At 41.3% G+C, this 144,179-nt stretch overlaps 1 protein-coding gene across 1 annotated transcript; it reads right to left on the bottom strand.

Moving 5' to 3' along the window:
• Positions 1–58,820: 58,820 nt before the first annotated feature.
• Positions 58,821–127,661, bottom strand: CDH17 (cadherin 17). Its single transcript, XM_049853898.1, has 17 exons — positions 127,467–127,661; positions 99,812–99,910; positions 96,453–96,587; positions 94,085–94,223; positions 91,550–91,708; positions 91,246–91,445; positions 89,719–89,850; positions 89,296–89,446; positions 85,224–85,439; positions 81,024–81,100; positions 78,823–79,014; positions 69,911–70,155; positions 64,859–64,989; positions 62,873–63,112; positions 61,347–61,463; positions 61,099–61,212; positions 58,821–58,921 (listed from the first exon to the last, which is right to left on the bottom strand). Exons 1-17 carry the CDS (start codon positions 127,659–127,661, stop codon positions 58,821–58,823), a joined length of 2,643 nt encoding a protein of 880 aa, XP_049709855.1.
• Positions 127,662–144,179: the final 16,518 nt, after the last annotated feature.

Here is a 144,179-nt window from a genome sequence, read left to right as displayed (position 1 = left end):
CTTAATACTAAAACGTTTAATATAAAATGTAAAAATGACCTGTAATTCCAATACCCAGAAATAATCAGTTAATTATGAGAGTTTTATAGTTACGGTCATATAATAGTTTTATTCCTTTATTATTTTAACAATATACTACGGACATTTTTAAGGTAACTATCGTATAATCTATACAGTATTTCTTTGGGAGCCCTGGTGGCACAATGGTTAAGCACTCAGCTGCTAACCAAAAGGTTGGTGGTTCAAACTCACCAAGCCCTCTGCAGCAGAAAACACCTGGCAATCTGCTCTCGTAAAGATTACAACCTAGGAAGGCCTCTGGAGCAGTTCTCCTTTGCCAGAATCAACTCGATGGCAGACAATAAAAACAATATTCCTTTGCTCTTGTACACTTGGTTGTTTCAAAAACTTTGCTATTATAAATAGTGCTGGTGCCAAAGATATTGGGAATGAAGTATCCTCATGTAAGCAACTTCCTTTCAAATATGGTAAAATGTTATCCTTGGTTGAATCTAGGTGGTTGATTTATGGGAATCCATTGTTTTTCTTTCAACTTTTCTGTATGCTTGGAATTTTTCATAATAAAACATTGGAAATAATAGTGCAGTGATTAACCCCTTTGTACATAAATTTGTGTCTACATCACTGATTTCATCTTTTAATTTGTGCTTAAGATGAATGCTTAAAAAAGAACCATTGGGTCAAAAGATATGCATGTCTTTAAGGATCTTAATTCCCACATTGCCCGCTTGGGGAATTGGACCAACAATGTATAGAATTGTTCATCTCAGCTGTTCATGCTATCAATGAATAATATTGATTATGGTTTCTATTTGCTACTTTGATGGAGTAAATTGTGTACCATTGGATTTCTTTGGGTGTTAATAAGTTTGAACACTTTAAAAAACTTTTTAGTTAGCTGTTTGTTTCTTTTTTTTTTTAATTGTGTTTTTGATGAAGGTTTACAGAACAGTGTATTATTTTTTGAGTCATAATCTTGACTCTTTTTTTTTTTTTATTGAAACCTTAGGATTTTCTTGTGTTCTTCAATGAGTTTTAAAAATTTAATGTTTTTTCCTAAGTAATACATGAACATAATTTAAAGACTTATAATATGAAATACAGCCAGTATCCCACCTCTCCCTATCTCCAGAAGTGCTTTCTTTAAATAGGTTTCTTTAAAGAGCTCTTTCTTCTAGAGTTTTCTTCCATATTTCTAAATAATATGCTTTTCAGGTATTTCTTGCTTTTCTTTTTTAATTTTATGTGCATTATCTATTAGCTTCATATTCTGGAAAATGAGCCTTATTTTCTAGAAAATACACACCGTCATCTCAATTTTCCCTCACCACTGTCCTTCCAATATATTTATATCCCAAGTTTTGGTTAAATTACTATTCTGTGTTTACATTTTTTATCACTATAAAAACAATGCTTATTTAATTTCCTTTCCTATAGAACTGTTTGTTTTTTTTGTGGAATTAATGATTGGGCTATTTTTGGTTCCCTTAGTTTATGTGCTTATCATTAACTTATAGCCAGCCTCACTTCCAAAGCTGTAAAATTCCATTCAACATAGACAAACACATCAGGTAATCTATTAGTCCCACTTTTTTCTTAAAGGCATTCTCGGTCCTCTTGCTCCATCTCCTCTGGTTTCTCTTTAGGTCTCCTGCGGAGCTGTTGTCTTGGGACTTACCTCCACCATCATCCTGGTTATTGCTTTCATCATTCTAGTTATTGTTGGGTTCCCTATTTCCTGGATCCTATGTCTTTTATTTATTTATTTATTTTATGTCTTAGGGTCGCTCTGAGTTGGAATGGACTCGATGGCAGCAGGTTTGGTTTTTTTTGTTTTATGTCTTAGGTAACTTTATAGAGAAATCCTACCCTGTCCTATAGGGTCGCTGTGAGTTGGAATCGACTCAACAGCAGTGGGTTTGGTTTTCTGGTTTTATGTCTTAGGTTGTGTCCCTGGGTGTTGCAAATGTTTAGCTGCTTGAGTACAGGCCAAAAGGTTGTTAGTTCAAATCCACCCAGAGATGCCTCAGGAGACAGGCCTGGTGATTTGCTTCTAAAAAGTCACAGCCTTGAAAACCTTATGGAGCAGTTCCACGCTGCACAAATGGGGTCGCCATTAGTAGGAATCAACTCGATGGCAACTAACAACAACGGCAACATGTCTTATCTTTCCTAGAATCTGGTATTTATAGCCGCCTGTTTATGTTTAGAATATAAGCTGTATGATCACAAGGGGATTATCAGTGAAAAGACTGATGGCCTGTTACACCCCAGACACTGTACAATCGGTGGGGCTTGAAAGAGAAATAAGACTCAAAAGGAAACATAAATACAAACATGCAACTGTAAATCTACAACTGTAGGTGTGATTACAGTGATGGCACAAAGGGAGGAGTGATCAACTCCTCCTGGGCAAGACTTCCTCCTAGAATATACTAAAAATAATAATGATAATATCATAACAATAGCTAACACTTGGTAAGTGTCTACTATGTATAAGTACTATTCAGTGCATATTTAAAACAAAAATTTTTCTTTGGTTTTAAAATGCTGACCTTTTCTGAAACAACAGAATTTTATTATCTTGGGAAGAAACTCTTACATCAATAATGTTAGAGGATTCAGCACAGGTTGATAAGTAGTATCTTGAATGTCTTTGTCTATTGTCTCTTTCTCCTTCATTGTCTATTCATGTTTTAAAGTGAGAAAAAGTTACAGATGGATTAGAAGAAGTACCTTTGTGTAGGACTGTATGTATAATATGATACTGTTTGTGTAAAAAAATGATATGTAATACATTTTTTGCATAAAGTGCATACTTGGCAAACATTTTTCTAGAAAACATGCAACAAAGTGTGGATACCTCCCAGAAGGGGATGGGATGGATGTGCAAGGGTATACGAGCTGGAGGGGAGCTTTTTAATAAGTTTTATATCCTTCAGCCAGGTTGAACTTGTTAACTATGTACATTTATATTGCTTTTATAATTAAAAACAATTTAAAATAAAATGAAAATCTGATCATGCAAAAATGTGTGATCATAACCTGATGTTATAAGTATCTTAGTTATCTAGTGCTGTTACAATAGAAATACCACAAATGGATGGCTTTAACAAACAGAAATTTATTTTCTCACAGTTCAGGAGGCTAGAAGTTCGAATTTAGGGCGTTGGCTCCAGGGGAAGGCTTTCTCTCTCTGTCAGCTCTGGAGAAAGGTTCTTGTTTCTTTTGAGCTTCTGCTCTTGAGTGATCTTCATGTGACTTGGCATCTCTCTTCCCTCTCATCTCGGCTTGCTTGCTCACTTGTTTAATCTCTTCTTATATCTCAAAACAGATTGACTTAAAATATACCCTACACTAATACTGTCTCATTAACATAACAAAGAAAACCCATTCCCAAATGGGATTATAACCACCGGTGTACCTGTTGCTGTTGAGTAGATTCCAATTCATAGTGACCCTACAGGACAGAGTAGAACTGCCCCATAGGGCTTCCAAGGAGAGCTGGTGAATTCGAACTACCGACTTCTTGGTCAGCTGTAGCTCTTAACCATTGCACCACCAGGGCTCCAGGGTTCAGATTTACAACACATATTTTGGGAGTCACAATTCAATTCATAACAATAAGAATCATTATAATGGAATAAACTCCATAAACAGAATTCTCAGTGCTTTTTTTGGAAGTTGGCTGCTAACCAAAAGGTCGGCAGTTAGAATCCACCAGCTGCTCCCTGGAAACCCTATGGAGGCAGTTCTACTCTGTTCTACAGGGTCACCATGTGTCAGAATAGACTCAGCTGCAACGGATTTTTGTTTTTTTCCAGATGAAAGGCTCACATCACCGTCAACAGAGAGATAAGCCCTGACAGAATGCTGCCCAGATCGCGGAGGAGAGGACAAGAGAAAAAGTGCCGAAATGTTACAACGGCAGATTTTTGGAGAGTCTCCAACTACTGGTATACTTCTTCACCCTCTGCCCCCTCACCGACTTCCAGCCTGTGGATGGCTGTGTGTTCTGCTGAATTGCTGCAATTCTGCCACCTCACTGTCACCTCTCTTCCCTGACCTTTCTTTGGGAACAGCATGGACTAGAGCCAGGGCCAGCAATCTCCAAGTTAGTGTTGGGCTGTAAGCAGGGTTATGGATTGAAGAGAATAACCAAGGACTGACCATGCAGAAATGAGCCATCCTGGCAGTGAAACCAGTCAGTCAAAACCAAGAAGTCAGGAGTGATCAGAGCTGAGGTCAGAAATCCAAGCAAGTATCCAAACCAAGGCAAAGTAGCCAGAGCACATCAGAAGGTGTTTATTGAGTGTCATTCACAATAAGCCTAAAATTTATGGAGCATCAATTAAGAACCAGGCACTGTGCTAAGGCTTCACATGTATTAACTGTTTTCATTTTCCCAACAACTCCATTAGGTTGACAGTATTCTAATCCTCGTTTTATAGATACGGAAACTGAGGCTTAAAGAGACGAAGTGATTTGCCCAAAGTCATACAGCTGGTTGGTGTTGGAGATAGGATTTAAATCCTAGTAGTCTGCCTCTATAGCCAGAAACTATTAAAGCTAGGGATAAGACACTCACTATGTTTATTACACTATGATATTTTACTAAGAGCTACAGCTGATAATCAAAAGGTTGGCAGTTCGAATCCACCAGGCGATCCTTGGAAACCATATGGGGCAGTTCTGCTCTGTCCTATACGGTGGCTATGAGTTGGAACTGACTCGACAGCAACGGGTTTGTTTTTTGTTTTTTTTATGTTTATTACTTACCACTAATAAATATGGAATTACAAACTGAGTTAAGAGGTCTGAAGAAATACAGCTTGTAACTAAGATATTTGGCCCACACTACAGAGCTAGGTAAAGGTTTCCTGATGAAGGGAAACTTAAACTGAGATCTGAAGACTGAGTTATCTAGATAAAAGGCTACTTGGAGGGGAGTTAACAGAAGAAGAGAGTTCCACACAGGTCCTGTGCAAAGGTCCTGTGGTGAAAGACAGAATGGATAGTTTGAGGAAAGCCAAAATAGCAAGCACTGACTGCTTCTGGGGACAGAGTGAGCCAGTGATAGAACCTCTTGGAGATTCGTGGAGGTTAAGACTTGGTACTTACCTTCACATCTAGACTTCAGGGTAGAGAAGTCTCTGACTGGAAGAACTTGGGCTTCTGGGGAGATTCAGTGTGATCATGCTTGCCAGCTTCTAGTATGGCTCAAAACATGTTAGTTTTCTTCTTCTTCATCCAGACCCTCATCTTCCTTTCTGTCTTAGTCATCTAGTACTGCTATAACAGAAATACCACAAGTGGTTTGGCTTTAACAAAGGGAAATTTATTTTTTCAGAGTCTAGTAGGCTACAAGTCCAAATTCAGGTGCCAGCTCCACGGGAAGCCTTCCTTTCTCTGTCGGCCCTGGAGGAAGGTCCTTGTCATCAATCTTCCCCTGGACTAGGAGCTTCTCCATGCAGGAACCCCAGGACATGCTCTGCTACTGGCACTGCTTTCTTGGTGGTATGAGGTCCCCACTCTCTGCTTGCTTCCCTTTCCTTTTATCTTTTGTCCGATAAAAGGTGGTGCAGGCCACGCCCCAGGGAAACTCCTTTTACTTTCGATCAGGGATGTGACCTGAGCAAGGGAGTTACATCCCACCCTAATCCTCTTTAACCACAGACAGAGATTATAATTTATAACAAACAGGAAAATCCCAAAATGGAGGACAACTACACAATACTGGGTATCATGGCCTAACCAAGTTGACATATATTTTGGGGGGACACAATTCAATCCCTGACATCTTCTACTACATTACTGATTCTGTCACATAGCCAGAAGTGAGCAACAATGCCCAGGTTTCACAAAGAACTGAGATGTGATGGCCAAGTTCCTCTACAGTATTTGTAAAGAGGCCTCCTTCCCACTCCCTCCTCCCCCTGTCTGGAATGACTCACCATAACCGAGAGGCAGACAGCTAAAGTGCATTTGGCCAAGGCTAACAGCACATTGTGTCACAGAGCTTATTGCCTTTCCCTACCCTAGGCTTTCAAAAGCAATTCAAATAAGAGAGGAACCAGGTGCCAGGGTCCATTGATCTGCGACTGTTGGAATTGAGGAGGATGTGAGCCGTGTCCCCATTTGGCATAACCCTTCTGCAGTCGGCCAAGAAGGCATTGGAGAGTGCCTACTGGACATGTGATGGAAAGCTGGCTGTCTGGATTGCACTCACTGTGTTTATCTGGGTATCTACACAGTGCCACAGCCTCCATCCATTACAGAATTGCTAGGCTCAGGTTGTTCAACTTTGGAGTTTTAACTTGTTTTTATTTCTATAAGGAAAAAGAATATTATTCACTTAGTAATCAGAAAGCAGTTGGTTATTAGGGGCATCCTGTAAGCAGTACAGGGACCAGTCCTTGATCCTGGAAAGAAAGGTAACAGACATTCAGAGAATGTGGAAGATACCACTTAGGAACTGCAGGGAAAAACAAGAGGATGTGAGCAGCACTTTTGGAGGGTCCTTCCAAAACTCCTTTCCAAAACTCCCTCTAAAAACCAGACTGGCTTCACGTTATTACAACAGAGCTGTTTCTTTGCCCATATTGAATCCTACCACACCACTGCCAGTGGTTGCTGTTGAGTGGATTCCAACTCATGGTGACCCCATATGTCAGAGGAGAACTGTGCCGAGGTGCCTCTCGGTGGACTTAAACCTCTAACGTTTCTGTTAGCAGCTGAGTGCGTTAACCATTTATATTACCCAGGGACTATATCAAATCCTAAACACTGAAAAATATTCAGCAACAACACTTACTAATAACCTGACACGATCCCAGCCCTGCCCTGGTCCTGGGTCACAGATGAAGACAATGCCCTCCTTGCTCAGAAGGGGCTCTCAGTGTAGCAGGGCTAGACATCCACCATTGGTTACCATGAGTGTCCAAAGACCCTAAGCCAGAGGTTTGCACTAGGCACAGTGAGAACAGAGGAAAAACCAGCCACGTTTATCTGGGAAGGTCACAGAAAGCCTGGTCTTACATCCTTCATCACAGGGTATTGGTTGTATCTCCTACTTAGAAGACAGTTGCTTTGCAATGCTTCACCTGATTTATTTACCTTTCTCCACCTCTATGGCTGTCATTGCTATGAGTCCTAGCCAGACAGAGGCTTCTGCTTTTGCTCCTGCTTGGTGGAAATAGTTAACACTTATTGGTAATAGTTAACTTGCCAGGAGCCAGCCACTGCCCTAAGTACACGCCATCTCATTCAATCTGCAGAGCAATCCCAGGAGGCAGCTTTTATTCCCAGCCCCACTTTACTGAGTGGGCTGAATGAGAAGGGAGGGTAAGTGGATTGCCCAAATCCCACAGTTGGAGGCAGAGCTGGAGTTGTAAATTGGGCAGTCTGAAGGCCAAGGCTTTTCTCTAAACCAAGGGTGAGCAAGCAACAACCCTCGGGCCCAATCCAGCCTGCTGTCTGCTTTTGTAAATAAAGTTTTATTGGCACACAGCCACGCCCATTTGTTTATTATCGTCAATGGCTGCTTTGGTGGTGCAGTGGTTAAGAGCTACTGCTACTAATCAAAATGTCAGCCATTGGAATCCACCAGCCACTCCTTGGAAACTCTGTGGGGGCAGTTCTAGCCTGTCCTTTAGGGTCGCTATGAGTCAGAGTCAACTCAATGGCAATCGATTTTTTTTTTTTTAATGGCTGCTTTCATGTGCCAAAGGCTGAATTTGAATAGTTGCAACAGAGATCCTATGGCCCACAGAGCCTTAATTATTAACTCTTTGACCCTTTTCATAAAAGTTTCCCAGCCCCAGTTCTCAACCACTACACTACACAACCTTCCTTCCAATTAAACCAAAGTCTCCCAGAATGCACACAGACTGTCTAATTCATTCCTGCCATCCCCTCAGCTTCCAACCTATGAAATTCCATTAGTGATCGTTACACTTCAACGAACCTTAAAATGCCTGCTCAATTAAATAGATTTAATCTATATTTCAACAACACGAAACCTCCTTCTAAAAATGTAGAAATTTAGTCAAAAACCACATGTGCTGTGACCTTCATCAGGTGACAGAAATCCCTGTGGTCCAGACTGATGTCTCTAAGGTGAGGCAAGGAGGACTCTAAACTAAAGCACCTGCTACATCTGTAGCAATCTCTTTTCTAAATGTGTCATTTCTGCAAACAGCTCAGCAGTAAGTTGCCCATTAAAAAGAGACAATACATCTTTCAGCATTTTGGAAACTGGACCATACACACATAAGCAAAACCTCAAGGAGACAAGAATAAATAAGAAAAGTCTAGGCTAAGTCCCTGGCGTCTTGCAGACAGCCCAGGATGGAGAAGCTAAGGATGAAGGATGAAGCAGGGGCGCTGTTTTAGCAGTGAGGATGGGGTGCAGCCCATGGACTCTCCGTCAGACCTGGAAGGGGATGTCCATTTCTGGATGGTGTCTTAGAAACAGGAGAGACCTTGCATCCCAACCCCAACCAATCTTCCGAATGGGGTTTAACCAAATTTGAGTCATGAGAGGCCACAGGAGTATAGGAGGAAGAACACTGGACTGTTATGGGAGATCTGGCATCAAGTCCCCGCTGTTTCATCCCCCTGGTGACTTCCTGGCTGCATCACCCGGCCTGGAACCTGACACAGCAAGTGAGCAAATGGATAAATCAATGAAAGCGTGTTCAGCGTTGTCTCAGTTAGCCAGCGCTGCCATAGCAAAAAACAACAAAAGCAGCAACAACAAAAATACCACAAGTGGGTGACTTTGAAGAACAAAAATTAATTTGTTCATGGTTCAGGAGGCTAGAAGTTCAAATCAGGGCATCGACTCTAGGGTAGGGTCCTTCTTCGGTAGCCACAGGAGTTTGTTGGCTTTCCTTGGCATCTGTCCTCTCCCTGTGTGTGTCTCTAAGCCTATTCTGCTCTTCTTATAACTCAGAAGTGATTAAGTTTAGGCCCACCCTACTCTGGTATGACCTTATTACCATAATAAAAGAAACCTCTATTTCCAAACGGTCGTATTTACAGGTACAGGGGTTAGGACTTCAACATTTATTTTGGGGGGACACAATTCAATTCATAATAGGCAGACTCGGATGAACACAAGCATTGGAGCCAGATAGAGCTGTATCGAAATCTCAGTTCTGCCTCTACTAGCTCTAATGTCTTGTGCAAGCAATTTATAAACTAGATTAAAAACTCTTTAAGGCAGGGACTGCATCTGATTCATCCTTGTATTCTCAGTGCCTAGAAAACAATAGGTGCTCCATGTTGAACGAATGAGTCCCTCTAAACCTCACTGTTACTACGAAGATTAAATGAGAAAATGAATGTCAAGGCCAAGCATTTAGCAACTCGTCACTGAGAAAGAATATTATGAAGATGACAACGGCAATGATGATGTAATGGCAAATCAACTTTGTGTATGTGTGTGTGTGTGTGTATGTACCTCAATTTCCTTGACCATAGCAGAAATATATAATCAGACTCACATGATTATAAGAAATTAAGGATAGCATGAATACAAAAGCATTTTTCCTCCCACAGAAGTTTTTACCAATCTCTATGACAGCATTTGTTATACTGCATGAAAATCACTTGTTTACAATTTCTCTCCCACCCAGTACCCGTAAAAAAAAAAAAAAAAAAAAAACCCTGTTGCTTTAGAGTCGATTCCAACTCATAGCAACCCTATAGGACAGAGTAGAACTGCCCCATAGGGTTTCCAAGGAGCACCTGGTGGATTCCAACTGCCAACTTTTTGGTTAGCAGCCATAGCTCTTAACCACTGCGCCACCAGGGTTTCCTACCCAGTACAATACCTGGAAAATAAAAGGTGTCCAATAAATGAATGCTAGGTTAATAGCCTCTGTATTACATAGAGAGTAGCATAATACAATGCTACTAGTGTTCAATAATATAATGCTATATAAATAGTAGGTGTCTGATACATGTATGCTAGGCTGATAGCCTCTATGCTATACAGAGAGTAGCATAATCACAGAGAATGACAACATACAAAGTGTAACTTTCAGTGTTGAATGTAGTGAACATTCCAGTAATGCTATAAAACATCTTTATAAACAGAAATCAAGTGGTTTACAAATTATGTATTTTATGCCAATGCATAACGTTATTAGTATTCTTCTGTCCTTGCTTGCCAGTTTCTGGGGATTTTCCCATCTACAGAGTCAGCATTTCAGATTGGCGTGCCTTCCAGATATTGGTTCATATCTTTCCAAAAGTGGAAAATAATTTTTGCTGTTTTTTGTGCTTTGTCCAGGATTCTTACATCTTCAATTCCATTTGAATCATTTCTCTATGTTGCTAACATTTCCAAGCTTGGTTCATTTCATAAATTACATCAGTGTGCTAACCTTGTAGGTCATAAATAAAGATGTGTCCTTCAGAGAAGCCTACTGAGCACCTCACCATAGATTAGACACCCATCCAAGACCTGCTCTCACCCCCACCTACTTGTCGAGCCCCATGACGTTTTCATCTGAGCCAGTTTTATAAAGAAACATTTCAAGAATCTTTATGGAACTCAAATTGCAGCTAATTTACTTTATTGCACTCGTAAATTTTGCTGAAAACAGAACAGTTAAGGTTCTCTTGGCTACAGTAAACACTGGACATTTTGAAGGAATAGGACTTGTGCCAGCCTAGCCGATAATTACAAACAGATGCCCAGGTGTTGATTAGCAGAGGGTCAGGGAGCACCAAGGCAATGGTTCTTGCCTTGTTGTTGCCAGACATGGCAACCAATTAAACCAATGCCGTGGAGTCCACTCCAACTCATGATGCCCCATGTGCGTCAGAGAATTGTGCTCTATAGGGTTTCCAGTGGCTGACATTTTGGAAGTCGATTGGTAGGCCTTTCTTCTGAGGCACATCAGGGTGGATTTGAACCTCCAACCTATGTGTTAGCAGCCGAGCATGTGAACCTTTTGCATCACCCAGGGATGGCAACCAATTAGACTAGACCAAAGTTCCTAATTTTTTTTTCTATGTGACATGAAAGAAATGGCTCTTATGCAGCAACACGCAATTACTGTTTGTGTTCTTGGCAGCATTTCTGAATACAAGTGAGTTAGAATGGCCATTTCTTTGCAAGAACCTGGAGACCATTCCGATTTTTTTAAGTCAGCCATTGGAAATATTAGCAAACTAGTGGCAAGGTGATAGTAATTCATTACTTACAATCCCTCTTGTACCTGATTACGATACAGCAGTGTGTCATAACTCTGCAATCTTCAAGAAATGTTGAGACAATTGAATAGAGTAGGTAGGCAGGGTTATACCTAGAGTGATTAGCCTGACAGTCCAGTTCATCTGGAGGGTGGATATTTATTTCCCCTTGTGAACGTGTGTGTTTTAATCCAGAATGTAAATTCATAATTTTAAAAACCCATCCACCTTGCATTCGTTATGCGATCAAACCATACTAACTGTTTCATTTTGCACACTCTTGGGCTTATGGGATTGCCATACAAGCTATTATAACAAGCAGAAAGGAGTCAGGCATTTAACTTACTCTATAACTTGAGTCTGAAAAGAAAACAAAACGTAATTTTAAAATTGTATCAGTTAACTCTGAAAATCCACCCCAAAATTTAGTGGATTAATGAAAACAACAAACATTTATCATTTCTCAAATATTTGTGATTAAATATTCGAGAAATTATTGAGCAGTTGCGCAATTCTTTTGATCTCTGGGACGGTTCGATTGGGACTGAGTGGTCCGAGATAGCTTCACTCACATGTCTGGAATCTCAGTTGGGAAGGCTAGGAAGGCCGGGCAGCTGGAGCCTTTCTGCACACAGTCTCTCATCCTCCAACAGGCTAGCTTGGGTTTGTGTACATGGTGTCAGAGGACTTCCCAAATGAAAGAGAGGCCAAGCCCCAACACACAAGCGTATTTTAAAGCCTCTGCTTAATTCATGTTTGTTAATGCCCCATTGAAGCCCTGGTGGTGCAGTGGTTAAGAGCTTGGCTGCTAACCAAAAGGTCGGTAGTAGAATTTACCTAGCCAAAGACGGTTACATGGTCAAGCCCAGATCCAAGGGGCAGAGAAATAGACTCCTTCTTTGGATGGCAAGAGCAACAGTCATGTTGCAAAGGGATGCACCTACAGGGATGAGAGGTTCCTTAAAGCCATTTTTGCAAACAATCAACCAAAAATAAATTTAGTCTATAATTAATTTGGCCTTCCTCCTAAGCTCCTGTTTTCCATGCAGGAAAAGAATTTTTCTTTTAGTTAAATGGCCATTTCAGTTTAAAGCTTAGTTCTTTCTGGTAATTTAAACAGTTGTTGTATGTAGGTAGATTGAGACTCTCTGGAATGAAAATGCTCTCAGTGTCTCCTCTTCCTATTGCTCTCTGATGGTGTCTGGGGTGAGGGCTACGGCAGGGAATAGTCTGAGTCTGCTGTTTGGTTGTCGGTTTGTGCCTTAAACAAGGTTCCCCAGTGCGGGGGCTGAGTTCTAGCCCAAGTCCTGCTCGCCAAGCTGTGGAGCTGCGTCAGCCTGGAGGAAGGCCTGCCTCTTTTCAATTGATCAGCCCACGGCAATGGAAAAAAAAAAAATCCAGCTTCTGTCAAGTCAGCTTCCACTCATGGCAACCTCCTCGGTGTCAGAGTAGAACTGTGCCCCATAAGGTTTTCAATGACTAAGTTTTCAGAAGTAGATTGCCAGGTCTTTCCTCTGAGGTACCTCTGGGTGGACTTGAACCTCCAACTTTTGGTCAGCACCTGGGTGGGTTAACTATTGACATCACCCAGAGACTCTGATAAACTCAAAGGGGTGCCTTTTTTGTTTCCTGTCTGCCCATGAAAGCACCTATCCTAATGTGAACAAACATACTGTATATGCTAGCAGAGGCCTTGGAGCAAGGCTCTCTCCACCGTCTCTGGTCCCCTGGGTGGTGTCCTTTGTTCAGCTAGTTACTTCCTGCCATCCTGACACTTGCTGGAGAAGCCTGTGGCTGGAGAACTTGCCTGGTCTCTTTCACCTTCCAAGGACCCTTTGGCCAACGGGACATTAAAAAAACCAAACTAAACCCATGGCCGTCGAGTCAATTCCAACTCATAGCAATCCCATAGGACAGAGTAGAACTGCCCCATAGGGTTTCCAAGGAGAGGCTGATGGATTCGAACTGCCAACCTTTTGGTTAGCAGCCAAGCTCTTAACCACTGGGGCCCATCCAATGGGACATTAGCAAACATGAATTAAGCAGAGGCTTAAAATATGCTTGTGCATTGGAGCTTGGCCTCTTTTTCCTCTGGGAACTCCTCTGACACCACGTGAACAAAATCAGACTAACCTGTTGGAGGATAAGAGATGGTGTGCAGAGAGGCCCCAGCAGTGCTTTCTGGGTGGATCTGTCTCTCAGCATTTGCAGGTACAATGGATCTCTCTGAGGCCTGGCTTTGATTCCCAATTAGGACCCTTCTTGGGGAGTCTGCTCAGTAGTATTCTGTGAAGAGTTACTACGGTGCTGCTATCGTGACCAGTCTCTCAGATACTTCTGGGTTCTGTCTGTGCCACACCAGACCACAAGATATTTTTGTACACTTCCAAGATGGTGTGGCTGCTCCCAGATTTTTCAGTGCAGGTTCTGCACATGGGATCTTCCCAGAGTTCCCTAAAAGCAAGTATTCTCTGCTTTGGGTACTCCCTTAAATTTACCCCACATGCCTCCCCCTCCCTAGGCTGGAGCTCAGAGAGGAGAAACATGGGACACGTTTCTCCCCTCCTTGTCTTCTTCCCACAATCCTTTGGCTTGGAAACAGAGAAGTCTTCCCTGTCATATCCTCCTTGCTTAGTAATTCCAGTGAAATCTTAATATGCTCTATAAACAAGTTTATCTGTTAAATGCTTCAAGTTTGAGTTTTCTTTTTATGTCCTAAAAGAATGGTTAACTTTCCAAATATGGAAAATTATTTCTCAGAAAATAGCCTAGTTTGTAAAACTACTGTCTTGTTGCACAATTGCACATCACATATCAGAAGCTGACTGTTTCCTCCCTCTATGTTTTCCTTTTGCAACCAGTACTAATCTCTGGAGTCCTGGTTAAGAGCTTGGCTGCTAATCAAAAGGGGGGCAGTTCAAATCCACCAGCGGCCCCTTGGAAACTCTATGGGACAGTTCTACTCTGTCCTACGGGGTCGCTATGAGTCGGAATCAACTTGATGGCAACAAATTTGGTTTGGTTTTTTGACTAATCTCTACTGCCCATTTTCCCAGCAGACGGATGTTGGACTAGAGGAGTGCTACTCTAAGTGTGGTCCGGGGACCGGCAGCAGCAGCATCACCTGGGAGCTTGATGGAAATGCAGATTCTGAGGCCCCATAACCAGACCTTCTGAACCAGAATCTTTGTAGATGGGGCCCAGAAATCTGTGTTTTAACAACGCCATCAGGAGATTTTGATGTCTGCTAAAGTTTGAGGAACATTGGACTAGGGCATGGGTTGTGTACTATACCGAAAAATTCAAGTGAGAAAAATGTATTAATCAATTAAGCATGCAAAGTAGGGGAGTTTGAGAACTCTCTTTTCAGCATTCCACCATTATACACAGTTATTTCTACATTCTCAGCTTGGTTGTTCCATTCAAATAGGAAAAAGCACCCTGCTGGATATTCAGGACCCCAGAACCTAGCCCCAGGGTTTTACCACTATGTGACTTGGGCAAGTCATCTAACCTCTCCAAATCCTGTTTCCTCACCCGTATTAAAGTGAATATTTGGAACAGACCATGTCTAGGCTTACATGTTGCTATGATGCTGAACAAGTTTCAGTGGAGTTTCCAGATTAAGATAGACTAGGAAGAAAAACCTGGTGTCTTCCAAAAATTAGTCAGTAAAAACCATAAAACTCACAATGGTCTGATCCACAACAGATCATACGACCTGGTGCAGGACATGGCAGTGTTTCAATCCATTCTGTGTGGGGCCACCATGAGTCGGGAGGTTACTCGACGGCAGCTAACAACAACAGCAACAACCTAGGTTACTCCCAGCCTTGTATTTTGTGATTCTGATCACTCATTATAGTCTTATTAGAGAATGCAACAGCTCTCTAGACTGTTTCTTCTTAGTGCCTACTAGAAGAATACAAGGCCAAATTATTTTGATTGGCTCCTCCGATGGTTGCAGCCTCTTGACAATATGGAAGAGCATGAGAGTTCCATGTGACAGGAACAGGGTCAGCACTGATGATTTCATCATCTCTCATTGAACAACTTGCCCTAAAGCAACCTGACCAAGAATCATCCAACTTTGAAGTCAAGCCCATCACTTCACCTTTTCAGCACTTCCAAGCCGGTGACTGTTATACAAATCTAAAAAGCTTTATTCTGAACCTCTCTGCTCACCCTCATTGTTCCCTTATTTCTGCAGTTTGGAAAACACTGCTTTGGATTACGTGGTCAACCTACTGCCACTAATGACGGTACATCTCTGCTCTCAAACCTGAAAGCTCTTATACCTTTATACATTTCCAACCAACATTTTATCTGAGTGATTACCCAGTCTCCCTCTGTTGCCAAATGGTCTGACAAAGACCCAAGAATGAAACAAGTGGCTGTGCTGTGGAGAATACCATTGCCACTGAGTCGATTCTAACTCATAGTGACCCAATAGAATAATGGCCACCAAATTTGTCCACGTTCTAATCCCCAGAACCTGTGAATATGTTACCTTATGTGGCAAAAGAGACTTTGCAGGTGTGACTGAGTTAAAATCCAAACCCGTTGCCATCGAGTTGATTCTAACTCATAGTGACCGTATAGGACAGAGTAGAACTGCCCCATAGAGTTTCCAAGGAGTGCATGGTGGATTCGAACCGCCGACCTTTTGGTTAGCAGCTGAACTCTTAACCACTACGCCACCAGGGCTTGGGGGAGATTATTCTGAATGATCCAAGCGGGTCCCATGTCATGACAAGAGTCCTGATAAGTGAAAGAGGGAGGCATGAGAAGCACAGAAGAAGACGTGACGATGGAAACAGAGGTTGGAGTGATGTGGGGTCATGAGCCCAGGAATGTGAGTGTCCTCTTGAAGCTGGAAAAGGCAAAGAAATAGATTTTCTCCTAGATCCTCCGGAAGGGCACCTTGATCTTAGGACTTCTGACCTCCAGAACTGTAAAACAATAAATTTCTGTTGTTTTAAGCCACTAAATTTGTGGTAATTTGTTACAGCAGCAATGGGAAACTAATACAATTGCCTCGACTCATACTTTTTTGAGCGTTTACTATGTCTGTCACTGTGCAACTCGCTTTATATACATCATTCCTTTTAATCCTCCAAACAAGATGAAATAGGTGTGCCAAGTCAATAGGTAGTGGAGTCTGTCTGACCCAGAATCTGAACTCGAGATCATTTACATCATTCTTCATTGGCTAAAATAAATGTTTCTTCATGAGGTTGGCAATCCTGTGTTTTTATTATTTCTAAAGATTAATTTGTGAATGACCAAAAATGATTCTCTCACAACTTCTGGTGCACTGCACAGCTGACAGGACATTTGTCAGACATCCCATTTTCTCCTCCCACAGTGATCAGAGCACAAAATGTGATGCATATTTGTGGAGGAAAGGCCACTTCTCTCACTGGCTGACATAATTAAGTGGGTGATTTCTTATTATTGATGGAGCTGGAGACTTTGCCCATTAATTCTCATTGAGATCATGGAAGGAACCTCATTTTAATTTGGTGCTTCAAAGCTTCCCATGCTTCTCTTGTGGGAGACTCTGGATCATTTGGTTTGAGGAGCACTACAGTTCGTGTAATTACAGTGATTGTCCACTCAATGAATGTAGCACTTCTCAATAATTAATCCTAAATAACAAATGTAAAGCATGAAGGACTCTTCTCTTGCTTCTCTGTAATGGTCTCCCTCTGGAAAAAAGCCAATACAGGAAAAGGAGATCAGACATAATCCAGTGTATTTCTGTTATTCAGAGAGAAGATTATGCTCACACAATTACTCATTCCTTCTACGCTTCTATTTCTGTCATCCAAATGCTTGCATTGAAAAGACAAGTCATTGTGGGGTAATTCAACCTTGTTGTGGTCATTATTAGCTGTGCTTGAGTTGCCCCCGACTCATGCTGACTCTATGCATAATGAGATTAGACCATTGTGATCCATAGGGTTTTCACAGGCTGATTTTCAGACGTAGATCACCAGGCCTTTCTTCCTACTCTTAGTCTGGAAAAAAATCAATCCTTACACAGTGCTTATTGAGCAGGTGTGCAGGAAGGTCCCAAGGCCCCATGATGCTGTCGTCTCGGGCCAACGTGGTGGTTTTAAGCAAATCTACTGGGAAGCACAGGGCACTGCATTCTCCTTTGTCTCTACCGATAGGGTCCAGCCTACCACGAGTTAACTCTGCAACCAGGCTTTGCAGCATGATTTGAGAGGAGTAGAGGGCAGCAGACAGTCAGGTGTCTATGCAGATAGACATCTCTGTGGGAGGTGGAGGACACCTCCTGGAGATGGGCTTGTAGTTCGGGAAGGCGGGGAAAGTCAGAAAAAGTGGAAATGCCAGAGAAAGAAGCCAAGTATGAAGCAGTCAAAACTTGGGCAAGAGTCATGGGTCAATTGCTGAAATATCACTAGAACTTAGGGGAAATTTTAGTCAAGGGCAAGACCCTGTGAGATGAGAAAAACCAGAAGGAAGGTTAGAATGCAGAGGGAGGGCAAGATCCCCCAGCCAGTGCGAAGACCAGCTGGAGATACTGGAGCTAACCCCCATCCCAGATGGGGTGTGGTGAGTACACGGGGTAGGACTCTGGCAGAAGTCTAGCTCCAGAGCCTCCCCACCCCGTCTCCGGTCCTCTGGCTCTGAAGTTATCCGTTTCTCTCTTTTCTCTGACTGTGGGCTCTGTTCCCAGTGCCAACTCATCTATTTCTTGACAAGAAGTCTAAGGACTTTAGCGACTCAAAGCTCTTTAGCAGAAATGGAGTACCCACCGTCAGAGGCTGCTCCTCGCAAACCCCAATCTGGGATCTGTCTTTGGGGTTAAGATTAAGAGGAGAGGGCTCCAGGGAAGCTGGGGCTCTGCTCTTTCAGAGGCGCTCTCCACAAATGTGGTGCTGACTTGGCAAGTTCGGGGAGATGAGAACCCGTGGGCCTGCCGGTAAATGACAGGATGAGCTCACAAAATACACCCTCTGCATAGATGTAGTCTAACCCCATAGGGCAGTGGACCCTGAAGCTGTCTCTTACAGGTGTGTGGCACAGGCAGCACAGCCATTCTCAGTCCCATTTTACTCCTTGTAAAGGAAAGTCGTAGAAGAAATACAACCAGAATGCTCCTTAGGAGTGAGGATGGTGAGACTTTGGCTCACTTACTTTGGATACGTCATCAGGAAAGCCAATTGCTAAAAAAGGACATCATGTTTGGTAAAGTAGAGGGCCAAGGAAAAGGAGGGAAACACTCAATAAAATGGATTGACACAACAGCAGCAACGATGGATTCAAACACGCCGATAATCATGAAACGGCACAGGAACAGGCAATGTGAGTTGTTCTTAATTTCCATGAGTCAGAGTTGACTCGCTGGAAATTAACAGCACAAAGATGATTTTTGTGATGGTCTTGAAGTGCCCAAAGCTCTAGCAAAAAGCCTGCCTGTTCTGTTTTCTCTCCCGCTCCCCTCAACAGCCTCAGAATACTGTGGTAAGCAAGGAAACACTGTCCTACACACCAAAAAATAGAACAAGAAAGATAAGCAAGAAAGGAACTACCTCTAAATACTACTGCCAGGAAGTCTCCTTAAAAATGACAAAGAATTGTGTCAGTGATAAGATAAAAAAGTCTGTCCAAGAAGAAAGCACTCCAAAGAACAGCAGGTGATGTGTGGCCCCTGCACCTTCCCCATGACTCTTGCCCAGTCTAATGAAGTCACGTGGTGAATGGCCGTAAACAAGGCCTAAAGATTCCAGTTGGTACCTCCACGCCAGCCATGCCAAAGGGGCACAAAGCAGACAGCTCTGACTGTCAGCACGAAGAATCTATACCAAATATTTATCTAATATTTTTATTTAGCTTTTCAGAGACATCTAGGCTCTATCCAAAGAACTGCAGAGCTGTTGACCAATTAATGAAATAAGGAAAAAAAGTTATCTATCTCAGGGAAAAAGTAACGAAACCAACTCTTTAATATACCGTTAGGAAGACAACCGTTAAAAAAATTTCCAGCCAGTTGTTTCAACACCTGCCTTAATTTGAAGTTGGAGAACATACACCGCTTACCAAATTCAGCTTGTTCTTACTTAAACGTAAAAGTAGCTGTCCCCGCACAGTGGGATACTATGCTGTTATATTAGAGTTAGCAGCATATTTCCAGACATGGAAAAATGCTCACTGAATATTATTAAATGGGAAAAATGAATTATAAAATAGTTTGAGCTGTTTGAATTTTCTGGGGGTGAGACAAAAAGATTTGAGAGGAAATGAACCAATGTATTAATTGGGCAGGTGGGACTATGAGTGTTTCTTGTTCTCTTCTTTGTACTTGTTGATTTAATTTTTATGCAATTTTATGAAATGAGTGTATATTCCATTTCTAAAGTTATATATATATATATATATTCCAGACAGAGCTCGGAAAATATCCACTGTGGTAGAATTCTCCAGAGTCATGGCACAATCCAGATTTACTTCACAGACCAAAGCCTTAGCTATTAGTGGGGTTTAGACATCCAAAAATTATTTGTGGAATATCAGGAAGACTTCATGTAGTAAGAAGAAACCCTGGTGGTGTAGTGGTTAAAGTGATCGACTGCTAGCCAAAAGGTTGGCAGTTCGAAACCACCAGCGGCTCCATGGGAGAAAGATGTGGCAGTCAGTTTCTGTAGAGGGTTTATAGCCTTGGAAACCTTACGGGGTTGCACTGAGTTGGAATTGACATGAGAACAGTGGGTTTGGGTTTTCATGTAGTGAGGCACAGGCTCAAGGATACCTGAGAAGCATTTGAGACAGAGAGATACTATGTTTTGAGAGAGCTCAGATAATGAAGTGTTCACTCTGAGAAACGTCAACAAGATGGCACAGGAGGATATGTGGAAGCCACTGGTCCTGCCTGTTTCCTGTCACTCCCTGGAGCCAACAGCAACTGGGCTGCCAGGACTTGCTCTCAGAGACTCTTCATATTTCTGGCCTGCTTTTGGTTCACTGTGGCAGCTCACTCTCATTGTTTTTACAAGTTTTTTTTTTTTTTCACAAAGCAAATAAACTGAATGTGAAGACGAAAGTGGCAACAGAATAAGCAAGAAGACAACAAAAGGGCAGGAATATGTAGTGAGCATTAACTGGCTGCTGGGTTAGACTGTGTGTTATCAGTTCATCCTTACGTACTGTTGCAGATTGAACTATGTCTCCCAAAACTATGTGTTGTAAATCCTAACCTCTATCCCTATGGCTATAATCCCATTTGGGAATGGGTTGTCTTTGTTACATTAATGAGACAGGATTGGTATAGGGTGTATCTTGAGTCAATCTCTTTTGAGATATAAAAAGAGATTAAATGCAAGCTAGCAAGGGGAGACGGGGGAAGATACATGCCAAGTCACATGAAGATCACCTAGGGGTAGAAGCCCAGAAAAGACAAGGACCTTCCTCCAGAGCCCAAAGAGAAAGAAAGCCTTCCCCTAGGTCCAGCACTCTGAATTCAGACTTCTAGCCTCCTAAATTGTGAGAAAATAAGCTTCTGTTTGTTACAGCCACCCACTTGTGGTATTTCTGTTATAGTAGCACTAGATAACTAAGACAGAGCTTGGTACTGAAAGAATGGGGTGCTGCTCTAATAGATACCTAGAATGTGGAAGCAGTTTTAGAACTGGGTAATGGATAGAGGCTGGAAGAGTTTTAAGGTACCTAATAGTGAAAGCCTAGATTCCTTTGAAGAGACTGTTGATAGAATTATGGATGTCAAAGGCCATTCTGGTGAGGGCTCAGAAGAAAGGAAAGCTATAGAGAGAGTCTCTATCGTCTTAGAGAATACAGAGTGTTGCTAGAAATGTGGGTATTACATGTGCTTCTGGTGAGACTTCAAAAGAAAATGATGAATGTGATTGGACAATGGAAGAAGGGTGATGCTTTTTATGCAGCGGAAAAAACTTGTCTGAATTATGTTCAAATTTTGGTGAATGGTAGAACTTGTAAGTGATGAACTTGGATATCTGGCTGATGAGATTTCTAAGCAAGATCTTAAAGGGGCCACATGGTTTTTCCTTGTTGCTCATAGTAAAATGCGAGAGGAAAGAGATGGACTTAAAAATGAACTGTGCAAACAAAAAAGAACTTAAATATTTGGAAAATTCTGTTGTACAAACTAAGGACACATGTCCTAGAATATTCACCAAGGACATGACTACAAAATCTTTGTTAAAGAGATTAAGCCTGTCACTGATGGGTCTAACCAACTACTACAGCAGATAACCCCTCAGCTTAGACTGAAGGGGACAGAGAAAGAACAAAAGGAAAGAACACTGTCTGCCTCTTGGAATTCTACAGGCAGGAAACAGGCCAAAAGAGCTGCATCTGTTGTTCTTCAAGAAAAGAAAAGGAGCACCCTGGAGCAGCTTGGAGATCAACAGAACTGTTAGAAAGAGCACCACAGGAAGCAGGGCCTTCCCAGCTTCAAAGGGTATGACCATGTTCTCCTGGATCTCAAAGGGTGGGCCATGGCCTTCTAGGTTTCAAAGAGTTGGAACTTTGCCAACTCAGTACTGGAGTGTGGGCTGCCATTAAGGTATGCCAAGGGGATGAGGCTGCTGCCCAAAGTTGAGTGGATGTGGTTGCCATGCCCAAGGGGCAGAAGAACACGGTCTGCTAGGGCTGAGAAGGTGGGGTTGCCACTCAGATGGACTAGGAGAATGGGGCTGCCCAAAGCCAAGAGATAAGTGTTGCCATCCCAGTGAGCCTGGAAGGCAGAGCTGGATCCTAGGGCCAAGGGGCCTCCACCCAGAATCCAGAGGGCATGATCAACACCCATAGTCTGGAGGGCAGTGCCAGTGCCCAGATGGTCTCAGAGAATAGAGGATTATTTTCAAGACTTTAGAGCTAATGTATATTGTTCTGCTGGGTGTTGGCGTTGTTTGGTTCCTGTTATCCCTTTTTTCCCTCCGGTTTCTCCCATTTGTAATGGAAATGTCTGCCTTGTGCTTATTCCACCCTTGTACTTTGGAAACGGATAACTTTTACTCTAGATTTCACAGGTTCACAGATGAAGAGGAATTTTGCCCAAGATGGAATATACCCATATTTCATTTATATGATTCAGAGGATGAGATTTCAGATTTGGAGTTGATTTAAGACTTTTGGGATGATGTGATGGGGTGAATGTGTTTTACATGTGGTGAGGACATGAATTTTGGGGGGCCAAAGGATGGAATATATGGATTGAACTGTGTTGCCCAAAACTATGTGTTATAAATCTTAACCTCTACGCCTATGGCTATAATCTCATTCTGGAATGGGATGCCCTTATTATGTTGATGAGACAGAATTAGTGTTGGGTGTGTCTTGAGTCAGCCTCTTTTGAGGTATAAAAAAGATTAAATACAAGAAAACAAGGGGAGACGGGGAGGATACATACCGAGACACATGAAGATCACCCAGAAGCAGAAGAGGTCAGGGCCTTCCTTCAGAGCCAACAGAAAAAAAAGCCTTCCCTTAGAGCTGGCACTATGAATTTGGACTTCTAGCCTCCTAAACTGTGAGAAAATAAATTTGTTTGTTAAAACTACCCAGTCATGGTATTCCTGTTATAGCAGCACTAGATAAATAAAACACTCTTATAGCTTCCTAATGGTTGTTGTTGTTAGGTGCGGTCAAGTCAATTTCAACTCATAGTGGCCCCGTGTGACAGAGTAGAACTGCTCCATAGGGTTTCCTAAACTGTAATCTTGCAGGGAGCAGATCACCAAGTCTTTCTTCCAACGAGACACTAGGTGTGTTCCAACACCCAAACTATCAGTTAGCGGGAGAGTGCTATTATCCTTTGACCCACCAGGGCTCCTTTCCTGATGGTTACATCATTAAAATGCTTATTAATGCTCTGATAGAGAAAAATAGTGTGCTTTGAGAAAGAATAATATAATTTAGATGGGGAGAATTATTTTCCAAATGACACCATGTTTTTTCTTATTATACTATTTCTCATATTTCTTCTACAATTTAAGACGGTCTCAGTTCAACATACAGGCCTACCAGGTAGTTGTTGAAATCCAGTTGATTTCTGCCTGTTTTCTGGCATTTCAACAGAGCACTGAATCCCAGAATCTCTATACCGAAAATACACGATTATTTTTAACAATGAGTCAGCATTTCACTCCAGTAAGTTAGAGAAACTTGCAAATGAAAACCTTATACTAGTTGTCACGGCCCATTTCCTCTCTCTTAGCAGCGGTTGGATAAGAGGAAAAGGTCACTTGATTGAGGGCCCTGATGTGCACCTTTAGAAGAGACTGCGAGAAATTATTTATATTATTCTCTTGTAAAGTATGCTGATCTATACTCAATAAAAGAATCAAGTTCTGTTGAATTATTCATGAAGCAGTATTTTAAGACTTAACTACTTCCAAGACTGTCCGTGTTGGAGATGATAAAATGGTTACTACCCACGTGACAGAAAGATCGTGATTATTAATTATGTGAAATGCTTCAGTAAGGAACTGGCAATGATCACAGAATTGAAATTTAAAAAACGCAAACGTCAAGTTGTTTCCGACTCGAGGCGACCCTGTGTATGCCAGAGAAGAGCAGTGCTTCACGAGGTTTTCAATGGCTGATTTTTCAGGAATCGATCACCAAGCCTTTCTTCCGAGGCTCCTCTGGGTAGACTCAAACCACCAACTTTTCAGTTAGCAGCCAAGTGTGTTAACCATTTGTACACCTAGGGACTTCTGAAAAAGGGTACTTCTTTGTAAAAGGTATACAGAAAAAGAAACCTAAAAGGCTGAAATTTGAAAAAGACACATCCCTATAAGTGGTTTGACTAGTAGAAAACTAACCTTAAAATACTTTAAATAGAAAAATCCCAGCAGAAGGGTGAAGGTTTGGAAAATCCTGCAGGCATGACAAATGAAGTCTTTTTAAAAGAGGGGACTCAATCCAAAATTCCTAGCCAGGTTACTAAAGTTTTGGGAAGAAGCCCTCAGTCAAAAGTCTGTAACTTCAGGGTCTCACAATTTCAGCTGTTCTAAGATGATTTCTCTGCCCCTTTGGATTTGGGGAGTAAACCCTGTGAATTAATCAAATTAATGTAATGTATATTTGATACAAGGTTTAGAAATGGGTGGTGACTTGTTTCAATTTTTTTTTAATTTTTATTGTGCTTTAAGTGAAAGTTTACATTTCAAGGTATTCTCTCATACAAAAATTTATATACACCTTGCTATATCCTCCTAATTGCTCTCCCCTCAATGAGATAGCCTACTCCTTCCCTCCACTCTCTCTTTTTGTGTCCATTCTGCCAGCTTCTGACCCCCTCTGCCCTCTCATCTCCCCTCCAGATAGGAGATGCCAACATAGTCTCAAGTATCCACCTAATCCAAGAAGCTCACTCCTCACCAGCATCCCTCTCCAACCCATTGTCCAGTCCAATCCATGTCTGAAGAGTTGGCTTCGGGAATCGTTCCTGCCCTGGGCCAACAGAAGGTCTGGGGACCATGACCACCGGGGTCCTTCTAGTCTCAGTCAGACCATTAAGTTTGGTCTTATGAGAATTTAGGGTCTGCATCCCACTGCTTTCCTGCTCCCTCAGGGGTTCTCTGTTGTGTTCTCTGTCAGGGCAGTCATCGGTTATAGCCCGACACCATCTAGTTCTGGTCTCAGGCTGATGTAGTCTCTGGTTTATGTGGCCATTTCTGTCTCTTGGGCTCATAATTACCCTGTGTCTTTGGTGTTCTTCATTCTCCTTTGCTCCAGGTGGGTTGAGACCAATTGATGCATCTTAGATCGCCGCTTGCTAGCCACTCTCCAAAGTGGGATGCAGAATGTTACCTTAATAGAGTTTATTATGCCAATTGACTTTGATGTCCCCTAAAACCATGGTCCCTAAACCCCTGCCCCTGCTACGCTGGCCTTCCAAGCATTCAGTTTATTCAGAAAACTTCTTTGGTTTTCGTTTAGTCCAGTTGTGCTGACTTCTCCTGCATTGTGTGTTGTCTTTCCCCTCACCTAAAGTAGTTCTTATCTACTATCTAATTAGTGAATACCATTCTTCCTCTCTCCCTCCCTCCCCCCTTGTAACCATCAAAGAATATTTTCTTTGTTTAAACTATTTCTCGAGTTCTTATAATAGTGGTCTTTTACAATATTTGCCCTTTTGCAACTAATTTCACTCAACATAATGCTTTCCAGATTCGTCCATGTTATGAAATGTTTCACAGACTCACCACTGCTCTTTATCGATGTGTAGTATTCCATCGTGTGAATATACCATAATTTATTTATCCATTCATTTATTGGCGGGAAACTTGGTTGCTTCCACCTTTTTGCTATTGTAAACAGTGCTGCAATGAACTTGGGTGTGCATATATCTGTTTGTGTAAAGGCTCTTATTTGTCTAGGATATATTCCAAGAAGTGGGATTGCTGGATCGTGTGGTAGTTCTATTTCTAACTTTTTGAGGAAGCACCAAATCAATTTCCAAAGTGGTTATACCAATTTACATTCCCACCAGCAGTGTGTAAGTGTTTCAGTCTCTCTGCAACCTCTCCAACATTTATTATTTTGTATTTTGTGGATTTATGCCAGCCTTGTTGGCGTGAAATGGAATCTCATTGTGGTTTTGATTTGCATTTCTCTAATGGCTAATGATCGTGAGCATTTCCTCATGTATCTGTAGGCTACCTGAATGTCTAGTGAAGTGTCTGTTCATATCTTTTGCCCATTTCTAAATTGGGTTGTCTTTTTGTTGTTGAGTTTTTGCAGTATCATGTAGATTTTAGAGATCAGATTCTGATCGGAAATGTCATAGCTAAAAACTTTTTCCCAGTCCGTAGGTAGTGTTTTTACTCTTTTGGTGAAGTCTTTGGATGAGCATAGGCGTTTGATTTTTAGGAGCTCCCAGTTATCTAATTTTTCTTCCACATTGTTAGTAATGTTTTGTATGCTGTTTATGGCATGTATTAGGGCTCCTAATGTTGTCCCTATTTTTTCTTCCATGATCTTTATCGTTTTAGATTTTATATTTAGGTCTTTGATCCATTTTGAGTTAGTTTTTGTGCATGGTGTGAGGAATGGGCCTTGTTTCATTTTTTTTTTTTTTTTTTTTTTGCAGATGGATATCCAGTTATGCCAGCAACATTTGTTAAAAAGATTGTCTTTTCTCCATTTATCTGATTTGGGGCCTTCGTCAAATACCAACTGCTCATATGTGGATGGATTTATGTCTGGACTCTCAATTCTGTTCCATTGGTATATGTATCTGTTGTTGTACCGGTCCCAACCCAGTGCCCTCAAGTCGATTCCGACTCATAGTGACTCTATAGGACGGAGTAGAACTGCCCCACAGAGTTTCCAAGGAGCGCCTGGTGGATTCAAACTGCTGACCCTTTGGTTAGCAGCCATAGCACTTAACCACTACGCCACCAGAGGCTGTTTTGACTACTGTGGCGGTATAATAGGTTCTAAAATCAGGTAGAGTGAGGCCTCCCACTTTGTTCTTCTTTTTCAGTAATGCTTTACTTATCCGGGGCCTCTCTCCCTTTCACATGAAGTTGATTTGTTTCTCCATCTCATTAAAAAATGTTGTTGGAATTTGGATTGAAATTGCCTTAAATCTATAGATCGCTTTTGGTAGAATAGACATTTTTACAATGTTAAGTCTTTCTATCCATGAGCAAGGTATGTTTTTCCACTTATGTAGGTCTCTTGAGGAATCCAACTGATTTTTGTGTGTTTATCTTGTATCCTGATCCTCTGCTGAACTCTTCTATTAGTTTCAGTAGTTTTCTTGAGGATTCCTTAGAGTTTTCTGTGTATAAGATCATGTCATCTGCAAACAGAGATACTTTTACTTCTTCCTTGCCAATCTGGATACATTTTATTTCTTTATGTAGCCTAATTGCTCTGGCTAGGATCTCCAGCATAATGTTGAATAAGAATGGTGATAAAGGGCATCCTTGTCTGGTTCCTGTTCTCAAGGGGAATGCTTTCAGACTCTCTCCATTTAGGATGATGTTGGCTCTTGGCTTTATACAAATGCCCTTTACTATGCTGAGGAATATTCCTTCTATTCCTATTTTGCTGAGAGTTTTGTCATGAATGAGTGTTGAACTCTGTCAAAAGCCTTTTCTGCATCAATTAATAAAATCATGTGATTCTTTTGTTTTGTTTATATGACAGATTACGTTAATTGTTTTTTCTAATGTTGAACCATCCCTGCATACCTGGTATAAATCCACTTGGTCATGGTGAATTCTTTTTTTGGTATGTTGTTGAATTCTGTTGGCTAGAATTTTGTTGAGGATTTTTACATCTAAGTTCATGAGGGATATAGGTGTGTGATTTTCTTTTTTTGTGGTGTCTTTACCTGGTTTTGGTATCAGGGATATGCTGGCTTCATAGAATGAGTTTGGGAATATTCTGTCCTTTTCTATGCTCTGAAATATCTTTAGTAGTAGTGGTGTTAACTCTTCTCTGAAAGTTTGGTAGAACTCTGCAGAGAATATGTCTGGGCCAGGGCTCTTTTTTTGTGGGGAGTTTTTTGATTACCTTTTCAATCTCTTCCTTCATTATGAGCCTATTTAGTTGTTCTGCCTGTTTGTGTTAGTTTAGGTAGGTAATGTGTTTCTAGGAATTCACATTTCTTCTAGGTTCTCAAATTTGTTAGAGTACAATTTTTTATAGTAATATGATATAACCAAAACAAACCGAGTGCCATCGAGTCCATTCCGACTCATAGCGACCCTATAGGACAGAGTAGAACTGCCCCATAGAGTTTCCAAGGAGCTCCTGGTGGATTCAAACTGCTGACCCTTTGATTAGCAGCCATAGCACTTAACCACTACGCCACCAGGTTTCCAGTAATCTGATATGATCCTTTTAATTTCAGTTGGGTCTGTTGTAATATTGCCCATCTTATTTCTTGTTTGGGTTATTTGCTTCATTTCCTGTTTTTCTTTTGTCAGTTTGGCCAATGGTTTATTAATTTTGTTAATTTTTTCAGAGAGCCAGCTTTTGGTCTTGTTAATTCTTTCCATTGTTTTTCTGTTTTCTATTTCATTTATTTCTGCTCTAATTTTTATTATTTGCTTTCTTCTGGTGCCTGAAGGTTTCTTTTGTTGCTCTCTTTCTATTTGTTCAAGTTGTAAGGATAATTCTTTGATTTTGGCCCTATCTTCTTTTTGGATGTGTGCATTTATTGATGTAAATTGACCTCTGAGCACTACTTTTGATGTGTCCAAAAGGTTCTGACAGGAAGTGTTTTCATTCTCATTGGATTCTATGAATTTCTTTATTCCATCCTTAATGTCTTCTATAATCCAGTCATTTTTGAGCAGAGTATTGTTCAGTTTCCAAGCATTTGATTTCTTTTCCCTGCTTTTTCTTTTACTGATTTCTACTTTTATGGGCTATGGTCATAGAAGATGCTGTGTAATATTGCAACGTTTTAGACTTTGCTAAGGGTTGCTTTATGATGTAATATGTGTTCTATTCTAGAGAATGTTCCATGTGTGTTGGAAAAGAAAGTACACTTGGCTGCTGTTGGGTAGAGTGTTCTGTATATGTCCATGAGGTCAAGTTAGTTAATTGTGGCACTTAGATCTTCTGTGTCTTTACTGAGCTTCTTCTGGATGTCCTGTCCTTCACTGAAAGTGGTGTGTTGAAGTCTCCTACTATTATTGCAGAGCTGTCTATCTCACTTTTCAATGCTGTTAGCGTTTGTTTTATGTTTCTTGCAGCCCTGTCATTGGGTGCATAAATAATTAATATGGTTATATTCTCCTGGTATATTGTCCCTTTAATCATTATATAGTGTCCTTCTTTATCCTTTAGGATGGATTTAACTTTAAATTCTATTTTGTCAGAAATTAACATTGCCACTCCTGCTTTTTTTGTTGTTGTTGTTTGCTTGATATATTTCTTTCCATCCTTTGAGTTTCAGTTTGTTTGTGTCTCTAAGCCTAAGGTGTGTCTCTTGTAGGCAGCATATAGACAGATTGTGTTTTCTTATCCATTCTGCCACTCTGTGTCTCTTTATTGGTGCATTTAGTCCATTTACATTCAGGGTAATTATGGATAGGTATGAATTTAGTGCTATCATTTTGATGTCTGTGTGTGTTGTTAACAGTTTCTTTTTCCCACTTAATTTTTTGTGCTGAGTAGTTTATATATCATCTTTTCCTCATATTCATTGATGTTGATTTTGTTTCTGCTGAGTCTCTATTTTTTTCTTGTATTTTATTTTGATGTGTAGGATAGTTTGTCTCTTTTGTGGTTACCTTAATATTTACCCATATTTTTCTAAATTTAAACCTAACTTTTATTTCTTTGTATCGCCTTGTCTTCCTCTCCATATGAAAAATCTATGACTACATTTCTTAGTCCCTCTTTATTGTTTTAATGTTATCTTCTTTTACATAGTAATATCATTGTTTCCCTGTTTTGAGCATTTTTTTATCTTGATTTATTTTTGTGATTTCCCTGTCTGTCTGAGTTGACATCTGATTGCTCTGTCCTGTGTTCTAGTCTTGGGCTGATGCCTGATATTATTGATTTTCTAACCAAAGAACTGCCTTTAGTATTTCTTGTAGTTTTGGTTTGGTTTTTACAAATTCCTTAAACTTCTGTTTATCTGGAACTATCCTAACTTCACCTTCATATTTGTGAGACAGTTTTGCTGGATATATGATTCTTGGCTGCCAATTTTTTTCCTTTAATGCTTTATATAAGTCATCTCATTGCCTTCTTGCCTGCATGGTTTCTGCCAAGTAGTCTGAGCTTATTCTTATTGACTCTCCTTTGTAGGTGACTCTTCGTTTATCCCTAGCTGCTCTTAAAATTCTCTCTTTATCTTTGATTTTGGCAAGAATGATTATAATATGTCTTGGTGACTTTCTTTTAAAATCTACCTTATGTGGAGTTTGATAAGAATCTTGGATAGATATCTTCTCATCTTTTATGATTTCTTGGAAGTTTTCTGCCAACAAATCTTCAACAATTCTCTCTGTATTTTCTGTTATCCCTCCCTGTTGTAGTGTTCCAATCACTTGTAGGTTATTTCTCTTGGTACAGTCCCACATGATTCTTAAGGTTTCTTCATTTTTTTAATTCTTTTATTTGATTTTTCTTCAAATATACTGGTGCCAAGTGCTTTACCTTCAAGTTCAAAAATTCTGCTTTCCACTTGCTCAATTCTGCTCCTTTGACTTTCGATGGAGTTGTCTAATTCTGTAATTTTATTGTTAATCTTTTGAATTCTGATTACTGTCTGTCTATGGATTTTTCTAGCTTATTAAATTTTTCATTATGTTCTTGAATAATCTTTTTAATTTCTTCAACTGCTTTATCTGTGTGTTCCTCAGCTTGTTCTGCATATTGCCTGATTTCCTTCCTGATGTTTTGAAGGGTTCTGTATATTAATCTTTTGGATTCTGCATCAGGTAATTCCAGGAAGGCACTTTCATCTAGAAGATCCCTTGATTCTTTGTTTTGAGAGCTTGTTGAGGCAATCATGGTCTGTTTCTTTATGTAACTTGGTATTGACAGTTGTCTCTGAGCCATCTATAAGTTATTGTATTAGTTTATTTCATGTTTGCTTACTGTATCGTAGCTTCTTGCTTTGTTTTGTTTTGATATGCCCAAATGGGTTGCTTGAATGAGCTAGCTTAATTATTTTCACCTTCGGAGCTCTGACGTCCTGTCCACAGATGGCTGGAGCTATTACCCGGTGTATCAGTCTAGAAGTCTATTCACTTTTCTTGTATGAATTCAGTTCAGGTGTCCAGGTAGCTGATCATCAAGTGTGTGATATGGGCTCTGTCCTACAGTTTAAAGGGGCAGGGGTGATTGGTGTAGGTACCAGTATCTGGTTGCAGCAGGAGAGTCATGCTCTGAACAAGGCTGGGGGCTGAAAATTGTCCTCCAAGTGTCTCTGAGGAAAGCATGTCCCTCTTCCCTAGAGCATACAGGTGGGTGGGTTCTGCAGACTGACCATAGGCACCCAATGTTTTTGGTTGTAAGGACTGGGAGGTATCAGTTATCTTTGGACCGCTGTTGTGGGTGGCTGGGTGGCCTGAGCAGAGCCACCAGTCCTTAGGCCCCTAATGTGGATAGGTGAGGACCTTGTTTAGGCAAAGTGGTGTCAAACATCAAACACCCACCTCTCCACCACACAGCTGAAACAGTTGTACTCTGCAAACAAGGGCCTGTTCTCCTGAAATAGGACCACACAGGTCCATGTCGGAGGAAAGGCACTCAAATTCCACAGACCATTTATGCCTTGACAGGGGACACTTCTGTCCTGAGCTCCCCTGGTCAATGGAGCAGGCAAATTTTCTTCTCCCCCAATTGCGAATTTATTCCTTCTCCAAGGCTGGGAGGATGACTCTAGGTGCTCAACAGGGTCTATCTCCGGCCCAGGGAAATCAACAGCCAGTGAAGCCAGTTTGGGGGTGGGGGGCACTGTAAAATATACACAAGTACTTAGCTTTTGTGGAGAGCGCCATTCTTTTCTGGTTCCAGAGGTGTGAGTAGGTTGTGCGGATGGCTGCTTGTCCCTGAGGAAACTGCGGCTGAATGCTAGTACCAGCCCACTGTAACCGCTCCCAGGAATGGTTCCTGAAGGCTCCTGGCGATTCAGGTCTGGTAACCCCTCTCTGCTTCTGAATCGTCTCCTTCTCCCCCGCCCCTCAGTTCTTTTTCTAACTTTGCCTTTGATTGTTCAGGGCTCCTAGCTTGTTATAAACATACTCGTTTCACTTGTTTTTTGGGGTCTTTGTTGGAAGAAGGCTCTCCAGAAGTGTCTGTCTATTCTGCCGTCTTGGCCCTGCCTCTCTTGTTTCAATTTTTATGGAATCTTTGTCTATTTTTGAGAATACAGAAAAGATCTAGAGACTTGGCTAAGTCAAATTATACGATAAACTAAAAAAAAAAAAAAAAAACACCAAACCCCACTCATAGCTACCCTGTGCCACAGAATAGAACTGCCCTATAGGGTTTTCAATGGTGTAAATCTTTACAGAAGCAGGCTGCCACATCTTTCTTCCACAGTGGCTGATGGGCTCAAACCACCAACCTTTTAGTTAGCAGCTAGGAGCTTAACCACTGTGCTACCAGGGCTCCTTCATTTATAAGATAGCAGTTATTTATTGAGTAGGACCCTGGGTGATGCAAACGGTTTGTGCTGGACTACTAACCTAAACGTTGATGGTTCAAACACACTCAACGGTACTGCAGAAAAAAGGTATGGCAATGTACTTCCTTAAAGATTATAGCCAAGAAAATCCTGTGGAACAGTTCTACTCTATAACACACTGAGGCACCATGAGTCAGAATTGACTCAACCACATAGGTTTGATTTTGGGGTTTATTTGTTGAGTAACAAATATTCCTTAACTTTGTCTAACTGGAGACCCCAATAAGAAGCTAATAAATCTGTGACAGGGGCTTTTGGGACCAACAAAAGAATGTGTTCTGCATATAGCCTTGCCTTCACCAATGCTGCTTTTTCTCCCCACAAGTGTTAGGTTTTGCTCTAAACCATAGAACTAGACCAAGGTGGACCATAACCAATGGTACATACTAGTGTCATACAAGTTCAGAATACAGATGAAAAATGTGATATCACCATGTTGACCAACTTCAAAGGTTATCCTCCCAGAGTGACTTGCCAACAGGAGAAAGATTGGAAATGCCTCCTCTCAATAGAATTTTTGTTTGTTGCTAGATTGGTTTTGCTACTTTTCAAAAGGAAGCAACAAATTTCTGACCACCTGTATCTCAGTCACCCGACATTTCTGTACCCAGTAGAATTACATCCATTGAATATCAGTGGCATGTCTAATTAAATGATGGATAGATGATTGATTGATTGCTGCAGTTGACTCCACTCTGACTCTTGGCAACCCCATAAGCAACAGAAGGAAACATTGCTCAGTTCTGTGTATTCCTCATGATCACCGACAAGTCCAAGTCCATCATTGTGGCTATTAGGGCAATCTATCTCACTGAGGGTCTCCCACGCCAAACATGATATCTCCTCTAGCTATTGATTCCTCCTGAAGACATGTCAATCAATGCTCTGTTGTGATCCATAAGGGTTTCACTGGCTAATTTGCAGAAGTAGATTGTCAGCCATTTCTTCCTAAGTTTTTCTTATTCTAGCACCTTTGATGAAACCTGTCCACCATGGGTGACCCTGCTGGTATTTGAAATACCAGTGGCATAGCTTTCAGCATCATAGCAACACACAAGCCACCACAGTATGACAAACTGATAGACATATGACAGTAACTAATTAATAACGTTGTCCCTGGAGTAGATACATATAGCAGAACTAAACAACTATAAGACTAACATCTTCCTTTGAACTTCCCTCTAAATCTGAAATGGTACCTAAAATGACTGTATAATCCAAGGCTATCCAACAAAGATTTCCTGAAGGTGAATTTTGTGCTGTGTCTTGAAAGAAGGGATGAAAAAATGGTAAGCAAAGAGAAAGTAAGGACTCTTTTGCAGGTGAAGAGAATAATATAACAAAAGCAGTGAGACCAGAGAAAGAAGTGAAGGAATCTAGTGGAGGTGGAGAGGGCTACCCCAACTTGTCGTTATTTTTCTCATCAGGGAGAGAAAACATGGTGCTGTTTTCCTTTACCCCCAACAGGGAACATAAGAAATGTGTCTTCTTAAGAGCAGGCATTTGAACCAGGTGGACTTGTAAGCAATAATGCATTCTAAACTTTGGTATGTTCAAATGTGGAACCCAATATCCAAGAATGGATTATGAAAAACAATATCTTCACTATTTTTTAGAAGCAACTACCTTCTCTTTCTCTGGGTAATAAGCCTAATGTGATTCAAGGACTAGAGGCAAATGAAAACAATATCAGATTAATATTTCCAAAATAGTATCTTGCTGCAGTCACAGTTTTGCTCTGTATAACTCTGGCAAAAATGCTAGTGAGGCCATATGCACTTGGCTTCATTTGCTGGAGAGAGATAGCAAATAAAGTGAAGTGGGCATATTGGGTGGTAGTGATGAAGGCAGAGAGCTAGGCAGCTGCTTGGCCACACTCTTCCAGCCATAGACTAACGTCTGAGGACTTCTGCCAGGCCTTGCCCTCCCAAACACAGCAACCATGACAGGAGGCCCACGGGGTACTGCATGGACACCTGTGACCCATGTTGACCCAGAGGAGAGTTCTATAAGGTTGTGACTTGAAGGATTTTATATCCTCTCTGCTTAAAGGTCTTGTCCTCACAGTTCTGCTTGAATACAAACTGCCACATTTTTGGAATGTCCCCATGATCACATATCTGAGTCCTGGGAATCCAGGATAGAGAGAGCTTGAAGAGAAAAGAAAAATAAATAAATAAAAGAACAGTAATACTAACAGGTACCTTTTATCAAACATCCACTATCTTATTTCCTTTAACCCTCACAACCACCCCGGTGGAGTACTGGCAGAGGAATCTCTTGGTTGTCCACCCAGCATCCATTTTGCCCTTACTTTTCCTAAGTGAACCTGAGATTTGTTCCCCCTGTGTAGCCTCAGGAATGCCAACCCATTCCCAGCTGTAACAATGGGCTTGATTCACCTCAGGGTGATTCCATCCCCTTCCCCATGGTTGGTTCAGGAATGGGCACGTGTACCTCTCATCTGGGAAATGAGATGAAAGTAGAAGTCTCCTGAGGAACTGCTGGGAAATGTTTCCTCCATCTTTGATGCCTGGAATGGCTAAAGCCACGCTAAGGCCTGTGGGCAGAGTCGTGGATGAAGAGCAGGCAGAGAAAAAAACAGCTTCCTCAATGGCATGGTTGAGCTACTGAATCAAACAGCCCTGAAACCTGAATCTTTCTGGACTTACTGCTATGTAAGATAATCAATGCCCTTACTGCTTAAGCAAGTTTGAGTTGGATTGTTTTGTTACTTGCAGCTCAAAGCATGCTAACTGATACACTATTGTTTTTCCCACATGAAAACTGAGGCTAAGACAGATGAGTAACTTGTTTAAGGTCCCCAGCAAGTAAGCAGGAGAGCAGGGCTCAAATATTCTTCACAAATACTATGATTCAAAGGAGTAAATTCTTCTGTCTTCCTTATTCATTGTCCATTTTTCACATACGTATGAGGCGATTGAAAACACTATGGCTTGGGTCAGGCACACCTTGGTTCTCAAGGTGAGATCTTTGCTTTTGAACACTTTAAAGATGTCTTTTGCAGCAGATTTGCCCAATGCAATACATCATTTGATTTCTTGACTGCTGCTTCCGTCAGCGTTGATTGTCTTCCCAAGTAAAATGAAATCTTTGACAACTTCAATCTTTTCTCTGTTTATCATGATGTTGCTTATTGCTCCAGTTGTGAGGGTTTTTGTTTTCTTTATGTTGAGGTGTAACTCATACTGATCTTTGATCTTCATCAGTTAGTGCTTCAAGTCCTCTTCACTTTCAGCAAGCAAGGTTGTGTCATCTGCACATCAAAGGTTGTTAATGAGTTTTCCTCCAACCCCGATGCCACATTCTTCTTCATATAGTCCAGCTTCTTGGATTATTTGCTCAGCATACAGACTGAATAGGTATGGTGAAAGGATATAACCCTGACGCACACCTTTCTTGAGTTTAAACCGTGCACTATCCCTTTGTCCTGTTTGAATGACTTCCTCTTGGTTTATGTACAGGTTCCTCAGGAGCACAATTAAGTGTTCTGGAATTCCCATTCTTCGCAATGTTGTCCATAATTTGTTATGATCCACAGAGTCGAATGCACTTGTATAGTTAATAAAATACAGGTAAACATCTTTCTGGTATTCTCTGCTTTCTGAGAGGTTATAGGCTTGCCCAAAGTCTCTCATATAAGTTGTGGAGCTGGGGCTTGGTTCAGAATCTGTCTGATTTTAAATCCTGTGCTCTTCCCATATCACTGTGTTTACCCATATGGCCCTTGTTCCTGCAAATGACATGCTCAAAGCCACATACTTAAAAAAAAATTTTTTTTTTTTTACAACGTCTTGGAGGATGGTGGCTTGCATGTTTGATGCAAAGACACTAAGTGATTTAGATGGGAGAGAAAGAAACCAACTGCCTTGAGGATCTACATGCAAAGCACAGCCCTAGAGTCAAGAATCTTTATTCTCTGGAACTGGAGAACCCCTTAGCGCAGGCTGGCAAGCCCAAGGCATTGAGCCTCTTGGCCAAACCTCCTGCAAAATTAGAATTCTGCAGAGCAGGCAGACCTTTAATTGAAAAGCTCTTTGCTTTCCACCAGTTCCCTTAGGCCATGAGAAAAGACAATTCCCAGTATCTCTCCTGGGCCCTGGCAAAGAGTCCATGCTGAGAACTCTGTCATAAATCAGTGAGGACATCCAGGTGGGTGATCTCCTGATTTTACTAGCTGAGATTTCTCTTTAGTTGTTTACAAAGAGGATAATAAATTGGGTTGCCTCAAGCTAGCACTCATCCACCCCAAACTATTCTGGTTTCCTCACAAGCAGCTGTGTGCATTGCCAAGAGAGACTGAGGTTTTCTGTGGAACTCCTCCCTGATGTTGCCTTGGGGACTACTCACAGATCTAGTTTTTAAAAACATTTTCTGAGCACTAACTGTGCACCAGACACCATGCATACCTTTAATCCTCATAGCCCTGTGACTGTAGGTATCATGATTCACACTAAATAGATGAAGAAACAGGTCTAGACAGACTTACTCAGATGCACAGCTAGTAAATTGTAGGGAAGAGAGTGATTCTGTGAGGGTCTGCTTCTACCACAGGTCTGTACACTGACTACAGTGGCCAGCCCATAGTGGCCAGAGTGGCGAGAGCAGGATTTCATACAGTTCTGGTTTATGTCCCATTGACTATGCATACACGTTACCCTAATATTTGGTCTAATTGTGGTTGGCCAGAGATTCAGACTTCCACGAATTTCCAGTCTAGTGGAGACAGAAGTGTGGGAGCGATTTCTAGTTGAACTCCAGTATTCATGCTCCCCTTTTTCTAATGTGATAGAACTTTTAGGTGATTACATTATTGCCAAGCTAAAGGCTATATTTCCCAGCTTCCCTTGCAGCTACGGGTGCCCCGGTATCAAAGTTCTGGCTAATGGGATATAAGAGGGAGTGCAACTCCTATGCTACGCCTTTAAAAAAAAGTGGTGTCTCCTGCCTCTTCCTTTTCTCTTCCTTCCTGCTCCTTGGAATGCAGACTTGACGGAAGGAGCTGGAGGAACCACCTTGAACCATGAGGTGGAAGCTACCTATCGATGGCAGAGCAGACAGATAGGAGAAGCTGGGTCTCTGATGATTATGGACTGCCATACCAGTTCTGGGCCATCTCCCTGGACTTTTACCTGAGAGAGAAATCAACTTTTCATATGAGTCAACTTGTTATTTAGGTCTTTCTGTTAAACAAGCCAATTTTATATCCCAACGAATAGAGATGTGAATGCGAATACCAATACATCAACATCTAATGACTTTGTAGTAATAGGAGGACTGAAGCAAAGTGTCCCCATTTACTTTTGGAAGCCTCCAGAGGGTGATTCACAAATGCCTACAAGCAGTTTCTTACTCTGTACGTTTATTCTGTTCTTCCTTTCCTGATCCCTCTTATCCACACTGCCCGAAAAGCCATTTGGCAAGCCTTACCACATTCACCACCCAGGCCAAGGGTCCTGTGTTCCCCACTTCCAAACACTCCAGGTTTCTGGGTGAAGAGAGGTGCTAAAGTTCTTTGTAAAGGCCAGAAGGAACTCTTTTGCAGCTCTGGTCACTCTTTGTCTACTGGGACATCAGAAAAGTTCTACCAAGAACCCCTCCAGACCCTGCTGTTGGCTTTAGGCCCCCTCTCTTCAAAATGGGCTCAACTTAGACCATAGAGTCACCCCTTGGGAACAGATATCGAACCATCCCTTCTGCCCTTCTCCTCTTCTCTTCCTACCTTCAACAAAGGTCCTCTTTCTCCACTGTTTTCTCACCCAAAACTCACATGAGTATGAACAAAGGTAAACAGACTCCAAGATACATTGCGGGTGTATAGGGGTACACTGGCAGTAACCAGCCAGAGCTGAACCATACATTCAGCCAGAGCATACTGCTCTGTGTATATTGGGACAGAAGGGAACGGTTCTATATCAGTGATACGAGGTGCTGTGGGCCAGGCAGAGACGTAACTAGGATATGGCAGGTATAACAGGTATTGTACCGGCCTTGGGTATGTGGCACCAATGAGCAGTTTCTAATAATCCAGTACGGCCAGTGGTATATCTACAGAAAATGGCACCTATGGCAAGCACTGAAATTGCACCCCTATCCAAATATCTGACACCCTCTTTTATATAACTTTACCATAATATCAGCTCAAAAACACAAGCCAAATTCAGTAATTCTTTGAATTAACACCTTACCATGCTTGAGGAAGAATGTTGAGCCTTACTGGGTTAATAGAAATTGCTCAGTGGTACCACACACCCAGGGCCAGTGCAGTACCCTAGGTATACCACTACTGTGAGGGCATAGAAGAGGGAGAGTTTCACAAACAGGAGAAACCATGGAAGGCTTCATGGGGGAAGTGTTATATCCAGATATGGGCTAGTCACAGGGAACTCAGGAAAGACTGCAAACTTTCCATTTCCTTCAAACTCTTAACAGGTAACCAGGTGACAGAGCTGACAGGAAAACTGATGGACAAATTGAAGAGTGCATCCTTCCTTTACAAATTGTCTGGGCTCGTTTTTCAAGGGTTCACGAATTTGAAATGACTACAGGGTCCATATCGGAAATATCAATGAGTGAAGTAGAAAATTGGGGACACACGTCCCACCCAGGGGTCAGTAGGTGCTCAGACCCTACTAATGGTTGCCATGCAGATCAGATTTGTTAAGGAAAACAAACAAAACTATTACATTTTTTTATGTGAAATATCCCAATTTTTAAATGCTGATAATGAATTCAAATATTTTAAAAACTAGGTGGGACAAATTAAACTCATCTTTGGGCCACATTCAGCCTGCACCCTGATATTTTGAGACCGTATTCATTTCTGTACTCAATATTTACTGAATACTTGCTATGAGCAGGGCACCGTATTAGTTCTAGGATGTATATTTATATAGGAGTCTCTGGGTGGTGCAAAGAAGCCCTAGTGGTGCAGTGGTTAAGCAGTCTGCTGCTAGCCATAAGGTCAATGATTCGAACTCACCAGCTACTCCACGGGAGAAAGATGTGGCAGTCTCCTTTCATAAAGATTTACAGCCTTGGAAGCCCTATGGGGCACTTCCGCTCTGTCCTATAGGGTCATTATGAGTTGAAATCAACTTGACGGCAATGAGTTTTGGGTGGTGCAAACAGTTAAGTACTTGGTAGCTCGAATCCACTCAGAGGTACCTTGGAAGAAAGACCTGGAGATTTACTTCTGAAAGATCACAGCCACTGAAAACCCTACAGAGAGAAGCTCTACTCTGAAACACATGGGGTCACCATGAGTCGTAGTTGACCAATGGCAACTGGTTTTGATTTGGTTTTTTTGATATATACATTGTGTGTGTGGTGAGGGTATTAAAAACAAGGTAGCTGCCCTTAAGGAATTTATAATCTATGAGGGCAGATTAGACATAGGCACATGTAATTGCAGGGAAGAGGAAGTCACATCTGTTTGCAGGAAATCAGGGACAGCTTTCTGAAAGAAGTGCCTCCTCCAAACAAGAGAGGCCAAAAGAAGTTACAAGAATCTCAGGAAGGGAATGGTGGGTGAGTAGTATCCAATGTTACCTAGAGATTCAGGAAGACAAAACCAGAGAAAGGTCATGGACCTTGACAATTAAGAAGTCAGAGATCATCAAGGAAAGGGGATTTTTAGAAGGTAATGCACCAAAGTGGTGGCAAAGCTGAAACTACAAATGATACCACTTATTGGAGAGAACGGCTATTGCAGGAAGCAGATAGGAAGAGAGCTGGAGGGACTGGCAAGACCAAAAGAGATGAAATCTGTGAGTTTGTGGAAAAAGAAAATCGGATGTACGACAGAGAGATGGATGTTGCTGGAGAAGAAGGGGAAGAGCAGAGTCAAGGAAGAAAAAGGAAAGGATGGAGCTAAGGGTATCGGTAGGGGAGTGGTAGGGGGTTTAGCCTTGGTCTGAGGATGGAGGTCTCTGGAAAGAGTGTCTCTGAGAACATAACAAATCCCAAGGCAGCCCCTAATGGGCTCATTTTTAAAACAACATCAGAACAGAAATCTGTGCTGGAAAGCCATAAAAAAACAAAGAAAAGAAGAAGAAAAACCCTTAAAACTATTTTCATGGAAGTTCATTTGAAGAATAAATCTTTTTGATTGCAGGAAATATCTCTGAAAAAATGGGAACTCAGTGAAAAGTGTTAAATTGGGTTGTAGGCAATTTAAGTAAAGGCTCCTAGAATTCAGCTTGGCTAAAGATGAAATCAAAAGTGGAATTAACATTAAGTGTATCTTGGGAATGGAGAAAATGTTCTAAGAGTCCATATTAATAGAGCAGGGTTATCTGCAGGGCAGAAGGAGACCCAATGACTTTCTAGTTATGAGGCAGAAAAACAAAAAGATTTTAAAAAAAGATAATTTTAGGAAGGATTGGGAAAGTATCTGTTGCAATTATCCCCTTCACATTATCTTATAACTGCCAGGGAGAGAATTCAGCATAGATTCCTATTCTGAGCTTAACTTTAGTTCTTCATTTACACTGGCTCCATACCTGGCTTTTACTGGCTGTTTCTCCTCAAAACTTTTCAGGAAACACCTGTAACTGCATCACCCTGGCATGTTACTATCCCACTAGCTTGATTTTCAGTAGAAAGTTTCAGTGCTTTAATGTGGTGCTACTTTCCCCACTCGTGACTTCCAATGTTGTTGTGGTTAGCTGCTATTGAGTCGATTCTGATTCATAGTGACCCCATGTACAACTGAACAAAACCTTACCTGGTCCTGTGTTACCTCATAATCACCAACATGTTTAAGTCCCTCCTTGTGGCTATTGTGCCAATTCATCTCACCGAGGGTCTCCCATGCACTCGTTGGCCCTTTACTTCACCAAACATGATGTCCTCCTCTAGTGCTTGATCCCTCCTGATGACGTGTCCAAGGCAAGCAAGTCAGACAATGTTGTGTTGTGATCCATAATGTTTCACTGGCTAATTTTCATAAGTAGATGGCCAGCCCTTTCTTCCTAGCCTGTCTTAGTCTGAAAGCTCCACTGAAACCTGTCCACCATGAGTGACCTTGATGGTATTTGAAATACTGATGGCACAGCTCCCAGTATCACAGCATCACACAAGCAACCACAGCACCACGAACTAACGGTGGGGTGGTGGATGGCCTCTGTCGTGGATTGAATTATGCCCCCCCCCAAATGTGTGTGTTAACTTGTTTAGGCCATGATTCCCAGTATTCTGTGCTTGTCCTCCATTTTGTGATTGTAATTTTATGTTAAAGGGGATTAGGGTGGGATTGTAACACACTTACTTACCTCCGAAGAGATAGAAAAGGAAAGGAAAGCAAGCAGAGAGTTGGGGACCTCATACCACTAAGAAAGCAGTGCTGGGACCAGAGCACACCCTTTGGACCTGGGTTTCCTGAGAGGAGCAGCTCCTAGCCTAGGGGAAGATTGATGACAAGGACTTTTCTCCAGGGCCCAGAGAAAGCCTTCCCCTGGAGCTGATGCCCTGAATTTGGACTTCTAGCTACTAGGCTGTGAGAAAATAAATTTCTCTTTGTTAAAGCCATTCACTTGTGGTGTTTCTGTTATAGCAGCACTAGATGACCAAGACAGCCTCCAATAGATTTTTGTAATTGTTTCTTAGGTAAGAACATCATAGGTAGAAAATGACCTAGAAAAAATAATAACTGTCATTAAAGTTTTTTTCTTTCTTTTTTTTTTTTTTATCATTTATTATGTCACATATTTACTATGTGCCAGGCAGGGCTTTACATACATCCATTCTTTCAATTCTGACAGCAGCCCTCTATCTCTGCCACTCATCAGTTGTGTAAACTGAGGCAAGGTTCTGTCTCTCTCCTTCACCTTAAAATGCAGTAATCGTAGAGTCTATGCCATAAAGTTGTTGTTAAGATTAAATGAGTTTAACACATGTAAAATGTTTAAAATAGTGTCTGGTATGCTGTAAGCTCTCAATACATGTTTATTATTTCCATCATTTTTATTACCGTTACTATTAGGGAGGGGCCTTTATTATCTTTATTTTACATATGAAGAACTTGAGGTCCAGAATGCTTAAGTTTCTGCCCCAATGTCAACACAGCCAGCTAGTAAGCAATGAGGCTGGGTGATACCAGAGTCCTTCTTTTTATACAATAAACCAGCTAGAATGGGGCCCTAACAGAGCTGCATGCTTCATGAAAGGAAGGGAAGGAAACATTGTTGAATGGATTCCAATCCCACTGCCCCCTCTGCTTCAACTAGAAGTAATGAGTGATCTGGGTTTTGCCTCAGTTACATACCTGCCCGGCTGGTTTGCCTGGTTTTGCCTGAGCATTAGATAACCTTTGAAATTCTGTGTGCTCCTTTTTTCCCCCAACTGGATAGAGCACAGGCCATTTATGGGCAAAATTCTTTTCTGAACCTTGACCACAAATCTCCGCTGAACAAGGAGTTCTCCTGGGGAGGCATGGTGGTTCATTGTGTAAAAAGAAACATGGGTAATGAGATTTGCAAAGTGAACCACAAAGGCCAAGATTCCTTCACATGATATATTGTTACAGACTTCTGTTGAACAAAAATTGAATGTGCTTGATTTACTTCTTCAGCTCCTCTTAGGAGTTGGCTCCATCTTAGTGTATGTGACTCTAAAAAAAAAGTCTCAATATTGACACTAAGACTCATGCTTAATGAAACGGTATTGTGCTACCTGGAGAATCATAGCCCGGATTTAAACATTCTCATGTGCAAGACCACAGCCTTCAGTATGGATTACATCTCAACATAAAGAAAACAAAAACCCTCACAACTGGACCAATGAGCAAAATCATGATAAACGGACAAAAGACTGAAGTTGTCAAGGATTTCATTTTACTTGGATTCACAATCAACACCCATGGAAGCAACAGTCAAGAAATCGAAAGACGCATTGCATTGGGCAAATCCACTGCAAAGGACCTCTTTAAAGTGTTGAAAAGCAAAGATGTCACCTTGAAGAGTAAGGTGTGCCTGACCAGGCCATGGTATTTTCAATCTCATCATATGCAATGTGAAAGCTGGACTACAAACAAGGAAGATCAAAGAAGAATTGACGCCTTTGAATTGTGGTATTGGCGAAGAATACTGAATATACCGTAGACTGCCAAAAGAATGAACAAATTTGTCTTGGAAAAAGTACAACCAGAATGCTCCTTAGAAGCAAGGATGGTGAGACTTATTCTCACATGGACATGTTATCAGGAGAGATCAGTCCCTGGAGAAGGACATCATGCTTGGTAAAGTAGAGGGTCAGTGAAAAAGAGGAAGACCCTCAACAAGATGGATTGACACGGTGGCTGCAACAATGGGCTCAAACAGAGCAAAGACTGTGAGGAAGGCTCAGGACTGGGCAGTGTTTCATTCTGTTGTACATAGGTTGCTATGTACAGTTCAGTGACATTAATTACATTCTTCAAGTTGTACAACCATTCTTACCCTCCTTTTCGAATTATTCCTCCACCCTGAAATAATCTTTAAACCTTAAACCAAAATATTCCCTGAAGTCTTCTTTAAACTAAACAATATTTTAGCTTCATTAGTAAAGAATGTCTGCCTTGAGCAATGTGCTTGTAAATTGTTGATTTGAGGCCATTCTTTCTCTTTTCTAATATAAGCATGTAGAGTTATATGGGATCAAACTGACAACAGTAACTTGAAAGGTTAGAGAAGAAATTTAGGAGGCTGTTAGTTCATGTTAAGGTGAGTCTTATATTTTAATCCAGTATGACGATCTTTTTCAATGGTTCCGTTTAGACTATTTATTTTAATTTAACTATGAATGTAGTTCGGTTTAAATCTACCATCTTGTAATTTGTTTTCTATTTGTCCCATATATATTCCTTTTTCTCTCTTTTCGTGGATTATTTTTTAGTATTCCATTTTATCTCCATGAACTAGGAGACCAAAGAGTAAACAGAGTGTGAGAAGGCATTCATCTTCTCACCCCAGTCATTTAGGCAAGGCTGTCTTCTGTGTTCACCCTTTAGTCCATAGGGCCACCACTCATTATTACTGTTATGTGAGAGAATGGCTACGTGTGCTCTTTAACCATAACATAGCAACACTTCTTGAGACATAGGAAAAGAATCCATGTCTATTAATGCATATTTCTAACATAGGAAATGACTGCAGGAATGTACTTGGATACACATGGCTGTTGGCAGGCCTCGGGTCCTAGCTGGCTGTTGGCCAGAACATTAGTTCCTTGCTGCATTGGCCTCTACATAGGGCAGCTCACAAAATGGCAGCTGGCTTCCCCCAGAGCAAGCAACTGAGAAAGCAGGAGAGAAAAAGAGGGCAGATCAAGACAGAAGCCACAGTTTATTTGTTACTTAATATCTGAAGTGACATCTCATTGTTTCTGCCAAATTTTATTCCCTAGAACTGCGTCAGTAAATCGTGCCCACACTCATAGTGGGGAGTTACACAAGGGCATGAATGCCAGGAGAGGGGGCAATCTCAGAGACTGCAAATGAATTAGTCTTGCAAGTATTATGACCCAGTCTGCCACTTTGTTGTTAAATCCACTTGACACTTATCAGTCGTGTTTCCTAGGCCTCTCTGCAGTATTTGATCTTGTCAATCACTCACTCCTTACGATTTTCTCCTTTAGCTTTTGGCAACACTTCAGGCTGCAAGCTTTGCCTTACTGTTTTGGCCACCATATTTTATTCTCTTTCATAGGGCCTTCTTACTCTGTCAAACCTTAAGAGTAGAGTTTTCAAAGTACTTTATTTTTCATCTTCTTCCCTTCATCAGGTGTTGTTTACTCATGTATCAATGAAGTGAACATTTGCCAAGCATCTACCGTGTATCAGGTACCCTGGCATTAATTGATAGAACCATTTTAAGACTAAATCCCTTTGAATCAGTGGTCCAAGGTTTTTATATTCACGTTATTGCCTCCAAGGGCAAAAATAAAACAAAAAAAAATGAAACCCATTGCCATCGTTCATAACAACCCTACAGGACAGAGTAGAACTGCCCCATAGGGTTTCCAGAGAACTGCTGGTGTATTCAAACTGCCGACCTTTTAGTTAGCAGCCATAGCTCTTAACCACTGTGCCACCAGGGCAGACATACTAGAGACTGTTTGACTCTACTCCCCCTGTAGTAAATTTGAAACCACTTGTCCGGGCAGGTGGAATAAGAATCAACCATTCCGTTTTATTGCTTTTCATTTTGCTTTTGGAACATACAGTGGAGTTGAAAAAGTTGGTAATGTTTGTCCTGAATTTACTCATGTGAAAGTGATTTAAGTTGGGTAGTTTAACGATTGGAACATTTCAGAGCTTTTTCCAGGGCACCAAAATTCAACATGGTTTATGAATCCTGCAGCACTCTCTTACTGACTGTTCCCAGCTGTTGGAGAGGCTTTACCAACCCTCTCTGCAAGGCCACAGATGTGGCCTTCCAGAGAGGGATTTTCATACCTTTCATTTCCTTAAAATATTTTCTAGTTGATCTTAAGGTCAGGCTGTGATTCTGGTGAAATACCAGAGAGAAGAACAATCCAAGGTAGGCAAGTTTTACTGTAAACATTTATTTACTAATTTTTTGGTGAAAGAGTCCTTGAGCCTGGAGTCTGGGGACACCCAAAATTCCTTCTCAATACCTGACAACATTCTGTTCAGCAGGGAGATCAAAGGAATGGGAACAAAAACTGTAAGAACAAAGGCTGTCATGGTTCTTACCACTACCTTCTGCCTCCTTGGCATTGTTGTTAGCTGCTGTCAAGTTGGACCCCAGCTCGTGGTGGCCCCATACCTGGTCCTGCACCATCCCCTTAATTAGTTGTAGATCAAATGATTGTGATCAATAGGGTTTTCACTGGCTGATTTTTCAGGAGTAGATCACCAGGCCTTTCTTGCTAGCCCTTCTTATTCTGAAAGCTCTGCTGAAAGCTGTTCAACACCATTGTAACACACAAGCCTCCACTGACAGGCAGGTGGTGGCTGCGCATGAGATGTGTTGGCCAGGAGCCAAACCCGGGTCTTCCACATGGAAGGCAAAAATTCTACCAGTGAGCCGCCAACGACCTCTTCTGCCTGGTTATCTGGGATGAAAAAGTAATAAATAATAATTTGTGGGTTAAGAAAGTAATGCATGAACCTAAAGATGATCCCGAGTTAAATTCAGAGTACCCTAAGGCACAGAGTAAATGTCATTTAACCACTGAGATGACTCTTTGGATAAGGCTTTCATTGACAGACAATATTTCACCACACACTATCAAGGTAAATGCTCACTTCTCAACAAACGCTTCCTTTTTTTCTCTCTGTTTGCCCTGAGCGTCTTTCCATGCTTCCTTTATATTTAAACATGATTTTATAAAAAGGCTGTGAGCATTCCTAACGTTAAACTGTATTAAAGTTGGACATATGTCAGAGAGAAAACCATTCAAGGCAAGATTCCAGAAAACACATAGCCAAATGACTTCATTCCTAGCTCAGGAGCATGGTGTTGTCCTTGGCCAAAACGTGGCGATTAATATTTCCCTTCAAACTCTAAAATAGCTAGAAGCTTCTTAAAGGGGTGGGGCTTGTGGCAAAGGACTTTTGCTTAGATTTTTAAATTATTGTTCCACTGTAGCGGAAAGTTATTTTTAGTTCATTCTTCTTTATTCTTGTTCAGTCATGTCTAATCGTGGGCAGAAAGAGGCTACCCAAATTAAGTCACAGATCAGTTAAGGCTAAAATGAGATTTCTGTTCTTAAGTAGTCCTTCACATGGAGGACACAGGTTTTAGATTGTATGGTTAGCATGCAATAACTTTGGGCTCAGGTGAATGGAGCCAACTTGCTCTGCTAAAAAAGAGCAGTAAACAACTTCTAGAAGGTCTTGGAACTCTTCGATTTAATTTGACATTTACCAAGGATGTGTTTTATTGGAAGATTCTTTGCTGGTAGAAGAAAGCTTAGAGTAAGTGCTTGATGCGGGTAGCTGTGGGGGGAAAACAAACACATGAATAAGTAGCAAAAATAAGACTTGATGCTCTATGGACAGATGTCTCCTTAGACAAGTAAGATAAATACCTATTGAATACCAGTCAGGAGATGTATAAAATGGCAACAACAGTTGGCCTTTATTCACATTCAATGGAGATTTGTGAAATTCAAAGTTGTACAAGTACATAATTCAGTGAGTGAATCAAATGATGTGCCCTATTAAATATCTGTGTGAAGGGAAAAAAAAAAGGAACAGAAGACTGAACACACTGCAATTGAGAACACACTGTGAAATCCAACTCTGCTTCTAGAAATCTTGAAGGAATTCTAAAATATTGCCATCTGAGAGCCTTTCTGGACACTGGGAGAATCACAGTCGGGACGCCATTTGTATCATTTCCCCAAAGCATCCTCATGCCTAGGCTGAGGACCCAAACGAGAGTTCAGTCTCAATATTGTGTTTGATCCCCTACAGAAGCCTAACAAAGCACTCTGGGGAGAAAAGCCTGGACATCTGACCATTATGGCCTTAGCCCCATGTTCCAGTGGGTAGAAGGAGGGGTCCAGAAGGTAAAGAAAACTAGAGTGACTTCAGAAGCTGAAAACAAAGGTGATTCAAACCTGAAACCTGCAGAGAACAGAAAACTATTTTTTGAGTCCCCCATAAAGACTACCATAATTCTCCCCCAGCTGGTGGGGTGGGGGTTAAGAGCTACCGCTGCTTACCAAAATGTCGGCAGTTTGAATCTACCAGGTGCTCCTTGGAAACTCTATGGTGCAGTTTTACTGTATCTTGTAGGGGCACTATGAGTTGGAATTGACTCAATGCCAATGGATTTTAGTCACCAGTAATGCTCTGAATTCTGCCCACCCTGTTCAACTCTCACTTTTCCTTAATGGTTTCAGCACATAGCAATCTCTCTATTCTTTGAGCATTTCAGCACTTAATTACTTTCTGTGTCATAGATGAACTTCTTGACTCCCTAATTAGATTCTAAACTGAGCCATTTGTTCATTCAATTATGGAGATCCTACTCTATGGAGGACTCCATGCTCTGTGCTGGGATACAACAGCAAACAAAGTCCCTGCCCCTAAAGATGCAAGCTAATAAAGGACATACATCATTACACATTGTTAAAAGGGCAGGGAAAGGAAATTAACAAGGTGCTATGATGGAAAACAACAGGCAGAACATCTCTGAGGAGTCAACCTCTACACTGAGACCTAAAGGATGAGTAAAAGCCAGCCAGCCAGAAGTGGGTGGGAGAACGTTCCAGGCAGAAGCTTGTGTAAAGGAACTGAAATGGAAGGAGCTTCACCTCAAGTGGCAGATGGCCAGTGTGAGTAAAGCATGGTGCGCAAGGGGGCGGAGTGAAGATATGAGGTCAGGGCCAGATTAGCAGATCTGTGATGGGACCCAAGGTTACACTCTATTCATGTAACATGTGGTGCTAGGTCCAGGGCTTCCTTCAGTAGTCCCCTAGGTGACCAGCACAGACCTTTGCTGGGAGTCAATGTTCAGCAAATACTCTGACAGTTGAACTCACTCAGAGGTCCCAGTCTTGCACCAGCACTTCCAGAACCTCTCCATCTGTCTTAGTTATCTGGTGCTGCTATAACAGAAATACCACAGGTGGATGGCTCTAACAAAGAGAAATTTGCTCTTTCACAGTTTAGGAGGCTAGAAGTCCAAATTCAGGGTGCTAGCTCTAGGGGAAGACTTTCTCTTTCTGTCCATTCTGTTCATCAATCTTCCGCTGGTCCAGGAGCTTCTCAGTGCTGGAACCCCAGGTCCAAAGGACACGCTCTGCTCCTGGTGCTGCTTTCGTGGTAGTATGAGGCTCTCCATGTCTGTCTGCTTGCTTTTCTCTTTTATATCTGAAAAGATATTGATTTAAGACCCAACGTAATCTTGTAGACTGAGTCCTGCCTCATTAACATACCAAAACCTCAAACCCCATTGCTGTAGAGTTGATTCCTACTCAAAGTGATCCTGTAAGTCTGAATCGACTAGACAGCAATGGGGTTTGGGGCTTTGGTATGTTAATGAGGCAGTACTCAATCTCATTAACATAACTGCCTATAATTCTCCCTCATTAATGTCACACAGGTAGGATTTACAACACACATGAAAATCATGTCAGATGACAAAGTAGTGGACAGTCACACAATATTGGAATCACTGCCCAGCTAAGCTGACACATATTTTGGGGGGAACACAATTCAATCCTTGACATTGTCCATCAGCCTTCCTCTGCCTGACTTCAACAAGAGTCAGGGTTCTCAAAGGCCTCTCCTCCACCCTTGTTTTTGATGATGTCTGACCCTTACTCAGACTTCTTCCAGGAATTGGAGAGTTCAGTGGGTGACAGTGACTTTGGGGAGCCCGTCTCATCACTCCTTCACTCTAAGAGGCATCCAGTAGAATGGTTAAGGTCTGAACTTTGGATCCAGGCTGCTAGAGATTCTTATCCTGTCTCCATTATCCACAGGTGTGCACTAGCGGGTAAATCAGCTAACCTCCTGAGCCTCCAGTTCCTTTCCTGTGAAATAGGTCTAATAAGAGTGTTTCTCATAGGGTTTCTGTGAGAATTAAGAGGGATGATTCATGAAAAGCTCTCAACACAGTCCCTGGCACATGGTGGGCACTCAATAAATTATTAGCTATTGTTAATTATTGTTGTATTACTATTAGCATCAGCACTATCAGCCAGGCCCCTGAAATACTCAAAATTTCCCAATTCCATTTTTCCCTTCTCTATTTGGAGGAACCTAAGGCTCATCTGGGTGCCACTTCCTCTGTGAGGGTTTCTAGATGGACCCAGGCAGGAGTGACAATTCCCTCTTCTCTGCCCCTGCAGCAATTAGTATGTACCACTTTGATGATACTTGATGCTTACCACATGGCATGACGATTGTTTTAGTTATCCTTCTCTACTCAACTGTGAAGTCCTTGAGAGCAGGGACAGTACTTCTGTGTAATAATCATCAATTCTAAGACTCACATTTTTTTTTTTTTTTTTTTGCTTTTTAACATCTCTGAAATTATGGCTTCATCTTACTAATAATGGCTGGTCAAAGTGAGTTGACAGTGCTCTTCTCTTTCTTAGTGGCATCTAACATAACAATGCGTCTTTCAGTCAATGACACCCTAGAATTAGATGAAATATGGTAGTTACCAGCTCAAGATTTAGACTAGGACTAAAAAAAAAAAAGTTGCCTTTGAGTCTGAATCAACTCAAGGCGATTCCATATGTGTCAGAGTAGAACGTACTCCAAGGGGTTTGCAATGGCTGATTTTTCAAAAGTAGATGGTCAGGCCTTTCTTCCAATGTGCCTCTGGGTGGGCTCAAACCTCCAACCTTTTGGTCTAACTGAGCATGTTAACCATTCGCATCATCCAGCGACTCCACAGCTAGGGTCAAATACCAGCATCGCCACTTATTTGGCATGTGACTTTTTGTACCTCAGTTTCTCGTCTGAGCATTAGATATAATAATTGTATCTACCTCATGACTTAAGTATTACATGACTTAATATATTGCAAAACATTTAGACCAGTGCCTGGCACACTGAAAATGCTATCTAAGTGTCAGCTACTGTTATTTGCATTCCCAGTGACCAGCTCAGCATCTGGCCATAGTGGGACTCAATAAATAACTGATGGATAAATAAAAGAGACAACTAAGCATGACAGTGATGGGGGCACATGCTCAGATACTCCTTTAAGAGGACCCTGCTTTTGGAAATGGATAGTGGTGATGGCTGTACAACACAGGGAGCATAATTGATGGCACTAAATGGCTCATGTAAAAATTGTTGAATTAACAAATATTTTGTTATATATCTTTCACCACAATTTCTTTTTAAAGACTCTGCTGCTGGAAAGCTAGCTGAGTTCAGGGAGCTCCCAGCCGGTGACCAAGCACAGCAGGGGTCCTAGAGTGGGGCCCTTTCTGTCGAACACAGGCTCCTCCAAAGGACAATCTTGGCTCTGCACATTGGCCTGGCCCAGACTTTCTCAGAACTGTGCTGTGGCCTGAGGCTCTTCCCACCAATCCCTATCCCTCTCTTTGTTTTGTTGTTGTTGTGTTGAGTTCCTGTGGAGCAAGTTCCAACTCAAGGCAACGCCACGTGTGCAGAGCAGAACTGCTCCAAAGGGAACTTCCATCGTGGTTTGAGGGTCTCCCTACCTCTTGCTGCTCCCTCCCCTTTATCCTTCTCAGCCCTTTCCACCCATGAATCTCTTGCGTGTCTAATTCTATCTGGCGTTCTGTCTCTTAGAGGCCACAAACTGACCTATTTGTGAACCTATTAGAGAACGCCCTGGACCCTACCTGGGCCAAAGTAACACCTTCCAAGATTCTTGACTGTACAAGTATGGTGCTGCCAGAGAAGCTGAGCTCAGAGAAAGTAGGACCAGAGGAAGAATTTAACCCTGTGGGGGACTTGCCCCAGTGTTATATATATTGAATTGTGTCCCCAAATGTTATATTGAAGTCCTAACCCCTGGTACCTGTGAATGGGAATTTGTTTGGAAATAGGGTCTTTAAGTTAGCGTGTGGTCTTTCTGGACTAGGGTGGGTCCTAATCCAATATGACTGGTTACCCTATGAAAGAGAAGATTCACAGAGAGACAGAGGGAAGACAGCCATGTTAAGACAAAGGCAGAGACTGTAGGAGGCAGAGCTGTAAGCCAATGAATGTCAAGGACTGCCGAGATCCACCAGAAGCTAGGAGGGAGGCATGGAACAGATTCTCTCAGAGCCCTTGGAAGGGATCAACCCTGGTTTTGGACTCCTAGCCTCCAGAACTGTGAGAGTATAAATTTCCGTTCCGATAAGCCAGCCACTTGGTGGTACTTTTTATGGCAGTCCTAGGAAACTAGTACACACAGTGCCAACATTTGGCACAAACTGTGCCAGGACTTTGGCCATGCACCAGGCCACAGGACCCTGGGGCCAACAGGCATTTGCTTACACAGGGAAATCTCTGCCCTCCCCTTTGTAGGCCTCAGAAAACCTGTCCCAGGTCTTACCACAAAAGACAGAACTCAGCTGGCAACCCTCAGCAGCCTGTGTCTTTCTCCACAAGCCCACAGCGGACCCCTGGCCACTTGGAGACCCTTGCCCTGGTTCTTTGTGTCCTCCGTGAAACAAGGCAATATCTGACTAGCTGTGCCTGAGCACAGGCAATTCCGCATTTGAGATCTTTCCTTGGCCAGCAGCCAAAGAGGCCTAGTTTTGTCTTCTGTTACCAAGAATATATTCCATTCGCTTCCAGTTCTGTGCTTAATTCAAGAGATTAACTAAAAACGTTGGGTAAACACGCATGCTATTTTTATTCCCACCTCTATGTGCACACCCACTTCCTCTTCCAAAATTAGGCTTTCAAATCCTGGATTTACACATTAGCCCAGTTGTTGCAATGGAAAAAATGAAAACTTTTTTCCTCAATCTGATGAACACTTGCTTTTCTAATCCCATCTCTCCGTTATCTGCCCTCCCTACCTCACTACCCACCCAGCCAACTCTCCCAGGACAAGAACATGTAAGAAGAGACTTTGGATTCTGTCCAAGGAAACCAATCAATATTTGGAGACTAAATAATGTATGGAAACCCTGTGTTTTAGCCATCAACATTATTAGGCCAGAATTCCAGAGGAGAATCTGTATTAATTACTAGGGCTGCCAGAATAATACCACAAAGTGAGTGGCTTATAAGAACAGAAATTTATCACAGTTTAGGAAGTTAGAAGACCAAATTAATGTGTTGGCCAGGCCACACTCCCTCCTGAAGTCTTTAGGGGATGGTCCTTTCTTGTTTCTCCCAGTTTCTGGTACCCCCAGACATTTCTTCACTTGTAGATGCTTCTTTACATGGCCCTTCTTCCTCTGCCTATCTCTTCATCTCTTCTCTTTTATAAGGACACCACTCAGGTTGGGTGGAGCCCTGGCGGCCCAGTGGTTGAAAGTTTGGCTGCTAACCAAAAGGTCGAATCTACCAGCTGCTCCTTGGAAACCCCATGGGACAGTTCTATTCTGTCTTATAGGGTCACTGTGAGTTGGAATTGAGTCAACGGCAATTTTTTGCTTTCTTTTTTAAAACTCAGGTCAGGTTAGGACCCACCCTACTCCAGTATAACTTCATGTTAACTACTAATGTCTTCAAAGATCCTGTTTCCAAACAAAGTCATGTTCACAGGTAGCAGGAAATTAAGACTTCAACATATCTTTTGGGGGAGCAAAATTCCATCCATAAAAATGTCTTCCCCTTCAGGATTACCAACCGTCTTCAGAGGCTGTCCACCTTGTCTTGAGGGCCGAGATGGCTTACAAATGACTAACACATAGCAGATACTCAGGAAATAACTTTGAAAAGTTGAATGGAGCTTGCACCATGCTGGTATATTTTGTTCCAGGCCTCTGTGGAATATGATCCACATGCAAATAAAATATGAATATGCAAAATGAAAAGCAATAAAGTGAGAAATAATTGTTTGAACCACAAAAAATACTTTTTTTTTTTTTTTACATTGTCTATAAGATTCCTTTCAATGGCCAATTCTCCAAAAGTGCACAAGAGGTTCACTATAAACAAATGTGTATTTTTAGAGTCACTTTTTAGAGATGTGTCTGTGGCGAAAAGTGAGGTATTGTTGCTTATTGCTCAGCTCTGGGGTACAAAGGGGGGCTGCCCACCTGCAAGTGAGAGTCAGCTTCTGGGTTGACATTTTCAGGTTCCCAGGTCTGCAGTCCCTGGGCTGCTCTTGTTAGAGGGTGGAAGCATCTCTGCAAAAGGGAGTGGAGTGTGGAGAGGAATAACTCTTTAAGAAGGGATGTCTCCTACTTTGCTCTGAGCTCCGGGTCACAGTTTCTGTCTGTGCCAGCCTGGGAAAGGGTGAGGGCAGGACAGGTGTGGTGTAAAGATGCCCAGGAAGTTGAGAGGTTTGGGAAGTCCATGTTATGAAGAAGGATCCTGATTCAGGCTCAAAAAAGGATCAGATTCCACACAGATCTGGAACTAATTTGGCCCCCCAGGGATTTTCTGGAACAGGGGTTCTTAGCTATGATTGCACATTAGAATCTTTTGGGTAGATTTTATAAAAAGGTTAGGACCCCATCCCCAGATATATAATTCAATTGGGAGTGGGACTCTGGGACAATATTTTCTAAAGGCTCCCCCAGATGATTCTAACCTGCGCCCACTGAGAACCCCTATATTAGAAGTTGACCCTTTAACACTTGAGCACACTGAGTAAGGTTGGCTTTTGTGAGGGGACATTTGGGAGCAGTATGCATGTTTGGGGGTGTTTCAGGGGCACGTGTGTATTATGTATATGCTGTGTGTGGACATTTTCACACACATAACATGTACATTAACATGTACAATATATGTGACACGTAAGAATGCATGTGAAGGCAGAAATAACACTAGCCCTGAGATATTCTCCTCACTTACATAAATTCTACAACTGAATGCTACTTTCTCTTAGTTATTATTTTAAAATCTCTTTTAAAACATTGATATTGCAAGATAATTGTTTTTTTGAGTAACCAAACCAAACCCGTTGCTGCCGAGTCAATTACGACTCATAGCCACCCTATAGGACAGAGTAGAACTGCCCCGTAGGGTTTCCAAGGTAGATTTGAACTGCCGACCTTTTGGTTCGCAGGTGTAGTTCTTACCCACTGCACCAAGAGAGCTCCAAAACACTGGTGTTTTTAAGGTCCCAAGTTTAACAAGCTTCCGTGATGCATATAGCACTGGCAGCAATTATTCCCTTTTGTACTTGATACTTCCTAGGCAATCTCAGCTTCCTGCCTCTGGGTTGTCTATACCCAACACCCTGAGATCTCCACTCTTGATTTACTTCCCAGAAGCCCCTGAGACTTTCTACAGAGCTTCTCACAAAATCTGCTACCCGTCCCCCATGCTCCCAAGTCTCCTCGGTCTCACAGCTATTTTTTAACCATTCAGAAGTTCTTGAATGCGTTGTCATTGACAGACCTCATTGAGAATTACAGCCAGCTCTGAGACCTGGGATGCTTGAATGGGACATTCGGGCCTGTGTGTAGGGAAAAGGGGGGTGGTGAGATGGGAGTTTAAGGGGTCTTTGAAGATACTGTAAATGAAAAGGATCAGAGTTACACCATTTCTTTTAGTTCAGATTTTGTCAAAAACATGGCACTTAAAAAGCAACAGCATAAGTGGTCAAAACAAATTAGCTATGTCATTTACTCTTCAGCAAAAAATTACAGGAGTCACTATGAGCCACAGTAGCGCTGAAAGAGATTCTTGTCTTCTGAGAAGTCCCAGACTAGTAGAGAATATCAAATGGCTCTAATAGTAGAACATAAAAGGGGCCATAAGCAAGGCACAAATAGCCACATTTTTTGGTTGCAAGGGGCAGAAATCCAATAAGCTTGAAGAAAAAAGGAATGTATTGGCTCACAGGATGAAAAAGTTCAGGGCCAGGTTGCCTTCAGACACAGCTGGATCCAGATACTCCACATCTTGAAAAATTTCTCCTCCCATCTCTTGAGTCTCTGTTGTTCTCATTCTCAGGCTGGCTCACCTTTCTCTTGTGGTGTTAGGCTTCTCTGAGCTTACTTCCTACTAGTTTAGCAAATTCCCTGAAGAGAGAGCTCTTTTCTAAGGGCTTGAGCTAAAATTCTAGAACTGAGTCTCACTGAGATGAAGTCTCCATCTCTAGAGCTGGGGGAATTGGGAAAACCATGGGGTTGTCTTACCCAAACTATATAGAATGCAGTTGGGCAGAGGGAGTAGGAGGGATGTTGCTCAGTAGGAATTCAAGCCATTCTTACCTGTAAAAGAAGGAATGGATCCTGACTAGATAAACAGTTTTTCTCACCACAGTATGGAAGGTCTGATGAGGCTGTGGTCAAGTTTCCTTCAGGAAATCAGAGAAGGCTTCCCAGAGGCACCGTATGTAAACTGGTACTTCAAAAATGGGTAGGATCTGTTCATTGGACAATGAGTGGGGTGAAGGAGAGAGCCCACAGGGAGAAGAAACCCAAGAGCAGTGTGACTACTAATGAACATTTTTGGATAAGAAAGCTCCATGTGATCAGGTGACAACAGCGGTCCTGAGAAGTAACATCGAGTTCAGGTAGGAGAAACTCCCTGACTTCACCTTAGCAGACCTGCCTGGGGACTGCCTCAGTGGTTCAGGAACAATGATATGATTTCCTGAAAATAAGCAGGACAAGCAATTTAAAGTGAACTTAATGTCACATCATAGTCACTCCTTGATAAAAACCACACAAGTTAAATATCTATATAAGCTGCTGAGAAAGTTGAAATATTCTGCAGCTTGGGATATAGTTTGTGAAGTAAATTTGTTTTATATATATGTATACACGTACACACACATATGTATATATACATATATATATATACCTTCTCACTTATCGACTATCTCGTTATCCAACACTTCACATTTATGACAATAGTAACAAATCTACTATCTGACCATTTTGCACATTAATGATGTACATTTGGCAGTAATGAACTCCGAGGTACAAGGCAAGAATAACCCTGGCTATGATGGTTAAGGTTATGTGTCAACTTGGCTAAGCCATGATTCTCAGTGGTTTGGCAGTTACATAAAAGATGTAATTTGGTAGTTATGTAATGATGTAGTCATCCTCCATTTTGTGATCTGAATGTGGTCAATCCTTCCTTTTTGCATAACTCCAATTTTGCATAATGACCTGGTCTTTGGAAACTAACCATGTTGATAAGTGAGGAGAGGGTGTGTATAATTGTTTTGCCTCTCCATGTTAGGTGAAGCAGGACAGAACCTTACACATTATGAGGCTCCCAATGAGTCCCATGTGAAAGGACAGGTAGAATAGTTTGAGGCACAGTATAGTATTACACATAAAAAACTACTATATCCAAACCTGTTGCCATCAAGTCTATCCCAACTCACAGTGACACTATATGACAGAATAGAACTGCCCCATAGGGTTTCCAAGGCTGTAATCTTTATGGAAGCAGACTGCCACATCCTTCTCCCGCAGAACAGCTGCTGGGTTCCAACCACTAACATTTCAGTTAGCATCACTAGGGCTTCTTAAGAAAGCTATACTGGGGTCTTAAATATAGACTTAGGGTATTTTCTTTTGTTTTACATTTTTACCTTTAAAAATATAATAGAACCCTACGAAAAGGGTTATTTATAGAAATCACAACCCATGGCTTACTTCAGCAGTCATCGTAGGCACCTTTTCACATATGAGCTCTTTTTCATGGTTGAAAATTCTGGGAGGTTATGTAATGTTGAATGCTACCAAGGCTTAAATGAGGTGCCAGACAACAGCTCCAGGCCTAGAAATGCTTCCAAATCTCCAAGGTTCTCTTACTTAAAAATTTAAAATTCCTAGTGTATCTGTCTTGAACACCTCAATCCACAGTCATGTTAGCAGTGAATTTTTATTTTATTTTAGACTCGTCTTCTTGGGAAAATTATACATGGGAGGCAATTTTGACAAATAATAGATAACCATTGTTAGCTGGTCCTTCCTTTCAACAAATATAAGGAACAAGGAACCAGAGCCAAAGAGATCCAACCTTTATTCTTGATTTTTTTTCCATACTTCTTTCATGAGTCCTTATTTTTCCCTACCCATTAAATAAGTAATAACCAAAACTTTACTAATATACACATAAAGAAAACATGCACAGCATGACAGGTAGTGAGTAAACCTGGTAAGTTTTTGGGTTTCTGTACCAAGGTTTATGAAATGGGGCTGGCCTCTGTGAAAACACAGCAGCTTGTCTGAATACCTCCTGTGGGTCTGTGTCGTCCCCGAGTTAAAAAAAAAAAAAAAAACTCAGTAAAAGAGTGGCGTGGTAAAACCACGCTGGGTAAAAGAGGACTAATAACAACACAGAAGAGTTTTTGTTCACACTAAGGGAGAAGGTTGCTTATTTCTTTTTCTCTGAGACCCCACTTTGTTCTTTTCCCTTGACAAATGTTTTTAAATTAATGAAATACCAAGGAGACATCAATGAGTGGGACAAAGAATGGAATTGGAAAAAGCATAAATGGGATCTGAGAAGTTCTGTGGTGGAAAACTGATAAACCAAGCTCCTTACGAAGAAAAAATGTACAAAACATTTAATCAGCCTATCTTTTCCTACGGGGGAAAATAGATACATTTTTGTTTGGGGATAAGTAGCTAAGAGTTTTGCAGAGGGGAAAAATGTCATGGGAAAATGGAAAATAACTCTAGCATCTATAGCACATGAAATACCTAAGAGTAGTAAAATAATAGAAGGCAAGGGGGAATAGCTGTAAAAAATTATACACACATTGGATGAAAGGTAAAATTAGGGGACTAAATGGTTGTGTTATTGAAATGTTACTTGGTACATAAATTCGAACATTCCTTTTCAAATTCAACTGCTCAGAGGTCTGACTTCAGATGGCTGAACATTCTCAGTCTTAGCCTTGCCTTTATCCTTCTTCATACGGATAAACACAACTGCTAAAATTATACCTAAAAGAGAAAGTTCATGGTCAAATAGATGGAATCTTAAAAATGTACGGTCACATTCATTTATAAAGTATTATCATCGTAGGAAAAAATAACTCATGTAATTTCATTCTTGTTTGTGATTCAACAAAGTTTCATTGCCCTGGTGAATAAGGAACCCCAAGTATTTGCTATCTTGGACAAGCAAGCTTATCACTTATCTTTTTTCAGTAAGTATGTACCAAGCTCCAAAACATGGCTAACCTGGTTCTCTACCAAGGAATATATGACCTAATGTCCCACCTACTCTACGGACTAAATAAAATAAGTACGTAGGCATATGACAGAGTTCCTAAACTTTGTATGCACTCAATAAATACCGATTCCAGTTCTTCTTCCCCTTTCCCTAGAAGGAGCAGTCTAATCAGAACAGCCAGGCGTAGGTGACTATTCACCTACCAAAAGCCTACTTTCCATGGGTCCACAGCAAGTATCATATTTTCTTTTGTATCTTCTCCATGACTCCTGCCTATGTTGTTGAGAGACCTTGAGTAGACTACCTAAAGCTTCTGGTTTCTTCCACTTCTGAACGCCTATAAAATTAGATTGTATATGTTAACACTAAATGTATACTATAAATCAGAGACTGATATGAAAAAGGGAAGTTGTTTTAAGAAAATTAACCTGGTAGTAACTTTACAGGAGGAATCAGGACAGAAAAGACTAGTAGCTCAAAGGCTCGTTAAGAATCTTTGAAGAATCCCAACCCTAATTTTAAAAGGGTAAGGATATGAAACGGTAAGATCTCACTACTTCTATCTCTATATATCCCCAAACTCTTCCAACTTTTAACTTGTGGTAAAATTATGAGATTAAATGGCTGTGTTAGAAAATGCTACTTGGTGTATAAACTGAAACATTCTTTCAAGGCTAGAAAGCAAATTAGGTAAGAAAAGTTACAGAGGTCATATATTCCTTGATTAAAAAAAAAAAAAAGCCAAACCCAGTGCCGTCGAGTCGATTCCGACTCATAGCGACCCTATAGGACAGAGTAGAACTGGCCCATAGAGTTTCCAAGGAGCGCCTGGTGGATTTGAACTGCTGACCTTTTGGTTAGCAGCCGTAGCACTTAACCACTACGCCACCAGGGTTTCCATTCCTTGATAGAACCAGGCAATTTTTCTCAGGCAGACATGATGATTGCCATGCACATGTTTAGATGGGTAGAGGCCATGCCATGAAGGGCCTTCCAGGTCATAATAAGGAGTTTGGACTGACAGGTATACGGGAATGAGATCCCTTTTAGATCCATGAAACAGAGTCTAATGTTATAGGATGGATGGTATGAGAAAAGATCAGATTCTGCAAGAACAATTAAGACTATTTAGAAAAACCCCACAGTTCTTTTCAAAGAGAAAAGATGTGAAGCTGTGTAAACCCCTTTAGTTCTATTCCTATGTATCCCAAACCCTTCACTTGAGAGCACATGAGTTGATGAAGTATCTATTTCCAGTCTTTAACTGGTGTTGAGGACAACAGTAAAGAGAGAGTAATTACTATGGTAGACACTGAGCTGTTCACAAAAAATGAAACAGCTAGAACAGAGGACTTTGCTGTCTTCCCAAGCTGGAGGCCAAGGCAGAGTCAGGGCTGTGATACAATGGAGTTAATCTGGGGCTATAAAAAATCAGAGTTCACAGCTATGAAAATATAGAAAGGGAAACTCCACGACATTTCAGGTATGTAGGTGTCTTCACTGTAAGGCTAACATCTACCTCTTCAAACAATGGCAGACTAGAATATTTAACGGTGACTGTAGGGTCTGTGTACATCTTGCCCATCCCTGTAACCCCGTTATCAAGCACCATGGCTGACACACAGCAAGGGAGCAGATGCTGCATTTCCTGTTCCTTCATCATGAAAGCTTGGCAACTAGGCATAACATACAACAATTTATGCTTTAAAGCATCTTATGTTATATTTCCCAACTAATCAGTAAGGTGATGATGCGTAAAGGGCAGTATTAAAGCAGTATCTCCCAACCAAGAACATTTGATATGGTTTACTGGTGATCTATATCCTTGGCTATTGCTTACATTGCCATTTGCCATACAGACCAGCCCAGGAAGACAGACCCTGAAGTAAGCTCATGTTTCTGAGGCTCAGGAAAGGAGCCCTTCAATCTGAGAAATTATACTCACCAATGACCAAGAAAACGGTCAGGAGTATACCAACTGCCATGCCCACAGTGGGCTTCCCACGCTGGTAACCTACTGACCGGAAACACCTTCCTTCCACACATGTGCAGAAAGTAACTGGAAAGCAGAAGAGTATTTGTAGTATACTTTTCTAAGTGAATATTTGCATAATTCTACATCAAAAAAAAAAAAGAATTCCCTCAAACTACCCATAGTGACAGACACCATCCTAAGTTGCCTGCAATACCTACTTGGTAAAGAGACAGTCCCTTCCGTGGGTGGCCGACCCATATCGTTGATGCGGACTGAGATGTCGTAAACTCTCTCTTCGAAGTGTGTGTGCCTGGTGGAAAGTCTGGCATGAGTGCCTGTCAGAACAAGAAAAAAATGAATGACATGAAAACACAACTTCAGACCCTGGATCACCAGGAATAAAACTTGTCTTTGCGTCATAGAATAAGGCTGACTGGGAATTGGTTAGGTATGCTGTGGAGTGAAGGCATCCAAAGTTCTGTCACTGTACTTGTACTTTCTCATAATGTAAAAAAAAGAGCTAAGGCATCCTATAAATCGTCAATTCATTGTTGCTGTATAGAAATGAGATACAAAATATATAGCACGGTTATTGGAGACTACCTAACGGAGCTTCTGTAGACTTGATCCTGAGTTTCAAATCTGCCACTCATTAGGTATGTGCCACTGGATAAGCCATAACATCTGTAGGCCTCAGAATCCCATCAAGTCCTGAAATAAGGGGATGAATGATATTCTACTTGATTTTCACAGTATTTATTATTTTTTCCTTCTCTTACAGAAAATTAAGAGTAAAAAACAACACGAAGCCTCAAATTTCTAAAGATGGTTTTGGTCTTGTTGTAATTCATTCCTCTTATACCCTCCCCCTGTTCGTATATTTGCCTAGATTTTTGTCCAGAATTTGGAGAAATGCTTTTATACTTAAAAATTATTACGGCCCACACTTCCATAATTAGCCCCGTAACCCACTGCCGTCTAGTCGATTCTGACTCATAGCGACCCTATAGGACGGAGTAGAACTGCCCCATAGAGTTTCCAAGGAGGGCCTGGTGGATTCAAACTGCTGACATTTTGGTTAGCAGCTATAGCACTTAACCACTATGCCACCAACACCAACAACATGGCTAAATCTCAAAATAATTATGCTAAGTGAAAGAAGCCAGACATAAAAAGAGTACATACTGTATTACTCCATTTAGCTAAAATTCTTGAAAATGCAAACTCATCTATAGTCGCAGAAAACACATTGGTGGTTGCCTGGAGGATGGGCAGGGAGACTTGGGAAGGAGGGGTTCCAGCAGGGCATGAAAAAACTTTGGGGGGTGATGGAAATACTATCGTGATTGTGGTAATGGCTTCAGTGGGGTATACATATATCAACTCTTACAAAGTACATTTTAAACATGGGCCATTTACTGTATATTAATTATATTTCACTAAAGCTGTTTTTAAAAATTATTATGACATCTGTTTCTCATTGGGAAATTAGCAAATGCTGCTCAGATTGTCCGGCTCTCCATCTACACTCAGGGGGATGCTGTGTGGTAACACTCTTTCCTCCCTCCAAAGCTCAAGGCATTCTTCCCTCTGGAGAGCTTCCCTGAGCGGGTTTCACAACACAAGCTTCTTTCCTAGAACATAGAAGGAAGCTCTGTGATCAGTATTGCAAGCCCACATAGGAAATGAAACCTAATCCCATCATCCATCCGTGTTTTTCTCGATGTACTTTGTGACAACTCACCATTGATTCTGGAAACTTCCCAGTCCTTTTGTAAGCTCTCACTGCCAAGGGCAAACGTAAACTGTGGGCCTCGAAATGATCGCTGATCATCATCAGTGGCTTCAAAAATTAAACTTTCAGGTGCTTTGAGGGGATGGCAGAAGAACAAGCCTGTGTAGTCCTTGGCCAGCCGTGGGGCATTATCATTCACATCCATTAGGGTCAGGTGGAAACTCGCCACAGATGCCAAGGAGGAGTGACCTGAGGATGGATTGAAACACTTATCAACTCTTTCCTTTTTCTTTTTAATAAAATGAAAAACCAGCTGCTGTCGAAGTCAACTCCAGCTCATGGCAACCACCTGTGTGCACAGTAGAACGGCTCCATAGGGTTTTCAATAGCCGACTTTCAGAAGTAGTAGATCACCACATCTTTCCTCCAAGGAACCTCTGAGTGGACTCAAACCCCTATCCTTTTGGTTAGCACCCAAGTGTGTTAACCATTTGCACCATGACAAAACTCGTTTTTAATAAGAAAGGACATTTCCCTTTCTTAAAAAAAAAAAAATTACAATTCAAGCAGCGAGGTGGTAGAAAGAAGACGTGCTTTTGAAATCAAAAGACCTGGTTTCATTACTGCTTAAAACACCTCAATGATAATAATAATAATTAAGATTTATGTGCCAAAAGCTGCACTCATATTTTACGCACATTACTTCAAAACGTCCCTGATACATATTTACAGACTCAGCCAGAAACTTCCTGCTGGTTAATTGGGAGGTTTAAATCAAGAGTTAAACGTATACAACATGGAAGTGGAATGTGCTTAACTGCAAGCAAGCAAGGGAGAAAGAGAGCCTGGTCCAAAGCAAGGCCCACCCAGCTCACACATCCTCGTTCCAAAACTGGCACGTGGTTTTTCTTCCTACCCTTTTTGGTTTAACTTTACCACGCTTTCGTTTTTCTTAATCTTTTTGTATGCAGAACTCATTTTTAGGATTCCTTTCTCTGTTCTTTCCAGCTCCCAACCCTGGAATTCACATTTTGAGCTTATTTTTGCATCTAAAATTATATTTATCTAGTAATAATTCATTCAATTCTCTCTTTTTTAATTTTGTGAACCAAGCAGATGTATCTACCAACTATTTATAGCCTCTGATCATCATAAGATCAACAGAACTCCCATTCTAAGTTGACTCAAATCCACTTAAATGAGAAGAAACTCAATGTTTTACTTTCCAGCCTTATAACTGGTAAGTCTGATGTTTCCGCGAGGCTTTTTTGTTTTTAATATTGGAAACTCCCTAGAACTCTATATTTGGAACTGGTAGGCATTATATATCACCATGACTGAACTGAACAAGATGCAAAGATTACATGAGGATTGTTCAAACATCCTTGGCTTATCTATGTAATACCCTTTCTTCTCAAAAGTTCACCCCATTCCACCTAAACACAGAGAGCCAAGTCCACCCAAGGCCACCTGGATCAGAATCTCGGGGGTCAGACTCCCAGTCTCTCTATCTAGCAAGCTCCTCAGGTGTTTCTGACACACATGGAAATGTAAGAATACTGAATTAAAGCATTTCCATTTCAAACACGATGAGGCCCGAGGGACTGCGATTTAAGGCTGAAGGAGAAAATAATGGTCTCAGTTAGCAGGGCACCACTGGCCCCACTTACCCACTCCCTGGAGAAACACCACAACCACTTCAGAAGAAGGGAGAGGGGAGAGTTTATCCAGGGACTGGAGAACCATCCTAGAAGAAGCTGTAGTCCCTAGAAAACCATGAGAGTGAGCAGCACCCCAAAAGCCGGGCCGGCCTCTAGATACTACCTACCCGAAAGAAGGCGTTCTCAAGTGCACGGGTGGGTCATATCTTTAACAAAACCAAGAGGGGTGAGCACTTTCTTCACTTTTGTATTCTTCCACTTCAAGGTACTAATATTGTGGCAATCAGCCCACTCAAGTTTTCCATCTGCCCCCCATCTCTATTTTTTTACTCACCTATTTCAGTGGCCACAACTTGTACCCGATATAGACTCTCAGTTTCCCTGTCCAGCTTCCCCGCACTAAAGATCTCACCAGTGACAGGGTTAATTTTGAGCCAACCTCTCTTGTCTTCTCTCAGGGAATAACTTCATAAAGTGAAGAGAGCAAAAAGAAAACTTATATTACTCCGCATGAAAACGTGAAAATATATTATACATCATTATACTATCAGGTAAGCATTATCATTTGTATATTATTTATAATATAGGTAAGGGAAAATAATCTAATACCAGTAACGCCTAATGTCAAAGGAGGGTTTATTCGTCCTTATGAGGTGGTGGTTGTGCTTGTTTTATGGGGAAAGGTATTGTCACAAACACTGGAAAAAATCTAGTAACCGAAGAATTCAAATTAAAGCAAACTGGAGATATCTTTTAAAATCTATTAGCAAGCCATTTCCTCCAAAACGAACAAGGAAATGAGAAAACTTGAACACTCAATGCTGGAGACGTGGCGTGAAATTGGTGGATACACACAGGCTGCTGGTGGCACAGTGAATTCCATCATTTTACAGAGACCCATTGAGGGCTTAGTAAATATCAGGCAGTGGACCAAGGGAGGAGATTACAAAGGGGGATCTCAGAGAAGACAGATATGTAACCTAGCCAGATAATTTCAATTAAATGTGATAAATACAAAGTAAGGAGCCCTATGGAATCTCAAAAATGTTTATGGAAATCAGAGTCCAAGTTTATGAAAATCAGAGATGTCTTTCTGAAGGAATAAATGCTAACTAAAGCAAAAAGACTTAGAAGAAAGGCCTGGCAACCTAATTCTGAAAGATCACAGCCATTGAAAACCCTATGCAGTGCAATTCTGCTCTGAAACACCTGGGTTTGTCGTGAGTTGGAATTGACTTGAAGGCAACTGGTTTGGGTTTCTTTCTTTTTTCTTTTTTTTTAAAGCAAGAAGAATGGACACTTTAAGCAGATGGGATTTCCTGAACTAAGGCAGAGGAGGTAAAAAACAGCTTGGTGGGTATTGTGAAATCAGGCATTTCAGTAGTGTTGAGATATGTACGGGAAGCAATGGATGGCAAAAGATGAGGCGGAAGAAATTGAAGAGAACCAGGTCATGGAAAGCAATGGGCAGCCATCTAAAGGTGTTAAGCAGGAAGGTGACCAGTAGATTTGTGTTTTCAATGGAACTCAATGTGGCTGAGTGAAAGATAAATTTGAGAAGGACAACACAAAAACCCAAGGAAAACCAATTGGTTTCCTTTGGAAACCAACACATAATAGCCATGAGGATGTCCATATTCTTAGACTGAATAATCACCCTTCTGGAAAGTTTTCCTTAAAAAAAAAATTAACAGAAGTTAAGAAAGAATGACATAGAATGGTTATGGAAAAAAATTTCTATAATAATAAAATACTGGAAATAACCTGTCTCCAAGAACAAGAAAATGATTGAAAAGTTATGGCATGTTAGATAATTAAGTTAATTTTTTCCAGTTTTTTGGAAAGTATATTCTATGTGCCAAGTACTGCATGTATTAAGCTGTGTTCATAGTGATGAACAAGAAATCCTCTGTACTCAGGATGGGAAATCTTCTAGGGTTTCGAGACAGGAATCAAATGATCAGATTTTCTTTTTAAAAGCATCTCTCTGCCCACAGCACTGCAAATATGCAAATAGACTTAGAGTGGGGTGGGAGCATAAAAGGAGCAAAGATGGATCCAGAAGAAAGGTGACGGTGGCTTGGGCCATGGCAGATGTAGGGAGAAGTATGTGCATTCTGGATGTATTCCAGCAAAAGTGTCTGTAGTATTTGCTGATGGGTTGGATTAGGATCCACAGGATGCTGATGGACTCAAAGTTTGTGGGGCCAAGACAAAGAGATGAATTAAATTTCTCAGGCTAAAAACATTGGAGTCATCTTTAATTCCTTTTCACCCCAATTTTTATTTGAAACAATCTCAAATTTATAGTAAAGTTGCAAACATAGTGTTGCTGTTGTTGAGTGTCATCAAGTCGATTCCAACAGACAGCAACCCTATAGGACAGAGTAGAACTGCCCATAAGATTTCCTAAGCTGTCCTCTTTATGGGAGCAGATTCTCAGGTGTTTTCTCCAGAGGAGCTGCTGGTGGGTTCAAACCTCTGACTTTTTGATCAACAGCCAAGGGCTTAACCATTGCAAATACAGTACAAAGAATTTTTTTTCTGAATTACTTGAGAATAAATGGCTGACTTGTTGCCCTTTCACCCCCTAATACTTTTTTTCTTTTTTAGCCTTCATCTTCAGTTCTTTTTTTTAATTGTGTTTTAGGTAGAAGTTTACAGCTCAAGTTAACTTCTCATTCAAAATTTTATATACATATTGTTTTGTGACGTTGGTTGCAATCCCCACATTGTGACAGCACACTCCCCCTTTCCGCCCGGGATTCCCTGTGTCCACTCATCCAGTTCCTGTTCCTTCCTGCCTTCTCGTCCTGCTTTTGGACAGGAGCTGCCCGTGTGGTTTCGCATACTTGATTGAACTAAGAAGCACATTCTTCACATATGCTATTTTTTGTTCCATAGGCCTGTCTAATCTTTGTCTGAAAAGTGGGCTTCGGGAATGGTTTCAATTCTGGGTTAGCAGAGTGTCCAGGGGCCATAGTATCGGGGGTTCCTCCAGTGTCTGTCAGACCAGTAAGCCTGGTCTTATTACATGAATTTGAATTCTGTTCTATGTTTTTCTTCTGCTCTGTTCAGGACCCTCTTTGTGATTCTTGTCAGGGCAGTCGTTGGAGGCTAGCATTTTTCTTGGGTCTTTTGTTTTGTTTTCTTCATTCTCCTTTACTCCGGGTGGGATGGAACAAATAGATGTATCTTAGATGGCCACTCACAGGCTTTTCAGTCCCCAGGTGCTAATCACCAAAGTGGAATGTGGAACATTTTCTTTATAAATTTTTTTATGCCAATTCATCTTCAATTCTTAATTGATCTATCAGTAGCACAAGAGCTATTGATTACTCCTCATTCCTGAAACATTTTTTTTATTTGCTGCCCAGGACTACAGCGTACAGTATGCCCCTTCCCATGTCCCCTCGCTGGTTCTTCCTCTGCTTCCTGACCTCACCTTCATGGAATATATGTCATACCTTTGCCTTCACCCATCACAGGAATTTTCTTAAGTGTTCATAACAAATTGCATTTTTGTTTTCCTCACTCATAAATTCAAATTTTTATTCATTGTCTTTGACCATTGATTTTTATAGCACTCTTATGATGTAGGTAGATGCATTTGTTAAATAAGAAATGGTTGTAAAAGTTTAAGCATTTGCCCCACATCATAATTTGTGACTCTTGATACATGCAGTCATATCTACACTAAGCTATACAATGTAGACCCTACTCTTCTTTCACTTTTATGTTTGTCTTTATGAAACTAGGGAAAAGGTTAAAGAATAAAACAGGTGGGAACCTTACTCCTTGATGGACAATCAGAAAAAGGCCTTAGAACTCATTCCAAGTACCTAAGTGATAGCTCAGAGGAAGACAAGACTTCCCTTAAATGTTTAGAGAAACTTCGGGAAACACATGCTTTGGTTTAAGTCAGGCTACAATGTTTGGTATGCCAGAGACAGTAGGGCTAATGTTATACAAAAGCAGCAAAAGACCTGGATTCAAGTTCTACCTGTGCACTTACTAATTACATGATCTTAAATATGTTATAGCTATTGATATGGATATACTCATACACAGATATATCCTGGGAAAAGTTATTATTATTATACATTTTTAGGGAAAATAATTGAGAATTTCTAAGATGGAATGATTTACACATTTTGTTTAACTATCACATTTTTAATAAGTGAAGAAACTGAGGCACAGCAAGGTCAAAAGACTTGCACATAGTCATCTTTGAGTTAGTAGTGGAACCGTCACTAGAACGCAACCATTGTCCTTCCATGGGCCTCCCAGAGTTCTGGAAGTCCTGAGGATTTCCCATGCTCTTTCACCTCTGACCTTTGCACATTTGTTTGCCTGAAGCATCATTCTTCCCTTCCTCTCCCTACACGTATCTCTATTGCTCAACTCCTCTGAATCCTTTGGGTCTTAGTTTAGATGTTACTTCTTCCATGAGCCTTCCCTGACACTGCAAATCCAGATCAGAAGTCACCTCCTCCAAGTGCCTTCATAGCTCTGTCATGGTATTTAGTACCGAATTATGATTGCCTCTTTATTCATCTTTACCCACTACTAGACTATAAGCTCTGTTGAGGGGAAATGAAATATTTATCCATTGCTTTCTTCCAAAATGAGCCCAGTGGCTCGATATTTGTTGAATAAACCCAGTAAATGAAGATCACCAGAAGAACCAGGCTGCCTTTCTATGCCTTCCCTGCTGGATCCCTGATGCCCCCACCTACCCCAACAGGCTCAACTCTCACCCAAGCACAAAGAAGGTCTGCAGTCTCAGCATTAGCATCTCCAGGGTTGGGTATGAAATGACTCCTGCTGCCCCAGACCTGCTCTCTGAAAAACTGGGGCACCTGTGTACTCTACATCCAGAAGATTCCCTTCACCTCGTCAGGTAGCTTGGCCTCTCTAGTTGAGCTTTTGTCTTATTTTCTCTGTCTAGAACTCTGGTCCAACTTAGGGGACTAAAACCCTTCCCCAATCCCAGCCCACATGACTGGTTCATACACAAAGCCTGGCACTGACTAGCCCATCCCTGGAAGGTGAATCCCGCCTCCTGAACTCTTCACCTCTCAGCTGGGACCCTGCCATGAGTGGGCTGAAATGGAAGCAAGATGCTGCTTCCCACCTGTCTGAGCCTGGATTCTCATGGATGAACCATCACTCCTTGGAATGCTCTGCCAGGGTACTGACACCTGCCTGAACCAAGGCCAAATGCCATGTGCACTGGGACACTGCACTTCAGATTGCTGGCTGTTCCATTAAGGGACAGACTTGGAGTCGGGCCAGCTTCTCTGCCCCTCTCAGCCCCCTCTTCCTCCCCGGTGACCTTGGTTGCAGCATGCAACCAGACTTGCCCAGCACTGTTCTCCTTTACCTTATATTCAGACCTTCCGGATCCTTGGCAGTCACATTGCCCAGTTTAGTGCCTATCGTTGCATTCTCATAGACTTTTGCTTGGAATACTTGTTGGGAAAATAGGGGTGGTTCATTCACATTTGTCACAAAAAGCCTGAATGTGGCAAAAGAGCTTGCATTGTACTCAACACCAGACACCAGAGGCTCAGGATTTTCCGCCTTGAACACAATGTTGTGAAGAGGTGTTGTTTCAAAATCAAGAGGCTGTGTACAAAAAAAAAAAAAAGAGGAAAAATTAATTTTGGATGATAAGGTCCTTTAAAAGATTCATTCCCTATGCTTTTTTAAAAACTCTCATTCAGAGCAACAGTTCTCAATCCAGTGTCAGCAAAAACCTGCTTTTTGGAATAATAATAACAGAGGCATGAACTGAAGTCTTCATTGTAGGACTTGTCAGAGCTTTTAATATGCTAATGTACTTTGTGACTCTCCAAGAAGAGGAAGCAGGATGCAGCACTCTTCAAATTTACTTAACAGTGGGACATGTCATTCATTCAGCTGAAATTTATTGAGCCCCTGCAATATGACAGGCACTTACTGAGATGCTGGGAATAACATTTAGGTATATTAGTGAGGAGTCTCTGGGTGGTGCAAAAGGTTAATGCGCTCGGTTGCTAACCAAAAGGTTAGAGGTCGGAGTCCACCCAAAGGTGCCTTGGAAGAAAAGCCTGGTAACCTACTTCCGAAAATTGAAAACGCTATGAAACACAGTTCTACTCTGACACATATGAGGTTACCATGAGTCAGAATCAACTAGATGGCAACTGATTTTTTTATTAGTGAGCAACAAGATTTAGCCTCGTTTTTCCTGGCGTGCCTGTAGACATAACCCTGATCAGGATTCTCCCAAGATAGTTCTCCGAAAACAGTTTGGGAAATGCTGATATAGAGATTTCCACATTATACGGAGAACGATTTCCTGGGGACCTCAGAACTTAGGCCACAAAATAGAAGACTTTAAATTCACAGAGAAGGTGGAATTGGCGAGCAGAGAGAGAGAAAAAAAAAAAAATGATCTGCTTTTGTTCCAGACCACGCTGGACACAACCAGGAATGCGAATCAAACAGCCAGTATTGGTTTAGTATGAGGAGGAATTTAGCAGTTAGGGGTACTCAAGATGGAAAGAGTTGCCTCAAAAAGCAATAAATTCCCAACGTGGGAAGGTTGCAACATAGTCTTAAAGAACACGTGGCCAGCAAGCATAGAACAGATTTAAATATCATCGAAGTAGTTGGTTTTACAAAGCTTTTAAGATCCGGCCCAAGTCATAGAGTCCATGATTCTTATGGGGGAAAAACCCTAAACACAAAGACCTCCTGAATAATGGAACGGCCCCTACAGAAGGGCTTCCTGTTGTTGTTGGGTGTCGTTAAGTGGATTCTAACTCACAGTGACCCCATGGAACAGAGTAGAACTGCCTTATAGGGTTTTCTTGGCTGTCATCTTTACTGCAGCTGACTGCCAATCTTTCTCCTGAGGAGCTGCCAGGTAGGTTTGAACCACCAACCTTTTGGTTAGCAGCTGAACACTTAACTGTTTGTGCCACCAGGGCTCCTAACTGGGATTAAAGGGCTTTAGGGAGAGAGATCTGTGAACCCCAGGGAACTAAAATCTAAATATTGTGCACATATACATATGTGGATTTTTTTCCTGGGGAGAAGCCACGTAGCTTTTGTCAGATTCTCAAAGGGACCCAGGTTCTCCAAAAGATGAAGTAACCAAAGCAAAGCCCAAAAGGTATATTATGGATTATGGAAACTGCACTGTTTTATTCACTCTTCCAAGCAAGAGGACCTGGGACCTCTCAGTAGCTCAGTCAGTCCTTTAGTTTATGTCAGTTCCTCATCTGCTAAACAGAAATGACAATATCCATTCGTGCGGAGAAAAATCCATCCCTGACAGCCTTGGCTCGGCCTGCCCATCCCCCCCCATCTGAAGTTCTCTCCTCAGCGCCATCTTCCCCAGATCTGCCTCCCTGATGCCCACCCGCTACCCCCACGTGGACAAGCTCTACAACTTCTGTAATCTCGTAGTGCCTAGACCAGTATTTTAAGTGTTTGGTCACCCGTTTTACATACTCACTGACTATAAGCTCCTGAGAGGAGGAACTGCACCACATTCATCTTTGCTTCTCACTGCCCCCTGACATGCAGTACTCAGACCTTGCCAGTCAGAAAACATAAAACTGGGAAGACTTAACCTTTGAGGGCTACAGTGAAGAAGAGATTCTGGAGAAAACCCTCTCACCAGAAACCCCTCTCCCCAGTGCACACACAAACACACACAAAATCACGACCCAAACTCTAGTTCATAAATGCCATGGAAAGATCGTTCATGTGGAAGACAGAGAATCCCATGTAAAGACTCAAGGTCATTTGAGATAGCAAATTAGAAGCAGTTGACACTGGTTAAAATATGCAGGACATAAAATTCAAAATCATTTTTGTAAGCCAGCTAAGATGTGAAAGGAGAGGTTTCCATAGCGATAAACACCGTCTTGTAAGACATGGCCACCAGATGACCCCTTGATCACTGCCACATGGCCTGATAGAGCTCTTCCCCTGGGGAGGGAGCCCAAGCTGGAGCTTCTGCCTCTCAGGGACTCACTGCTTATATCAAATGATGACAACAGTGGCATCAACTTGAGATAAAAGCCTGGCAGACAGAACAGGAAGGCAGCAGCCCCAAATAAGCCTGCGACGTGGACAAAGGATGTGGCTCTATCTTTAAGCCTGTCCATCCAAGCCCAGGCTCAGAGGCAGCACAGTTATCTGTATGGCTTAGGCAGTGGAGGCCTCACACTCTATCCTTACCACCAATGAGGTCCTAAGTGCCCTCCTATGCTTCCCCTTCCTCTGGCTGTGGTCCTTAGTGGAGAAGCGTGTGGGGATGATGCTTCCCTAATCTTGCCGCCATATCTAGCTTGGTCTCCAACTGCTTGACAAGGAAGGGTGGTCAGGTTTAGTTACCAGAGATGGAACTAAGATGAAAACATATAGATGACTCCACGGAGATCCTTGTTGCTGCTCCTACCAAGAGCCTACCCCTCAGGGAGTTGATGGGGAGAGAAGGGCATTTAAGGCAGCCAGAGGGCACAAGCAAGACCTGGCGTAAGGAAATGAGAGCGTGTCTGTGAACCAGACGCAGCTTGTGTTACCGGAACTGAACATGTGAGGCAGAGAGCGGAAGGAGATGGGAGAAGACTGTGCATGCCAAGCTAAGGAGTCTGGACTTGATCCTTGACGAGCAGAGCAAGGTGTTTAAGCACAGGCTGGCAAGGTCGGATTTGTGTTTTACGAAGATAGCTCTGCCATGTGAAGGATAGATTTGGGGAGATGGGGACCAGGGCAGGAAGACCAGTTAGGAGTGTGTGTCAGTGCTTATCAAATGTTTACTGACTAGGGGAAAAAAAAAAAAAAACCAAGCCCGTTGCAATGGAGTCGATTCCGACTCATGGTAACCCCGTGTGTTACAGAGTAGAACTGCTCCGTAGGACTGCTTCTTGGCTGTAATCTTTACGGAAGCAGATCACCAGGACTTTTTTCCGCAGTGCTGCTAAGTGAGTTTGAACCGCCAACCTTTAGGTTAGTAGTCAAGTGCACACCATTCGTGCCACCCCAGGACCTTACTGAATGGAAGAACATGTGAAAAAAAAAGAGCAGCCTGCAGTTGATCAGTCTGTCCACTTCCACACCCGGAAGAACACTGAACCAAATCTTCCAAGGGAAGAATTAGAGGTGGAAAGTGTTAAATCATAGGTGGTAATCGGCAGAGCTTAATCGGGGGGATCTTTGGCAAGCCACGGGCGTCTTCTTCCCGGAGATAGGGACGCACCGCAAAGCCAAGTCCAGAGAGCCATCTCGGCCTCTCGGGACGGCCTTGGGTCCTGTCTGGCACAAAAAAATTCATCTAATAAACTGAAAAACAAAAACAAGTTTGTGCCGCAATTCCTCTCCTGCACACACTGCTTGAAAGGCCAACCGCAGCGATTTAGATGCCACCTGGAGGCAGAGATAAAGTGCTGAGAGAGTGGTTGAGACTTGGGGTATTTAGCATTTTCACCAATGATCAAGGATGAGGAAGAAGCATGCACAGTCATTTTCCAGATGACTCCCGGGCTGACTGAAGACAAGTCATGAACTGAGAACCCAAAAGGACCAGCCGTACCGGAGCAGCACCAAAATGTTTTAAAATTAAAAAAAGAATGAAACCATGTCAATGGTGGCAGGAAAGGAGGTCCCAGGAGAATTATAGGTGAGTCAGGCAGGCCTCAAAAAAATAGCCTTCCTGCTGCTGACACCCCCACAGTGGGTATGAGGATCTATCTAAAACAGCACAGGTCAGAGCTCTGGGCAGCAGTAAATATAGACTATATAGCATTTCCAAAATTTACTCAATCCTAAACATCACTAGGAATCCCTGGGTGGTGCAAACCATTAACGCACTTGGTTGCTAACTGAAAGGTTTTTGGTTTGAATCCACCCAGAAGCACCTCAGAAGAAAGGCCTGACAATCTACTTTCAGAAAACATCAGCCATTGAAAACCCTGTGGAGCACAGTCCTACTCTGATACTCGGGGTCACTGTGAGTCGGAGTCGACTGCACAGCAACGGGGGCCTGGTGAAATATCCTCGGGGCACGTGGTAAAGCACTCAGAGAGATCCTGAGTCAGAGGTACCACTTGTGCACCGTTTGACCCCTGGATTTGGCAAGTTTGGCCCCCTTAGGCAATAGGGGAAAGCACATTGGTCCCAGAAGCAGAAAGCCTGGCTTCTAATCCTTTCTTTAATCAGAATTAAGATACTGCCTAACATTTATTGAGTTTTACTATCTGCAACAATGGGCTTAAACATAGCAACCATTGTGGGGATGACGCAGGACCGGGCAGTGTTTTGTCCTGTTGTACGTAGGGTCGCTATGAAATTGCTCTGTTGACTTGGCTTCAAAGGTGAATCCCCACCTCAAGAGGATTATCCTTGACTAATCCCTGTTGATTATCATCTGCTTTTAATCATCTACATTCAATCCTCCAGTATCTCTTTATTTTTAAGAAGGTGCTACCATTTTACCCGTTTTTTGCAGACTGAAAAACTGAGGCCTGAGAGATTACATCATTTGTCCAAGGTCATAGAAGCCATAAGTGGCCCCACCAGCCTTGAGAGGAGTCAGAGCTGGAGTCAAGTTCCCAGCTCCGCCATCAGCTCGCAGGGGTACCTGACTGAGCCTCCCTGTGGGCCTGAACCTCTTCTGTAAAGCAGGGCGTCTTTCTGCTGTGCCTCCCTCAGAGGGAGGACGTATGCGGAAGTGGTTCGTGGAATGGGGTGGGCTGAGGTTCTGTGGCCTGGGTTCCTTAGCGAATTTTACCAGAGGTTAGCAAATTTGCAAATTGGATGAACAGCTGCTGATAGAATTATGATTAAGAAATTTAATTTAAATTCTTAAAATTAGTGATTGACAGAATGGTTCCAAAGCAATGATAGTACCCTGATGGCTTAAAGGGCAGGGCCTTAGAAGTAAGGCTAAGTCATACACAAGAGACCACATTAGAGTCTATAATTTATTTAAAACACTTCAATAAAAACAGCGCAAATACATACATCTGTCGTAGTTTTACACTACATCCTATGGGCAGCTGGCTAACATTTGGTGTACTCTGAGCCAGAATCCAAGGAGCCTTACTGGTACAATGGTTAAATGCTTGGCTGCCAGCCAAAGAACTGTCGGCAGTTCGAACCCACCAGCAGCTCTGCAGGAGAAAAACCTGGCAATCTACTCTTGTAAAGGTTTATGGCCTAGGAACCCCTCTGGGGCAGTTCTCCTTTGTCCTATAGGGCCACTGTGCGTTGGAATTAACTCCATGGCACACAACAACAACACTAATTCAGTTCCACACTCCAGCGTTGATGGTTGTTCGGTATTTGTAAGGTTCTAATCAGGGATCTACACGCCAGAGGTAACTACTGCAGGTTTTTAGCTAGTACTATCTCTATCAGCACTACGGGGTTTATTAATTAGCAAAAGGACCATGAAAAATAACTTTTCTGGGTCACATAAATGGTGCTCAAGAAGTGGTGCTCAAGATAAGCAGTTTGGTTAAAAATACAGTTCATCTCTCTTGGCCACTGCATGAAGAGGTATAAGCATCTGGCTAGCCCAGCAACCTATGCCATTCAGAGTCCCAGGGCTCCAGATTCTGTCTAGGATCACCTCCCTCTGGAAGGCTGGATAAATCCTCTCACTAGAATATTGTTACCACAGAACCTGCGAGACAGAGAGGTGGGACTTCACGGGTCTAAAGAATAGGTGGGATGGTGGCTTTTTTTCTTCCTTTTTTTTTGGTGCCTGCTTGTTAATAATTGTATATGGGAAATAATTCAATTATTTATTCAGTCAATCAATATTCCTTGAACTTCTACTATGTGTCAGGCAAGATTCTAGACACTTGGAAAACAATCATGTACAAAATAAGGATCTGATGAAGAGTTTGGTCAGAGGCCTGCTCTGTTGTAATAGCCTCCTGGTGTCAAGATTGTGTGGGAGGCTACCTACTACTGATCATTGGGCTACCAACATTTCCCCAAAAGTGCACATAAGCCACATACGGCCAAATCAGCTTAGATGAGTTCACAGCAAGCCACTAATTATTGACGTGTGGGTGTCTTTCACACAGGGATACCCTCTGTTTTACCTTAGGTCTCTAGAGAGCTCTGGTCTCGGGGGAGGATGGGAGGCAGCTGCCTCCCCCTCCACCCCACCTCTATTCCACAAAAGTATCATACCAGTATGCTGCCTGGCCACTCACTGCAAACTCCAAAAACAGCCCTTTCCTTTATCCTTTCCTTCTGGGCTCCCTTCCCTCCATAAAGACAGCCGTGAGCTGAGAGCAAAGTTGAAATGGCACCTTCCCCAAATGCTAGGCTCATAAAGAATGCCAATAGCTTGAGTTGACCTACTGCTAACCCCCAGTGGGAACAAGCTGGGATCCTCTTGCTGCTAAAACTTAGTAAGGGTCTTTGTCAGAGGTAATATGGTAATATGGTAACGATGAGATCAGAATTCTGAGACTGGCATTATTCTATCTTGTCTTCATTTTTAACCACTACTTTCAGCTTCCTCACAACTGGACCAATAAGCAACATCATAATAAATGTAGAAAAGATTGACGTTGTCAAGGATTTCATTTTACTTGAATCCACAATCGACACCCATGGATGCAGCAGTAAAGAAATCAAAAGATTCCTTGCACTGGAGCGAATCTGCTGTGAAAGACCTCTTTAAAGTGTTATAAAGCAAAGAGGTCATCTTGAAGACTAAGGTGCACCTGACCCAAGCCATGGTATTTTCAATTGCATCATATCCATGAGAAAGCAGCACAAGGAACAAGGAAGACCAAAGAAGAATTGATGCCTTTGAATTGTGGTGCTGGCGAAGAATACTGAATATACCGTGGACTGCCAAAAGAACACACAAATCTATCTTGGAAGTGGTACAACCGGAATGCTCCTTGGAAGTAAGGATGTAAGACTATGTCTTACATACTTTGGATGTGTTATCAGAAGGGATCAGTCCCTGGAGAAGGACATTGTACTTAGTAAAGTACAGAGTGGGCGAAGAAAAGGAAGACCCTCAATGAGATAGAATGACACAGTGGCTGCAACAACTGGATCAAGCATAACAACGATTGTGAGCATGGCGCAGGACCGGGCGGTGTTTCATTCTGCGGTACATAGGGTCGCTATGAGTCAGAATCAACTCGACGGCACCAAACAACAACAACTTTCAGCTTTCCTTCCTTCCAGCTGAAAACTGTCCTCCAGAGTCTTCTCTGCCAGCCTCTAGCACGCTGCGCTGCAAAGCTTCAGCACTAACCACACTTACAGACCCTCTACTGCTGTCACTTTGACCCATTTTTCTAGGGAGACTTCACTTTGTTTCCTAGGAAAGCATTAGTATATTGAACGGGATTGAGTGCTGCTTCCCATTGAGTCATATGGTAAACCCTCTACATACCCTAAGGCACAGATGAGGCAGCCATGGAGAAAAGGGTCAATAATTCAGGGGTACATGGTGGGGGAAATAGGAGCAGATGAAGGGATTGGGGCCATCCTGTATAAGGAAGCATGGAAATGGCATATAAGACTTTGCCTCTATACTACCCAGTCCTTACAGTGGAAGAGACAAAAGAAAGAGCCAGAGGGTCTAGCAATACCATCAAAAATCAAGGTTTGGGGAAACAGGTGAAATAAAACAATAAACTTGCCTTTAAACATTGAAAAGAGACCCACAAATTTTTTAGTCATTATTCAAGAGGAGTTTATAGAAGATTATGTTTTAGGATCATTAAAATAAAGTTTTTTGTTTGTTTTGGTTTTGAGCCATAGGGCTCATCTAGCCTTATTCCCCACATTTGCAAAGGGGGAAGTGAAACCCTGAAAGGTCAAGTAACCCCCTCCAGGATTGTCAGATTTAGTAAATAAGGCTACAGAACCCCCAGTTAAATTTGAATTTCAGATAAACAATGAACAATTTTTTAATAAGCATACGTCCCATGCAACATTAAAAAAAAAAAAATTAGGGACATACATATACTAAAAAAATTGTTTATTTGAAATCTAATTTAACTGAGTGTCTTGCATTTTATGTGGCAACCCTACCTCCCTCTGCAAAGGTTACTTGGTCAGTTAGTGAAGACCCGGACTAGAATCCTGGCTTTCTATCTTTCAGGAGGACAGGATGACTAAGCATGTTTCCAGAGCCATTGCCACACTTGAGACACCACTGCTAATACATCACCTCCGCTTATAGGCTCTCATGCTATCGTAAGTAAATTAACACACAAAGAGACAAATTCCATCAGGTGGGCTATTTACCTTTTTAATCTTGACATATCCAGCATTGGTGTGGGGATCTGTGTCAATCTCCAATCGTCCCTCACTGTCACCCTCTGTAATACGATACAGGATTTTAGAACTCCCAGTAAATGGCTCATCAGCATCAGTGGCCTGGATGGTTAAGATGGTAGACCCAACATTTGTGTCTTCAGCAAGAGTCAAGTTTCCATACTAAGGAGAAAACAGGGAAGAAAACAATGAGAATGCCTATTGTCATCAAGCAAAATTGTCAAAGGACAAACTCGTCTCTTTGGTTCTGGAATGAAAATATGTCATGGTTTGTATCAATATTTATCAAGCATGCTTTTCCTATTGATGAATACGTTGCACTTCATATCATATACATTGGACTGGTATCCATTTGACAAAGGAACACAACATCTCAGAGAGCTACTGTCAGGATTCTGAAAAAGATTTCCCCTTCCCACATTCAATACATGTGAAGGATTATTATAATAGTAAAGACATAAATAAATAGCCACTATGTTTTGAGTACCTACAATGTGGCAGGCACTTTTTACATACGTTATTTTAATTAACTCTTAAATCAGCCAAGGCATAGTAGTGAAACACTTGGACTTTGGGGCCAAACAGCTTGGGTATGAATCCTACGTTAGCCTTTTATTAGTTGGGGACTTGAAGCAAGTTACTTGTTTAAGTCTCAGTTTCATCGTCTATCTAACGGAGAGAATAATGCTAATAGAATCTACTTCATGTTTGTTATGAAGATTAAGAGATGATGCACGTAAAGCCCCTGAATGCCTGGCACACAGTAAGTGCTCAATAAAGACAAGCAAAACAATACTCCCTGCACAGTAGCTATATTACTTGCCCATTTTACCAGGATTGGAGAGGTTAAACCCACCCAGGATCACATAGCAAATGAGTCACTCAGTTGGGATTTAAATGCATGTTTGTTTGAACTCCAAAGCCTGTGCTCCTAATCACTGGCCTGGACCATCTCCCACTCCTCACTGAACATCCCCCAGGTCATCTCTCTTGGCATCAGGATCTCAAAGATGGTAACAGATGGGGTCCAGGAGAGGACCATGGCAATGAAAGAAGCAGGCTCACTTTGCCCCTATAGCCCAGATCTGATCTCTAAGCTCTGAGACTACCTTCTCTTCAGAAAACCCCCAAAAGAGGATTCTTACCCTCAATCTAAGAAATACTGTTTAGCTGTAATGCAAGAAAATCATGACACAAAGAAAGAATAAAAGACCCAAGAGAACGGAGGCTGAGAAGCAATGTACTCCATTTCATGCTTGCTTAATCTCAGTGCCTGTTAGACAAATTACGTTCAGTCACACCTCTTATTGCCCCAAGCCCCCTCATAAGTCAATGCCCTTTCTTTGCCATGGCCTTGTCTCTATTTTGATTTATGAATGTCATCCCAGTGCTCTGGACTGCCTCACAACTGACTTCAAACATGACAACAATTTAGTTAAATGGGCTTCTCTCAGCTTCAGAATAAACAAATAGAGACATTGCTGTAAAGAGAAGCACTGATAAAACTACCACCAAGTCTAAAGCCCACGTAAATAATAAACGAACAGCAATTCCCATTTTTCTTGATGTTGTAAACTGATCTTTTTCTCAGACTCCTACTGACCAATTCTCCTAATTCTTGCAAATGTCTTGAGCATGGTTTTCTTTGGTTTAAGCTAGAGATTTGTTTTTTTCTTTTCTTTTTCCCTTACCCAAAATGAGCTTAAATTTTCAGTATTCCAAATTAAGGTTTGTTTGTTTTTCTTGTTTTTGTTTTTTACTAAAAATGCTTATTTGAGACCTACCAGACTCGATGGCAGTGGGTTGGGTTTAGTAGCCTATTTACTGCCCTGATACACACAAAACTTAGAGCAACAAACCACAAGCCGCCATACAAATCCTTTCAATTTGACAAAGATTGTGGTTGCGGCTTTTAAGCAATTCTTGGTACAAATGGGCTGTTGGCTGAAGTTTATAAACAGACATTCCCAAGTACGATAACAATAAATGTTACTGTTCCCTGAAGATTTCCACAGAAGATGGTATCTGGATTTGTTACTGGGTACATTTAGCAAGGCTACCTGTGAACCTTGGTATTTTTCCTAATTACTGTCTGGGTCTTTGTCAAGCAGTAAGTAGGGATCAGGTAATATGAAAAAGTAAGAAAAAAAGAAAAGGTGGCAACTACTCACATTTGATTTTTCAAAGATGGGGATCTGATTATTGATATCAATAACATTGATTTCCACAGAACAGAGGGTCTTGAAATCTGAAAATCAAAGCCATAGAAACTTTCACTGAAAATTCTGCATTAAAATTAGAGCTCTGCAAGAAAAACACTGGTAAGTGAGGTGACAGTCACAGCCACGGTTTTGCAGTTGACATGCAATTTATGTGAAGAGAGGATTCCCCACCCCCCACCACCACCTGCACACATAAGCACTGAGGCAGTTCACCAACGGGAGGCAGTTTCTGGACAATGTTGCCCTCTGCCTGTCCCCAGCATAGGTAAGGGCTGTTCCTGAGCAGGACAGTTCCTGTTTTTAACTACCGAAACTTACGTAGCCTTTGAAGCCCAGTGCAAATCTATCCTTCCAGAAAGCCTTCCCTGACCATCTCAGCCTACTGTGCTTCCTTCTCTGAACACTTCTAGCACATACTGCCCTATAGCTCCTCTGCCCCACATTAGGGCAGGGAGGTTTACGAGTATCTACTCTTTCCTCTCCGAGTGAGGGAGGAAACGCTACAAGTAGTCCCATCCAAAGCACCTGGGTGACCACCCCACTCATGGGACCATGGAAAACAGCACAGGGTGAAGGCTTTGAAGGGGTGGGTTTGACAATTTAAAGACCAAGTCAGAGGCAGCAGGTTCAATCAAGGTCTGAGATAAGTATGGAGTGGGGTGGAGATGTGGGTGTTGAGATTTTGAATGAGGGCAGTAGGACAGGTATCCAGAACAAGAAGCAGAGAGGAAAAGAAAATAGAAATGGCAGGCTTTCTTGGGGTGGTCGTTATTCTAACCATGATACACTGTGTCCTATAATGCCAGACAGAAGAGCTGTAGAGCCATATGTGCTGGAAGTGTTCAGAGAAGGAAAGACACTAGGCTGAGGTGGTCAGGGAAGGCTTTCTGGAAGGATGAATTTGCACTGGGCTTTGAAGACTATGTAAGTTTCACTAGACTGGGTTCTGGAATCCCGCTGGAATTCTGCCTCTGCCACTTATCAGATGTCTGAGAGCTTGTGTTTTCCACTCAGTGTCTCTGTGCCTCTGTGGATAGGAATAGAACCTAGGTTCTTGTCATAATACAAATGGTCAGTGCTTCGTATGTACCAGACACTATATTAAGTGTTTTACCCACGTTAATCATCACAATAACTTCATGATGTAGATACTATCATTTCCCATTTTACAGATGAGGAAGCCAGGGCACAGAGAAGCTAGATAACCTGACAAAAGTCACAGAACTAATCAGTGTTTGAACCAGGGTTCAATCCCACGAGCTGGCTCTTCTCCCTTTGCCCTCTAGATCTGCCCTCCACTCTGCTCTGCACCAGGGAGGCTGACTTGCACTGCAGCAGCAGGTGTCCTTGCCTCTGGGTAAGAGCTGGGCTCTGCCACTGGGAGACACCAGCAGGACATGGGAGGGGGACAGGAGGAGAGAGTTCAGGGGTGATGTTCCGCTTACCTCCTACCGTCCTCCTCCCCTCTCCCAGCAGCTATCTTCTATTGCTGCTGTCTCAGGTCTTGCTGGTTCAGGGTATGCTCCCCTCTCCTTTCTCTTCAGGCCTTAGGGTCATAAAGCTCCCCTCACCCATTGTGCTTCACACCTTCTGTTGGTTTCCCTTAACCCTGGCCACAACCTTTACAAATAATCCCTTCATTAAACTATTTTCAGTTACCCCTTTGGAGGGGCCCATCTGTTTCCCCACTGGGATCCTGATGAATATAGCCAGGTAGTCCAACTTCAAAGCCTGTGTTCAATACCAGGCACATAAAAAAATCATAATTTAATTATAAGTAAACAAATGTTGATTAAGGCTGGGGCTAGTCGCCAGAACATTTGAGGACAGCATGAGTGGCTGAAGATTGGGGAGGTCCTAGGATCTAAACTCACTGGCTCACTGGTCTGCCTGATTCTCACTTGGGCCACCAGTAGGCCTCCTTAGTAAAAGGCTCTTGCTGGTTTTACATGAAACTAGGAAACCCTGATGGCGTAGTGGTTAAGTTCTACGGCTGCTAACCAAATGGTTGGCAGTTTGAATCTGCCAGGAGCTCCTTGGAAACTCTATGGGGCAGTTCTACTCTGTCCTATAGGGTCACTATGAGTCGGAATTGACTCAATGGCACTGGGTTTGGTTTTTTGGTTTATGATAATTACAGCCTCTGCTCTCATTTTCTGAAGTGCAATAATTGAATTTAATTTCATCAAAACACACACGGACTGTATGTTATTTATGTGTAAATATATTTTATAATCTGGTCCGTGTTTTCTGTAGATACACTCATGCACATAAATAATTTATATCCTGATTTTCACTTTATGCTCTAACTGCTTCAGTTCCCCATGCCTTTGCAAGTGGACTTCCCACACCAACGTAGGCCCTACACCATTTCGTAACTTGTCATAGGCATCTTTCAAAATCCACCTCAGTGACACCATCACAAAAAGCCATACTTTCTCTCTCTCCACTAAGACACTAGTTACTACCATGGGCTACCTTGTACAAGTTTCTTGCAATTTATTTAGGCTCATATCTATCTCCTCTACCAGAATGAGTGTCCCTTTGAGGACAGACACTGGGTCTTATTCATCTCTTTATCCCTAATATCTTGCATGGTGCCTCAAACAAGATAAATGCTCAATAAATGTTTGCTGAAAGAATGGGTGGCCGGTAGTGTGAAATTGTTAGTACATCATGGGTGCAGATGATTCATTATACTCACTTCTGTTGTACCTCATAACATAATAGTAGACAAATAGCAGGCCCTCAATATCTGCCTAATTACTGGGTTTCAAACTTTCTGCGTTGGGGGCCCACTAAACCCCCAGTCTCCCCACTATATTAATGTCTGTATAACAGAGAGAAATCTCAAGCACAGGGCACAATAATGCTCTTTTCTTCTCCATACCCTGAGTCTCCTAGCATGACAATTACTGAATCATTTGGTAACCTAACAGAGCAAAAGGAGCCCTAGTGGTGCAGTGGTTAAGCATTCTGCTGCAGTGGTTAGAACCCACCAGCCACTCTGTGGAATAAAGATGTAGCAGCCTGCTTCCGTAAAGATTTACAGCCTTGGAAACCCTATGGGGAAGTTCTACTCTGTCCTATAGGTTCTCTATGAGTTGGAACCGACTCGATGGCAACAAATTTGGTAACTTAAGATTCAATGCCTGTTAATCCAAGGACGAATTCTCTACCTTCTAGGAGTATAGCGGGCATGAGTCATCTCTGAGTAAGTGCATTTTTGTGTGTCTGTGCATGTGTGTGTTTGCCTGAGAATGCACAGCTTTCATCAAATTCTCAAAGACTGTTGTGATCCACAAAGGTTAATAGGCACTTGCTCTGAAATTTTCAGAGGAGAGGGAAATGTCTCCTGATATTGTGAAATGGCCAGATAGAAGCTATAGGAGAAGATGGAACTTCCCAAGAGGTGCATTTCTCCTCCACTTTACTACCGCAGAGCACCTCTGAGTCTGAAAGGGAGAGTTGGGAATACAATTAATTTTCTTGGTCTTGACTGTGGTGGCCCTAATAGTGTGCCCTGAATACCTCCTACGAGAGGAATCTTACTTGATAGATGGTCCCACTGCTACGTCTGAAATGCATTGCCCTATTTGCATCCCGATCTCCCTTCTGGTGGGTTGTTTCCAGCCAGAGACCAAGCACTGCAGGGATGCTAAGGTAAACTCATTCCTGGAGATACTGGGCTCCTCTGATGACTGACCGTGGCTCAAGGGCTTGCTGAGGCTTCCTCAGATTGCATAGTGGTCTGGAATATTACCACCCAAGCTTCCTTCCTTCCCTGTCTCCCTCCTTCAGGGTCAGGCTTGTATTGGGGTCTGATGGCTTTCCCAGATTTCCTTGTCTCCCTCCTCATTTTCTCTCACACCCATGTCCTCTAATAAAATCCTTGCATATTTAATCCCCTCTTAACACCTTCTTCTTGGAAGGCTGGAACCAACACAACAATGTTGCCTAAGCTGCAACACTGGCCTTTATAATGTTGAAATAGCATTTCTTCCACGTTGTGTGTACGTTTTGCATAGGAACCAAAGAACTGTCAAATGACATCATCCTATAATATACCCAGGAATTAAAGCAGTTTAATAAATCAAAACTAAAAGGAAAACAATTCTTTTTACTCACAACAGTGTGTGTAATACTAACCTTTGTCGGACACCTCTACTGTTAAGTTGTACTGGGGAGCATATTGCTTCTTCAAGGATTGCTGAGCTAACTGGAATACTCCACTATAGGTTTGAACCAGGAAAAGTCCATCTTTAGGAATTGTGGGGATTTGCTCCACAATTTTGTACTGTAAAATACTGTTGGCAGTGCTCTTTTGATCCATGTCATGAGCAATTAAAGTCCCAATATTGCTACCTGTGGAGAAGGAAAGAAGAAAATCAATCCACTACAGGGTCTAACCAACCTATTAAAAATGGTTTCACTGGATAAGCAGATTCCTAGAAAATACTGTAAGTAAATTTGGGTAGCAGATGAAGGTTCTTAGATTTATTTTGTTTCTTCTAACCCTTTCCATGGCACATTGTATGGTTAAATGAGGAGAAACCAAGTCCCTGATGTTGTTTCTATGCAACTTTAAGGAACAATCACAGGGACTGACTCCACCCCAAAGATAACACAGGGCAAAGAACAAGTGTGTAGCCTCTCTGCCATGCTGCAGTTTATGGTCCTGAGTATTTTGTTCCTGTGAGCGTTCCAGTCCAAGGAGTTTCAACAGAAGACAGTGGCTATGACTCAGTGCCCCACCCAGCTCTGGGTGAGCTTCAGTAGGTTCCAGATCATCTTCCTCTGATCTGTAGATCTCTCTACTCTGTCCTGTAGGGTTGCTATGAGTCAAAATTGACTTATGGTTTGGGTTGTGTTTTACATGCAGCAAGAATCCTACCTTGGAGCTAAAACTTCAATACATCCTATTTGTGGAGTTAGGTTACCCTCCCCCATATCTCCTTGCATCCACTGATTCATATAAAAATTAAGAGTTGGGGGAGTTGAGGGAGAAGAGAAGGACCTGTGATATGTCTATAATGGAGCTGAACACATACAGATGTGTGTCATGGCCTGGGAGCCATCATGAGTGGCCTGGGAGCCATCACGAGCAATAGGAGCAGAGAAGAGTGTAATGGCAACTGCTATTTCTGAATCCATCGTGACCAAGTTACCTTTGTAGCATGCGTGTGCTCTTGTGAGAAAACTATCTGTGTAGGGGGATGAAAGAGTGCCTTACTGAATTCTGTGATCCTTTGGTGTCTGGGTCCTTTAGACTCCCGTGCTCCCCAAGTAAGTGAGCATAACACAGAGGACAACGTCCTCCTTTCACTCCAGGGGAAATTTCTAGCCAACAGATGCACCATGAGGACTGTTGACATCAGCAGCCAGGGAAATTCTAGTCAGAGATGCCCTTCAGTGGGGGCAAATGACTTTGTGGATCAGTCATGCCAGAAGTGACAGGAGCACCCTGCCTCTGAATGACAGAGACCAAGAACAAATGGCAGCCCAGATTGATTCAGGGACATACCTAGAAATATTTTAGGGAGGTGGGGCTTTTATAAGAGGCTCGATTTCCCATTGAACATGTAAGACTTGGTAACAAATGGAATTCAAGAATTGATGTTAGTATTGCTAAAACTTGGGGACATGAGTCCTACAAGATTCTAATACAAGACACCCAAAAGGAGAATGTAAACATATTGAGGAATAACTTAGAATTGGGTTGAGGTTTTATTTACTTATGTTTCCATCTATGCATGTCTTGTCTACTCAGCCAGAAGTTAAGCCTTCACTGGGCAGGGTCTTGTCTTTCACCTCTTTTAGGTTAAGTATATAGAATATACTCAATTAATATACGTTGATTTATAAGAATTTCTGATCCATTAAGTTCATCGTGCAAGACTTTGTGAAATATTTTTGCAAAGAAAAATCATATTTTTAGAAAGGCAAATAGCATACTGAGCCCCTGGAACAATTTATTCTAACAACGATGACTTCCTCTCACCTACAGAAACTAGCACTGTCCTCTTCCCAAATAAGGTAGACAGCCTGTAAAATGGCTTCCAATGATCCCCTCTTCTCATCTCTGCATCACCCCATCATTTTGAGTGTGAGCTTGGCCTAATGACTGGCTTCTAATGAGTGTTCATGTTAGGTGCCATCAAGTCGGTTCCATCTCATAATGATCCTATGTACAACAGAATGAAACATTGCCCAGTCCTGTGCCAGCCTCACAATTGTTGCTATGTTTGAGCCTATTGTCACAGCCACTGTGTCAATCCATCTCGTTGAGGGTCTTCCTCTTTTTTGCTGACCCTCTACTTTACCAAGCGTGCTCTACTTTACCAAGCATGAATAGAATATGGCAAAAGCAATGGGATGTCACTTCAGAAATTAGCTTATATAAAGCCTGGCTTCTGTCTAGCTCGTTACTTTTCCCTCAGCTCTCACTCTGAATCAGAGGCAATATGCAGCAATAGGTTACTAGCACACTCTAAATGTTAGGTCCGACGCAAAAAAGACTTGAGGTATCGTCTAGAAATGTCTTCAAAGTTCTTCAGCCTTTACTCAGCATCACACACAGACAACACCAGATTTCCAGAAAGGATGATTCCACAAGCTTTTATTTTTTTTGGCTATTCAATCCATTGGTACACTATTGTCATTGTTAAGAGATTTTTCCTTATAATTAACTAAAATCCTCCAAACTGTCATTGAACTCTCTGTAGTGGCAACAGACTGAATAAATGAAACAGAGGGGACATGAGCAGAACACACTGACAAGTAGCCTATGTGTGGCTCCTGACTGCTAGAAGAAGACTGAGCATTGAGCAAGCAAATCCCTGGACCAGCACCCACTGTGTCAAAGTGAATAGCAGGAAGAGCATAGAGTGCAAAAGAAAATAATGAGGAATGAACACAAAGTATATAAAGATCTGCTCACAAGGGCAGCAAAGCCCTAGAAATGGTAGTAATAAGAGGCTACTGAGCTTGTCAATGGAGTCGCTGGGTGGTACAAACGGTTAACACACTCAGCTGCCAATGGAAAGGTTGGAGGGGCAAGTCTACCTAGAACCACCTCAGAAAAAAAAAAACAAGAATCTATTTCTGAAAAATCAGCCATTGAAAACTCTATGGAACACAGTTCTACTCTGATACACATGGGGTCACCATGAATTGGAATCAGTTTGATGGCAACTGGACTGGCGGAGCTTGTAAGCATCAGAAATTTTCATCGAACAACAGGTCAAAATATTTCAAGAAACACCAGCCTTCTCAGTCAATGGTATCAACACCAAGGGGAAATAGAGGATGTCCCAAATTCAGGGAAGTCATAAAACTCCCAGAAGTCATAATGTTCTTATAGCCGTTGTCCCTCTTAAAGCTAAAGGTATCATGGAGACACGGTTAAAAAAAAAAAAAAGTCAACACCAAAAGGACAAAACAGGTGAGATGTGAGCATCATCTACCAGGCTCTTGAATTCTCCATTTTTTTAGAGGAGGAGGATGGAGAGTGAAAATTCAACTTACATTTGTATTGCTTACTTATTGACACTGGGCGTGTATATTTATTTGAATTATTCAGTAAATTTGATGATTTTATCTTTGGCAATGGTTTTATTAGAGGGCAAAATAAGAGAATTTATGGGAAAACCTTGGAAATTAAATATCCCTGTGTATGTTTTTTTTTTTTTTATGTATATAGGATACCAGCATAGGTGGTTATTGTCCTAGCAGTAGTATTGAGAGTGAGAGTAGTTGTAGTAATATTGGTAATAGTAATAGTCATGGTAGTAATAGTGGTAGTAGTGATGACAGTGATTATAAAATCTCCAATTTAAGAACACTACCCAGATATTTGGCACAATACCCAAAAGGCACATAGTTCAAACCCACCCAGAGGCAACTCAGAAGAAAGGCCTTGTGATCTTCTTCCAAAAGGTCTCAGTCTTTAAAATCCTGTGGAGCATAATTCTACTCTGCAACACATGGGGTCACCATGAATCAGAATCAACTTGAGCACAACTGGACCCAGATATTGTTTGAACTGAATTACTGTACCTGTGTGACTCCCAACCAAAGTGCATTCAACAGTTAGACAGGGGCAATCAATCCCTGATCAGATCCGCCTGCCCACCTTTTACCAGACAGAGAGGAAAAGGGATTACAGGTTTAATACGGGGAGGGTAGTTAGCACAGCATTTAAACAGCTACCATTGCTTACCTATTATTTCATTTTCCTGGACTTCAAATACAGTCTTTGTAGATGGACATGTAGGTGGATTATCATTAACGTCTGTAACTTTAACACTAATTTTCAGTGGCCTTGCAAGAGGTTTTCCTTGCTCATCATTTGCAACTGCATAAAAAACATACTACAACAGGAAGGTCACAATTAAGCCATGGCTCTCTCACCATCCCCTTAAGAAGCCAAAGAAAATAACTGTTTCATTTTAATTTCATTTACTCCCTTATTTTCCATTTGCTTGGAACTGGGAAATCATCAAGTCTTTTAAGAGCCAGTGATGTGCTGGCATTCAGAACACAATTACTATTATTATTTTTAGTAAAATCAATTTTGCACTCGGCTGTAGGTGGGCACAGGAATTTTTCTTGTCATCCATGACACTCTCCCCATTTTACTCACTGAATCATTTTTTTCTCTGTCCAAGGGCTCAGTCACATAAATATCTCCTTCCTGGTCAATTGAAAATGGAAATTTTGGCAGCCTTGACACACCAGCTAAGGAATATTGTGCACCTGGTTCATTCCACCGCACCTACAGGGTCCAAAGAGAATTGTGAGGAAAGATACATCTGGATGGAAAGAACTGAAAAGATAATAAATAATTTTCTGATTCTCGGTAGAAAATTCCTGACAAACTTGTTTGTACGTCTGCGGTTTCTTATAACAAGTGAGTTACATTTTTCACTTTCAACCAAAAACAAGCTTTTTTTTTTCTAGTGAAATCATATTGTTCAAAAGAGCACATCAGGGTATTTTTCTTCACTAAAGCAATGCTATGTGAACCCTCCAAAGAGTCTGTGGGTGGTTTTCTTTTCCAATTCTGATTATGAAGCCTTCATATTCATGAAACTTCAATATAAGAAACTAATTGTGCTTTGTGGTTTGCATTATCTGAGGAACTAAGCCAAGATTTATGGCAAGCTTCTAAGACTCACCAATGAAGATGAATGACAGGACAAAGAGACACTTTAAGTAAGACAAATGATACATAAATATGGCACATTCTGCTCCTAAATACTTAGTCTTAAGGACTTCAAGGATAAGAATAACTGTCAACTCCTGGAGCTATTTTGCAAATAATCCGGCAAAAATACATAAACTCAATAGCAAGACGAGTCTTTGCTATAGACAGAGCCTATCCTGTCTGATGTACTAATGGTAATGTTGATTGAAGATTTATGCCATGCCAGACACAATTCTAAATGCTTTTATGTATTATATAATACTCAAACAATCCTATGAGTATTCTCTATTATCTGTAACTTTAACATAAACTCGAAGGCGAACAGGCCTGGTGGAGCCCAGAGTGGATTTCCAAGAGCTAAGGTGGGTGGCACTGGGGTTGGAAGGTGGGGAGTGGGGCAGGAGTGGGGAGAGGATTGTGGAGCAATGCTTGAGTGGAGAGGACAGGCACACATAGGAGATGGGGTCGGGGTAGGTAGAGGACCTCCAAAGCGGAAGATTGCCGGTTGAACCCTTTCACCCTTGGCTAGTCCCATCTCTGCCCTCAGCCTCTGATGGGATGAGTTTATTGGAGCAAGATTTTTGCCCACAAGAATAAACAGCATCCTTTCAAAAACATTTACAACCTCAGATTTAAACCATGCATTTGATAGATGCACCACTAAAAACTCACTCTAGGGAAGACATGCCCCATACCGCCGACAAGGAGCGACAAACATCAGTAGTATTGACTTTGAAGGTGAAAGTCAGAGAAGTTCTCTTTTGAAGTTCAAGTATAAATCTGAATCCGAGTTTTCTGTCCACAGTGGTAAACTCCAGAGACTTTGGGGCAGAGCCTTTGTCTGCTTAATTTGCCTTGTAATTATTTTACGTAAAAACGTACCTAATAAATATGTTAGTAAAGGCCATGAGTATGGGTGTCTACAAAGTGAGGGCATTTATCTAGTCGGCTCTTGGGAACTACCTGAGTGATTTTGATGGGGTGAGGCTCAGTTGAGTTTTCTTCAATTTCCACAGGTTCTGGGGCTTTCCAAATATTCTCCTTCACAAAAATATCCACAGATGTGGTGTCACTGAAGGAATTCTCATTCTGACCTTCCATGTCCTTCACTAAGACCATCAGATTGTAGGAAGGATTCTTAACAGGGTCCAATTCTTGAGAGCCTGTGGGAAGTAGGGGAAAAGAAAAAAGATGTCTCTGAAGATTATACAGACCTAGATCCCTTTTTCTGACTCAGATGGTCCTATAAGGACAGCCCTTGACTTACCTTCTGGGGTAAGTGAGATTGCCCCCGTTTTGTTGTTGATCTGAAAGTACATAACGTTGTTGACACTGGGAAGCTGGATGATAATTTGATAAACAAGCTGGCCATTGGGAGTGGCTGGATCATCCAGGTCTGTAGCATTGACATACATGAAGGGCTTCCCTGTTTAACAAAATGCACCCAGACAAAAAAAAGTTAATTAAAACCCAAACCAACTGTTGCCTTCTAAGGGATAGAGACAGAATGAGGGAAACCAAACCAAAAACCAAGCCCCTTGCCGTTGAATCGATTCCAACTCATAGTAACCCAATAGGGTTTCCAAGGCTATACATATCAACAGAAGCAGATTGTCACATCTTTCTCCCTCAGAACCGCTGGTGGTTTCGAACTGCCAACCTTTTGGTTAGCAGGCAATCACTTTAACCACTGCACCACCAGGGCTCCCTAGAATGGGGGAAGGTGCCTTAATTCATATCAGTGGGGAAATAAGTCTTTATTCTGCTCTCTTCCTCTAAAACAGGGTTCTCGAAATGTGGTCTAGGGAACTCTAGGGGTCCCTGAGACTGTTTTAAGGGGTCTATGGAGTCAAAAAAAATCCATGCATAAAAGATTGACTCAAAGAACAAAGTAATCCAATGGATTTTGGTGTAAAGGAATACAAAACATGTCGATAATATGGTCTTAGATTCCACATTGCAACTAACCTTTAAGAAACCACTACCTGTCAAGTTTTGATATAATATCAAAGAATATTCAAATTTATCTGATACTGCTATTAAAACACTCCTCCCTTTTCCAACTTTATACAGGTGTAAGACTAACATTTCTTCATATACTTCAACTAAAACAGCATATAACAGAATGAATGTTGTGCTTTCTATTAATCCCGACAGTAAAGATATTTTTAAAAATTAAAACAATGCCATTTTTCTCACTAAATTTTTTGTTTCAGAAAATATAGTTATTTTTTCATAAAACATGTTTACTATTATTATTTTAAATTAATAAATATTTTACATTTTAGTTTCTAATATGGTAAATGTTGAGAGATACAACCAATGATGTTCTGGAGCCAGCCCATGAGAGTCAGTTGTTAAATATTCAGAAATTTTGCAAGCCAGTTTTTAAACCATTGGTAGCTTGAAATGGGCTATGGTGGGAGTATTTATACCGTGGAAACTGGCAAATGCTACGAATCAAGGCTTTTCCCCTCAGAGGCAGTTATTAGACATTGATTAGCATACCACTGAATATAACCCACACATCCAAAAGTTCTTTGAAGTTCTCAATAGTTTTTAAGAGAGTTAAGTTGTACTAAGACCAAAAAGTTTGAGAGTCACTGCTCTAAAAGATCCTATTGGTGAAGAGAAAAGGGATAAGACCTTGAGAAGGATTCTCATTTAGCAGAGTTCATTAGTGAATCTTTGATATGCAACCTCAGGGACAGGGACAGTGAAATTGCTCTGCATAGTAAAGTGAAAACAAGTTTTTCTCTAAGTTCTTGGAATTGGGCATTGAAGAACGAGAGAAAGAGAAGATTAAGTATAACATAGAGGAAAGCTTGACAGTGAATTGATGGAAATGGTCAAGAGTCCTTCCGAGAACTCAGAAATCTAATACTCATTTTTATTTTGTGCACTGATATGATGTGACATTTCTTCATCTACCCAAATCTTCATTCAAGCCAACTGCACACACGTATTCCCTGGTGACGGTCTGATATGGAAATGAAGGAAAAAGGTCAATGCAGCATAAAGAAGAGATGAGCCATAGCTGGGAGCTAGACTTGAGAAGAGAGAAAGAACTGGAAGCCAGAGGTGATCATGAGAATGTAGGTTCCTGGGAGGATATGGGCTAGTGAGCTTACTCTTCCTTTTCCCATCAATCCCGGTTCTATCCTAAAACAGTAGCTCTCAACTAGGGGTGGCTTTGCCCCACCCTCACCCTCCACCCAAGGGACATTTGGCAATGTTTGGAGACATTTTTGTTGTCATGATTGGGGGGGTGCAGACAGTGGCATCTGGTGGGTAGAGGTCAAGGACACTGCTTAACATCCTACAATGCACAGTAGAGCACTGACCAAAAAAAAAAAGAATTATCAGGACCAAAAAGTCAATAGTGCCAAGCTTGAGAAACCCTGGCCTAGGGCAACGGGGGTTATAAAACAACTCCCAGAGGATCGCTGGGAAGTTTAAATAGGATCAACCAAACCAGTTGCTGTGGAGTTGATTCTAACTCATGACAACCCCATGTGTGTCAGAGTAGAGCTATGCTCCATAAAGTTTTCAGTGGTTGATTTTCGAAAGTGGATCACTAGGCCTTTCTTCCAAGGTGCCCCTGGGTGGACCTGAACCTCCAACATTTCAGTTAGCAACAAATGCATTAACTGTTTGCACCACCCAGGGACTCCTTAAATAAGATAAAACAAAATTAAGTGCTTAATAAGTGGTAAGAGCAGCTGTTATTCACACAAATCTGCCCCTTCTACCTGATACCCTTCCACCTCTCCATAAACATCTCCAGGCTCCTGTGTATTACCTGGACGAGAATTCTGCCTCACTGAGCCTTCATATCTTGGCTGGAGAAACATGGGTCGGTTGTCATTGATGTCCTTCACTTCTATCGTGATGGGGACTGGGCCCTCCACTGTAGCTCCATGAGCATCCACGGCTGCAACCTGATGTTGAAGGAAAAGGAAACCATACTGGTGAGAGTGGACTTCATAGCACATGCTCAAAAGTCACTTGAAAGAAATTAGTGCTCGAAGAACCAATGGTCTGACTGTAGGGGAGAAAGACACCTCTCAAAAGCCCAAAATGAGAGCTGCTAGCCCCATACCCACTAAGATGACTATTATCACAAAAATGGAAAATAAGTTTTGGCAAGGATATGGAGAAATTGGAACTTGGTGCACTGCTGGTGGGAATATAAAATGGTACAGTCACTGTGGAAAACAGTTTGGTGTTTCCTCAAAAAGTTAAACATTGATTTACTGTATAATCCAGCAATTCCACTCATAGGTATATACCCAAAATATTGAAAGTAGGGAATCAAACAACCAAAAGATGGAAACAACCCAAGTGTCCAACAGAAGAATGGAAAAAACAAAAATGGTATATTCATACAATGGAATATTATTCAGTCATAAACAGAAACAAAATTCTGGCACTCGCTATGACATAGATGAACCTTGAAAACATTGAGTGAAATAAATCAGACACAAAAGGACAAATATTGTTTGATCCCACTTACATGAAATATTTAGAATAGGCAAATGCACGGAGACCAAAGTTTACTAGTGGTTACCAGAGGCTGGGGGTAGGAAGGGGTACTGTGATTCTGTTTGGGGCGATGTAAAACTTTTGGAAATGGATAGTGGTGATGGTAGAACAACATAAAAACCAAAACAAACAACGTAGTGAATGTAATTAATGCCGCTGAATTGTACACTTAAAAATAGTTAAAAAAGCAAACTTTTTGTTATGTGTATTATTATGGATTGAATAATGTTCCCCCAAAACATGTGTTATAAATTCTAACCTCTATGCTTGTGGTTATAGTCCCATTTGGGAAAGAGTTGTCTTTGTTATGTTAAAGAGGCAGGATTAGTGTAGAGTGTATCTTGAGTCAATCTCTTTTGAGATATAAAAGAGATTAAACAAGTGAGCGGAACAGAGAAGGGGGAAGAGAGATTCCAAGACACATGGAAATCTCCAAGGAACCAGGAAGCAGAAGCTGAAGAGACAAGGACCTTCCTCCAAGCCGATGGGGGGAGAAAGCCTTCCCCTAGAGCCAGGCCTCTGAGTTTGGACATCTAGCCTCCTGAACTGTGAGAAAATAAATTTCTGTTTGTTAAAGCCACCCACCTGTGGTATTTCTGCTATAGCAGCACTGAAAAACTAAGACACATATATATTTTTTAAACCCCAAAAACCCATTGACGTCAAGCCAACGCCAACTCATAGTGACTCTATAAGGCAGACTAGGACTGCCCATGGGGTTTCCAAGGTTGTAATCTTTGCAGAAGCAGACTGCCACATCTTTCTCCCATGGAGTGGCTGGTAAGTTTGAACAGCTGACCTTTCAGTGAGCAGCTGAGTGCTTAACCACTGCACCACCAGGGCTCCTATATATTTTTTTACTGTAATAAAATTAAAATTTTAAAAAATGGGAGCTGCTATAATAGAGGCCCTATCAGTTAAGCCGAGCTAACAATGACTGATTTTCCAGCAGTGTGGTATGATGGACACTGGACATCCTTCTGTTCTAAGTGGATACAGTCAGTGAAATGAGAGCACTTTGATCCTGAGGTTATGGGAGTGCATGTCCTCTTACAGAACCATTATGGTGGTCAGACTGCAGGGCCAATAGCAGCAGGTACCAGAGAGGAAGCTGTTGGCATGCTCTTTTTTCTCACAGTTAGCTTTCTACCATCCCTGGGTGTTCAGATACCAAACCATGAAAACTAAGGGGGAAAGAGGCAAATGGTCCCTTTCAGTCAGTCTCTGACCATTGGTTTCTTCGGCCTCTTCCAAGGCATAAAACAGCACCCTCCCAGCACTGATACTACCTTCTGTCTGGGCACAGAGTCTCCACAATAGCCACAAGAACACACCTGTGCAGCATCAAAGAAATGTTGCCCTGGCTTTGACCTAGGTACCTGAGTACAGCCATACTTGGATTCCCAACACTATCTGAGGGTCTTGGCAGTGTGAATTGGGTTACTTTGGTCAAAAAGGCTAAGGCTATGCCTCTCTGTAGTTGGTAAAAAAAATGGACATGGGGGTTTGCAATGTGAGCTATCAAAGTCAGGAGAGCCGTAATAGAATTCTGCACTGAAGGTGCCACTGATGCTTCTAGGACAAAGGGGGGGCTCAGAGAGGTAGATCCCTTTGTCTCAACTCACCTGGAGTCTGTGAACAGCTCTTGTTTCCCTGTCCAGGGCTTTGGTAAGAATCAGAAATCCATCTGGTTGTATCTCAAAGATTCCATCTGTCTCCCCAGTTAGTCTGAAATCCACAGCAGGAGGACTGGCCTTAAACTGAGAAAAAGCAAAAAATAGATTAGAATATAAGGAAAAACAAAGTTGCGGAATTTGTAGACAGCTACCCATTTCAGGTAAAGTTTTCATTTGCACAATCTATAAGTAAGAAATCCTCAGCTGTTAAAGTGATACATTCTAAAAGTTTACTTGCAAGTTAACTATTTAACATTCAAAATACATTTTTTTTTAAAAGAAACCATGTATAATGTAGCTCAAAACATTGACAAAAGCCAAATGATGCTTTAAATTGTAGCTGGCATTTATGAGGTTTTCTGGGAAGATCTGAAAGCCATGAAATCACTAACTTTTAAGAAACACTGATTATAATGAAATGGGCAAAGATCTGGAGTTAGAAAATCAAAAGGGAAGAAACATGCCCGGCATTTCTCAAGCTGAAAGAACTGAAAAAAAAAATTCAACCCTCGAGTCACAATATTGAAGGATTCTATGGGCAAAAAACTAAATGACACAGGAAGCCTCAAAAGAAGATGGAAGGAATACACAGAGCCACTGTACCAAAAAGCATTGGTCAACATTCAACTATTTAAGGAGCTAGCACATGATCAAGAACTGATGGTACTGAAGGAAGAAGCCCAAGCTGCACTGAAGGCATTGGCAAAAAACAAGGTTCTAGGAACTGACAGAATTGAGATGTTTCAACAGACAGGTGCAAAGCTGGAAGTGCTCATTCGTCTACACCGAGAAATTTAGAAGACAGCTGCCTGGCCAACAGACTGGAAGAGATTCATAATCATGCCCATTCCAAATAAAGTTGACCCAACGAAATGTGGACATTATTGAACAATATCATTAATATCACACTCAAGAAAACTTATGCTAAAGATAATTAAAAAACGGTTGCGGCAGTACGTTGACAGGGAACTGCAAGAAATTCAAGCCAGATTCTGAAGAGGACATGGAATGAGGGATATCATTGCTGATGTCAGATGAATCTTGGCTGAAAGCAGAGAATACCAGAAAGACATTTACCTGTGTTTTATTGACTATGCAAAGGCATTCAACTGTGTGGATCATATCAAATTATGAATAACATTAAGAAGAATGAGAATTCCAGAACACTTGTGTTCATGAGGAACCTGTACAGAGACCAAGGGGCAGTCGTTCAAACAGAACAAGGGGATACTGCTTGGTTTAATTTCAGGAAAGGTGTGCATCAGGGTTGTATCCTTTCACCATACTCACTCAGGATGAATTAAACCTCAACATAAAGAAAAAAAAAAAAAATCCTCAAAACTGAATCAATAAGCCACATCATGATAAACAGAGAAAATATTGAAGTTGTCAAGGATATCATTTTACTTGGATCCATAATCAATACCCATACAGGCAACAGTCAAGAAATCAAATGACATGTTGCACTGGGCAAATCTGCTGCAAAAGGCATCTTTAAAGTGTTAAAAAGCAAATATGTCACCTCAGGGACGGAGTACCCAGTAAACATGGTAAGCATGGCCTTCCTTGTGTTTGCTTACTGATCTGTAATGAACAGTTTCACATGGTGATGTGGTAAAAAAAAAAAAAAAAAGGTGAAACTGCTACAGATTAGTACGTAAGCACAAGTAAGGCCATGCTTACCTTGTTTACTGAGTAATCCATCCCCCTCAGGGATTATAAATTTGAAAAGAGGTTTGATTCTATAGGAAGGTACCATGGGTTTGGGAGAGAGACAGATGCCAGCCATACCTAGAAACAGAATCTTCGGCGAGGTGAACAAATGTGAAAATTTTCACTACTGATTAGTAAGTAAGCCTATGCTTACCTTGCTTTTTGGGTAATCTTCCCCTTTGTCACCTTGAGAACTAAAGGTGTACCTGACCCAAGCCCTGGTATTTTCACCTCATATGCACACAAAAGCTGGACAATGAATAAGGAAGGATGAAGAAGAAATGATGCATTTGAATTACAGTGTTAGCAAAGAATATTGAATATACCATGGACTGCCAGAAGAATGAACGAATGTATCTGGGAAGACATACAACCAGAATGCTCCTTAGAAGCAAGGATGGTGAGACTTTGTCTCACATACTTTGAACACGTCATTAGGAGGAACCAGACCCTGGAGAACGACATCATGCTTGGTAAAGTAGAGGGTCAGTGAAAAAGAAGAGGACCATGAATGAGATGGATTGTCACAGTGGCTGCAACAATAGGCTCAAACATAGCAAAGGTTGTGAGGATGGTGCACAACTGGGTGGTGTTTCGTTCTGTTGTACACAGGGTTGCTATGAGCCTGAACTAACTTAACGGCACCTAACAACAACAACAAACATAATAAGGGTAGATTTATTACTAGGATTAAAAAAAAAAATGTCATTTAGCACTTCTAAACAGTGTGACAAGATTAACAGATATTTTAATGTTAACAAAAGCAATTTAAAAGTGGCTTCAACTTGATAAGACATTATATGATCATCTCTAACTATGTTTTCAAACAGCTACTATTTATGGGATAGTTACAGTACTTTTAAGACCACAAGAATAGACTATTGACAAAAAAGCAGACATAAAAATTCTTTAATCTCATTAATAATAAAGAGAAAATTAGAACAACAATATCTTACCATTTTATTTTTTTTTTTAATTAACAATTTAAAACAGTTACAGCCAGTGTTGGTAAGGATATAAGGAAACACACATATTTTGATGGAAATGTAAATTAGTGCAATACTTTTGGAAATAACTTGAGATATAAAATGTTTGTAGCCATTGATAACAAGCATTCTTCCACAGAATTTACCCTAACGAGATTTTTTCTAAACAATAAACCACATGCTTGAAGTATAGGCAGCATTATTTATAATACTGGTAATACTGAAAACTCCTAAATGGTCAAAAAATGAGGAGGGTGAAAAATAGACTTGGTAAATTATTAATCATATTAATCATTAAAATATATTTTCTCTAAATTATGAAGCAACTGAAGAAACAATGATATGATGTACGGTGGAGAGGTGAAGCCTACAGGTACCAAGCTCCCTGTTCAGGAGACAGTGAAGGACATTCTGCATGAGGGATGCCAAACCCAGCTCCTTACACAGCTGAGATCACCCATCTCTCTCTTTAACTTGGCTTCTGCAATCATCCTTGATAAGGAGATATGCCATGCCTCTTTTATTTCCTGCTTTACAGTTAGGTAAGGAGCAAAGTCCACCAAGAAAGTATGCGTAATTAAGTCAATAGTGTTGAAGGGTAGCTGTTACCTGGAAGATAAGTTGGCTCGGTTCTTGGCCTTCACGAATGGGAAATGTCATGGGCTTCAGGGGTCCGCTAAACTTCCCATCTTGGCTATTTACAGTTATCTGTTAAAAAAAAAAACAAAAACAGAATGTATGAGTCTTGCTGATTGTACTAGGGCTTTCAAAACTGATATATAAAACACAGGATTCTATCCTGCCACTAAGCAAGGTGGGATCCAGCCCAAACAGGCAGAAATGGGTCTGATGTTTGTTGAAGCTCTACCATGTCAAGGTGATTTGTTCTGTGCTTTGCACTCCTTTTCTCATTTAACCACCTGGGTAATCTCCCTGTGGGAGAGTATTAACATCCGCATGTTACAAACGAGGCTTAGAGAGGTTAAGCTAGTTGCCCAGAGTGAAATACATTAAGTGGTTGATATGGCACACGCACTCAGGTCTGACTGAGCGGAAGCTCGCGCTTGTCCCACAAGGCCATTCTGCTTTCTAACTTCTATCTGGTTTTACACCAGTTTTTTAAAATGTCTCCTGCCGCTCCTATTATTTTATAAGGAGATGAATGGCAGATTTGCAGTGCTCTGGAGTTCATGGACTCTTCAAGGACAATTACATTTATAGGGAAAAAAAGTATATGGAGATATGCTAAGTACAATGCTTGGCACAGAGTTACAGGGTAAAATTTTAGTCAAAACTGAATATGACTTTAAACTGAAATATGAAGAAAAGCATATTATTTTATTGTTTGATTTGCAATTAGAGACTCGTTTAGGAAAAAGAAAATCATAAGGCGTTTGCTTCAAGCAGTAGTCCCACAAATGTTCCAAAATCTAAACACTCTAAACTTGAAAGTCAAGCAGCTTCTGCAGACACCCAAATCCAGGTTGGAATAGTAGTAGATTTTGACTGGAACAGTAACCAGAACAACTCACACTTGCTAAGTTTCTATGTGCTGAGCTAGGTTCTAAGCACAATTAATCCTCACAACAGGTTCTAAGTGCATTTTTCCTCACGACCCTACAGAGGTAAGTTACTACTATTACCCTGTTTTACGGTGATGAAGGTTAAGTAATTTGCCCAGGTAGTAACTGGAAGCAAGATTCGAACTTCTGACTCCAGAACTTGCCCTCTCAGCCACTATGTACCACTATGCACCAGAGAGACCAAATGTGGCCAAAACAATCATTCAGAAAAGCTGACCCCAATCTTGCACACCAGGTATGTTTGTGAGGGCATGAATCCCACCATCCCCATCCCCTACCAGGGAAAGTGAGGAGAATTTAAAAACAGCCCCTGACATCACCAACATCACTGACCAGCACTGCACCACTAAAGGGAAATGCAAGGCAGAGCAAAGGAGAGAGCACGTAGGAAGCAACCAAGCCAGTGGCCAAAAAGTTGACTCCGACTCATGGTTACTCTGTGTGTGTCAGAGTAGAACTGTGCTCCACAGAATTTTCAATGGCTGATCTTTTAGAAGAAGATCACCAGGCCTTTTTTAAAAGGAGCGTCTGGGTGTACTTGAACCTCTAACCTTTTGATTAGCAGCCGAGCTTGTTAACCATTTACACAACCCAGGGACTCCACAAGAAGCAGCAGCCAGCCATAAACCTGCATAGAGAAGCTCTCTAAGACAAGGAATAAGACATTTAGTGCCCCATAAACCTAACAAGGACAACAACACAATACTTACCTCCTCTCCTTCCTGAGAGGTTCTTCCAGTCTCCTATTTGGGGTGGAAATCAGGGGTGGGATAGGTTAAAATCAGAAGCATGATATGGCAAGTCCATGGTTTTCTGGAGTTGCACAGGTAAAACCAAGAGAATAGGAAGAACTGGACAGGGGAAGAGAATTTGTTTTCCACTTCTCTAGGGAGAGCAAATACCCTCTTGCCGGGAAATTACTGCCTGCTGGGATAACCTAAAAACAATCAGTATGAGAGCGATAGGGAAAGAAGTCTTACACTACATCCCTGGGTTTATTGGTTCTTGACTAAGCTGATATTGGTTGTCTACTAAGAGAACAAAAACAAATGAGGACAAAGGGAATATACTAGGAGTAACTTTCACACAGACCTGGTGGCACAGTCGGAACGTTCTTGGCTGCTAACTGAAAGGTCGGCAGTGCGAACCCACCAGACGCTCGGTGGAAGAAATATGTGACAGTCTGTTTCCATGAAGAATACAGTCTTGGAAACCCTATGGGACAGTTCTACTCTGTCCTGTAGGGTCACTGTAAGTTGGAATTGACTTGAGGGCAATGGGTTCTCACACTATCAAACTTCACTTACTAAGATATTCAAGCAAAACAGAAGATGCATTCTATATTATCAGCCCTTTAGCTGTAAAGCTGACTGGTTCACAGTGGTTTGAGGACAAACCCCATGGCCCAAGAAACACAAGAGAGAAAATGGCGCTGTGAGGTAGTGGAGAAAACGCTGCTGCAGGAAGCCGGCCTCAGGGCCCCTCTCTGCCACTCCCAAGCTATGTGAACTTGGTCAAGTCACCTGCCCGTCTGTCCTAATGGTCTAATCTATAAAACAAAGAGGTAGCTGTCATGGATTGAACTGTGTCCCCAAAAATTTTGTGTCAACTTAGTTAGGCCGTGATTCCCAATATCATGTGGTTGTCCTCCATTTTGTGATTTTCCTGTGTGTCATAAATCATAATCTCTGCCTGTGGTTAAAGAGGATTAGGGTGGGATGTAACACCCTTGCTCAGGTCACAACCCTGATTCAATGTAAAGGGAGTTTCCCTGGGCGGTAGCCTGCATCACCTTTTATCTTATAAGAGATAAAAGGAAAGTGAAGCAAGCAGAGAGTTGGGGGACCTCTTACCACCAAGAAAGCAGTGCCAGGAGTAGAGTGTGCCCCTTGGACCCAGGGTTCCTACGTGGAGAAGATCCTAGTCCAGGAGAAGATTGATGACAAGGACCTTCCTCCAGAGCTGACAGAGAATGCCTTCCCTTGGAGCTGACACCCTGAATTTGGACTTCTAACGTACTAACTAGGCTGTGAGAAAATACATTTCTCTCTGTTAAAGCCAGTCACTTGTGGTATTTCTGTTATAGCAGCACTAGATGACTAAGATAGTAGCTGATCTTTAAAATAGGTTCAACTCTAAATTTTCATAATTCCGTGCAGCAGATACTACCTGAAACAAATACAGCAGGTAACACCCTGAGGTGCTGGGCTTGTTTGTGAATTACGTATCTCATCTTCCCATGTGGGGTTCAATAAAAAAGATTTCCCTCTATACTTTGAGCCAGTACTGTATCTGTTCTCCTTTAATGGGGATTTATTGGAGAACATTTATGCCTACAGAAAGCCAAACTCTCAAGAATTTTGGACAATCTACCAGTCAACAACAAGCTATTTGAAAACTTCTCCACTCACTCCTACCCTTTCGCCAAGATTGGTTTAAAATTACAAAACATATCAATCTTTAGAAAGTGGTTTTTAAATCCAATTTTGAAATTTTATAAACTCAGAAGGCTAATGGATTTTTTTTTTTAATGTTTTAAGTGAGTTCTGCTATGTAAACACAAATGGGATTTCTACCGAGGGGAGAGAGGAGGCAGACAGGAGTGGGGCCCGCCTGGCCATCCCCCACCCGCAGTGCTCACTTACTGATTTCCACCGAGAGGAAGAGGTGATTACGTAAAGTCTATTGCACTTTCATTAATAAAAACCCATTAGCAAGATAAAAAGTTAGAGAATTTTTTTATGAACATCAGAAAAATATATCTTCATTAAAACCAGTTAGTTCCAGCCCAATGGAGGATAACCATTATTTCACTCTTGTCTAGAATGCTTTTAAAATAAAAGCGTGAAGTTTTCTCTGCCTTTTTTTTCCCCCCTCTAATTTTTTTTTATCTGCCAGGCGCTCCTTGGAAACTCTATGGGGCAGTTCTACTCTGTCCTATAGGGTCGTTATGTGTCAGAATCGACTTGACGGCACTGAGTTTTTTTTGGGTTATCACACAAAATGATTTCTGTTTCTCTTCAAAATTAGGAGCTGACTGTTTGGATTACAAGTAGACATTTTGATTGAATGTAAAACTCTGTCCCCAGAAAAAGCAAGCCAACTTTTCTGGGTGTGTTTGCAGCATATGCTTCTATGTGACATACGAATGATCCTTTCTAGGTGCCTGCCCATGCAAGCCTACGTTCTCTGACACTGGCCCCAAGGAGCAGGTCACAGGGAAACACAGGATTGGCTAAGATTTTGAGTGCTTACTATGTGCCCAGCAGGCACTATGCCTGTGCTTTACATCTATTAATGCATCTAGTCCTCACAACAACCCACTGAAATAAATGCTAATGGAGGCATAGGGAAGGTAGGAAACGCAAGCAAAGCCTCACAGCTGTTAAGTGGTGTAGCCGGGGTCCCAGGGTGATCACTGAAACCTTCCTCAACACAGTTGCTTCTCAGAGCAGAAACACAGGGCCTGAACACTCTGTTAGAGTTCTATGTTTTACACACTATTAGAGCTACAGCCTTTTTTTTGGTGGTGGGGGAGGTGGTGGTGGTGTTGAAAATATACACAGCAAAACATACACCAATTCAACGTTTCTACATGTACAACTGAACGACGTTGGTTGCATTCTTCAAGTTGCGCTACCATTCTCACCCTCCTTTCCCAAGTCATTCCTCCCCTGGTAACATAAACTCACTACCCCCTAAGCTTCCTGTCTAACCTTTGAAGTTGCTGTTGTCAGTTTGAGCCCATAGAGACAGTTCTTTAAAAGAGCACAAGGCTCAAGGCAGACATTCTTTACTAATTAAGCTAAACTACTTTTTTTTTTTTTTATGGTTGGATTTAAAGAAGATAGCAGGGAGTATTTTTTGTTGAAGGTTTAAAGGTTCTCTCAGGGCAATAGTTTTGTAAGTTCATTCAGCCTCAGCGGCTCCAGGAAGTTTGGTTTCCATAGGAATTTAAAACTCTGTTTCACATTTTAACTCTTTTGATCCAAGTGTCTCTTTGTTTATCTAAAATATTTTGGGCTCTATTTAGATTTTATGCCTGTGGCCACTTCTTGGGGTAATTTCATAGTAGCACCAGCTACATTAAACCTTCAGTGGCATGTCACTGTGCTTAGCCCAATACCCAGCTCCTCAGTGTAAGCTTCCCTCCCCAGCACTCACAGCCTTCCTTTCAGTTCCTCAACCCTGCCAAGGTATTCCCTGCCTCTGGGACTTTACACTTGCTGTTCTCTCTCCCTGGAATGCTCTTCCTCCCACTCCTCAGGAAATATCTTTTCATTCTCAGGTCTCAGTTCACATGTTGCCTCATCAGAAAGTTGTTCCCTGAATCTGATATCTAAATATTTTTATCCTTCCAGGCGTTATTAGTTTCCCTCATAGCATTAATTGCAATTTGTATTTATGTTTACCTGATTTTTGTCATTATCTCCCACTATGTGCACTGTTGTTTTTCAACTCATAGTGACCCCTGTGACAGAGTAGAACTGCCCCATAGAGTCTTCTGGCTGTAATCTTTCTGGGAGCAGATTGCCAGTCTTTCTCCCATGGAACCTCTGAGTGGATTTGAACCACCAACCTTTTAGTTAGCAGCCGAGTACTTAACCATTGCACCATCACGGCTTCTATATGTGCGCTAGGATCTAATTTTTCTTGTTTAACAGTTTATGAAAAATATCTGGAACATCATAACCTGTTGCCATCATGGTGATTCCAACTCATAGCAACCCTGTAAGACAGAGTAGAACTGCCCCACACAGTTTCCAAGGAGCAGCTGCTGGATTCGAACTGCCAACCTTTTGGTTAGCAGCTGTAGCTCTTAACCACTGTGCCACCAGGGTTTCTGGAACATCCTAGTCACCCAATAAATATTTGGGGGATAAAAGGAGGTATGGTTAAAAGTATTTCTTTTTATTACATTATTCTCCATATTATTCATATATTATGGAGTTCAAAAATTACGTATACTGTTACTCCATTTTTGAACATATATTTATATATTCTCTGGGATGATATTCAGCATATTTAATGGATACCCAACTATTACTACCGAACATCAGCTTTCAACCTAGCACACTGTCTGCATATCAACCCTGCATATATATTCATGTAAACTAAAAACTTAATGTTGTTGGGGCAGTTCTACTCTGTCCTATAGGGTCGTTATGAGTCGGGATCGACTCGACGGCACTGGGTTCTGGGGTTGTACAAGATATTAATGTTTATTTCCTCAGGTGATAGGATCACAGGAAATGTAAAATTTCCCCTTACTTATAGAATTTCTACAATGATAATGTATCGCTTGGGTATATGTTATCATTTTAAGTATATTTAAGATGCCACCTCTAAAGTTTCAAAAGATTTCCCAAGTTTAAGGACTTTGAAATTTGGTCTTCCCTCCCTCAAAGCTGTGGCAAGCTGTCCAACCCCTTCCCCTCACTGCTTTCCACCACAGAGGCTGGGAAGCCTAGCAGTCTCTTTCCCAGAATCCCTTGGTGCTAGGAATGTGGCCAAGTGACCCAGTTCTAGCTGGTGAAAAAAAAAAGGGAAGTAGGCTAGAGGGCTCTAGTTTCTGTTTTCCTGATGAAAAAAGACAGATAGGGCTGGAATCTTCCTTCCTTCCTCTCCCATTCTCTTTGCTTTGACAGTGAACCTTGTGTCTCCAGCTGTGGCAGCCATCGTGAAACCACACAGGGACAAACCAGCTCAAAAGATGGTGGGACAAAGAGATAGAAGAAGCTGGAGTCTCTGATAACATCACAGAGCTGCCAAACCTGCCTTGGCTTTTTGCTGAGAAAAATAAACCCTTATTTATTTAAGATCCTCTAAGTCAGACTTTCCACTGCTTGTACCCAAAGGCATTCTTGGAGGCATAGTGGTTAAGTGTTCGGCTGCTAACCAAAAGGTCAGCAGTTCAAATCCACCATCTGCTCCTTGGAAACTCCATGGGTAGTTCTACTCTGTCCTAAAGGGTCACTATGAGTTGGAATCGACTTGACGGCAATGGGCTCTTTTTTTTTTTTTTTTTTTAAGGCATTCTTAACTTACAGTATAATTTTATAGGCTTCTACCCATCTCTTCATTTCTAAGTTTATCTTGCTCTGCCACATCTTTCTCCCTCCCACATCTTTCCCACATCTTCTCTAGCTCCATTAACTCTTCTGGAAGGCATGGCACAAGAACTGGGTGCAGATAGCCAGGTGCCTCCGTGGTTGGCGCAAGAGAAGGGTAGTGCTTTCATGGGGCTACTGCTTAACAGCAAACTGCCTTGGTCAACTTTCTGCTTACCTCAGCAAACATCAGCCTTTCCATTTGTCACACCAGAAGAAAACTTCAGTAGTCAAGCCAACCTCATAAACAAGCTTACCTATTTCCTACATGGACAAACTGGCTCACCTATCAGGAAAGGGTGATGACTGGAGGATTTTGGTCTTATTTGCAGAGTTCAAAGTTGAATTCTCATATCAGGACAACACATCACTTCCTGCCCTCTAACATGGCTATTAAAACTGTAAAGTTTTCAAAACGCGTGTGTGTGCTATGAGTCATCAAGCCATACTGTCACAGCCAGGAAGAATGGTGTGGTAGAAACTTGGGAAAGGGAAAGATGGTAGGTTTATGTAGGAACTGGATAGAAAAACACCCACCATCTTGCACACAGAGGTGAAAGAAAGGGAGAGAATGGAATTGACATTTGTGAGTGTCTCCTGTGTGGCAGCTACTAGAGGGACTAGACCCTGTACACATTATTTCTTCTGACCCTTACAACAATACTAGCAGGAAAATATCTCCAGTGAAACCCCAGAGCAGAGACAAAACACTCACAGGTAGTGCTACAGTGAGAATGGAACCCACTTTGGTTGGCCATCTAGCCCCAACTCTATTTGTCTTTTAATTTTTTTTTTATTGTACTTGAGATGAAGGTTTACAGAGCAAACTAATTTCTCATTAAACAATTAATACACATATTGTTTTGTGACATGGGTTGCCAACCCCATGACATGTCAACATTCTCTTTCCTGTCCCCTCCTGCCTTCTTGTCCTTGCCCCTGGGCTGGTGTGCCCCTTTAGTCTCGTTTTGTTTTATGGGCCTGTCTAATCTTTGCCAAGCCCAACTCTTGAGCACGTTGCTGCAAAGCATAGGATGTGTGCAATTGCCAGGTCTACCTGTCTGGCAGCAGCCTTCATTATACCCAGCAGGAGTTCTCCACATGAATTATATGATAATTGTGCCAAACTCTTCTCCTTTCTGGTCCTCGTGTCATCCCAGGCAAAACTCTAAAGTAGGTGGTTTCTCCTTGGTTTCCCCTGCCTCCTTGTTCAGCATCCGTTCATATCACATATCTCTCACTCTCACTTTCTCCTCAGGGCCCAAGCAATATATTCATGCTGTTTTTCCACCCCTTTTATGAGAACCAGCTCTCAGAAAGGAACAGGAAATCCACTCACAGTGTGGAATAAATGACAGGTAATCATTTTAAATTACTGCCTCTGCTGAATAAAATCTTGTGCTGAAGGCAAGAAGCTCCACCTTAACTTTCAGTCTTCATAGAAGAAGGTTTGGGAGTAGAGAGATGGAGGCAGGAGAGAGAAATGGTTCTAACCCAATACACCTTCAATCCCACTGCACACGGAGCTACCTCCCTGCCTTCACCAGAAGCAGCTTTGTTTGTGGTGGTCTCCTGGACAAGGTGCTTGTAGCAGGCAGTGGTTTAAGCGATATTTCCTATTCTTGGTAGAAACCCCACTGGGGGTGAAAGAAGACAGAAGGAAAACTTGTTTTCAGCTTTCATCCAGGAAGAGAACTATATGTCCCCTCCTCAGACAAGAAGCAAATGAGCCTACAAATATCAAAATATTGTGATAGAATCTCTCTCAGACCTAATTGTTGTTTCCTAATATGCATAATGCATGTGCACAATCATGTGTTTTTCTACCCCACTCCTGATACCATGATAGGTATTAAGGCTGCAAAGATGGCTAAAATGTTGTCCCTTCCTCATGGAAGTCAGGGTTCATATGGGCATAGACGCTGAATATTTTAGATGCTGTAGTAACAATAACAGCTGCCATTTATTAAATCCTTAGACTGTGGAAGTCACTGACCTAAGGGCTTTATAAATGCATTTTCTCATTTAATTGCTACAGCAATCCATAAGGCAAGTACTATTATTAGTCCCATTTCACAGGGTAGAAAACTGAGGTTCAAAGCTTAAGTAATTCACCGAAGTTCCTATCACTGGTAAATGGCAATGCCAAGTCTGAAACCAGGTCTGATTTCACCACCACCCTTTGTTAATGTAGTTAGCAAAGGACATCTGAGAGGGCAGGAAGAGGAGAGAAGGCAAGTGGAGACGTTTGACCCAGGTCTTTCACAGGCCTGGGGACAAGTCTTCAGTGCCCAGTCTGTAAGAATGCACACCGCTCATAAAGTTTGAACGGCAGTTTTTCATTCCAGGAGGAAGGCTCTGGCGGTTTACAAGGTTGACTCTATTTCACTCAGGAAATATTTTGAACTGGATGGGCTCTAGGGAGCTCTCTGGTACCTAAAATTTGGTGTTGTTATTTTTAGGTTCCAGAAGAAAGGAACCAAGACTTGAGGTAGTGAGGGTCTGGTAGCTTTCTTCTAAGGAGAAAGCAAATGCTTCTCCACAAATTTGCTTCATGACACAACAATTTTTTTTGACAAGTCTATAACCTTTATGGGCCTCAGAAGCCTCTAAGTAAAACAGGGATGGCACTTCACTACCTCTGTAAGGCTGAGGCCTGGATCTCTCCAGATCCCTTCCAGCCCAAGCCCTAGAAGCCTATCAGTTGATGGGGTTAACTCAACAAATGTCTAAAGACGAATTGAACCAGAAAAGTACAAACCAAGAAAAGCAAATCATATACAGGGAAAAATTACAGAGCAGAGCATGGTCAAAGTAAAAAATAAAATAAGAAGATGGCGGACTAGGCAGACGCTACCTCGGATCCCTCTTACAACAAAGACACGGAAAAACAAGTGAATCGATCACATACATAACAATCTACGAACCCTGAACAACAAACACAGATTTAGAGACGGAGAACGAACTAATACGGGGAAGCAGCGATTGTTTCCAGAGCCTGGAGCCAGCATACCAGTCAGGTACGGCACAAGCACAGAGACCTGCTCCACCCCCCTGAACTAACCCCGGGAGGGGGACTAGCCGGTTCCACGGGCAGCGTGGGACGCAGCCGTTAGGAGAAGTCCCCGGGAGGCAGTGACTGATCTTGGAGCAGAAAGAGCAGCACCCGAGCCGGGGAACCGTCCCACAGGGATTTGGACTGCATGCAGGTACGCCATAAACACGGAGAGTTGCTCCACCCCCTGAACTAACCCAGGGAAGGTGACCATCCGGGTCGCGCGGGCGGCGTGGGACGCAGCCGGTAGGAGAAGTCCCCGGGAGGCAGCGACTGGTATTGGAGCGGGGAGAACAGCGTTCCAGCCGGGACACTCGGTCGCGGCACAAGCACGGGGAGCTACTCCACCCATCTGAACTAACCCCGGGAGGGGGCCCACCTGGTTCACGGGGGCGGCACGGCCACGCGGCTGGAGGGACGAGAAGTCCCCGGGAGGCAGCGACTGATTTTGGAGTCGAGAGTGCACCGTCCCAGTAGGGGAGCCTTGACGCTGGGCGTGGGGCTGGAAGCGGAGGATCTGACCGTGACTCCAGCGGGCCAGACCCCCCGGGGGCAATCTCCACACAGACAGCACACATAGGCGACGCGCCCGCGGGAATCTCAGATATAATAGTCTTTCCAAGCAAGACAAGCAACTCTGGCTATATTCTGAAGTGCTACTCTCCTATCTCTCTGTTCCCTCCCCCACCCTCCCCAGGCGGCTTCATTAACATCTGAATAGCCTGAGCCAGAGGGAGAACTCTGATAGGGATCTGACTGCAGTTTTTTTTTTAGCGGATTTTCTGGAAAAACTAGTTTCCCAGTGATGGCTCGGAGACAACAATCCATATCAAACCACTTAAAGAAGCAGACCGTGACAGCTTCTCCAACTCCCCAAACAAAAGAATCAAAATCTTTCCCAAATGAAGATACAATTTTGGAATTATCAGATACAGAATATAAAAAACTAATTTACAGAATGCTTAATGATATCACAAATGAAATTAGGATATCTGCAGAAAAAGCCAAGGAACACACTGATAAAACTGTTGAAGAACTCAAAAAGATTATTCAAGAACATACTGGAAAAATTAATAAGTTGCAAGAATCCATAGAGAGACAACATGTAGAAATCCAAAAGATTAACAATAAAATAACAGAATTAGACAACACACTAGGAAGTCAGAGGAGCAGACTCGAGCAATTAGAATGCAGACTGGGACATCTGGAGGACCAGGGAATCAACACCAACATAGCTGAAAAAAAATCAGATAAAAGAATTAAAAAAAATGAAGAAACCCTAAGAATTATGTGGGACTCTATCAAGAAGGATAACCTGCGGGTGATTGGAGTCCCAGAACAGGGAGGGGGGACAGAAAACACAGAGAAAATAGTTGAAGAACTTCTGACAGAAAACTTCCCTGACATCATGAAAGACGAAAGGATATCTATCCAAGATGCTCATCGAACCCCATTTAAGATTGATCCAAAAAGAAAAACACCAAGACATATTATCATCAAACTCACCAAAACCAAAGATAAACAGAAAATTTTAAAAGCAGCCAGGGAGAAAAGAAAGGTTTCCTTCAAGGGAGAATCAATAAGAATATGTTCTGACTACTCAGCAGAAACCATGCAGGCAAGAAGGGAATGGGACGACATATACAGAACACTGAAGGAGAAGAACTGCCAACCAAGGATCATATATCCAGCAAAACTCTCTCTGAAATATGAAGGCGAAATTAAGATATTTACAGACAAACACAAGTTTAGAGAATTTGCAAAAACCAAACCAAAGCTACAAGAAATACTAAAGGATATTGTTTGGTCAGAGAACCAATAATATCAGATATCAGCACAACACAAGGTCACAAAACAGAACGTCCTGATATCAACTCAAATAGGGAAATCACAAAAACAAACAAATTAAGATTAATTAAAAAAAAAATACACATAACAGGGAATCATGGAAGTCAATAGGTAAAAGATCACAATAATCAAAAAGAGGGACTAAATACAGGAGGCATTGAACTGCCATATGGAGAGTGATACAAGGCGATATAGAACAATACAAGTTAGGTTTTTACTTAGAAAAATAGGGGTATATAATGAGGTAACCACAAAAAGGTATAACAACTCTATAACTCAAGACAAAAACCAAGAAAAACGTAACGACTCAACTAACATAAAGTCAAACACTATGAAAGTGAGGATCTCACAATTTACTAAGAAAAATGCCTCAGCACAAAAAAGTATGTGGAAAAATGAAATTGTCAACAACACACATAAAAAGGCATCAAAATGACAGCACTAAAAACTTATTTATCTATAATTACCCTGAATGTAAATGGACTAAATGCACCAATAAAGAGACAGAGAGTCACAGACTGGATAAAGAAACACGATCCATCTATATGCTGCCTACAAGAGACACACCTTAGACTTAGAGACACAAACAAACTAAAACTCAAAGGATGGAAAAAAGTATATCAAGCAAACAATAAGCAAAAAAGAAGAGGAGTAGCAATATTAATTTCTGACAAAATAGACTTTAGACTTAAATCCACCACAAAGGATAAAGAAGGACACTATATAATGATAAAAGGGACAATTGATCAGGAAGACATAACCATATTAAATATTTACGCACCCAATGACAGGGCTGCAAGATATATAAATCAAATTTTAACAGAACTGAAAAGCGAGATAGATACCTCCACAATTATAGTAGGAGACTTCAACACACCACTTTCGGAGAAGGACAGGACATCCAGTAAGAAGCTCAACAGAGACACGGAAGATCTAATTACAACAATCAACCAACTTGACCTCATTGACTTATACAGAACTCTCCACCCAACTGCTGCAAAATATACTTTTTTTTCTAGCGCACATGGAACATTCTCTAGAATAGACCACATATTAGGTCATAAAACAAACCTTTGCAGAGTCCAAAACATCGAAATATTACAAAGCATCTTCTCAGACCACAAGGCAATAAAACTAGAGATCAATAACAGAAGAACGAGGGAAAAGAAATCAAATACTTGGAAAATGAACAATACCCTCCTGAAAAAAGACTGGGTTATAGAAGACATCAAGGAGGGAATAAGGAAATTCATAGACAGCAACGAGAATGAAAATACTTCCTATCAAAACCTCTGGGACACAGCAAAAGCAGTGCTCAGAGGTCAATTTATATCAATAAATGCACACATACAAAAAGAAGAAAGAGCCAAAATCAGAGAACTGTCCCTACAACTTGAACAAATAGAAAGTGAGCAACAAAAGAATCCATCAGGCACCAGAAGAAAACAAATAATAAAAATTAGAGCTGAACTAAATGAATTAGAGAACAGAAAAACAATTGAAAGAATTAACAAAGCCAAAAGCTGGTTCTTTGAAAAAATTAACAAAATTGATAAACCATTGGCTAGACTGACTAAAGAAATACAGGAAAGGAAACAAATAACCCGAATAAGAAATGAGAAGGACCACATCACAACAGAACCAAATGAAATTAAAAGAATCATTTCAGATTATTATGAAAAATTGTACTCTAACAAATTTGAAAACCTAGAAGAAATGGATGAATTCCTGGAAAAACACTACCTACCTAAACTAACACATTCAGAAGCAGAACAACTAAATAGACCCATAACAAAAAAAGAGATTGAAACGGTAATCAAAAAACTCCCAACAAAAAAAAGTCCTGGCCCGGACGGCTTCACTGCAGAGTTCTACCAAATTTTCAGAGAAGAGTTAACACCACTACTACTAAAGGTATTCCAAAGCATAGAAAATGACGGAATACTACCCAACTCATTCTATGAAGCCACCATCTCCCTGATACCAAAACCAGGTAAAGACATTACAAAAAAAGAAAATTATAGACCTATATCCCTCATGAACATTGATGCAAAAATCCTCAACAAAATTCTAGCCAATAGAATCCAACAACACATCAAAAAAATAATTCACCCTGATCAAGTGGGATTTATACCAGGTATGCAAGGCTGGTTTAATATCAGAAAAACCATTAATGTAATCCATCACATAAATAAAACAAAAGACAAAAACCACATGATCTTATCAATTGATGCAGAAAAGGCATTTGACAAAGTCCAACACCCATTTATGATAAAAACTCTTACCAAAATAGGAATTGAAGGAAAATTCCTCAACATAATAAAGGGCATCTATGCAAAGCCAACAGCCAATATCACTCTAAATGGAGAGAACCTGAAAGCATTTCCCTTGAGAACGGGAACCAGACAAGGATGCCCTTTATCACCGCTCTTATTCAACATCGTGTTGGAAGTCTTAGCCAGGGCAATCAGGCTAGACAAAGAAATAAAAGGTATCCGGATTGGCAAGGAAGAAGTAAAGTTATCACTATTTGCAGATGACATGATTATATACACAGAAAACCCTAAGGAATCCTCCAGAAAACTACTGAAACTAATAGAAGAGTTTGGCAGAGTCTCAGGTTATAAAATAAACATACAAAAATCACTTGGATTCCTCTACATCAACAAAAAGAACACCGAAGAGGAAATAACCAAATCAATACCATTCACGGTAGCCCCCAAGAAGATAAGATACTTAGGAATAAATCTTACCAAGGATGTAAAAGACCTATACAAAGAAAACTACAAAGCTCTACTACAAGAAATTCAAAAGGACATACTTAAGTGGAAAAACATACCTTGCTCATGGATAGGAAGACTTAACATAGTAAAAATGTCTATTCTACCAAAAGCCATCTATACATTTAACGCACTTCCGATCCAAATTCCAATGTCATATTTTAAGGGGATAGAGAAACAAATCACCAATTTCATATGGAAGGGAAAAAAGCCCCGGATAAGCAAAGCAGTACTGAAAAAGAAGAAGAAAGTGGGAGGCCTCACCTTACCTGACTTCAGAACCTATTATACAGCCACAGTAGTCAAAACAGCCTGGTATTGGTACAACAACAGACACATAGACCAATGGAACAGAATTGAGAACCCAGACATAGATCCATCCACGTATGAGCAGCTGATATTTGACAAAGGACCAGTGTCAATTAACTGGGGAAAAGACAGCCTTTTTAACAAATGGTGCTGGCATAACTGGATATCCATTTGCAAAAAAATGAAACAGGACCCATACCTCACACCATGCACAAAAACTAACTCCAAGTGGATCAAAGACCTAAACATAAAGACTAAAACGATAAAGATCATGGAAGAAAAAATTGGGACAACCCTAGGAGCCCTAATACAAGGTATAAACAGAATACAAAACATTACCAAAAATGATGAAGAGAAACCCGATAACTGGGAGCTCCTAAAAATCAAACACCTATGCTCATCTAAAGACTTCACCAAAAGAGTAAAAAGACCACCTACAGATTGGGAAAGAATTTTCAGCTATGACATCTCCAACCAGCGCCTGATCTCTAAAATCTACATGATTCTGTCAAAACTCAACCACAAAAAGACAAACAACCCAATCAAGACGTGGGCAAAGGATATGAACACACATTTCTCTAAAGAAGATATTCAGGCAGCCAACAGATACATGAGAAAATGCTCTCGATCATTAGCCATTAGAGAAATGCAAATTAAAACTACGATGAGATTCCATCTCACACCAGCAAGGCTGGCATTAATCCAAAAAACACAAAATAATAAATGTTGGAGAGGCTGCGGAGAGATTGGAACTCTCATACACTGCTGGTGGGAATGTAAAATGGTACAACCACTTTGGAAATCTATCTGGCGTTATCTTAAACAGTTAGAAATAGAACTACCATACAACCCAGAAATCCCACTCCTCGGAATATACCCTAGAGATACAAGAGCCTTCATACAAACAGATATATGCACACCCATGTTTATTGCAGCTCTGTTTACAATAGCAAAAAGTTGGAAGCAACCAAGGTGTCCATCAACGGATGAATGGGTAAATAAATTGTGGTATATTCACACAATGGAATACTACGCATCGATAAAGAACAGTGACGAATCTCTGAAACATTTCATAACATGGAGGAACCTGGAAGGCATTATGCTGAGCGAAATGAGTCAGAGGCAAAAGGACAAATACTGTATAAGACCACTATTATAAGATCTTGAGAAATAGTAAACCTGAGAAGAACACATACTTTTGTGGTTACGAGGGGGGGAGGGAGGGAGGGTGGGAGAGGGTTTTTTTATTGATTAATCAGTAGATAAGAACTGCTTTAGGTGAAGGGAAAGACAACACTCAATACATGGAAGGTCAGCTCAATTGGACTGGACCAAAAGCAAAGAAGTTTCTGGGATAAAATGAATGCTTCAAAGCTCAGCGGAGCAAGCGCGGGGGTCTGGGGAACATGGTTTGCGGGGACTTCTAAGTCAATTGGCAAAATAATTCTATTATGAAATCATTCTGCATCCCACTTTGAAATGTGGCGTCTGGGGTCTTAAATGCTAACAAGCAGCCATCTAAGATGCAGCAATTGGTCTCAACCCACCTGGAGCAAAGGAAAATGAAGAACACCAAGCCCACATGACAACTAAGAGCCCAAGAGACAGAAAGGGCCACATGAACCAGAGACCTACATCATCCTGAGACCAGAAGAACTAGTTGGTGCCCGGCCACAATCGATGACTGCCCTGACAGGGAGCTCAGCAGAGGACCCCTGAGGGAGCAGGAGAGCAGTGGGATGCAGACCCCAAATTCTCATAAGAAGACCAAACTTAATGGTCTGACTGAGACTGGAGGAATCCCGGCGGTCATGCTCTCCAGACCTTCTGTTGACACAGGACAGGAACCATCCCTGAAGACAACTCATCAGACATGAAAGGGACTGGTCAGCGGGTGGGAGAGAGACGCTGATGAAGAGTGAGCTAATTATATCAGGTGTACACTTGAGATTGTGTTGGCAACTCTTGTCTGGAGGGGGGATGGGAGGATAGAGAGAGAGGGAAGCCGGCAAAATTGTCAAGAAAGGAGAGACTGAAAGGGCTGACTCAAGACGGGGAGAGTAAGTGGGAGTAGGGAGTGAGATGTATGTAAACTTATATGTGACAGACTGATTGGATTTGTAAACGTTCACTTGAAGCTTAATAAAAGTTATTATAAAAAAATAAAATAAAATAAAATAAATCAAGATTAAGGGACTAGACAAATACACCTGTCAGTATGCTTTTCTTTCCAGGTTGCCAGAGTTCTCTGTGGAGGTCTAACCCTAAACAAGTAGATTTGTTTTGAACCTTGTCCATGAAGTGGTGCTGGCTTTTAAGAGCTGAGAAGAAAGAACCTCCACTGGTTGAAGGACAGAGTTATGAATGTGATTTGTAACCACTCATCTAAAACACCACATGAGGGCAAACTACGTGGCCTTCCTGTACACCGATTTATTTTTGATAACCACTGCTTCCATGGTTTGGGGTAGAAAGATGGCAGAAAACGTTCTAGTAAATGCAAATACCCTCTGATCTTACCAAATGAAGTGTCAGGAGAAACAGGGAGTAAAGGTGGGCTTGAATGATCATGTTTTTCTTTATCCAAAGTCCTGTGAATAAATCGGAGAGAAGTATTAAAAGTATTGAATCAGAGATATGTATTAAAATCATGCCTTCCCAACTAGGAAGGCTCATTGTACAATTTCCAGTTATAAACCTAGTAGAATGGGATCCTAAAAGGAAAGCCCTGGCTTTCAGAAGCTTCACGATACCTCTTCCATAGCAACTCACAAGTCAACATCCCAAAACAACAAGCTCTCAGTAATTCCATTTCTTCACTTTATTATAATTCTATTTATTTAAGGGTCTTAAATGATAGACAATAAGTGTAAATTTATGGATGGGAAAGATATATTTTGTTACATGCCAGGATAAAAACCAAAACCAAACTAGTTACCATCAAGTCAATTTCAACTCATAGCCACCCCACATGTCAGAGTAGGTCGTGAAGTGGTTAAAAGCTCAGCTGCTAAACAAGAGGTCAGCAGTTTGAATCTACAAGCTGCTCCTTGGAAACCCTCTGGGGCAGTTCTTCTTTGTCCTACAGGGTCTATATGAGTCAGAATTTACTCAATGGCAAGGGGTTTGGTTTAATTTTTCCAAAGTAGATTGCTCAGGCCTTTTTTCTGAGACACCTCTGGGTGAATTCAAACCACTAACCTTTCGGTTAGTAGCCAAACACTTAACCATTTGTGGCACCCCCCCCAAAAAAAACTCCTATTTTAACTATTTTAATTAGGTACTAAAATTTTGGTAGTTCTGATTTACCAACTGCAAATATATGGATTTCCTGAAGAAGAAAGAACCCAAGAATTTTCACAATCCTTCATTCCAACACTATCAGCTGCCTCGTTAGTCTTTTAAACATTGCCGTCATCTATGCAATAGAGCTTAGGAAAAATCCCAGTTCTTGTTATTCTAAAAGGAGATAAACAGAACCCCAACTTTGAGCTTGTTCTCTCCCATTCACTATTATTTTTTTCCTTTCCTCCTTGTAGCTTCACATTTCACAGAAATTATAACTTTCACCCTGAGATACATGGTGACTAAGGGATTTTAAGACCTGAGGTAAATTTTCCACATTGCCTGCAGGGCTGCTGCTTATCATAATAATGGACCACAAGAAAAAAAAAAAAGGCAAAGGAATGAAAAGTGCATTTATTTCACTAAAATTCCAATCACGGTATTATCTCTAGGGATCACAGATGAGCTTGGCTTATTTCATGTTTTTCTTTATTTTCTTTTAGGTTTCTCTACACTGACATATATCACTAACATAATCAGCGGGGAAAGGTTATTATTATTAATTCTAACCACATTCTAACCAAATTTGTTGCTGTTATTAGGTGCCATCAAGTCGGTTCCAACTCGTAGTGACCCTATGTACAACAGAACAAAATGCTACCTAGTCCTGTGCCATCCTCACAATCGTTGCTATGTTTGAGCCCGTTGTTGCAGCCACTGTGTCAATCCATCTCGTTGAGAGTCTTCCTCTTTTTTGCTGACCCTCTACTTTGCTAAGCATAATGACCTTCTCCAGTGACTTGTCCCTCCTGATAACATGTCCAAAGTACATGAGATGAAGTCTCGCCATCCTTGCTTCTAAAGAGCATTCTGGCTGTACTTCTTCCAAGACGGATGTGTTCATTCTTCTGGCATATTCAATATTTGCCAACACCATCTTTCAGGTGCATCACTTCTTCTTCAGTCTTCCTTATTCATTGTCCAGCTTTCACTTGCATATGAATAAGGACCCTAAAAACTTAGACTCTGAAAACTGTAAATGCCTTGCATTTGGATAGCTTGTATTTGAACTTTAAAAAGGCAAAATTGCTTTCCTATCTTAACCTCACAAATACCCTGGGAGATAAAGAAAGAGCATTTATTAAATATCACTTATGTGCCAGATTTGTGGAGGGGCCTTTAAAAGGAGAATAACAGAATGGTGCAGAGCATGGGCTGGAATCCTTGCTTCGCATTTTACTAGCTGTGTGCCCACGGACTCAAGGTCTCTGTGCCTCAGTTGCCTCAAATGGAAAATACATAACAATTGCTCAATAGTAAATATGTGCTCTTACTATTTTCTCACAAACATAATGAGTTAGGAATTGCTATTCCCATTTTATAGATAAGGAAATTGAGGTTTAAAGTTAATCAATTTGCCTAAAGACCACAGCTAGGAAGTGATATCTCCATAATTCCATATTCTAAAGCCAAAAGCCTCTTTCTATGCTTTCTACTATACCCTATATTGTGTGATATCTACATATATATGCAAAAACGTAGATGTAGGTATGGACGTAAGTATAGATATAGAGGAGCATTGGTGGCGCAGTGGTTAAATGCCCAGCTGCTAACTGCAAGGTCTGCAGTTTGAACCCACCAGCCGCTTCACAGGAGAAAAACGTGGCAGTCTACTTCTGTAAAGATTTGCAGCCTTGGAAACCCTATGGAGAAGTTCTACTCTGACCTATAGGGTCACTACGAGTCAGGATCGACTCAACGGTTGAGATGGCAATGGGTTTCTGAGATATACATATATATATGTGTATATATATATATAAAGGTCCTTGGGTGGCACAAATGGTTTGCTCTCTTCTAACCCAAAGGTTAGTGGTTTGAATCCACCCAGCAGCACAGCAGAAGGAAGCCCTAGTGATCTGCTTCAGTAAAGATTATAGTCAAGAAAACCCTATCGTGCAGTTCTATTCTGTAATACACGGATGACTGTGATCAGAATGAACTCAACGGCAATAGGTTTGGTTTTGCTATATAAACTAAGTAACTTGCCCCAAGATTTCACAGATATTTTAAGGAAGATTTAGGACTAGAATTCTTCAGATCTCTTAGATCTATAAATTTCTTGAACATTTAAAAATTTACTTTTACAACAGAATTAATTTGGTTGATACATCCGGACAACATTTTGAAATTGGCTCATTATATTAAACATAAATGAGACATTTTTCTACTGCTTTTTTTTAAAGTATTTGGTTTAGGGTTTTCACATCCTTTGAATGACATATAAATGTCAAAGAAGCACACAGAAACTGGTAACAATTCCAGGTTATTGCAAGGTTTTATATATATAAAAATGAATAATTTGGTATTTTTAAATCTCCGTACCCATTGCTGTCTAGTGGATTCTGACGACCTATACCGACCCTATAGGACAGAGTAGAACTGCCCCCATAGGGTTTCCAAGGCTGTAATCTTTATGGAAGGAGACTGCCACGTCTTTCTCCCCCAGAGCATCTGGTGGTTTTGAATCACCAACCTTATTGGCAAAATGCACATCAACCAATATTTATGCTTAGCAGAAGTAAAAATATAGACAGCAATGACACTTTTGAGGATGTTTCTCCTCAAATTCCTCAGTAGTGAAGATCCTTCAAATGCTGGTGCCAACCTACTCTCCCAGCCTTATCTCCTACTTCCTTCTATACCATCTAGTGCTGTCCAGATGGACTTTGCACCCTGAGCCTTTCTGTCTCCAAGTTTTTGCATTTGCTGATCTCCCCACCAGTGGTGTCACTAGGGTTGGTGCCCTCCAATGCGGTAACTCATGGCATCACCCCTGCCCCGCATGGACCTCCTCCCATGCCAGACCATACAGAATGCTTAGTAATGTTTTTGTACTAATGTTACTCATAAATTCTAATTCCTATATATCACTCCTTCTTTTCCTTTAATTACTACTTTATTCTTACAAAGTTAGTGATATAAGTTCACAAATATTAGTTACCACAATATGTAGCTAAAACGCCAGAAAATCTGACAAAATCAACAGCTATAAAAACAGCAGCAATGAAAACAATAGCATGTGTTTGTAGCGTGTGCAGACAAAACCACATGATTCAAAGCATCATTGTAATTGGGTAATAATGACAGCTCTGACTGGAGCACCTTAGAAGGTTCAAAAATAAATTGGCATAGAGTTTTAGCCTTGTAGGTATATTGAATGAACAAATCTGTCTGGGAAGAAGCACAGCCAGAATCCTCCTTAGAAGCAAGGATGGCAAGACTTCGTCTCACCTACTTTAGACATGTTATCAGGAAGGACCAGTCCCTGGAGAAGGACATCATCCTTGGTAAAGTAGAAGGTCAGTGAAAGAGAGGAAGACCCCCAATGAAATGGATTGACATATAACTGCAATGATGGGATTAAACACAGCAATGATTGTGAGGATGGTGCAGGACTGGTCCATGTTTCATTCTGCTCTACACGGGGTCACCCTGAGTTGGAATCAACTCCACACCACCTAACAGCAATAGGTATATTGGTTCATGTAAGCAGGGCTTACAGAAAATGTTTTCGTTGTTATAACTAACTAAAAACCAAACCCAAACCCATTGTCGTCGAGTTGATTCTGACTCATAGTGATCCTATAGGACAGAGTATAAGTGCGCCTTAGGGTTTCCAAGGAGTGGCTGGTGAATTCAAAGTGCTGACCTTTTGGTTAGCAGCCAAGGTCTTAACCTCTGCGCCACCAGGGCTCCATATAACTAACTACAGGGATATTTTTCTTAAAAAAATAATAAATTTCTGATGAAACACTGCACAGAAATTTTATACACAGTATTTTTTTTTTTTTTTTTTGGTATCAACCCATCTGACAGTGTCACCTGGTATGGTCTGCACCTCACATACCCCCTTGTGGTGCCACTGTTCCCCACCTGGCACGAAGCTTGGCCCCAAGTAAATGGTCAATTGATATTTGCTTAATTAAGTTGGATTGAGATTGTCCTTCCTCACCTCAACTTCTATGCTCATATCTTACCATATTATTCATTTTATTTAAAGAGCTTTGGCTTAAGTTTCTGTTGTGTGCCAGATAGTGTACTAAGCACTCAGATACCAAAATGGGGCACAGTGTTTTGTCCTTGTGGAACTAGGATCTAAATCCCACCTTCTTCATAAAATCTTCCCTGATTTCCAGTCAGAAGTATCTCCCTCTTAAACCTCTCCTGCTCTCAATCAGTGCCTCTAAATAACACTATCCTTCTCCAGGTTTTATTTTTTATCATTTATTTACCTATCTGTGGTACCACTTCTACTGGAAAATAAAATCCTTCAGGCAAGGACCTTATTTTAATTTTTTTTTTTTTTAAATCTCCCACAGCTCTTTACACTATACCTTGCATATAATAAGCTCTTAATAGATGTTTGTTAAACTCTAAAATATTTGTGAAGGAGCCCTGGTGTGCAAATGGCTAAGCACTGGACTGCTAACTGAGAGGTTGGTAGTTTGAACTCACCCAGTGGCTCTGCTGGACAAATACCCTAAGGGACAGTTCTACCCTGTCACGAGGGGTTGCTACGAGTTGGAATTGGCTTGACAGCACCGCCTCCACCCACCCACCCACACACACACACAGATTTACAATTGTCTAACATTTTTAACATTAATTGGAGTCCCAGAGTACTGCAAACTGTTAATGTGCTCGCTCAGCAGCTGAAAAATTGGAGGTTTGAGTCCACCCAGAGGCAACTCAGAAAAAAGGCCTGGAGAGCTACTTCTGAAAAATCAGCCACTGAAAACCCTGTGGAGCACAGTTCTCCTCTGACACACGACTCGATGGCAGCTAGTTTTAACATTGACGTACTGTTAATTTCACCTCAACTATAAGAGCTTTCAGAATAAACACAAAATGTTAAGAATACTAATTTGAGATGTAAAGATTTATTTTGATACAAAGTGATATATTTTTAGTAAAGACAAAAAGGGTTTTTTCTCTTTTAAATACACTAACAGATTTTTGCTCAGTAAGTACATTAAGAACTGGCTGAAATATATCACCTTTCCGTGAACTCTTTTTTTTTTTTTTTTAGCACTTTTAACCTTCCATAGAAATTTAGGTTGAATGATAAAAAGCAAAAAAAAGTCTTATCTCTTACAGAATGATTTCCAGCAGGAAAAATAAATAATTCTTTTCTACTCCCACGCCTAGGATTCTGTTATATATTTGAAAACAAATTGACCACACAATGCTCTTGTTAGGAAGAGGGACCTTGGAGTAAAACTGGCTGGCTGGAATCCTGCTCCTCCACTGACTAGCTGGGTGACCCTGGGCTGCCATTTACTCATCTGTAAAGCAGGGCCATTTACCTTTGAGAGTTATAGGATTCAATGAGTTAATATTTAGAACAGCGTTTGTCAAATAAAAAAAATTCGTTCTGCCACCCAAGTTTATAATTTCCGGCTCTCAGTGGCCCTGTTAATGAGAATACTCAGAAATTAGTCTCCACAGGAATATCCCCCAAGGCCAGACGAAGCTACAAGGCAAAGCTTGTATTGAATGATTCACGGCAAACTGCACTAATGCTAGGACTATGGCAGAAAAGGACTTTGGCCTCTCAAACAAGTCTTCAATATATTTCCTCTTTGCATGAACACAATTCACTACTTAGGGGAAATCATAGTTTATAACTGACATTGCCTAAAACCATCAAGCCATACACATATGAGAGATTTCCTTACAAACACTACTTGAAAAAGAATTAGGGTAGATTTCTGGATAATTCTGTGATATTTTATCTGAACTACCTGAAATAGTCGATCCAACCGACCATCTACTTGGAACTTCTGCTATTTGTCAGGTTTCCCTCAGGTAAACCCAAAACAAACCCCCTGCTGACAGGTCAATTCTGACTCATAGTGGCCCTATGGGACAGATCAGAAGTGCCCCCAAAATTTCCTAGGCTGTAATGTTTATGTGGGAAACCCTGGTGGCATAGTGGTTAAGAGCTACAGCTGCTAACCATAAAAGTCAGCAGCTCAAAACCACCAGACGCTCCTTGGAAACCCTATGGGGCAGTTCTACTCTGTCGTTTAGGGTTGCTATGAGTTGACATTGATGCAATGGGTTTGATTTTTCGGGGCGGAGGTTAATGTTTATGGGAGCAGATCACCAGGTCTTTTCGTCCGTGGAGATGCCAGTGAGTTCAAACAGACATTTTGTTTAGAAGCAGAGCTCTTAATCACTGCGCCACCAGAATTCCTTTTCTTTCAGGTACAAGGACTAAATCCAGACAGTTTCCATGGCAATCATCTTAGTGTCACAGGTCAAAGGTTTTAGAAAGAAAAGCAGGGGAGTGTTTGAAAAGGACACCTCAGTCCCCCGAATGTGGGATGAACCTCACCTAGCAGACATCACCGCCATGCACTCTGACTGTGGAGACAAAGGCTGTTGGCCTTGCTATCTAGGCAGGTGTCCTCATTTAATTCACCACAGCGCGGAAAACACTGGAATCCCTCACACCATGAAATCTGGGTCCAACCAGGATAACAAAAGCAAAGACTGCTAATATTTATTGAAAACATAATTTGCCATGCACCATACTGAGACCTTTATAAGAATTATGTTATTGATTTCTTACAAGAACCCTATGAAGTAGGTACTACTATAATCTAGCTCTTAAAGATTAAAAAAAGAAAGTGAGGGACAAAGAGGTTAAGAGACTCGACCAAGGTCACACCACCTCGTTAACTTCTAAGCCTATATTCTTAATTATACATTATTCTCCCTCCCAAAGCAAAAACATCCTGTAATAAGATTCAAGTATTACTTAATCTACAAGAGCCCTGGTGGCACAGTGGTTAAGTGCTGGGCTGCTAACTGAAAGGTCAGCAACCGGAACCCACCAGTCACTCCATGGAAGAAAAGACCTGGTGATCTGCTCCCATAAAGATTTCAGCCTTGGAAATCCCCCTGTGGGGCAATTATATTGTGTCCTATAGGGTCACTATGTGTCAGAATTGACTTGACAGCACACAACAACAATTACTTAATCCATTATACATCATTCCAGAAATTCTAAAAAGTTTTATTTCACTCCATGGCTGCTTGTCTTCTTCAGATGGTGACATGACTCTCCCTTTGCTGAGGGAAAGGCTGTGTCAGTCAGGATTACTTACTGCAGCGCATGCCCTCTGTGTTGCTCCACTCTACCCTCTCATTTCACCCTGAGCTGCTTCTCAGCTGCAGCCCATTTTTTAATCAAGCCTAGAAACTCTACTTTTGATTTGTGGAAGGCACTGCTATCCCAGTACAGGGGTGGCACAGCTGGAGCTTTATTCAATTATTATGCATGCAGTGCCCCAGGCATCCCTCAAAAGCTGATTGATTCTCCTGCTGGATCCCAATGCTTCCAACAGTGTACAAGAAATTTTTAGACACTCTAGTTATTTCCCCATTTATCTGAGTAAAGAATGGGAATCTCTGGGTCCCAGGTCTCCAAGCCTGCAAGTAACTCAACACACAAGCAAGGCGTAGCAAGGGGGTGGGGGCAAAGGGGGAAGCACTTGCCCCCAGGCACCAGTCCAAGGGGGCACCAGATGAGGCACAGAATGATAATCAGCAGTGTCACAAATATGAAAAGGCACCTGACAGAGGCAGTGAGACAAGACAACAGGGGAAGGCGTTTCTGCTGACACATTGCCGCTATCAATCAACCATGTCTGTTCAACCTGAAACTGACTGGAAGGAGGGAGCAAAATTGGAAATTGCCCCTGGGCTCTTGAATTGGTGGGGGGGGGGGTGGGGAGTGTGTGCAACTTAGAGACTGCTTCTGGGCGGTCGAATGGGGGGGGGCCGTTTAGAGATCCCCCTGGGCACTCAGTTACCCTAGCTAAGCCCCTACACACAACCGTTGATTTTTCTCCTTGCAAAAGGAAGCTAAGTGTTAGGCAAATCTTAGGTAAAGTGCGTCATCTCGTCCTCTTTGTAAAAGAACAAGCATTACAGGCTTTGAATTAAACACAAAATAATTCACCCAGCCCTAAGGTAGAACGTTTCATCTCCAAAGAATAATGGAGACCAGGAAGCAGAAGACTGCAAAATTTGTTTTAAAATAACCATAGATGGTGTGGGCGGGAGAGGACGTGACCAGAATTCGTAGCATCACCAGAACCAAACAGCGCCAAATGCCCTGGGTACCATTTATTTTACCCCTGCATTGTATATTGCTCAGAGCAGCATAAATTATAAAGTAAGGCCAGATATGAATAAAGATCAGACTACAAGCTCCGTCACACATTGTTGATTAAGAATTGTTCAGATAAATCATGCCGTGTTTTTCGACTGGCTCAAAAATGTCTGGTGCCAATTACATAACTTAAGGTTTAGAAAATCACAGGAGGATCTGACCAAATTGCTCTCTTGACAAATTAGAGACCCAATTAAAGTGGCCATTAATAAGCTAGAAACAAACGTGCAGGCGTAAACACATGGCTGCTGCCCGACTGCTTCAAACTGATTACCCCACCTGAGGAGCGGACGGGCAGGTGCAGGGTTTGTTTTTAGAGTTGTGAGAAGAAGGGAGGGAGCAGAGCCGGATGTGGACCCACCTCCAACATACGCATAAATGTAATAAACACTTTTGCTTTCTCTCCCTAAACTTAGCAATAGAGATAGGCCAGTCTTTCAGCATATGAAAATTTGGATTTATACATACACAAAATTGGAGCTAATTTTTCTTTTTTTCTTTTTTCCAGGAGTCCTTGGATGGTGCATACAGGATCACCATGAGTTGGAATCAACTCGAAGGCAACACGCAAGCAATTGGTGCTCTTAGCTGCTAACCAAACGTTGGCGGTTGGAGTCCATCCAGACAGCTTAGACCAAAGGCCTGATGACCTACTTCTGGAAAATCTGCGACCGAAAACCCTACGGAGCACAGTTCTACTCTGACACACGTAGGGTCGCTGTGAATGCTAATGGACTTCACTGGTAACTGGGTTTCTTATTTTTTGTTTTTTTTAATTAATAGGTTCGTGGTAGGGTAAATGGGTTCATGGGAGGATAGATGACTCCCCTAGAGAACTTAAAATTTATAGGATTTATTTAAATACAAATTACAGTCATGCGTGGCTTAGCATCCACTATACCAAAACAAAAAAACCTGTTGCGGTCCAGTCTATTCCGATTCATAGTGACCCTACAGGACAGAGTAGAACTGCCCCCTTAGACCTTCCACTATACAGTCTGTGAAATAGGACGTTTATGTGATTTGGACGTTGTGCGAACCCCGCATACTTTGTTATTCTCGGAATGAGAATTAATAACAAAGTAATTGGGCTCGCCTCTCCTGCGCCCGGAAGCGTCACACCAGGAATTGTCCTGCAGTGCCTGGAGCTCACCGCGTCCCGCTGGCTTATTTACCTGCTGGAGCCAGGGCCTTTCCTTTCGGCCCCGGGGATGGGGGGGACGGCGGGTAGAGACCAAAACCATGCCCGGGGTAGGTGGCAATTTCCCCCTCGCACATTACTTAAGGGACCTGAGAGCTGGAATGAATGAGGATGGGGAAGAGGAGCAAGACCCATATTTTTCACCATATTATTTTGTTATTCTCGGAATAAAACGAAAGGTAACCTTACGGGACCACGGACGTAAATGCAGCCGGATGTTGCTGGAACAGACGTAGTGTGGTGCATGACTGTATTAGCATAATTCTTACTAAAGGAAAGAATGATAAGCTCTCAGGAATATTTTGAGAGATGTGCTCATACGCATTTCTGGTTGGCTTTTGGCACAGTGGTTAAGAGCTTGGCGGTTAACCAATAGGTGGGCAGTTCGAGTCCACCAGCCACTCCTTGAAAACCCTATGAGGCAGTTCTACTCTGTCCTGTAGGGTCGCTATAAGTCAGAATCAACTAGATGGCAACAGGTTTGTTCCACCCAGCACTCCCCCAAAGTGAACAAGGAAAGCGTCAGTGAGAGAACAGCTCTCTCCTCAGAGTCTCACACATCATCCCAGGCCTGAATGGAAGGATGGTCCAGAGTAGGTCAAAGGGAAGGAAGGCACAGACATGGGGACAAGTGGATGGCTGTCCCACCTGATGTCTCAAGCAGGTCCCTGAGGTTTGTAGGTTTATACCTCAGAAACCCCAGAAGGGCAGCAGGGGAAGGGCTGTCCTCCATATATGTATACACATATATATATATATGTAAACATTTTATTGTGTTTTAGGTGAAAGTTTACACAGCAAATTAGATTCCCACTCAACAGTTCATACACGAATTGTTCAGAAACATTGGTTACAACCTCCGTAATGTGTCAGCACTCTCACAATTTCCATCCAGTTTCCCTACCCCTCATTGTCTTTTCATCCTTGCTTTTGGGTAAATGTTGACCATTTGCGCTTGTATAGTTGATTGTTTAAAGGAACATATTCCTCACAAGTGTTATTGTTTATTTTATAGGCCAATCTATTATTTGGCTGAAAGGTAACTGTCCTCCATATTTATCAGAACAACGTCACAAGGGGCTTCCCTAGCTAAGGAAGAGGATGAGAATCACTATTTCTAGTCAAAGGTTGGCTTAATTATCTTTGGAAAAGCATTTCTTCAGGTATGATAAATTACAGATGAGCATTTTGTCAAAGATAATAAAATCACACATAGTGGCCTAAGAAATTCCATATGAGGCAAGACTAACGTAGATCACATCCCATAGAGTTTAGACACTGAAGGACTTAAAAAAAAAAAAAAAAAACTTACTGTAATACTACCTCATTTATAAAATGGCCCTGAGGAAAGGATTCTAATGACAAATATTTTAAGTTATCCTCAAGTATGGCAGGTTACCCTTCTGATTCCTGTCATTAATCATGACCAACAACTGGGAAAGGTAGAAGAGAAAGGTAAAAAAAATAAATAAATTCTGAAATCTCACTCATGAGTTAGGTTTTGATAACTGAAACTTTCAAAGACTGACATTTATTGAATGCTTGCTAAATTAAGCACCGTGGACAACTTATTTCATTAAACATCACAGCAATCATATAAGATGGGTCCTGTTGTCATCCTACAGGGCAGGAAACTAAGCTTAGAGAAGCTAACAGACAGGTGTCTGTCTGTCTGCAGAGACCAAGCATGGAACCAGTAGACTAGATGGCCTCCATATGGGGAAGATGTTTTCATCTTTAAGTATTCTTTTTTTTTTATTGTTGTAAAAATATACATAACACGACATTTGCCAATTTGACATTTTTCAGGGGTATAATTTAATGATATCAATTACATTAATCATGTTGTGCAACCTATTTTAAGCCTTCATTAAGAGCACAAATCTACCACTTTGATTCTGCCTTACTCTTTTTTTTTTTTACTCCTTACTCAGGAACTACAAGTCCTAATTTTTTAAATAATTAAGATAGGGTAAGAGATTACTGATTCAGAATATCATGGATGAGAGAACTCAATATGTCAGATTTATAATATATTTTAAGAGAAATTAAGTTTTATTTGAACCACATACACAACCAATAAGTGTAACTTGTCTGTTACTTTAGTGAACAGTCAACTTTAGTATTATCAATGCTTCAGCCAATTAATGAATGTAAGTAAACATTCATGTTTGTTCTCATAATAGATATTCCCCAGCCCTGCTTTCCTTGCTTAGGTAATTAATGGATAGCATACAGAACAACTAGTCCCATTACAAATTTGACACCAGGGATGTCCGAGTGAATGTGGTTTTATCCCAACAAATAAATCTATACACATCCATCCATGTAAAATAAAATAAAATAAACCAAGCCTGTTGCCAACAAGTCAATTCCGACTCATAGTGACCCTATAGGACAGAGTAGAACTGCCCCATAGGGTTTGCGAGGAGCAGTTGGTAGATTTGAACTGCTGACCTTTTGGTTAGCGGCCAAGCTCTTAACCACTGCACGACCAGGGCTCCTCCCATGTAAAATAGCACCTGTAAAAGCACTTATTTGTGGGCCTTCAGAGAAAGGAGCATGACCTGCCTCAGTTTTCCTTCTCAGAGTTTTCTCTCTTGGCATGAAGAAAAGTGGGGACTCTCTAGAAAGCACCTTTGACAACAGAACAAGAGTTTGCATTGCTGCCAGCAAATAATCTGCCTTTTATAAGACAAGGGACAAAGTACAGGAAATACAACCTTCACCTTGAACAACGTTGACTTTTCTTAGGGGTCATCTTCAACAGTTTCAAAGAATGCCACCCCCACACCTAACCTGAAGGCTTCTATGGGAAACACTAGAGGGGCCTTGGAGTCCCTGGGTAGTGTAAACAGTTAATTCATTCTGCTGCTAACTGAAAGACTGAAGGTTCAAGTTCACCCAGAGACACCTCGGAAGAAACGTCTGGCCACCTACTTCCGAAAAATCAGTCATTGAAAACCCTATGGATCGAAGTTCTACTCTGACACCCATGGGGTCACCACGAGTCAAAACCAACTTGAGGACAACTGGTTTTTTGTTTAGAGGGGCTTTTAAATGCCTCTTATATAAAAAAGGCAAAATCCAATAGTTTTATCATTCTCTTTTTATATTGTTGAATTCCACTTCCTTTATATAAAATTAGTTGCTCTCTTATGCAATGGAAGATGTAGTTATTGTAACATTGCTGGGCTTGTTTTGCGTTTTGTTTTTTTCCCTAGATAATGAAACAGCAATGTCTCAGCAATGACCTGAATCACTACTTGAAACCTTCTTGTGGAAAAGAGAGCTAACATCAGTTGAGTGTCTACCACATGCCGAACAATGTACTGAGTTCTTTATTTACTTCCTACAACTACCCAGTTAGGCAAGTATCTCCATTTTCTAGAAGAAAAAATTAAGGTCCAGGGGATTTGATCAATCTGCTCAGTGCCTGCTGGCTGGTATATAATAAAACTGACCTAACCCATCTGCCCAACCCAAAACTTCTTTCCACTCTAAACCCTCACTCAGTAAAGCACTCGTTTTGTTTCCTGGTGAGAGCTGAATGTCCATTTTCCTTGTCCTCTAAATTAAATGCTTTCTTCTTTCAAACTATGCCTCACTTGCTGTGTAAATTTTTGAAGAGAAATAAAAACAAGAAAATATCAGAGACTGCATTGCCCTTCCAATCTTCTTCACTGTATCCCGCATCATAGAGATTGACTATCCCCAAAAAGTCATCCGGAATAAAGAAAGAACGGAGACAGAGGCAGAGACTGAAACTTTGGTCCGCTTGCTCCTGGGACATTTACCATCTTTCCTCTGACAATCATGGTGCTCTCTCTCCATATTCTAACAAGCGTTTAGACCCAAGACACAAATGAAATACATATGACTTAATATTTTAAAGATAAGCACTCAGTAGCAAATGGTATATCCATCAACGAGGTCACAAGAGCACCAAAAGCTGACCAACACACATCTACCCTTCTTTTCTCTCTCTGTCTCTCTCTCTCTCTCTCTGTCTTCAGTTCTTAACTTAGTACTTTAAAAAGGGGGCCCCTATTCTCCTATATGCTTCCTTTCCCCAGTGGTGTCCCAAACAATACTTTTAGTCCCCAGACTCTTAAGATCTGAGAAGTACATAGAACTCCCAGTCTTTAAAGACCACATCTGAAAGATGACACACTTTGTGAGAATGAGATTCCAACCCCGATTCCTAGAATAGCAAGAGCCCCAGATCATCCTATAGCTTTCTTTCTTTCCCAGTGCCGTCGACGGCTAGACTCTTGTAAATTGCAGTCACAAAGAAGGGGTCTAATATGTGTTAAACACCAGAGGAATCAATCTTCCCTTTAATTCCATGACCAAAGTTGATTCAACCAAATCCACTTCGTCAAATCAATTTATAAAATAAAAAAAACTAATGCAGTCAAGTCAATACATAGATTAATAAAAAAAAAAATTTTTTTTAAGGTGAAGAAATTGTGCCCTGTCAGCAAAACCGGTCACACCAAGAGTAAACTACCCTTCCCAGCACTGCTATGTAACACTGCTCTGCATCACACGTGCACACCATCTATTTTGTTGTTCTTGAAGAAAAATGTTATCGACAGAGTTAAGACATGTCAACCCTTACCTTTCTGTAAGTAAATGGCAAAACGGTTGTTAAAAGTTCTTTTCTTCCGTTCGGTTGCTGAGGCTCTGGCTGAGACTTGAGTGTCTCCCGGGGGTTGCTCCCTCGGCGCCACTCTGCTTCCCTGGCCTCTCCCTTCACATTCAGTCAAACATTAACCACAATTGTGCTTTATGGATTTTCAGCAACCATCAGAAGTCATAAAAAGTATCACTACATTCATCCCAGGAAAGAAATGGGTTTGTACCAAAGGAAGTTAATTCACATCCAGGACATCTCAAAGCAGGCTTTAAAATTTTTGAACGTAGATAAGAAAATCAGAAGACAAGAAGAAGTTAAAGTGAAAATTTTCTGTGTCTTCAAGTATTTCTATCTGGAGTTCAAGTGCCATGATATCAAAGACAGTTTTATTCACATTTTGCACCCCCGAAACTTAGCGTAGTGTCTGCACGGAAAATACAATTGACAAATATTGGTGTAGATACCACTACCTCAGACACAAAAGGCAGAGCACAGGGCATCAAGTCTGAGTAATGACGCAGTTCACTGATAACCTGCCACAGGGACATCGTAAATGACTCAGAAGGTACAACCAAAGACACAATCTGGCTGTACCTGCTTCTGAAACTCAAGAGTCCCCTTCAAAGTCAACAGGAAACAAACAACAGTTACCTTTCCCCAAAGACAAACCAAATCTCTTTATTTTTTCATAATTCAGAGAATGGATTCATCTAAGAGCAACGTATTGTTCTTTTCATTCAAAATGAGGTTTCTGGTTAAATAAAAGCCGTACCTGCAGATTTCTTAAGTCCAGGTCTCCTTTAGACAACTAAGCCTAATTCCCAAATTTCAGTGACTCTGGGAATCCACACCAAACTGAGAATCAATGTCATTTTAGCGTCTTTTGTGTCAAATGTACTGTTTCTGTCACCCCTCTGACGTTCATTTCTGGGCTCCTCCAGAGCTGGGTGGTATTTTCCATTTGTCCCCTTGTTATGAATGTAGCACAGTAAAAGCACAAGAGTGCAACCCACTCTCTAGGTGGGCTCCCTCCTTCCCAGATCCCATAAGAAGCCTTCAAAATGGCTGTAAGCCAGTGGTGGGAATAGACCTCATTTACTTTATCATTGCTGTTGAGTCGATTCCTACTCATACCAACTCTGTAAGAGGGTAAAGCCGCTCCGTAGGTTTTCCAAGGAGCAGCTGGTGGGTTCGAACTGCTGGCTTTTTAGTTAGCGGCCACGTTCTTAAGCACTGCACCACCAGGGCTCCCCTATAACCTAAGCATAGCTGAAAACCAAACCCAAATCCGTTGCTATCTAGTCAATTCTGACTCATAGCAACCCTATAAGACAGAGTAGAACTGCCCCTTAAAGTTTCCAAGGAGTGGCTGGTAGATCAGAACTGCTGACCTTTTGGTTAGCAGCAGAGTTCATAGCCACTACGCCACTGCCTAATCGCATGCTGGTGGTTAGCACACTTGGTAAACCAGCAGGTCCACGAAGGGTCCTCCTTCCTTTGTCTCACAGCCAACATCTCTATGTTTATGGAAATAAGGTCAGTGACTCTAAGCACTTCTCAAATTCTTGCACCTCTGTCCTTCCTTTTTTTTTTTTTTTTTTTTTAATGTACCTTGTTCTACAAAATCAAATCGCTTCCATTTGCCGAGTGTTTCACTTCCTGGAATCAATGGCAAGTATCTCACGGCATTTCCCCGAAAGGAGTTTGCGTCTTCTTTGGAAACTTTTTAATAACATGTGTAAAAAGTACTTTTAAATTTATAAAGTAAAAAAAAAAAAGTGCATGTATGCATTATTTTTAATCATGTTATTGATTTTTAGCCATGTTGTACAACTATGTTCATGGCATATTGGCATATCAGTTAAAAATTTATGTTTTCTCATTTAATCTTTACAACATGTTTGTGAGGTAGATTCCAACTTATAGATAAGAAAATGAAGTCACAGAGAGTTTTCACCTCCTGCCTAAATCACATAGCCTATGACCACAGAATCAGGACTCCAACCCTAATCTGTCAAATTCAAAGCCCAATCTATTTGCCACAACTATAGGATCTGCTCGGTTATTTCCCTTCCAGCTTCATGTGGATAAAAAATCCATAGGATGAAAATCCTCTGTGTGAACACCATTCTTATTGGAAGATGGTAGATGGAGCCGAGTTTCTAAATTGGGATGCCCTCATACATTTTATGCCATTGTGTCCAAGCCAGAGAATCAGGTTGATTAAATTTTGAAAAGGCCAAAACCACCCATCAGAGAAATTAATAGGTGATTCCTCCCTTGCCGTCGAGTCGATTCTGACTCATAGCCACCCTGTAGGACAGAGTAGAATGTCCCATAGGATTTCCAAGAAGCAGCTGGTGGATTCGAACTGCCGACATTTTGGTTAGCAACCAAACGCTTAACTGCTGCACCACCACGGCCCCAATAGGTGATTACTTCTCTGAATTACAGAAGCTTTTTCTGCACTCTCTGGGATAACAGGTTGGCATGGTTCTGAAACTTGGCAAAGTTACGTGTTTCATCTTTTATATACTCTTCCTGATTAAATCCAAAGATCGAGAACAGGTATGTTCCGCCCTCTCTGCACTTTAGGAATGCATTTTCATGCAAAAATGAGATATTTCAAGTCCAATAGTTCAGTACTAATGTAATAATATGAATAATAACAAACAAACAAAAAAAAAACGTTGCCATTGAGTCGATTCCGACCTTATAGCGACCCTATAGGACAGAGTAGAAATGCCCCATAGAGTTTCCAACAAGCACCTGGCAGATTTGAACTGCCAACCTTTTGGTTAGCAGCTGTAGCTCTTAACCACTATGCCACCAGGGTTTCCAAAATATGAATAACAGGGAAAACATAAATGGTAAAAATTACTGGTTCCCTTTTTCAGACAAAAGAAGGCATCGATGATTTATGTGATGGAAATAAGCAAACAGTTAAAAGGGTTTGGGCAAATGTTTCTAAGAGCTTCATGACATTGTAAACATTTCAGCACTTTTGTCTATAAAAATTTTATGACCATTTCTCCAACATTAACCCTAGAAAATATATCACTAATGTTTAATTTATGGGCAATATGACTTAGCAAGGGATAAAGTCTGGATAGCCTCCCAAACAGAAATTTTATAAAAACTTGGAATTTTTCTTAAAATTAAAAATGTTACATTTTCAGTATTTTCACTTTTAATGCTTAAGGTAAATGGGATCTGTAAGTGCTAAACTTTTCCATTTACCATGTACTTGCATTTTGTTGTTGCTGCTGTTATTTACAGTCAGGTCAAACCCAACTCCTGGAGACCCCGTGTGTGCAGAGTAGAGTCGAACTGCTCCATGGGTTTTTCAAGGCTGTGACTTTTCAAAAGCAGATCACGAGGGTTTGCATTTTAATATGTATTTAATCTGTGTGTTGTATATCATGTATTTGAGGAACATTTTACCATGAGTCTTCCATCAACATGCTAGCTTCACCTAATAATATTTCTGAATTGCTTATTTACTGTCTGTCTTGCTCTTGTTAATGAGGACGGAAACATTGTTATGGGTATTCAGCAAATACTTTTTAGAATTGAACTCCTTTCAACTATTTTCATTCCAAGTTTTCAAATAATCAGGATTACCTATGGGCTCAACCCAGGGTAATGGGAACCCAGACAAATGAGTGATTTTGCACAAAGAGTCCTGGTGGAGCAATGGTTAAGCACTCAGCTGCTGACCAAAAAGTTGGTGGTTCAAACCCACCAGCCTCTCTGCAGGAAAAAAGACCTGGCAATCTGCTAGTATAAAGATCACAGCCTAGGTACCACTGAATGTTTTGATCAAAGATTTTATAGAGTAATCCTGATCAAAACAGGGGAAATGCAAAACAGAATTTCAAATTCTCACCGACTCCAGACTTTCTGGAGCCATGGGAGTTGGATGAGCCCCTGAAACTATTGCCCTGAGAAACTCTTTAAAACTTAAACCAAAAATATCCTCTGAGGTCTTCTTAAAACCAAGTAATAGTTAAGCTTAACTAGTAAAAAAAAAAGTCTGCCTTAAATATTGTGCTCTTTTAAGAACTGTCTATATTGGCTCAAAGCCTTGGTGGCACAGTGGTTAAGAGCTATGGCTACTAGCCAAAAGTAGTAACAGTTCAAATCCACCAGCCACTCCTTGGAAACCCTACTGGGCAGTTCTATTCTGTCCTATAGTGTCGCTATGAGTGGGAATCGACTCGGCAGCAATGGTTTTTATTTTTTATTTTTGGTTTATGTTGGTTCAAAGTGACAACAGCAGCTGGAAAGATTAGATAAGAACCTTAGAGGGCAATGAGTTTATGTTAATGGGGCAGGAACAACTCAGAAAAGGAGGGTGAGAATGGTTGTACAACTCAAGAATATAATCAATATCACTGAATTATACATGTAGAAACAGTTGAATTGGTATATGCTTTGCTGCGTGTATTCTCAACAACAACAAAATAAGATTATACATATATATAAAACAGCCTAGGAAACCCTAGGGTGCAGTTCTACTCTGTCCTACAGGGTCACTATGAATCAGCTTGATAGCACACAACAACATACCAATATTTTATATTTTTTGTCCCATATTTATTTAATAGAATGAGGTGAAACTAATTTCCTCTTAGTGGATGTTTTAAGCTGAAGCAGAATCTTCCCTAATTACTTCTTTAGCCAGGACAGTGTCCATTTTCTGACAAATTTAAGCAAACCAGCTCCCACTTTTCTGTAGCTCTTGTATTTGTTTCTGTTTTTTGTTTTTTTACTTGTTCTTTTGTCTTTGCAGTTTTCCAGGCTAGGACACTTCAGAGGAATCGTAAAAGGGTTCAAAGTTTAGATAACAAAATAAATCACTGCTTCCAGGTAAGAACACTGAGCCATATATAATGCTGTTTCAAAATCTTAGCTGATAGCCTCATGTGTTCTTCCTAAGAGTAGCCAACAAAGACAATTTGAGGCTAGTAAAGTTTTTTTTTTTTTTAATTTCCATTACTTGGATAGAAGTGATTGCAGTTTTCAGTTGTTTATTCTAGTAGTATTTTAACTCTATCCATCAATGGCTCCTCCAGGCAACTTCCCAGGAGGCAAGACCCTTGATCTGACTTTGGTTAACCAGGCCGTGTAACTGCTAAAGAATCTCACAGATGGGATGGTTTAGTAAGTTTCTACATCATCAGCCGTATATTAGCCAAACGCCTTCTAGAGTTTTCTAAACCAGGAGAGTTTATTAAAACTGGGCCTTACCCTTACACTATGAGATTCTGGCTCAGTATGTCAGTGTGGGGTGCATCCCAGGGATCCACGTTTCTGATACAGGTAATCACATGGACTCTTCTATGAAAAACACTGACTTGGGATCCTGTGCTTTATCTGCCAGTAAATGTTCTTCAGCAATGGAAGTTAATTTTTTCCCCACCATGGAGAATTCAGTTCTGCAGGAATGTCCCAGACAACGATGAAGTTGGCTTGATTTTGTACATGAAGCCTGGATGTGGCACAAACAAAATGCTCTTCTTCCCTTAGATATTTTCTCACAGTCCATTGAACTTTTTGTTTGACCTTGGGTTTTCTTTAAATTCCAAGAAACTACAGTAATCTTGCAGCTTTCTGAGACCTGTCTGTCTCCTTTAATTTGTTATCAGGTTTCACCAACATGAGTCTTTGCTTACATCTAGTTCACTAGAATTAGCATTTGATCCAGCAATTCTATTCCTAGGTATCCACTCATGAGAAATGAAAGCGTATGTACACACAAAAACTTGTATGTGAATGTTCATTGCAGCATTATTCTTCATAGCCAAAATGTGGAAACAACCCAAACGTCCATCAACTGATGAACAGATAAACAAAATGTAGTTAGCACTCACAATGGAATATTATTCTGTCATAAAAAGGAATGAAGTACTGATGCATGCTACAACATGGATGAACCCTGAAAACATTATATTAAGTGAAAGAAACCAGACCCACAGAGTGAAATGCTATATGATTCCGTTTATATGAAATGTCCGAGAGTGGCAAACTCGTAAAGGCAGAAGGTAGATTAATGGTTGCTAAGGGATTTTTTTTTTTTTTTTTTTAAGGGCTGGGAATGATGGAGTTATTGAGATAATAGCTAAAGGGTACAGAATTTGTTTTTTGGGTGATATGATAAAATTTTTCTAAAATTGCACGATAGGTTACACCACTCTGTGAGTATACTGAAGAATGTTAGATTGTACATTTAAATGGGTAAATTGTTTGGAATGCAAATTATATCTCAATAAAGCTGTTACCAAAAAGAAAATGAAGAATTATTATTCCATGCAACCAATCCCACCCTGATATGACTGCACAAGACATAAGCTAAACATTTTCAGTCACTTTAATCCAGTCACTCCAGGTCAGATCATTTGTTTTATTATCAAAGGTGTTTGTTTTGTTTTGTTTTTAAATTGTTTTATTCCTTTTCCTTTAAATATGTGTCTTTACTTACTATATTTATCATTTGATCTCCTCTTTTGTTTTACTTTTTAAAATGTGAATAAGAATATTTCAGTACATGAAGATTACCTTTGCCCTGAGCAAAGAAGGAAGAACAAAGGACAATGTGACCATAATGGCCCCTCAGTCTCTCACACAGGGTTTCAGCTCATCCAGTTCGATACTAAATAAACCCATTGACCTCATCACCCACCCAAAAGGGGAGACTATTTTCTCTCTACAGGACTAAATCTAATCACTCAGGAGACCAAGAGGCCACTTTCCTCCTTTTGGTCTTCCCACTCAGGATAACATTAAGCCTTGTCCCAGTAACAACCCAGGAGAATTGCTGGAAAATCCCTGTTATCTTATAACTGGAATTTTCCCACTGCTATTTGAGGAAACACAAGAACTGAAATCTCACAGCTGCAGTCCACTTACTTCCCCGGCCTCAGCCAGTACACAGGAGAAGCCTACTATGCAGAGGAAGAAGGAGGGAAGGATGGAGGCCCTATGCTAGGAGAGGTCTATAGGTTTACCAATGACTGATCAGGCACCTCCAAGTCTCCCTTGTCACAAGGCTCAGAAGGAGGCCCAGCACAGGATCCTTAATTGAATCGCTGGAGTCCCACTTACTCACCTGTACATGGTTTGATGGGCCAGCATCCCAATAAGGAAGAGCTTCATGAGGATTTTTAGACCCATATCTTCCCATTTCTGTTTCCAAGCATGAGAAACAAGGGAAATTGTCTAGAACTAAGATTATATCTGACAGGAATTATAAGACAGAGGTGGCTGTGCCTTTTCTAAGTTACTTCTTTATACAAAAGGAAGTCAACAGTACTTAACAATGCAGAACTTGTCTAGAAGTTAACCAGAATCCACCAAAGTGTTCTAATTATATTAACTTTTCTATCTCTTGAAAGAGTTTTCTGGGCAAAAAATAATAATAATTTTTTAGTATAGTGGATCTCAACCTTGGCTGCATAGAATCATGGGGATTTTTATTTGATTGGTCTTCAGAGGAGCCTGATGGCAATAATTTTTTAAAGTTCCCCTTGCTTCCAGTGTGCAGCCTAGGTTGAGAACTGCTGACTTATGGCTACCCTCTGCCAGACACTTTGCTAATTGCTCTGCATATATTATCTCATTTAATCTTCACAACAATCCCATGAGGTTGTTATTCTTATTACTTATAGTAAGGAAGCTGAAGAACAAAGAAGATATAAATAGACTCTTCAAGTTTGGAATCCAGAATCCAACTCTGATTAAAAGGAAAAAAAAAAATCAAAGTGCTTACCTGTTAACCTAGGCTGAGCTCCGGTAAAAGCTTGCTGAACATGTATCCTGCCCCACTTCACTTACCTAGAAGGAACAGACACCAGAGAGGGCTAGTTTGAGTCTGCTAAGTAAATTGATCAACTCACAGGTCCACAGCCAAAATATCAATACTTCCACTCTAATGACATTCTTGCCAGATGTACCTCCAACTCTATCTTTTCTGAACTTTCCGTCACTGGGAATCCTGTGCCAGCTAAGAAACCTGCTCAGGTGGCATTTCCATTAACTGATAACACCAGCCACTTTATCCCAGAGAGTGTTTTCTACCCAAATCTCTTCTCCAGTTAATATCCTCTTATATTACCTCTTGATCGTCCTTGTCACAGAGCAGTAACATCACTTGACTGGACTTGTATCCAGTCGCTTTCTTTAAGTTGGTCTGGAGGAAGTTCATACTCTCCCAAGCTAAAAAGGAAGTGGTTAGCTTTACTGTCCACAACCCGTCTGTCAGTTTGTCGAACTGTGGTGGTTTATGTGTTGCTATGATGCTGGATGTTATTTCACCAATATTTCAGATACCAACAGGATAACCCATGGTGGAAGGTTTCAGCAGAACTTCCAGACTAAGACAGACTAGGAAGAAAGGTCTAGTTATTGCCTTCCAAAAATTAGCCAATGAAACCTATGGGTCACAACAGAATATTGTCCAATATAGTGCTGGAAGATGAGCCCCCTAGGTTGGAATGCACTCAAATTACACAGTGGCCACAACAATAGACTTGAGCATGCCAATGATTGTGAAGATGGCACAGGATGGGCAACATTTCATTCCATTGTACATGGAGTCACCATGAGAAAAAGCTAACTCGATGGCAACTGACAACAACAGCTTTACTATAGCTCAGCTCAGACAAGCCAGACCTAGCCAACCAATATTGTTTGACCCAGCCATAACTGAATTATGCCTGACTGTGGGTTTACTAAAATTTACCCTCCGTTCAGTGACTAAATTCTTCTCCAGGATGGGGGTCGGATGGGGCTCCCAGTACAAGAATGCTGACTTGCTGATCTTCGTTCTGGAATTTAACATTGATCTACAAGGGCCTTGGACTTTTGAAAATTAATTTTCTTATATTTTTGGAATACAGAATTCTTTTCTTTTTTGGTAATGAAGCAAAGGAACGTAGGGAGAACCACCAGGAAGTCTGTCCCACGGGTCTCAGTATCAGTGGCACATTTCTTAAGCCTGACACAGGAGGGGAGAACTTATTTCTCCCCATTGTTATTCAGCCCCCTAACAAGATTAGTCTGGTATTCTTTAAGATACAGTATTTACGACCACTGACTTCTGAATCTGGCAAACTGGAGTCTGAATCCAAATCCCACCACAATTCTGTGACCTTCATATTTGTCACCAACATGGACTTGGAAATCTTAGACTAGGCCCTCAATATCACAACCCGTACTCTGTGCTCATACCTGCCATTGCCCAATCAAGGGAACAAAAAAGCTAAGATGGATTAGGGGTCCTTGTTAGGGAGCTGTGAACCCCATTTGTCTGAAAATGGTACCAAGCTACCTAAGCTACTTATAGATTGAAGGTGGGAAGTGGAGTTCCCAACATTTCTTATAAATTACTTTTCTAAAGAGCTTTCCAGCTCTACTGCACCTGCCTTAAGAGCATTTTCCCATCCCTCTTCCATCCATGCTCAGACGAGGAAGTGACAGCAGTTAGCCTGTCACGAGCCTGAGTAACTAGAAGGCTGATCACCCTATTTTGTGGTATTACGAAGACTGCTAGAAAACTAAAATTAAAACCTGGTGTTGCTAACACATTATTACAAAGGAAGCCACAGAAAGTTTAAGCTCAAATACCTTTATATGTTTCTATTTAAAGAACTAAAATGCAGTTAAGTTCAGTGAGAGACCTTGAGACTAGCTTTTAGACACCAAGAAAAACACAATTTAGACATATAGTTTCTCACCAAATGGCTTCTGGGAGCATGGTGGGAACTCCAACTTCTGCTGGCAGCTGACTAGATGGTTGCCTAGCTAGTTGCCTTCATGTTTTGCAAAGCTTGCACACTTTTCAAATGTAGCCTATCTGATTGCTCCAGAAGTAGTGAAGGTCCCAGAAGTTATTTTGCCACCGGAAGTGATTATGTAGTTGTGATGGTTAATTTTATGTGTCAACTTAGCTAGGCTATTATGCCCAGTTGTTTGGTCAAACAGTAGTCTAGATGTTGCTGTGAAGGTATCGTGTGATTACCAGTAATAGTCAGTTGACTTTAAGTAAAGGAAATTACCCTCAATAATATGGGTGGGCCTCATTTAACCAGTTGAAGGCCTGAAGAACAAAAAAGAGGTTCCCAGGAGAAGAAAGAATTCTGCTTCAAGACTGTAACATAGAAATTCTGCCTGAGTTTCTAGTCTACTCTATAGATTTCAGGCTTTCCAGCCTCACAATCACATGAGTCAATTTCTTAAAATAAACCCATCTCTCTCTCTCTCTCTGTGCACACACACACGTATATCCTCTGGAGAACCCTGACTGATACACTACAGGATTTGGGGATAGGCACCAATTCTCACTTAACTGTTTACTCTAATGGTTGAATAGTTACTCTGATGACCTCTATTTACCTAATATCTATCTATTCTGTGCCCAGCTCTGACAAAGCACTTGGCTTCTGTTACCTCAAATGTGCACAAGCCTGAAAGGTAGGTCACAATTTCCAACCCTATTTTACAGTTGAAGAAACTGGGGATCAGAGAAGTCAAATGTCTTGCTCAAGGCAGAACCAGGATTTGAATTCAGATGTGCTGACTCAAGACCTTTCCACTGTGTATACTACTCCTGGTGTGTTAGAATGTCCTGGTCACAGCTTCTACCCTGCACACCATAGCCACAATCTTTCTCTCATCACTTGGCCTTGCAGTAGCTTTACTGCCAACAACAAAAAGTGGCTTCAGTATACAACCAATTCTGTTGTACAAAAATGAAAATTAAAAAAACAACTCAAAAACGTATGCCCAAACTAGCATTGTTGCTATGAGAAAACTCGAATGCTTAAGTAGACAGCCCTATTTACTCGTATTCTCCTATGCTCTCAGGGGCATATTTATAGAAATTCGTCCAAATGGTATCGTCCAAAGGCAGTCCTCTGCATTTCAGAAGCCACCTAGAGTCACTGAGGTGCTTGTGAGGTTGAGCAAGGCAACTGGTAAGGCTAGCTTTCCTTGGCATTTTCCAGGTTTAAATCATGTCTGTCATGCTCCCTGGAGAGAAACTCTAGGGTTACTAGGGAAGACTTCTCTTATGGAAGGCTTCCAGCTAATAAAAGAAGAAATGATAGACTTAGAATATTGTCATTTTACAAACCCCTCCTGAAATAATGGATCTGGGCAGATCATTAATGGTGCCACATCACAAAAAGAGAGGCAAAAAGTCACTATGTACTTCTTGATAGAATTTTTTGATACTACTCATGAAGGGCTTTTGCTGAAAACATTGCACTTGAAACAGATCAAGCCTCCAATCTTAGTGTGTAAATCTAAGAATGTAAGAGGTAATCCCTTTGCAGTGAACGTGTAAAAAATGCAGAAACATTCTCTGTGAGGCCATTTTTTATGTCACTCCAGATAAAAGCAAAGGATGTAATATTCAAAGGTAACAGAATAAAGACTTTTCCACAGGGATCTAAGTTAATGAGGTCCATCCAGGATAAAGCTTTGGTGATTAATTTGACTCAAGGATTGATGCAGAAAGCCCAGAAGAGTATCTTGAGTCAGATACCAAATGTCCCAGCCAGACTATGTCTGTGTGAGAGACTTGAATTTTCTCATTTTAGTATTTTTAATAGAAAATTTCAAACTTCAGCAAAATTACAGAGAATAATCTATGAGTTCATGTAATCATCACCCAGCTTCAGCGTTATCAGCTCATGTCCAATCTTGTTTCATCTATGCTTCCCCTGAACCACACTACCCACCCACCCCCAGTATCTAAATTAGGGTCTTAGGAAAAAAAAGTGTTCTTATCTGGAATTCTGGTCAACTCTGGTAGAGGTGGCATGGTTTTTCCTCCACCTGGAATAAAGGTCAGACTGGCCAATTCATAAACAAGAATGTCAGCTTTGCTCTCTGTCTGACTGGCATTCAAAGTTT

This window comes from Elephas maximus, chromosome 15, assembly GCF_024166365.1.
Source record: "Elephas maximus indicus isolate mEleMax1 chromosome 15, mEleMax1 primary haplotype, whole genome shotgun sequence".
Taxonomy (NCBI): domain Eukaryota; kingdom Metazoa; phylum Chordata; class Mammalia; order Proboscidea; family Elephantidae; genus Elephas; species Elephas maximus.
Note: the sequence above shows the minus strand (reverse complement) of the source record. Positions and strands in the feature narration are given on the sequence as shown.

Excerpts from the sequence above, each read along its gene's own strand:
- CDH17 (XM_049853898.1), bottom strand. The coding sequence starts at position 127,661 with ATGGTTTTGGTCTCTACCCGCCGTCCCCCCCATCCCCGGGGCCGAAAG. Across the intron at positions 94,224-96,452 it reads GAGCTGTTCACAGACTCCAG|GTTGCAGCCGTGGATGCTCA; the intron begins GTGAGTTGAGAC and ends CTTCAACATCAG. Across the intron at positions 91,709-94,084 it reads GAGGCAGAATTCTCGTCCAG|GGAAGCCCTTCATGTATGTC; the intron begins GTAATACACAGG and ends TTTGTTAAACAG.